This window comes from Drosophila tropicalis, unplaced genomic scaffold, assembly GCF_018151085.1.
Source record: "Drosophila tropicalis isolate 14030-0801.00 unplaced genomic scaffold, ASM1815108v1 contig_573, whole genome shotgun sequence".
Lineage (NCBI taxonomy): Eukaryota > Metazoa > Arthropoda > Insecta > Diptera > Drosophilidae > Drosophila > Drosophila tropicalis.
Genome location: NW_027173049.1, coordinates 797,187 through 916,553, shown reverse-complemented (window position 1 = coordinate 916,553; position 119,367 = coordinate 797,187). Strand labels below are relative to the sequence as shown.

The 119,367-nt window shown below is 37.8% G+C and overlaps 23 protein-coding genes, 1 long non-coding RNA gene and 1 pseudogene across 29 annotated transcripts; 13 read left to right on the top strand and 12 right to left on the bottom strand.

The window, feature by feature from the left end:
- Positions 1 to 4,048: 4,048 nt before the first annotated feature.
- qkr54B (quaking related 54B) lies at positions 4,049 to 8,207 on the bottom strand. Its single transcript, XM_068287788.1, is given in 7 exon segments — positions 4,049 to 4,553; positions 5,124 to 5,407; positions 5,815 to 6,274; positions 6,336 to 6,437; positions 6,496 to 7,087; positions 7,151 to 7,469; positions 8,009 to 8,207. Coding segments are annotated over 6 exon segments (1,770 nt in total). The 5' UTR covers positions 7,419 to 7,469; positions 8,009 to 8,207; the 3' UTR covers positions 4,049 to 4,489.
- Positions 8,208 to 9,653: 1,446 nt separating this feature from the next.
- Cyp301a1 (Probable cytochrome P450 301a1, mitochondrial) lies at positions 9,654 to 12,456 on the top strand. Its single transcript, XM_068287617.1, has 7 exons — positions 9,654 to 10,122; positions 10,633 to 10,783; positions 10,902 to 11,014; positions 11,079 to 11,272; positions 11,333 to 11,534; positions 11,597 to 11,762; positions 11,816 to 12,456. Exons 1-7 carry the CDS (start codon positions 9,875 to 9,877, stop codon positions 12,389 to 12,391), a joined length of 1,650 nt encoding a protein of 549 aa, XP_068143718.1. The 5' UTR covers positions 9,654 to 9,874; the 3' UTR covers positions 12,392 to 12,456.
- A 1,453-nt stretch (positions 12,457 to 13,909) lies between these two features.
- LOC137575410 (uncharacterized) lies at positions 13,910 to 15,360 on the bottom strand. Its single transcript, XM_068287975.1, has 3 exons — positions 15,338 to 15,360; positions 14,934 to 15,043; positions 13,910 to 14,843 (listed from the first exon to the last, which is right to left on the bottom strand). The coding sequence occupies exons 2-3, from the start codon at positions 15,009 to 15,011 to the stop codon at positions 13,983 to 13,985; spliced, it is 939 nt and encodes a 312-aa protein (XP_068144076.1). The 5' UTR covers positions 15,012 to 15,043; positions 15,338 to 15,360; the 3' UTR covers positions 13,910 to 13,982.
- A 487-nt stretch (positions 15,361 to 15,847) lies between these two features.
- On the top strand, positions 15,848 to 17,140 carry LOC137575358 (arginine-hydroxylase NDUFAF5, mitochondrial). The gene is made up of 3 exons (XM_068287901.1): positions 15,848 to 16,070; positions 16,137 to 16,392; positions 16,463 to 17,140. Exons 1-3 carry the CDS (start codon positions 15,931 to 15,933, stop codon positions 17,063 to 17,065), a joined length of 999 nt encoding a protein of 332 aa, XP_068144002.1. The 5' UTR covers positions 15,848 to 15,930; the 3' UTR covers positions 17,066 to 17,140.
- A 153-nt stretch (positions 17,141 to 17,293) lies between these two features.
- On the top strand, positions 17,294 to 20,481 carry Tes (Testin). Its single transcript, XM_068288121.1, has 2 exons — positions 17,294 to 18,410; positions 18,473 to 20,481. The coding sequence occupies exons 1-2, from the start codon at positions 17,496 to 17,498 to the stop codon at positions 19,979 to 19,981; spliced, it is 2,424 nt and encodes an 807-aa protein (XP_068144222.1). The 5' UTR covers positions 17,294 to 17,495; the 3' UTR covers positions 19,982 to 20,481.
- Positions 20,482 to 21,968: 1,487 nt separating this feature from the next.
- Positions 21,969 to 31,203, bottom strand: LOC137575200 (polyhomeotic-proximal chromatin protein). Its single transcript, XM_068287634.1, has 3 exons — positions 31,014 to 31,203; positions 25,774 to 26,347; positions 21,969 to 25,192 (listed from the first exon to the last, which is right to left on the bottom strand). Exon 3 carries the CDS (start codon positions 25,174 to 25,176, stop codon positions 23,536 to 23,538), a length of 1,641 nt encoding a protein of 546 aa, XP_068143735.1. The 5' UTR covers positions 25,177 to 25,192; positions 25,774 to 26,347; positions 31,014 to 31,203; the 3' UTR covers positions 21,969 to 23,535.
- Positions 31,204 to 32,035: 832 nt separating this feature from the next.
- On the bottom strand, positions 32,036 to 32,843 carry robl (roadblock). Its single transcript, XM_068287928.1, has 3 exons — positions 32,741 to 32,843; positions 32,608 to 32,686; positions 32,036 to 32,528 (listed from the first exon to the last, which is right to left on the bottom strand). Exons 1-3 carry the CDS (start codon positions 32,741 to 32,743, stop codon positions 32,317 to 32,319), a joined length of 294 nt encoding a protein of 97 aa, XP_068144029.1. The 5' UTR covers positions 32,744 to 32,843; the 3' UTR covers positions 32,036 to 32,316.
- Positions 32,844 to 32,994: 151 nt separating this feature from the next.
- On the top strand, positions 32,995 to 33,534 carry robls54B (roadblock similar 54B). Its single transcript, XM_068288044.1, has 2 exons — positions 32,995 to 33,128; positions 33,201 to 33,534. Exons 1-2 carry the CDS (start codon positions 33,109 to 33,111, stop codon positions 33,532 to 33,534), a joined length of 354 nt encoding a protein of 117 aa, XP_068144145.1. The 5' UTR covers positions 32,995 to 33,108.
- A 221-nt stretch (positions 33,535 to 33,755) lies between these two features.
- EDTP (Egg-derived tyrosine phosphatase) lies at positions 33,756 to 51,549 on the top strand. Its single transcript, XM_068287635.1, has 5 exons — positions 33,756 to 34,150; positions 48,753 to 49,510; positions 49,573 to 50,211; positions 50,286 to 50,846; positions 50,916 to 51,549. Exons 1-5 carry the CDS (start codon positions 34,058 to 34,060, stop codon positions 51,049 to 51,051), a joined length of 2,187 nt encoding a protein of 728 aa, XP_068143736.1. The 5' UTR covers positions 33,756 to 34,057; the 3' UTR covers positions 51,052 to 51,549.
- LOC137575325 (glucose-induced degradation protein 8-A homolog) lies at positions 36,959 to 39,516 on the bottom strand. Of its 4 annotated transcripts, none has more exons than XM_068287839.1 (4): positions 39,200 to 39,516; positions 38,958 to 39,125; positions 37,783 to 37,943; positions 36,959 to 37,700 (listed from the first exon to the last, which is right to left on the bottom strand). In XM_068287839.1, exons 3-4 carry the CDS (start codon positions 37,883 to 37,885, stop codon positions 37,150 to 37,152), a joined length of 654 nt encoding a protein of 217 aa, XP_068143940.1. In that variant the 5' UTR covers positions 37,886 to 37,943; positions 38,958 to 39,125; positions 39,200 to 39,516; the 3' UTR covers positions 36,959 to 37,149. The 4 variants fall into 4 exon arrangements, with proteins under 4 accessions (XP_068143940.1, XP_068143942.1, XP_068143944.1 ...); XM_068287841.1 differs by having other exon boundaries at positions 38,958 to 39,105; XM_068287843.1 differs by lacking the exons at positions 38,958 to 39,125; positions 39,200 to 39,516 and adding exons at positions 38,311 to 38,350; positions 38,421 to 38,597.
- On the bottom strand, positions 51,434 to 52,728 carry Lhr (Lethal hybrid rescue). Its single transcript, XM_068287636.1, has 2 exons — positions 52,540 to 52,728; positions 51,434 to 52,478 (listed from the first exon to the last, which is right to left on the bottom strand). Exons 1-2 carry the CDS (start codon positions 52,684 to 52,686, stop codon positions 51,561 to 51,563), a joined length of 1,065 nt encoding a protein of 354 aa, XP_068143737.1. The 5' UTR covers positions 52,687 to 52,728; the 3' UTR covers positions 51,434 to 51,560.
- Positions 52,729 to 53,801: 1,073 nt separating this feature from the next.
- On the top strand, positions 53,802 to 54,691 carry LOC137575165 (anaphase-promoting complex subunit 13). The gene is made up of 3 exons (XM_068287582.1): positions 53,802 to 53,963; positions 54,348 to 54,494; positions 54,553 to 54,691. The coding sequence occupies exons 1-3, from the start codon at positions 53,952 to 53,954 to the stop codon at positions 54,634 to 54,636; spliced, it is 243 nt and encodes an 80-aa protein (XP_068143683.1). The 5' UTR covers positions 53,802 to 53,951; the 3' UTR covers positions 54,637 to 54,691.
- A 31-nt stretch (positions 54,692 to 54,722) lies between these two features.
- Positions 54,723 to 62,463, top strand: fab1 (fab1 kinase). Its single transcript, XM_068287581.1, has 6 exons — positions 54,723 to 55,241; positions 55,298 to 57,629; positions 57,690 to 59,663; positions 60,308 to 60,470; positions 60,530 to 60,849; positions 60,907 to 62,463. The coding sequence occupies exons 1-6, from the start codon at positions 54,723 to 54,725 to the stop codon at positions 61,095 to 61,097; spliced, it is 5,499 nt and encodes a 1,832-aa protein (XP_068143682.1). The 3' UTR covers positions 61,098 to 62,463.
- Positions 62,464 to 63,398: 935 nt separating this feature from the next.
- Positions 63,399 to 65,664, bottom strand: LOC137575634 (juvenile hormone esterase-like). Its single transcript, XM_068288273.1, has 6 exons — positions 65,418 to 65,664; positions 65,211 to 65,354; positions 65,002 to 65,152; positions 64,209 to 64,948; positions 63,847 to 64,145; positions 63,399 to 63,783 (listed from the first exon to the last, which is right to left on the bottom strand). Exons 1-6 carry the CDS (start codon positions 65,622 to 65,624, stop codon positions 63,591 to 63,593), a joined length of 1,734 nt encoding a protein of 577 aa, XP_068144374.1. The 5' UTR covers positions 65,625 to 65,664; the 3' UTR covers positions 63,399 to 63,590.
- Positions 65,665 to 67,769: 2,105 nt separating this feature from the next.
- Positions 67,770 to 69,964, bottom strand: LOC137575463 (juvenile hormone esterase-like; annotated as a pseudogene).
- LOC137575462 (uncharacterized) lies at positions 69,963 to 76,165 on the top strand. The gene is made up of 3 exons (XM_068288042.1): positions 69,963 to 70,045; positions 74,435 to 74,809; positions 74,875 to 76,165. Exons 1-3 carry the CDS (start codon positions 69,963 to 69,965, stop codon positions 76,163 to 76,165), a joined length of 1,749 nt encoding a protein of 582 aa, XP_068144143.1.
- Positions 76,166 to 76,852: 687 nt separating this feature from the next.
- Positions 76,853 to 79,103, top strand: LOC137575359 (uncharacterized). Its single transcript, XM_068287902.1, has 3 exons — positions 76,853 to 77,244; positions 77,300 to 77,505; positions 77,576 to 79,103. The coding sequence occupies exons 1-3, from the start codon at positions 76,904 to 76,906 to the stop codon at positions 78,955 to 78,957; spliced, it is 1,929 nt and encodes a 642-aa protein (XP_068144003.1). The 5' UTR covers positions 76,853 to 76,903; the 3' UTR covers positions 78,958 to 79,103.
- On the top strand, positions 79,041 to 80,067 carry LOC137575360 (uncharacterized). Its single transcript, XM_068287903.1, has 3 exons — positions 79,041 to 79,211; positions 79,595 to 79,896; positions 79,973 to 80,067. The coding sequence occupies exons 1-2, from the start codon at positions 79,103 to 79,105 to the stop codon at positions 79,891 to 79,893; spliced, it is 408 nt and encodes a 135-aa protein (XP_068144004.1). The 5' UTR covers positions 79,041 to 79,102; the 3' UTR covers positions 79,894 to 79,896; positions 79,973 to 80,067.
- Positions 80,068 to 80,570: 503 nt separating this feature from the next.
- OstDelta (oligosaccharide transferase delta subunit) lies at positions 80,571 to 83,105 on the top strand. Its single transcript, XM_068287554.1, is given in 5 exon segments — positions 80,571 to 80,713; positions 80,892 to 81,154; positions 81,229 to 81,669; positions 81,671 to 82,523; positions 82,585 to 83,105. Coding segments are annotated over 5 exon segments (1,968 nt in total). The 5' UTR covers positions 80,571 to 80,700; the 3' UTR covers positions 82,983 to 83,105.
- Positions 83,106 to 83,578: 473 nt separating this feature from the next.
- ACOX1 (acyl-CoA oxidase 1) lies at positions 83,579 to 87,742 on the bottom strand. Its single transcript, XM_068287553.1, has 8 exons — positions 87,137 to 87,742; positions 85,934 to 86,093; positions 85,575 to 85,867; positions 85,213 to 85,508; positions 84,535 to 85,151; positions 84,359 to 84,464; positions 84,149 to 84,301; positions 83,579 to 84,085 (listed from the first exon to the last, which is right to left on the bottom strand). The coding sequence occupies exons 1-8, from the start codon at positions 87,258 to 87,260 to the stop codon at positions 83,825 to 83,827; spliced, it is 2,010 nt and encodes a 669-aa protein (XP_068143654.1). The 5' UTR covers positions 87,261 to 87,742; the 3' UTR covers positions 83,579 to 83,824.
- Positions 87,743 to 88,156: 414 nt separating this feature from the next.
- On the bottom strand, positions 88,157 to 91,836 carry HLH54F. The gene is made up of 3 exons (XM_068287960.1): positions 91,654 to 91,836; positions 91,208 to 91,584; positions 88,157 to 88,585 (listed from the first exon to the last, which is right to left on the bottom strand). Exons 1-3 carry the CDS (start codon positions 91,727 to 91,729, stop codon positions 88,268 to 88,270), a joined length of 771 nt encoding a protein of 256 aa, XP_068144061.1. The 5' UTR covers positions 91,730 to 91,836; the 3' UTR covers positions 88,157 to 88,267.
- A 1,830-nt stretch (positions 91,837 to 93,666) lies between these two features.
- Positions 93,667 to 96,465, top strand: Sardh (Sarcosine dehydrogenase). Its single transcript, XM_068287791.1, has 3 exons — positions 93,667 to 95,253; positions 95,309 to 95,451; positions 95,510 to 96,465. Exons 1-3 carry the CDS (start codon positions 93,691 to 93,693, stop codon positions 96,450 to 96,452), a joined length of 2,649 nt encoding a protein of 882 aa, XP_068143892.1. The 5' UTR covers positions 93,667 to 93,690; the 3' UTR covers positions 96,453 to 96,465.
- Positions 96,466 to 103,757: 7,292 nt separating this feature from the next.
- Positions 103,758 to 105,695, top strand: LOC137575429 (uncharacterized). The gene is made up of 3 exons (XM_068288009.1): positions 103,758 to 103,870; positions 103,952 to 104,043; positions 104,106 to 105,695. The coding sequence occupies exons 1-3, from the start codon at positions 103,846 to 103,848 to the stop codon at positions 105,615 to 105,617; spliced, it is 1,629 nt and encodes a 542-aa protein (XP_068144110.1). The 5' UTR covers positions 103,758 to 103,845; the 3' UTR covers positions 105,618 to 105,695.
- A 972-nt stretch (positions 105,696 to 106,667) lies between these two features.
- Positions 106,668 to 110,536, bottom strand: LOC137575461 (uncharacterized). The gene is made up of 4 exons (XM_068288041.1): positions 110,463 to 110,536; positions 109,384 to 109,466; positions 108,394 to 109,323; positions 106,668 to 106,724 (listed from the first exon to the last, which is right to left on the bottom strand). Exons 2-4 carry the CDS (start codon positions 109,459 to 109,461, stop codon positions 106,668 to 106,670), a joined length of 1,065 nt encoding a protein of 354 aa, XP_068144142.1. The 5' UTR covers positions 109,462 to 109,466; positions 110,463 to 110,536.
- Positions 110,537 to 115,669: 5,133 nt separating this feature from the next.
- Positions 115,670 to 116,805, bottom strand: LOC137575398 (uncharacterized). Of its 3 annotated transcripts, none has more exons than XR_011032159.1 (3): positions 116,717 to 116,805; positions 116,288 to 116,402; positions 115,670 to 116,225 (listed from the first exon to the last, which is right to left on the bottom strand). It is a non-coding gene; the product is annotated as an uncharacterized lncRNA (long non-coding RNA). The 3 variants fall into 3 exon arrangements; XR_011032160.1 differs by lacking the exon at positions 116,717 to 116,805 and adding an exon at positions 116,495 to 116,620; XR_011032161.1 differs by lacking the exon at positions 116,717 to 116,805 and adding an exon at positions 116,491 to 116,509.
- Between the last annotated feature and the right edge of the window lie 2,562 nt (positions 116,806 to 119,367).

Below are 119,367 nucleotides of genomic sequence, written 5' to 3'. Positions count from 1 at the left end.
GATTCAGCCATATCGAACCACTTTATCAATTTGCCCCCTTTTCAAACGATCTTAAAGGAAAAATTAAAACAAACCTGGTCAAATTTCTGCTCAAACTTTTGGATATTTCTTCATCCTTTGGTTATTTCATCATCCTTCTCTCTATTGATCAGAACACACTTGTGCTCGAAAAAAACCAAACTTTTTAAGCGCCAGGAATGCAAAGTTCTAAATTCGGTTCTCTCAACCAAAAGCCCTATCCCAAGCTTTGAGACAATCTTGAATTATTCTTGAAGAGAAATCAGTTTTGATAAGAACCTTACTTATTATTGTTCTAAATAAAAGTATGCCTAATCACTTTTATGAAGAAGTGGATATCGCGAGGTCAGTTCAAATTAACGCAAAACGAGAGGGCCGGGACTAACTTCGACCGCGCCGAAGGTTGTATACCCTTGCAAGTTTATTTTGTTCATCTTTCCTCAATCCTAATGGATTGCTTAAATACTCTTTCATTGAATGCGCTCCTTTAGCGTTTTCCAAGCTCATTTCAGCTATTCCACTGAAAGGAAATTAATTATATTATTTTTATCACAACTTGAAAATCATTTGCCTTTACCTGCGCACTATTTTTAGTTTTGATTCCAGTTTGTCGGCATATCGATTTGGATTTTCAATCAGATGCGTTTGCAGCTCTATAAGTCCTACCATTCCAGCCACCGATGTGGAATGACTTTTTTCAAGGGCATCTCGTGCTTGAAAAAGAGCAATAAGATATAGAAAGAGCCAGGTGAAAATTAATTTTGTTTTCTTTCCATAGCTAACCTTATTTGGAATACATTTTAATTTTGTAGTACACAGTTTTCTTTGAGTGAAGCTGCCATATATATTGTTGATGAAACTTTTCGAAATATTTAAATAGTTTAAGGAAGCTTTGTTGGATTGGGTAAATTAGTTGATTCTCGGTTAGGTTTTTTCAGTTTAGTTTTTTATTTGTAAGTAATCAAAATAATGAAGTATCCGCCACTACCACCTCAACCAGAACGTGTTCGGAAGGAACTGGAACGTGTTCATGTCCACCGACATGGACCTAAGCAAGTTAGGCTGGGAAAAACAAATCATCAATATATACACTTGTTGTTGTACAAAGGTAAAACAAAAGCAGAGGGCCGGGGCTACTTCGACCAAGGTTATTTTGTTAATCTTTATCTAAAAAGTCTAATGTGTGCGAAAGAACGGACTACAGTCTTAGCATAGCAAATAACGAACCCAGTCGTTTAAAGTCTAAATTTATTTCGGTTCAGATTTCGGGCTGTATCCTTCCCCCCAGTTAAAACAAGGCATTTCGAGCAAAACTGGTTCAAAAGTTTGCCTCACATGACGAGAACGTTGCCACACAAAAAACGTCAAAATCTTCTAAAGTATTTCCAATTTCGATCTTTTCAATACTCCGGGCGTTCAGAACCCATGCTACGCTACTGATGTACACACACAAATGGTTTGGAAAGGACATAGGGGAAGCAGGGGAGCTATAACAATATAATTAGGGACAATCATTAAAGTAATGCACTAAACAAACGCACTAAGCCGAATTGCGCGAAGGTTAAGTGCTTAACGCTGCTTGTGACTAAACTAACTAGTAGGAACATGTTAAAAATGTTTGACAGCATCGACAATAGAATAGAACTGAAGAAGGGTGGGAATTGGTACGGGAGTCGGAGCGGAGGCAGAGTTATCTTATGGAACCAGCCGAAAGGCGTGCAGCCAGGCTTGAGCATGAGCGTTTGCGAGCCCGAGAGTCGCGGTCTTCAGCAATACAGTTGTTTCACCTTTGTTTTCTATACAAAGGATACTATAAAATTGATAAGATATTTGTAACTCGGAAATAACAATTTCTGAAGAGTAAACTAAATGATCCTTTTTGGCTTTTGCAATACCAAAACAACAAAACACTTTCGTTCAAAATAAAATTTAAACAAATTTTTCAAATCTACCAAAGTATTTCTTAGTGCCGAAACTCTTAAAGCGTCAATAAAATAAAACTAAAAAATAAACTAAGAAAGGAAACAATTATTTTGTTGTCATTTTAAGAGAATTGTGGCCAATTCCTTTGTAAACTTTGCGAGGAAGTATAGTAAATCAAAGCAATTTTAAAGTTGAAAAAGACAAATAAAGTTGGGTCCGACAATTGGACAAATTTTCAACTAACGTAAGTTCTTATGCATATTGATCATACAAAAAATGAAAAGGAATTACAATGAGAGGATGGAGTGGTTTGTAAGTATATTGGAGGGGGCAATTGGGAGTCCGATTCCCCTGGCACTTCCGACATGTGAAGTCCTTTCTGGCAGCTAAGAGATTTTTGACGCCAGCCTAAAGAAAGAATGAAGAAAACGGAGCTACATTAGTTTTTGTAATATATTAATTTATTTTTATGGTATTTTGTTATTTAATTTTACATATAATATAATTAATGAGAATATCTCAATCGCAATACGTTTTATTTCTTTGAATTTGTTTGTTACTTCTGGTAAGTACATATATGTAGGTTGATTTATTGAGTTTATATTTTGCTTTTTATTTTATTTTATTGTAGTTTAGGGCGGGGACATTTTTATTTTGAATATTTGTTTTGTATTTATTTGTTTGTTTTAATTTAATTTTGTTGTGTATTCGGTTTAATAACAATAATTAATACAATAAATATTTGTTTCCTTCACATTAAATTTGGGGTGTATTTTGTTTTTGTTGTTTGTTTCGTTTATTATTTTGTAATTTGTTTTAAAAACTCGCTTTTAATTGTTTGCAACAATTTAACGTTCACAAGGTATTAAGTAAATGTTTCTTTAGTTTTGCTTTTAATGCAACAATTGTTCATTTTTATATTGATTTTCTTTTGGACAAAATACTATTTAGTTGTATTAAGTGCTGTCACTTAAAACATATATCAGAAATGAGAATTAAATATAATTAGGCATAAATTATCTTTTAGATAACCTTTCAAAACATTTGGCACTCCTTTTAAAAACTAAATCTCTATATAGAATATAGTCCAATCGTCCATACAAAGACATTACACAAAATCAAATTCGATATTGTTTAAATAGTAAAAATGTATATATAAAGTTGGTAGATACAATCTGGGGGAAGGGGTAATTTGTGTAATTTGAGCTCTTTGACTTTTAGATCGCGTAATTTTACTTTTGTTTTTTTTTTTTTTTTTTTTTTTTGGCATATTTTGAATCGAATTGAATATTATTTTCGAATGGAATAAGTACATGTATTTGCTTATATTATATATTCCGTCTTGAATTAGGTATTATCATTGTTATTGTTAGTTCGTTTGATTTAGTATTTATATTGTTATTGTTTATTATGTTTGTGTTGATAAAGTAATCATTTGCAGCAATACCCACAATTTTGGGCAATAATTCACAATAAACATTGCATAAACATATATGAATATATGTAATTATATTATTTTTTTTACGATTTTTATATAAATATTTATAATATATTTGTTGCTTCGTTTAATTATCAGATTAATATCAATATTACTTTGTTTAAAGTGTCATGATGTCTGTAATTTTTAATTGGTTTGTTTTCATGTTTTAGATAGTATTAGTGTTGAGTTTGTTTAATTTGTTTCTTTCCTCTTGTTAAACATAAGCATTAGGCTTAATATTATTACAATATTATGATTATTCTCTTTAAATCTTTTGTGTAAATATTATATTTTGTATATGTTTACGATTTAATACATGCGTATAGAAATAAAATTATGTTTTCAAATGTGACCAATCATATATATGTTTATCTATATGTATATATGTAGTTGGCTTAAGTAAATCTCATAGATTTCATCCTCTTCGCTTCTCTTTTCTGCTTGTTTCGTTACTGGTTTCTCTTTCTTTTCCTTATCGCTTACTGTTTGATGTCAGTTGTATTTTTTTTTGTTTATTTGTTAATTTGTTGTTTAATTTATTTATGTTTTAGGTTTAGTTGAAAATATCTTGGTTCCAACTTTAAGTTGGAGGTTTATCTATTAACGCTTTGTTGTATGTCGTGTAGGTTTTTCGTCTAGATTACAATAATTTGTTGTTCAATTATTCAGGCTCTTTGAGAATATCTTAAAGATTTTTTTTTTTTTTTTTTTGTTATCCTTTGTTTTGTGTGTAAATATATGTATATATATATATTAATTTATTTATGTGTAAGTATATAAAATCCTCTTGACACAATGGTTGCTGTTGTCGACGTCTGTCCATATCCTGGGCCAACGCAAAAGTAAAAGTTTCAATATTTGTTTTGTAGATCTTCCTCTCTCCTTCAACTCCTTTCAACGTTCTCATCCTTGCACTCCATTAAATATGTATATTTATGTATAAGAGTATATATAATATATCTATTTATATATACATTGTTATGTGTAAATATTTCTCCCATCTATTCTCTTCCTATGAAAAGTGTTTGTAATGTTGTTGTTGATGTATGATTATTCGTATTGGTTGTATCAGAAAAACTGCACTGGCAAGTACGGAAATGTAGTACCAATATGAAGCGAAGGATTAGCAGGTCTGTAAAAGAATGTTATGTTTAGAAGAAATATGTCAATCAGTGTGCGAGTGTGAGCGGAAATACTTTTTGTATACATATGTATGTGGATATGGGGATTAATGTATCTAAGCGTATGTATATATGTATGTACTTTTAACTTTCTTCTATGTAGGTGTGTAATTGGAGAGAAAGTTTAGGCTTTAACGTAATTTATTGATTATGTCCAATTTCAACTTGTAGGGCAAGAATTGGTGGAGTATAAGACTCTTGCATTATTTGTTCACTATTCCAGTCCAAAACTTCAGTTCACGTTAATGAATTTTTAGTAACTGTTTGATATGATTAACCGAAAACTTCATCGAAGCGAGAAAAACCAAATTGAGAATTTGTCTATATGAGATTACAAGATTGCTGGTTAACTTTATAGGTCTTAGGCAATATTTATACTGCACTTTTAAAGTAAATTTTGATTTATTTGAATATTAGCCATATGTATTTAGTTTCATTGCTAGAAGCATTTAGGATAGAAGTGTGGATGAGGAAAGATGATAAAGGATATAGAGATTGGTGCGTTTAGATTTGGTTAATACCTTACTAGCAGCATGTTGTTGGGCATTGTAGCATTTGTGGTGTTGTTGTTTTTATTGTTGTTACTGTTTTTACTGGCTAAAGTGTGATTGTTGTTGTTGCTGTTGTTATTAATCTTTTGCATTTCAATTTGGTTGATTGCATACGAAGAAATGGAAAATGTTGTCATGGTCATATCATTAAAGTTACTGGTATTGCAATTATTATTGTAATTGTGGGTGGTTGATAGCTGCTGCGGTGGGAGAATTTGTTTTTGTTGTAGTGGATGCTCTTGTTGTAGTGGATTCTGCTGTAAAACATATTAAACAAAAAAGCTGGTTTGAGATTTTTTCAAAAATTTTGTTGAATATATTGGCTAGTTTCCATTAAATTTATGATGAACCAACGAAAATTTGATGTGTATTAAGTTATGGACTGGCAATTGAGTCGAACGATTTTTGGCGAGTAACATACCATTTTCAGTTTCTGTAGGTTTTTAAAAGATTTACTTATGGTGAAACAGCTGACAGCCTCCGGTTTTTATCTTTTGAGATACATGCAGCAAAATCAGCTTCTTGATTTCCAAGTTTTTCTACTATTTATTAACCAGATAAATCGCAATTTTTTGCTCTAAATATATCCTCTATTGACCTTAAGTTGTTTTCGTAAGGCAATTGGTGAGCTGTTAATGTTAAATGTTGTTGTTTCTATTACCTTGTAGTTGCCATTGGCTTGAAGGATGTGATTGGTATTAATATTCTTGCTGCTGCCATTGTGGTGGTGGCTTTCGTTTGCTTTATGGTCTTGGCCACGACCCTCGTTGGCGCTTTTGCTCGTCTCCAGCAAGTTTCACCTATTAGCGTGAGTGCGATTGTGACTGGGATTCAGGCCTGAGGCATTGCCCACACCTACACCACCGCCTGAACCATTTGGATTCGACTGTGAGCCAATGCCAGCTGTCGCATAGTTGGGTGAATGCTGGTAATATTCCCTACGACCGTAATCTGGATCATATTCGGCTGCGTCATAGTGACGTCCCAAACCGCCGCCTTGATTAGTTATGTTGTTAACACCGCCCAAAATGCCCGTTGGTGGGCCATGCCCATGAGCTGCCGCATAGGAGTAGCCATCGTAGGGTTGATGCTGATCATAGGGCGACCCATCGTCGTAGCGACTGCAGTGTGAATGGAAATGAAATTAAGCGTGATAATACTGCGTCTAGCATATACACTCACCCATATGTCTCATCCATGGCCGTTCGAGCTTTTTCTAATATTGACATGACCTTTTGCTTGGGTGCCAGGACATTTTTACTGAATGATGTTGCTTGATTACCTCTAAAGGAAACGAAACTCGAGTTATAAGTTAATTGATAATGTTTATAGTTTTATTTACCTATAACTGTGATGAGTAGAATTTTTGGGACCACTTCCAGTACCAGCTCCGGCTCCAGCAACGGCACCCATGCTACTAGCGCCACCTCCAATCCCGGATATATGTTGTACCTTCTTATAGCCTTGCTTAACTTCATTATCGTTTAGCGAAGTGCTATCCATTAGCTCCCGCAACTGCTCTTGCCGTATAATATCGTTGCTGTCGGGTATTAGGTATTTTCTTAATTCTGCCATGGCGTAGGCAATGCGAGCATATGCCTCTGCGGGCGGTGCTATTGTCGATATCTCCACATGGAGGTCACTGTTCAAATGGGCATATTTGGGATCTTTGGAGCTACGCAGCTCCTCCTCTTTGATGCGATCTCGCATGGAGTTTCGACCCAATACGGTCATCTTGCAGAGAGTCTCCTCTTGCAGCCTCCTCAAAGAGTTACCCTTTGGTCCAAGCAATTTGCCGACAAAATTAAACTTCGGATGTTCTCGAATGGGCACCAGGACACGTTGGGAAATGCGTAATGGCTTCTCTCGATAAATATCGGCATATTTTTGGTCCCTTGATGGTATCTTTCCGGTGGTCTGCACTTTCTCAATCTCTATAGTGAATGAAAAGTTGTGTCAAAATAAGTATTATGTACAGAATCAAGGATCAGACTCACCGCCTTCAATGAGCTTCTCAGCAATTGGAAATTTTCTATCCATGCGATTTCTTTCAGCCATGCAATCCCGTATGTACTCATTGGCCTTCTCATTTATTTGAGCATTACTAGCGTCAGCTCCTCCACCGCTAACGCCATGGTGATCATGTCCCGAACTATCGCCATTGTGTGGTCCACCAGTGCCTTTTCGTGGCTTATAGTCTTGGTCCTGGTCCTCAATGGGAGCATAGCTTGAAAAATCACCATTGCCATCATATTTATCGGTCATGATGCCGAAGCGGGAATTCCGTTTATTTTGTTTTGGGTTCGCTAGAAGCAGCTGGAGTAAAAGTGTATAGAATCAAGTAACAGGGATGACAGTTAACCCCTTTTTAATCTCCTTTTTTTGTATTAAATTAAATTGCAACCCACACATACACTCGCATACACGTTACTTTAACTCTCTTTCCCACATACATATGTATGTATGTATGTATGTACATATGTATGTATGTATGCACATAAACGTTCATTAAGAGAGAGAAAAATGGGGACAAATCAACCACCGATTAATTGAAACCGGTAAATTTCTTTATTTATATTTCGCATCTAATTATTCATTCACTTTTTGTTTATTTCAATTTTCATTCCGTCTCAGTGGTCATCCTCCTCAATCACCACATCTCGCCCTTCGTTTTTGTATATCGGTCTTGCTGTTGCACTTTCACTTTTCATTGGGTAGGCAATTTTCACCTATTTTTTTTTCTGTCTGTCTGCGAGTGTGTGTGTATGTCTAAGCACATTGCAAGTTGCAACAAAATTACAACTGCTTCGCATAATATGAAAATAAAGTTTAAATTTGTTTTTCAATGTTCTTACTGCCGTTTATATATGTCTCTAATGCACTTTTGTTTGTTGATGATAATAATATTGTATATACATATATATATTTTTGTAAGCAGGAAGATCTTAAAGATTTTCGGATTCTGCGATGTTTTATGACATTTTGTAAATAAAGTTGTTTTTTAATTGTAATGTATGTTTGTTAAATTGCACCACAAAAAGTGATACCCTACGAAAATGCAGCAAAAGCATCGAACTTCGAACTGCAACCGATGATCCGAACTCCAACCGATGAGCCCAACCGATGAGCCCAACTTAAACTGAAGAAACATCGATAAAAAAACATCCATGTTATCGATGATTCCGTATAGTGTAAAATATCGATTGGTAACATGGCGCCAGAATCAGCAGTCTTAAAAAAGAATGTCGACTCCGCCAGTTACCTACCAGTTCAAAATTTTTGTTTTTTATACAATGATTTTCTGTTCAAAAGGTATAAAATCAGGAATTTAGTTGAATGTTTATCATAGCTGAATGATACGAATTACTTGCGCAAAATTTAATTTCTGAAAATCTTGTTTTCATCAAGGATTCTCGTCAACCATCTTAGAGCAACACGTTATGGATATTTATCCATGAGTATCCCATAGTGCAAACTAGAATTTAAGTGGTGATGGCGATTCAAAGGGCTTTGTAACCCGCAAAGTACGGAAGAATCGGGTTACTTCAGTTAAGATCAGTTTAAATCGATTGAATGAATTACCCGGAAGTAATAATAAACATCAAATGCCAAATTACCTGCCTGATTATCATGTTCAAAAGCTCGAGCTGAATTTGTCTTTCCGAATTCAGTCTTAACTAAGATCTGACTTTAAAATTAAATAGATTTCAAATTCAGGTTAATAAAATTTAACAAAAAATACCACGAAGAATTTGTAGAACTCATACATAAATGTGTACATAATACTTATTTTTGTTGTCAGGAACGGACAGACAAAAAATTACTAACACAGCTTAAAAATTAAAAATGTCCAGCACGGAGTGTTAAGCTTAAAATTTTAGAGGGTCCGGACCCTCTAACTAAACTTAAATTAGCTGCACTCCAGCTGTGCCTTTTGGTATTCTAGACACCTCCTTATGATGCAAGTGACTCCAAGTGCATCATGTGTTTGTCACTTTCTCAGCAGATGCAGCATTAGGGATAATGACAGTCGGGACTCTATCCAGGAGCCTTTGCAAAGTAGATAATTTGAGATCACATGGGCATAGAGAGGATTCAAACACTTCAGTTTACTCAGATTTACATATTTTAAAATGGCCACTTATCAGGTCAATTCAAACTAGTTAATGTAATACTAGTTAATGTAATTCTAGTTGATATATTTGTATTCCTTTATGATACCCATAATGACTTTTGATTTGACCAGCCTTCAGTTGACTAAACTTCAGTACAAATTTGTGTTTAACAAATTGTGTTTCAAATCAACAATTGTGTTTAACAAATGTTCATTGAGGATATGAGTGTTTTTTGTTTGACAAGAACAAACAAAAAGCTTTTATGAGCCAGTTTTACAAGCTCATTTGAAAGCTTAACACACACTCGTCTTGACTTGGCAATCTGATTGGAGTCCCCAACATTTGAAACTTAAGCTCCAACTAGTCTCCATCAGTCAGCCGCAGAGTGTGGACTTTAATTTTTGGGGCAAGCGGTGGCCGGTTTTTCATTTTATTCTCCAAGTTGTCGTTTGGATGCAGTCATTAACAGACTAGCTGTAGTGCGCTCTCCATTTCTCTTTTCGCTCTGCTCAAAGAAAAAACACCAAGACAATTGGAAATCGAAAAGCAGTGAAATCTGATTTGAATTTTAATCAGTTTGCCTTTTGTAATTCCACACAAAACGAAATGAACAAATTTCCGTCCAAGGTTTGGCAGGTTACAACCTCAACCTCAAGCACCACAGTTGTCAACCTGAGGAGAAAAGTGGCGACACTCAGCCGCAAAAATTCAACAGAAGCAGCAGCAGCATGTCCGCATTTGCTAGGCACCGAGGGTGGGGAGGGAGCATCTAGCACTAGGGAGTGGCAAAACGCATTGCCCTACAATGAAATACCAGGACCAAAGCCCTTGCCCATTTTGGGTAACACATGGCGGTGAGTAAACAAAAGACTTAAGCAACGAACTGGCGAATTCCCCTGATAACATTTACTTGACCCACTTATGCTTGGATGCTCGATTGAAGATTCAATTGAAATTTTTGTGGCAGTGAGAGCGAAAATAGATTCCATAATTTCGCCAACCAAAACGAAACTGGTTTTCTGTTGGTTCTCATTAATATTTACTAAATAGTAAAACTGATTCTTGTTAGTCATTTATAACTTTAACCACAATTTACACCTCCTCCTATTAGTTTTGATAATCATAGACATTTCGGTGTTCCTTCATCTCCAATCAAATGGTTTCCAACAAAGACACGATCGATGACCACAACGTAAGCCATTTGTGGCACGTCATCTTGTTCATTAGCGTTCAATTAGCTGGCCATTTTCAAGGTCGTCTATTTAGACATGTGGTGTGACTTTTTGATGCAGAATAAACAAAACAAAATTTTTGCATTTTATTTTCCGAGTAAAACTTTTACTTTCTTTAATATAATACGCTAGTTTGATGCCAATAATTGGACAATATACCATATCGGATGTGGCCAAAATTTCATCTCTACTCCATGAACGTTATGGAAGAATTGTGCGTTTTAGTGGGCTAATTGGGCGTCCAGATCTGTTGTTTATCTATGATGCCGATGAAATTGAAAAGGTAAGCAAGAAAACAACAACAAAAAAAAACCTATAGCCTTAACGCTTGGTTGACTGCATTCACGACGGCGCAGAAACTTAAAGTAAATTACTGTAATTACCATATCACAAATTTTCAGTGCTATCGCAGTGAAGGTCCCACACCTTTCCGACCATCGATGCCCAGTCTGGTGAAGTACAAGAGCGAGGTGCGCAAGGATTTCTTTGGTGAGCTGGGCGGCGTAGTTGGAGTGTAAGTGGAATGAGTGAATACGATTCAGACATGGATATCCGTATTGAACATAACATTTTTGCAGTCATGGTGAACCTTGGCGCCAGTTCCGCTCGCGTGTACAGAAACCTGTGCTGCAGCTATCGACAGTCCGACGTTATTTGCAACCATTGGAGGTCATTACCGAGGATTTCCTTAGTCGTTGTGAACAGCTATTGGATGAGAAGCAAGAGTTGCCCGAAGATTTTGATAATGAAATACACAAATGGTCTTTGGAATGTGAGTCGTTAGAGTTGAAATCACTTCAAATTGTACATTTTTCAATGGTCTCTTCTTCAGGCATTGGCCGTGTAGCCTTGGACACCCGACTTGGGTGCCTGGAGTCTAACCTAAGGCCAGATTCGGAGCCGCAACAAATCATTGATGCTGCCAAATTTGCGTTACGCAATGTGGCCACATTAGAGTTGAAAGCTCCGTTTTGGCGTTACTTCCCAACGCCCATATGGACACGCTATGTGAAGAACATGGACTTCTTTGTGGGGTAAATTTCAAAGCTGTTTCTAATCCTGATTAGTTTTTTGTTAATAAACAAGTTCCTTGTAGGGTCTGCATGAAGTACATCGAGAGTGCCACGCACCGTTTGAAAAATGAAGATCCTAGCCAACGTGTCGGCGAACCATCATTGGTGGAGAAGGTTATCATGTCTGAGAAGGATGAAAAAATAGCTACAATAATGGCTCTTGATTTGATTTTAGTTGGGATAGATACTGTAAGATTCCAAGTGCATTATCATGACATCCAGTAAGCAGTTTGTTCTTTCAGATTTCGATGGCTGTCTGTTCGATGCTCTACCAATTGGCCACACGGCCTATGGAGCAGGAGAAGGTACATCAAGAACTGAAACGTTTACTGCCAGATGAAAAAACACCTCTAACCATTCCTTTGCTAGACCAAATGCATTACCTAAAGGCTTTTATCAAGGAGGTGTTCCGCATGTACAGTACTGTGATTGGCAACGGCCGAACTTTGCAAGAAGACAGCGTGATTTGTGGTTATCAAGTTCCCAAAGGTATTCAAGCTGTCTTCCCCACCATTGTCACCGGCAACATGGAAGAGTATGTCACAGATGCAGCCACATTTAAGCCTGAACGCTGGCTGAAGCCACAGCATGGTGGGGATTCTGATCCAGGCAAACTGCATCCATTTGCCTCTCTCCCCTATGGCTATGGAGCTCGTATGTGCTTGGGCCGACGATTTGCCGACCTGGAAATGCAAATCCTGCTGGCCAAACTGTTGCGCAACTACAGATTGGAGTACAATCACAAACCCTTGGACTATGCAGTGACCTTTATGTATGCTCCAGAAGGGCCGCTTCGTTTTAAAATGACTCGCATTTAAAGTTTCTTCTAGTCAATAAGTAATCGTTCTTTAGAAATATACATATTTTGTTTTTTTAATCAAAATCATTCTTATCTCACTCTTCTTTTCTATCTTACATTCATATGTATGGAATATGTTTTTACCATCAAATTTTAATTTCGAAAAGTAATATATGTACGTATTTACTTACTTATACATACATATGTACGATGTACATACATACTTATGTATGTAATAGAGGATTACAGGAATTTGATCCTTTAAAAGCATTATGTGAACACATGAGAAGAAAGAAATATTCAGAAATATGAGCTATAATTTTTAAATATTAGACGATATATGTAAGTTTTATTCTCAGATGCCACATTTCGCTGCTACTACAGTCCCTGTTTATGGCAAAAGGCATTGATCCTCGCAATTGCAGGAAGTACTTCGAGCCCCGTCGACATGAGAGGAATCGAATCGTTTTCGTCAGATGTTCGCCTAAATTTTTGTTCACTTTGAAATTTTCCTCCCATGTTTCCCTCGAAATTTTCTTTTAATCCTGAAATTGGCTTCGCTGCCAATTGTTTCTTTGTTTGATACAAAAAGTGTCTTTGCCTTTACTATTGCTAGTTTTGCGGATCAATGAAGTGCTAAAAGTTGACCCAAAGTGGCTTAATTTCTTAGGTCTTCAACCTAAGTCGGTCGGACGTCTGCATGGGATTTTATCACCGACGTTTTTAATAGGAATGTTATAAGAAAATGTTTGAAATTACTTTTATATACATACGTAGAAGTAATCATCAAATTCAAATTAAAATCATTCGTATTAACTAACATTAAGTGTTAGTAACAGTCTAGGCGACTGTGAAACAAGACGTTTCTCTTGGAACCACTTGCTATCGAGCTTCGACTCCGCGCAACTTCGAGTTAAATTCCTGCGACACGAACACGACTTTAGTTAACTTTAAAATATTTCATTAAAGTACATTGATTCATCCTTTTACGCTTTTCTGATCAGTATGTCGAAATGTAAAGATTCTTTATTATTCTGTTGAAATCTAATGCCGATTTCTCACTTTAAGCAAAACAAATTAAGATTATATTAAATCAGCTACAAGTTCAAGTCTTCAACTTAAAAATATGTTTAACACAACGAAAACTTAAATATTTCTCTTTCAATTACAAAAAGTTATAAAACTTAACAAAAGTGGTTTCCATTAAGCAAATGTTTTCAAACATATGAAGTTAATTTAGATTTAAACAAATAAAAAGAGCTCATTCCATTAATCTGTAATTACAAAAGTTCTTAAAAAAAAAAAATGTTTAAGTATTTTTCTTAAAAATAAGTTTAGTGGAACAAAATGAATAACATATTTTTTCTTCAATTAGTAAAAGTTATGATTTAATCATAACATGAATCTTAGCGAAAATCTCTTCAAGTTTCTTCGTCTGTCAACCAAACGTTTTCAAATATATGTGTAAAGTTAGTCTAGATCCTAACAAACAAAAAACAGAAGCTAGTCTAGATCCAAATAAAGAAAATTTAACGAATTATAGCGTCAATCTATAAACACAGAAGTTTAAAAAAATATTGAGATTACATTATTTTTACAATGTACATATTTTATAACTCTCTTATCATTATAAGAGACATAACGCAATCATAACAGAAAGTATCATACAATTCTGTTATGGCCTTTCCGGTAAAATTTCCAACAAGTATATTCGAATGCTTTCTAAGACCATTTAAAATTTGTATGACATAATCCTTTTTTGTATCATCGTATGCACCAAGGACAAAGTTACTAAAGTGAGCATGTGAAGTGCCGCCATCCTTACGTTCCATATGAATGTATAATTCATGTGGGTTATCCTTGGTCAGTTCGTAGACGTGCAAGAACTGACAAATATCTTCAGTTAATATACCATTATCCATTATCCAACGATTAATGACCGTCCAACCTGGACCAGCTATATTATTTTCAATCATAAGAGCAGCGGGAGCTGAACGATGTATCCAAAGTTCTTTTTTCATTATTTTCTGTTTATCCTGGTGCTTAGTCTCGTCCTTTGCTTCTATTTGTTCTATGTTTGTCTTTCTTTTCTTAGCAGAATTGTTAATGGGCACATCAACCTCATCCATTTCATCGACTTCAATCAATTGTTGAATCTGTATTTTAAGACTTTTTATTTTTTCATTGGCGCTCTTGAGTTGATCTTTGTAGTTTGATATTGTGTTCAAATCGTTTCGTTCCATATTAGGGTTTGATGGTTCTATGGGACTTGTCAAATCAGGACTTTTCTTTAAAGCCAAAGTGATAAGATTATCGATTTGGCGATCTTTCAATTTGACTGTATTGACATAATTATCGATTTGATGATCTTTTAATTTAATTGTATCAGCGGCTTGCTGTAATATGCATTTTATATTTTTGCCACAGTTTCCTCGGCACTGATAGTTCAGCATCTCGAACCCATCCGATATCTGAAATCGAGGTGGACACATTTTTTAAATGACCTATGCATTGGTTAAGTATTTATACATGTATGTATGTACATACATATGTATATTTACCAAGTTGGACTCAGTAGCAACCTCTTCAGAAAAATCTTCCGGATTTGACATCATCAGATTTAGCATTATTTGATCCATGTTAGCTTCAATAGTAAGAGCTTCAGTTTGCCCTAAATTTCAAAAAGGAACAGTAAAATACGATATTATGCATTGATAGAATGAAAGAGAATGAAAAACGCTATTCCATGCAACAATTCGTGGAAAAAGAAATCGGTAAATTAACGGCTGACCAAAGTAAAAAAAATGTTTGATGAAAAAAACATGTTATAGAAATGAATTAAATCTTAATTTGCTTCAACTTCAGTATATTATTTTACCTGACAACAGTAAAACACTTTTTCGATAAAGTACGCAAAAAGAATGTATAAGAAACTTTATTGAAAGGAGAAAAATAGCCTGCTTACTTTTGGAAATGTTTGGTGCACAAAACAACTTGTATAAATATACTAAACTGTAAATTACCGCCTCACCATGCAACAAAGCTAAATAGTGGCGGTTAGAGTTGGGCAGGACGAGAAACAGGGGGTGGCAGTGTTAAGTAGGGATTTTGTTTTTTGAATTTGAGAGGGGTTCCAGCGGTCATAGTTCTAACGACCAACGTTTGACAAGGGATAAGCGGGGATGCAGGGATGCAAGATCACAGTGAGTGAGCGTGAGTAAGGAAATTGATTCCTTTCATGCGTTGCACACTTCTGACAAAAATGAATATATGTACCTCTGTTGCTGGAGCCATATCCCAATAAAAAGGGGAATTAGTACATTTATTGGCTGTTTACCAATTGACACCCAGAAAGGGAAAATAAATAAGAAAGAAATAAATTTTTAATGCGAGTTTAATTGATGTCATGTCGATATTTAATCATCGATAAACTCCTATCGATTAACGAATAACTATAGTTCCTTTTGCCCCTTCGTTGGTTCCAGCTCTACTTGCAGGCAAATTGAATAACAAAAAAGGAGTTCATATTGATATTGGTAATTTACAGTGAATTACTAAATGATGATAAGGAAATGCCAGCCTCTGCTGACTGCAGCGAAGCCTATACTTCTGTTGCGAAGTTTGGGAGTGCAACCCGCTCACCAAGTTATTTTTGATCGGAATACAAAGCGGTTGCAAAAGGAACGGGCTGCTCTTAGGTAGTTATATTATGAAATTGTAATTTAAATTAAAAAATATTTGTGATCCAATTCCATCTCCTTCAGTGCGGACGTGGCACTTTATGATTATCTAAAGGAAGAGATCGGATTCCGACTTGCGGATCGTATATTTGATATTAAGCGTGAATTTAAGGCAGCAGCTGACATAGGATGCAACCGGGGCTATCTCTCTAGACACATTCTAGCCGAATGCGTTGAACATTTGACTCTAACGGACACCAGTGCAACAATGCTGGAGCAAGCTGAGGGCACACCCGGCCTGAAAATGGCGAAAATACTCAAGGATGAGGAAGATTTGGATGTGGGTAAAGATGATGACATTCAAATTTTTTAAAGCATTCTCCGTTTATTCTCGTTTAATCGTTGTTTAGTTCGACGATAACTCTTTAGATTTGGTTATATCAAGCTTGAGTTTGCACTGGGTAAACGATTTGCCAGGTTGCTTTGCCAAAATAAAGCAATGCCTTAAACCGGATGGCGTCTTTATAGCATCCTTATTTGGCGGTGACACTTTATATGAACTACGCTCGTCTCTGCAACTGGCCGAGTTGGAACGCAAAGGTGGTATATCTCCACACATTTCACCCTTTACTCAAATCCGAGATATTGGATCTTTACTGAATCGAGCTGGCTTTACCATGCTGACCATAGATACTGATGAGATGGTAATAGGTTATCCCACAATGTTTGAATTGATGTGGGATCTTAAAGGTATGGCCGAAAATAATGCGGCCTTCAATCGACCCGCTCACCTGAGTCGTGAAACTATGCTAGCAGCCAGCGCCATATATCAAGAACTCTATGCAAAGGCCAATGAAACTGGTGTACCTGCTACATTTCAAATAATCTATTTTGTTGGCTGGAAGCCAGGTCCAAATCAGCCGCAACCATTAGAACGTGGAACAGGCGAGGTATCACTCAAGGATCTGGGCAAGATAATTGAAAAGGGTGGCAAAGTACAGACTGAGACGTGATTATACTAAATTAATAACAAATTTAAATAAAAGATTATAGCCTGTTTTAGTTAAAAAATAAAAAAAAAAAAACAATTCATGCATCTATTGAAATTAAAGAAACCAAAATATAAACAAAACGCAGCTGATTCCTCAATGTAGCGGTTGTGCAAAGTGACATGAATACCCTTAATTAGAGCAGCTGTTGACACAGGGCTACCGCAAAGCATCAATACAAAATTTGCCAACACTAAAATGTTTAGCCAATTGCCCTGAAGTGAATTTTTTTTTGTCACAGATTTACTATTAGAGAATCTAAATTATTTAACTCTTGGGAAAAACTCTCATCTCTTAGAAGCGTAAAAGATTACGGAAACAAAACTATATTCCCGCTTTGCTGTGGTGTTTATTTTATTTTTCCGCATAGCGTCTTAGATATGAATCACTAGCCATGGCGTCCAACAACTCCAACTCTTGTGTCGAAACACCTTTGGCTCCCGAATGGCTGTCACAATTGGAAGACCGTCGCGAGCAATTGAAAAAATCTAAGCTTGGACACGAATCTGGTGCGGGGGCTCCGTGTACCGAGTGCTTGGAGAAATGCCCAGGTCTGGATCTTCATTTCTGGCGAAAGGTTTGCCGAAACTGCAAATGCCGCAAAGATCAGCATATGTGCCAGGACGATGACGCTTCAGGTTGGGCGCAGTTCGAGATTTTGGGTCAAATACGTGCCAAGCCAGCTTTTATCAAAATCAAGGCTTTGGCCAGCCAGCCAGTTAAGTTGGAATGGGTGCCACCAAATGCTTCACCAGATGTGGTCACAGATTATATGGAAAAATTGGGTGCCTCGCAGATTCCAGTAGCTGGTAGTGATGCTGCACATAAAAGAAAGCAGCAACTGCAATTCCAAGTGCCCGCCCATGATCTGGACGCAACCCTTTGTGACAGCTTGACCGAGACAGAGGTCCAGCAGTTGCAGCAATATGTCCAGAAGTTGCGAGAACAATGTGTGGGTCAGGGAATTGTTGTGAGGGTGGGCAGTCGCCTTCTGCATGGTCAAATCGAACAAGTACCGGCTATTGTTCACATGGAAAGAACTTGGCAATTGCTGGGCGTTGCCCCAATAAATGATCAGACGCTAAGTGATTTGCTCTCCAATCCCAAAGTGGCCCAGGCTATAGAAGCCCCAGCCAATGCCCAGCCGAAGCTATTGGTGGCATTTTCCGAACCCTTGAGTGACTCGATAGAACAGTTTGATGGTCTTTGTGCCGAGACTAAAGATAAACTCCTGGGTTTAAGTCAACCGGCTCTAAGAAGTATTGTCACTCATGGTGTAATCTATGACAAAGTGTTGGGCACACTCCAGGTAATTAAAATCCGATTTAATTAAGACATTTTAATTAGTCATTTTATTGTTTTTCGTTACAGGGAAAAAACAACATCATCTCTAGGGATCCCAAATTGGGGCCAATTGCTGAATTCCGCAAGGAATTTAACACGAATCCACAATTTCGAGCCGAGATCAGTACCATTTGTCCACAGCTGCCACAGCCCATGACGCCAATAAAATCTTCACCGGCCACTCCCTTCAATTCGCCCTTGCCGCTTAAGAATCCAGTCCAGGCCCGTTTTGGTTCACAAATGCGTCAGGATACGCCGATGCGACGTGTAAAATTTGGTAATGTTTCAACAGTAATTTATGATTGCGGTCTGCCTGCTCATATAGACTATGAAAGGGATCCGGTCTTTGGGCAAATTGTGCAGGCGGAGCCCTTGAAGCAAGCGTTGCAAGCGGCTCGTTCTGGGCATCCACCAGCACCGCTTGTCCTGGCTAGCAAACCAGCTAATGTGGACAATCTATATCAGTTGTCAGGGCTAACACCTGTCACTAGAAATCAATTACAGGACGTCGGTGTTGATAAGCACATGCTCCACTCAGCAGTGGTCAACAGACCCTACTATGATCAATTATTTGGAGCCCTGGAAGACAAGGGAATCGAGCATGATCATTGCCAACTATTGAAGCCCTTGAAGGATGTCAACAATTGGCTGCTCAACGATGAGCAACTGCTAGAGGATATCGAAAAGGTGTTTGCTAATATGGCAGCAGCGGGAACTGCTGGAGACATTGCCTATGGCAAGCCTTACGGGAATATTCCCGCCTCGTTGAGTAATGATTCCGGATTCCAGTCTAAGCCCTCAACACCGGATCTTAATGCGGCACATGGAAAATTCTCATCCATTCCAGGCATTGAGGATATGAACATGTATCCCAGTTGTCAGGGCCTTGCCGAGCAGTTTCAACAGCAATTACAGATACAACCCAATTCCACCTCCATGCCACCACCACCGGCACCGGTGAGTTGCCGTGACTGCAATTTACCCATTCATTTTGGTGAAGTGGCAGTTAAGGCAGAACGTGCCGGCAAAGAGATTGCCTGGCATCCGGCCTGCTTTAAGTGTAACACGTGTCGCGAACTTCTGGCAGATTTGGTTTACTTCTTTCACCATGGTCAGGTATATTGTGGGCGCGACTTGGCCATCAAATTGAAAATTCCCCGTTGCAAGGCATGCGATGAACTGATCTTCACCAAGGAGTACACTGCCGCAGAAGGATCAACATTCCACATTAAGCATTTCTGTTGCTATCGCTGCGATGTGCCGCTAGCCGGCCAACAATACATTCCCGATGAGAAATCCAATATGCCTCTGTGTCTACCGTGCTATGACAGTTTCTTTGCTGTCCCCTGCAAACGCTGTCAATTGCCCATTGGACCCTCCGTTCAGGGTGTGTGCTGGAACAGAATACACTGGCATGGACCGTGCTTTATATGTGCTGGTAAAGATTGCTCCAAGTCATTAATTGGAGGACGGTTCTGTGTTAAGCAGGACATGCCCTTTTGCAGTCCAGCATGTGTGCGGAGCATAATATCATAAACAGTATTTTTCATAAAAAAGAAGAGAAAACCACAAACCGATCGATAAAATATAGTACGACTTAATATTAGAAGACCGACAAACAGGACTTTGCTTTATAAAATCAAATTTGATCATGACGAATATTCTATAAACGGCCGTAGAGAGGTTCGCAGACACTGTACTGGAAATTCAGATATTTTCATGAATTTGAAAAATATTCCCTCTATAGTCCCTTTATAATATTTTTCTCGGCTACTGATCGACATATTTATTCAAATATTACCGCAACGAAATACAAACTAAAGTATTGGATAGTTTACCAAACATTTAACTGAAATAGTGATTCCTAAATGGACCTTTTAGAAAGTGCCTACAACCACGATTTTAGCCGTGCCAATAGCAATTTATATTTACTAATTATTTATCTACACAAACAAATCTTTATCGAGTATTATATACAAGGACTTTTTATAACGCACATTTTTTAAATAAAGTTTTTAACACTTTTAAACAAAGAATTTGTTTTACATTTTTTAGAAATTGCTATGGGATTCTATTTAAGTTTTGCAAGAATGCGGATTATTTCAATATTCACTTGAGAAGTGTGAAAAGCCAGAACAAGAATTAATTTTTCACCGGAGCAACAAAGATCTGGTGTCGACTGCAGAAAGAACCTACTTGAATAGAACGTAGATGTCACTTTAAGCCACTCAACTCGGACAAATAAGAATGGCAGATTCTTTCACAAATGTGAGTCTAAGTTCAACAAATTCCAAAAATATTGTTGAAATATATATGTATGTATATATATATACATACATATATTCCTAAGGTTAATGATTAAAGCTTCATTACTAGAGATGCGTTTTCAGCCATCTTCCGTTGTCTTGTTTGGTTTTGGCTCATTTAAAGAATTCTTCTTTCCTCCACAGTCCAACAAGTTCTAAATAAATTAACCAATAAAATGTTCCTTATTGAAATATAGAGAATAAAAGCAGTTTGTATTTACAGGTAGTCCATGGCAAAAATATGTGTATAAATTTGTGCTAGGCACTGTCTTTTGATATCATAATTGATTTTATACCAAAAATACTCAGATTTTCTAACAAAAACATATTTAACATATGTACATATAACCTCGTTGGCACGAAAATAAGATGTATTCAAAAGATTCGTAAAAATATACAAAATTTCCCATACATGCATGCAAAGAAAGAGATGGAAGATGTATGGGAAATTTTTCTTACCTATTTATTAATAACGGGAGGTGTTGAAAACTCGAACTGTTGTCGGAGTCATATGAAACAGGTATCATTCGACGGGAAATTCAATTTACATTCATACGTAGATCATGAACAAATTTTACTTTCGATTTCCCGCAAAATTAATGCTGGGGGTAAATTCAAAATTTGTGTTATGCAGTTTATCTTAGATTACCTAGATCTACTACAATTTCTTCAACCAATACACAAATATACATAACTATAACATTAACAAATTTGAGAACACTGTGTTAAACTGTTGAACAGCTGGAAAAGGGAGCTTTTTGTTCAGACACAACTGTAAAAAAACCATCAAACCAAAATCATACAAGACGACTTTTACGTGTAATTATCTGAATACAATTATCAAAAAACTACTGAAATCTGATATCTTCAAAAATGGAGAGAAAGTCAAATTTAAAGTTAAAAAAACCAAAACGTGCTGTTAAGTAATATGACCAAAGGCATTATCAGTCATGACGGATCCTTTTTATTGATATCCTTATTCTTAATATGTATCCTTTATGTAAATATCATGATCAAGATCATAGATATATGTAGGTATATATAATCAAAAATGATTTTTTTTTTTGTCGTTAACAAAGGGAAAAGAAAACACTTTAATTTGTTAATTTTTACGTATTTGCTGGTAGTTTTTATTGGTAATTGCATTTTTCTTTATTTTTTTGTTTGTTTGTTGTTGTTTTGTTTGTTTTATTAATTAATTTATCATAGTAATTCCCTTTGTTTTTCTATATGTATGTATATATGCATGTATAAAGATTTGTTTTGTTTGTGGTTGATTTTTGTTTTCCCCATTGAAGCGAAACAAAAGAAAATCACATTGGTTTTTCATTAGTTTTCTTCTCCATCATATTCTCAACCGTTCGAATTGAGAGTTTCATATTCATTTATGTATGTATGTATGTATGTATGTATATGTGGTAATGGTAGGTTGTATATTTGATTTGATAGTTTCCCGTCATCTAACGAGTTCATTTTTAGATTAGTTTGCAATTTGTTTCAGTTCATCATTATATATAGATTGTGTATGTATATTAAGTATTGGTAGAGTTCGTTCTTCTGCTTGAGGCATCATGGAGCTCGCCAGTAGCTGCCATTTTGTTCTTGTTCTATATTGTGAATAGGAAACTTTTTCGAGCGGGAGGATTATGAATGAATTCTTCAGCATGATTTCTAGTTTTGAATTTCGTTTTGATCTTAAATTAACACTAAAGTTGCTTTCCATTTTTTGTTGCCTTTTTTGTTTTGTTTTGTTTGTTTGTTGTTTCTTTGTTTAATTAATATGTATTAATTACATTGATAATTAGTTTAAATATAATTTCTGTTCGTAAACAATTTTACATACATGATAGGATTTTCCCTCTCTGTCTCAGATTTCTTTTGCTTTTTTGTTTCTTCTTCGTTTTTTAATGTGAGTTTATGTAATTTGCTACAACAAAAAACTATGCCTTAAAATAATACTTTAGTTACAAAGTAAGGGATTTTTATTGGGGGAGGGGGAGAAGATTAAGGATACCAATATATATATATATATATACATTTATAAATGTTTATACATACATATATATATTTATGTAGGTATATCAACTCCCCCCGCACAAGTTACAAGTTTTTGTATTTTACTTGCTTTGCCTTAATTTTGTTCGCATGTAATTTTCTTTTCCTTCTTTCCTTTTACATTAATATTATTATTATTTTTTCATAACTAAAAACAATTAACAAAAGGAGTTAAAGAGTTGCAATTAACTGAAGTTTGTTGTAACTAACTTGAAGGTTTGGGTGGTGGCTGTTACAGTAGTGGTGGGGGTAGGGAAGTGGGAGGGGATAACTAAAATTAAAGCTTACATTAATAGTGAGGAAGGGAAGGGAGGAGTGGCGGTGATGGATCGGGTTGGTGGTTGGGTTAAAGGAAGAAAGGGCATATAATAAAAACACTAATTACAAAAATTGGTTTAATAACTAATTAAAAAAAAAAAAAAAAGGAAAAATTATATCCTTAAACCTCATTCATTATATCTCCGTATCGTCTTCGGGATTAGGATCATCATCAACACCAGCATTGGCATCTTTCTTTCTTCCTTCCTTCCTCTCTCTCTCTCTCTTCCTTTTGCACATATCTTAAAGCTATACACAAAAAATTGTTAAGTTAAATTGTATATAAAGATTTCTTTTTCTCCTTTATCCCAGATTGCAGTTGTTGTTGTTGTTCTTCTTATAATGGTTTTCAGTTTCTTAGAACATTATCCTTGTGCATAACTGCCAGGCCCAGTCGGTGGTCGGTCGGTGTCAACAATTCGTATAGACGCCTTGTGTGTAGTACAATTCTGTGATCCTTTCCGGCAGTGTGCTATATAGATTCGTGATCAAATCAAGTGGTAAACGCGACCACGCCTCCTTAATTCGAAATATCAAATCATCTTTCCGTGAGAATTTCCGTCCACCATCGAAAACCTCGCGAATAAGCCAACCCCAAATATTCTCCATTATATTCAAGTCATGGGCAACTGTTGGCCATTTCTGGGTCTTGAGGCCTTCGGCATTGAGCAATTCCTGGGCAGTGGGCAGTGCGTGTGACATCCAATTGTGATCCTGGAGCACGAATTCTGTGCTGCCACCCAATTTGCTAACGATATTGGGACGCTCACGCAGTATGGCCTCAATGCAGGACTCGGGACGCTGTTTGGCTGATGTCACCTCCAAATGCAGAGCTCCACCAACACAGATAACCAGGTAAATGTAGACCGAATTGCCCCGCGGACGCTGGGAAAGAGTGCGCTCATAATTTCTTAGGTCGTGGAAGTAATAGGAGAAACCATCGGGACCATCCAAATTGAAGCGACGCTCATCATGAAAGATGACGCGACGCCAATGCTCCTCGCTCCACACAATGTATGTGTTGGCGAAATTTAGACGCTCCGTTTGATTGTATTGCGAGAGGACTGGCTCCGTTTTTAGTTTCTTGGCACAGTTCGTGGAACTGGAAGCGTTCGATGAGCCGGCCGAGCTGCTCGTGGACGTTGCTGATGAATTGGAGGCCGAGGAGGAGCTCGACGACGAGGATGATGATGAGCAGGTGGCAGGATTTGCTGCTCTTAGCAAAGCATTTGCCGCAGCAGCTATATTAGTTGTATTGCTGGTCGTGCTTGTCGAATGGGGATTTGTCGATTGCGCCACTTGTGGCGTGACTCTTGATATAATGTTGGGCGACACACTGGAACCATTCGATTGCAAGGTGGGGGCATGACTTGAGGCGGTGCCGCCAGTACTTGAACTGGCCGCAGAGAAATTGGAATTTTGATTCAAAGCGTGCACAGGTAAATGATGATGCGATTGCTGTTGCTGCTGAAGTTGCTGTTGATGCTGTGTCTGTGATTGTGTCTTCTGAAGATGCGAGTTGCTGGACAATTGAATGCTCTGCTGCTGTTGCTGCTGCTGATAGTAGGGATGATGATAGCTTATATGCTGCTGATGCTGATGAATTGTTGGCTGTTTTAATTGCAGTTGCTTCAGCTGTGTCTGGGATTGAGCCAACAGTTGCTGTTGCTGCTGCTGGTGATGATGATGGAGCTGCTGCTGTTGCTGATGTGAGGATGTTGTTGTCGTGGCTAACATTTGTGGCTGTGGGGCTCCTGGATGCTTTAAATAATAGTGCAATGCCATTAGATTATTGTTTGCTGTCGCTGCCGATGTTGTCGTTGCAGTAGACACTGCTGTGGGCATTACACCAATGCCCATTCCACCAGCTGCAACGCCCACGCCTCCTGTGACCAATTGCACGGCTCCCGCTGGTTGCTGCACAGCAGCTGCGGCCGCAGCCGCCGCTCCTATGGCCCCAGCACTAGCCGCCAGGTGGGCGGCGGACTTGGGATCATAAATGAACTTGTTAAAGTTCTGCAAATCATCTGGACTCAAGACAAGTGTTTTCATTTGGAAGTCGAATCAACTGTAAAACAAAACAAAATACAACATTTTACCATTATTATTATTTGTTTCAAAATTCTATTACTTTTATATGATTTTTCACTTTAACGTTAACACTATTCTTAGTAATTTATGAAATTAAACTTCAAGATCCAATTTACCATTTGAGGGATTAGAGAAGGATGGATTAGAAGGACTCGAAGGCGACCAAAATGGACCAAATCTGAGCCCTTTATGAAACTAATCTTTACAAAAGGCTCAACGAATTTCGACAAATATTTCAAAAATATTACATTTTCAGTATATTAACAATAGTGGCATTACTTTCGTCGTCGACTGCATTATAGTCTCTCAAGAAACTTGCACAAATTTCGATTTCGATTTCAAACCATTTCGTGGGCGATTTCGAAAACAAGAATAAACTCAAAACGATTGAAATTTCAAAATTATGTACACAGATTATTGTGTCGATGTAATCGGTTTCAAAATTTCCAGGATATACACACAGGAGCACCGAAATAAAATATTTACGAACCTACATATATGAAATGTTAACAATGTAATTTATTTTTGTATGGACATTGTTTTTGATTGATTTTTTACCTTTAAATCTTGAATAAATGCAGCTTAATATTGAGACCGATCTCTCGGTCGATGGCTGGCACTCTCTCGCGAACGCTCGCTCTTACTCGCTTCGCAGAGCCCTCTCTCTCTTCGACAATGAGCGATCGCTGCTTGTGCGTGCGTGTTATCAAAGGGCTGCCTTGACTACGTCTGTCTGACTGGTTGTTGTTGGTCGATGGTTGTCGTTTCTGATTGCAAAACTCTCGTACAAAAAAGATGTCGGTTTACTTTCCCACCGTTTCAACCGGGCACGTACAACACACACACACGAACATGTACACAACACGCACACACACAGTAACAATGTCTGGTCTCTCTTTCAACTTTTTCTTCGGTGTAGTGTGTGTGTGTACGAGTGTGTGGGTATGTTTGTATGTGTGAGCTCTTCCAATATGTTATCCTCTTTTGTTGAAGTGGTTTTTCTTGTTGCTGCTGCTGCTGACTGTTGCTTGGCTTGGCAAATGTTTCCTTGTTTCTTTATTCTGCGTTCCGCCGATGGCTTTGCTGCTGCTTTTAGGTATTCCGCTGTCGTCGTCGGCGATGTCGATTTTACCTGGAATAAAATAAGGCAGGCAGGTATAAGTATGTGAAACGAAAGACAAAAACAAAAAACGACTCTTGTTTCACACTTTGCATTGTCGCACACACTTACACACACACACACAAAGCATGTGCAATATTAAAAAAATAAGAAGAAAACAAAATGCTTTGGTGAAATTTTGGAACATCTGTTCAGAGGTTTCAGATTTCAGGTCGGCGGTTCCCTATGTCTTTCCTTTGGTTAACAAAAAGTAAATAAAAGGTCGCTCGGTCGTCCATCTTCATCTGCTCTTTCGTTCGTTCGACAGAAATGAGAGCACACAGATGTATACGGACGAAAAAAAAAAAAACACATTTGCATGTGTGTGCGTGCATACAAGTGCAATTCTTTTTTTCGGCAATTTCACATATTCTCATTTTTTGCTTTCTGACGGGCATCCGCTTTATTTTTTTCAAGAGTTCAGATACCAAGATGGAAAAGTCCAACGTGGTGTTTGTAAGGGTCACTAACTAGGATCATTCGGGGTCACTAAAAAAAGCTTATGAGATTTAAATGAGGACGTGCATCTTTACGTCTGTGGAGTCCGCCGTATGGAACTAGGCGAAACGTTAAACGCGAAAGAAACAGGAAAGTGCAATGATGGGCTCCGGGGAATAAAAGTATCCTCGTCCTTACAGCTACCACAGGGCGAGTTAAACGGTAGCTCAGGCCGTCCAGAACAATTTTCTTCGGCATTGTGTTTCAATGTTTGCCTGAGGGATCCATATGTTAATTCGACTCAGATTCTATTCTCGCGAGCTTCCAAGATAACGATACTAATTTCTTCAAGTATCTGTTCCTGATCAACGCCCTGCAGTGTCGGGGAGGCTTCGCGGTTTCGATATATCGTTATCGCTTCAAAATATGTACATATATGTGTATGTATGTATGTATGTATATCCGAGCCAGCTCTGAGTTCTTGAAACCACCATTTCTTACGTACTTCACCCAGACTTTCAAAAGCAAAACTTACACACAGCCAATTGAATTAAAATATCATTGTGTAATACATATTTTGTATATTACATAAAATAATCCTTAGTTCAGATTCTGATTTTAAATAGTTTTCAATCATAGTCTTTTGGGTATCTAATATTCTGAATTTTCTATTGGAAAACTGTAAATATATTACATAGTTTGATAATTTCTTGAAAGTCCTTTCATCTATGGGAACGCGTGCCAGTTAGAGCTACCAGTAAGAGCTTTTATAAGGGTTTTTGCACTTTCTTACATCATCTATTTACGTGTTCAACAAAGTAACAAGCTGACTAATTGATATTCCAAGTATACATATGAATGTACATTCCCATATAAAAAATCATATATATTAATTTTTGTAGGCGTAATTTAATTCGATTACTTGTAATAGAAATTTATGACCTGCCCATGTAACTATTTGCAGAAATATCGATTAGAGATGGTTGGCTATCTTTATTTTTGTTTTTATCCAGATGGCGTTGGTGAAGATACCATCACAAAAACATTTGACTCAGGGGAGGACAACCATAACGTTCATTTCCAGAAAGAAGACCCACACAACGAAAAGTAATTCTTCGGTCCCGGGGACCCCAACAATTTATCGGCAAGGAGCCTGATAAGTTTTGTGCTTGAATACCTAAATTCACGAAAAATGCCAATGCGAAATTTTGAGACACAAAGTCCATGGCCGATCTCCAAGTGGTATTTTTGCATTACGAGATCAATTTTTTGTTGCAGTGTACGGCTTTTTATTTAAACCAAATGTTTTTTGTAAAAATGGGAATGGGAATGCAAAGTGCAAGTGGTCATATTTACGCCAAAAAACACACATTCTTTCTCTTTTACGTAGTTTCATTTTATATTGTTGCTGCTCTTTATGTTGTTGTTGTTGTGTTGTTGTTGGTGATGATGATTTCTTTTCACACAAATAGAGCGATAACATTTGCGCTACTAGGCCCCAAACACGTAGATTGTACCACACTCGCACACTAGTTACATACACACACACAAACACTTGCTCATACATACATATGTTATGTATGAAAAAAGATTGTATTTATACGTATTTGTAGTTGTCTTTATCATCTGACGGACGGACAAACGGACGGCTTTGCTGGCCACGCGCACGCACATGCCCCACCAATCTCTAATCCGCAAAGTGTACAAAATAATAATAAAATTTCAGAAAACTTTGTAAATTTTCTATTTTACCCCCGACCACCCCCAAACTGATAATAATAAAATTAAAATGACGACAGGGATGAAAATTCCAGTTTTTCAAATACATTGAAGGGAAGGGAAAGAAAAGCTGCTGCTGTTGTGTGTGTGTGTGTATCTGTATAGGGTTGCTCATGCTGCTGGAGCTGCCGCTGTGCGGATGTCAACTGAAGGACTCTCTTCCTTCTGGACTGCATTCAACTCGGTCGGCGGTTGATCGAAATTACTGCAGAGCTCTCTTTCACTCTCTGAGCCCGCAGTTGCTGCTGCTGCTTCCTGGCAGGGGCCAAAAGTTTCTCTCACTATTCTCTTTGCCTCTAATACCGGGTCGAAAGTTCATTTCGGGCTAGAAGACCTTCAATTTGCCACCCGATAGAGAAAAATACGGAAAGGAAAATGACGCAGCACAATATACGCGAAGAGGGTACTAAAAAAACATCTGATAAAACATCAAAACATAGCTTGGAGATATCAATAAGCTTTTCTTTTGTTTACCCAAATTCGTAAAAACACCTGATCAGATCCATTTGACTTTTTGAGTCACACCTTAAAAAAAATTCTTAAATATTCTACCAGCTGATATAAATTGTTTAATACAGCTTTAATACACGGTGTACAGGGTATACAGACTACGCGATTAGGTAGAAATTTGTGTTTCAAACTTTTGTCTGTTTGTAAAATTCCAGAAGAAACGTAAACATTTTTTTTTGAATAACCTATCAATTAAAAATTTGTATTTTTTTTTTTTTTTTTTTTTTTTTTGGGTATTAGAAAGTATGTATGATTGGAGAAGAAAACTGGCTTGACTACAATCCACATTAACATTATCACACCAAATCTTAGAATGGTAACGTATAATGCGTTAAGATTCAAAAATTGGTATTATAACAAGAATAGTAGAGTGAAAAATTAAAAATTTGAATAAAAAAAAATATTGATAGACCAAATTTAAAAAATGAGACATAGTAAATGCAATTGCTTTATCAAACGTTTTCACATAAACTATAAACATTTTTGTATACCCTGTACTAAGAAAAAAAGGAGAAAATGCTTGTTTATTTTCGAGCAGGGTATAAAAAGGTCGACCGACTTTTTTATCTCGGTTGGGCCATCTAGGCATTTCCTATATCTGACGTTACATGGCGCTATGATAGAGCAAAGAAAGAAGAAAATAACAAAAAAAAAACAATCTTATCTGTTATACAGAAAGCGTATGTATTTACCCTTGAGGGATTTCAACTAATTAAATTTACGAAATCTGTGAAACAGGTGACTAATCAGACAAAACATAACGCGACAGTTCAACTGACTCACGGATAAAAATTCCTCTCCAACATCAGGAATAAACACAAAATGAATCAGAGACCGAAAAGCATCAGTTTTTTAGGTTCAATTACAGATTTCATTGTCCTTAAACAGATTGCAAATGGCACTTGTTATTATGGCAAAATGGTTTTTGCAATTATATTGGTGGAGGACAACGACGCCGCAGCCGCCATTTCGGTTGAAAATCGAAAATACATACTAACATATGTACATTCATATATGCTCCCCATTCATGTACCGTTCCCGTTTCACTTTGCAATGCTGGTGCTAGTGTTGTTGTTGTTCTTGCAGCAGCACTGCACTCGCCAAAGTTTCCCGTTACGTTGCATTTTCGAAAAAAGGAGGCGAACGGAGACGGAGAGTAAATGAGAGAAAGAGCGTGAAAGCGAGAGAGCAATAGACTGCATATGGGGGGGACACAAGAGAAATGTACATGTGTGTGTATACATATGCGTTGCATACACACATACATGCATACAAACCTGATACATGTGTAAAATATCCAAAAATATAAAACGAACGAACCCAAACCAAAACGTTTCGACGTAATAAAATCCCTTGCAGCGCAAAAAGCAGCGACGCCAACTGCAACGTCGACGCTAGCAGCAGCGCCACATGCTTTTTTTTCTTATGTACACACATATTTATAAATTGAGCCGAGCCAGAGCCCTTATGTGTTCAACTCTCGACGTTATGTACAACAACCCAACCAGTCAGTCTGTCCGCTGATACGAACGTGCGTGAGTATGTGTCTGCCTGTGTATGTATATATATCTACATATACATATTTGCGTATGTGTGCTTGTGTCTGATGCCATCGTCGATATTGAAAGTACATGCATATATGTATGCTTATGTATAATATCATTTTCGTCATTTTGCTTTTCTCTTTATATTTTTTTCACGAAACAAATTAAAATTTTTTATATATTTTTTGCTTTGCTCACAGAATTTCTTCACAAATTTTGTATTTCAAATTTTTTTCTTTCTCATTTTTCCAAGTATTGCTGACACAGAGTATAGATTCCGTTTGCGTTGCGTTTGTTGGTTTTGTTTTTTCTTTTTTTTTTTTGTGCGTGATTACGCCATTTTTCTTGCACGCCCATTTTAATTTTACCTTTTTTTATTAAATATTTTTGGATAATCTTATTAGGCACACGCGTACACTTAATGCCAGGGTTATTAATTCGATTATTTGTATATATTTATTGACTATTTTATGGGGATTAATATTGGTTTTGTCTGGTTAAATGCATCACTTTGAAAAATTCGATTTTACAATCTGCGTCTGCTAGGTAGATCTGGCAATACATTGATGACACCATCGATAGTTTGTCGTTGTTTTGTTATCGCTTTTATCGAGTGGCGCCACTATCGATGAACTCCCAGCCCTAGTACGGATTTCTGCAAACACACGATATTCAAAATTTTGTGGCGTTTTCAGAATATTTTGCAAAGGGATTATCTTTTTTAAATATAAACTTCTTTAAGTATTTGAGAAACGTACATAACATAATTAATTTTTCTTTAACTTCTATGGATTTTAATTTTCAAACGGCCTGGTCTTAAATATTTAGAGAATCTGTTTTGTTTTTTCTTTGCGCTGTGAAATCACTAACAATTTGTCCTAACACGCAGTGAGTTTTTAGGGATATCGAAATTTCAATATATTAAATCTTTTTTTTTGTATGCAAACGTTTTTTATTTTTATTGCAACTATAAATTCCTACCCATTCGAAAAACGATGAAATGTCCTATTTATTTAACGATCAATTCAGTAATGTTTAGTTTTAAACGGATTACAGTTACATATCTCTGTTGAAATATGAACAAAAAGAATGTCTGAAAAAAAGAAACACCTAAATTTGGATTTCAATGCGCATTAACCTTAATTATTTGAGTGTTTCTTCCACTGATGAAACCGAATTCTATTTACAGCAATATTTAAATCCAATAACTGATTTTAGAAATGATTAGTATTACAGACGGCATAATCGACTTCACCCTGAGTGCCTAAGTGAATACATCTAGCTACTATAAAAAACCCTTTGTAAAAAATGTGTGTCCACTTTTGTATTTACATAATGAAGCTAATATGAGAAAGATTGGTCAGAATATTATAGATACCGTTAAAGATCATTAACTGTGTAACATGCTCAAAAATTTGCATGATGTCATATTATTAATGTGTCGATATTTAATTTTTTTCACAAGCAGATATGCATATAAAAGTAGAGTTTATTGTATTTTAGACACTCGGATTCCGTTTAATTTTCTGGCTTCCATCCACAAAATTATTGGTGACATCAGTTTTCGTCTTGTGCTTGAAACATACAATAAATGTTTTTATGTGCAGTTTAAGTATATTTAGGAATATCTAGTAATAAATATATTGTTCGTTTTTTGTTATCTATGCTGATTTAATCTGTTGGATTTTGGATGACAATAAGTATAAAATCCTTATCGGGTGCTACCATGATCTCATGTTTTTTCGAGCGAACCCTTAAAAATGTCATGTCGTTAGAAGGATCCAGGTCTCTGACCACACTTCGAGCCTTATCGGCTAGCTGACTCATAAGACCAGCATATTGCACAGTTGTTGTATTGTCCAGAGTCGACTTGACCGGAATACCTAATTGGAAGTTGAACACATTTTGTTTAAAGTCAAATCCAATTTCGCCTACACCATGCCACGCCTCCACACTACTCACCTTCGTTGTTGACGACAATAGTTCCAACAACACCCTTATGACTCTGAATACGCTTTAAAGTTTCCTCCACTTCTTGGGACTATGAATAGGATGAAATTAATAATCGGCATATATTGTTTACCATTATGCTTACCATCTTTACAAAAAATTTGGAATGGCTAAAAACAAAACCTAAAAAATAAACTTTGTTTGTTCAATAATTACCGATGGGACTAATACACGGCCATTGGTAAAAATACTTTTAGTAATCGATTGTATTAAAATCGATATAAAAAAATACCAAGATGTATAATAGTTTAATAATCGTTCTTTAAATTTTATTTGAATGGTGGTGGATACTGGATTGAGGCCTTAGATACAAGACACTGACCCATTAACCAATTTAAACAACAGATAACTATAGCAACTTACCTTAGAAACTAACAAAAACCCAACCAACGCAGTCTTTGATCCAGTATCGACACACTCTCTTATCTTATATAGTGCAGAGCAGGATGCTACATGGTTCAGAACAACAACGGGTAATATTATTATTTTATTTTTTTATGTTTATTGTAACGTTTTTTACTTACATTTTCTTTTAAGCCACCTAGGTCTCAACGTTATGTGGAAGAAGCATTTGCTCAAATACAGAAAAAGAAAAACATTCGTGATATACTAATTTTGAACGATCGGGGACATCCAATAAAAAGCACTATGGATCACGATGCAGCTGTGGAGTTCGCAGGACTTTTTCAAGCATTGCGGGGAAGGTTAGAGAGAGGTATGCAAAAAATAGATGCAAAAGACGAATTGGTATTAATGCGCGTACGCACCAAGAGTCATGAAGTTTTATTAACACCAGATTCGAAAATAACCGTAATTGTTGTGCAAAATGCATTTGATCATTTTGAAAAGAAAGTTGTGGGAATAGATAGGCATAAATAAAAAACTGAAAATGAAAGAAATTCCTTTTTGCATCTTTATTATTTTTAAATCGCAATGAAATTTGGTTGACAAGAATTCCTACAGCTTTTAACTGTCTTTGGAAATCGCGGACTGTCCATCACTACTTGGTATTATGGAATGTGGTAATTCTGGTCACTCTTTCGATAAATTCGTTTCTTTGATATTCACTATGGCAGAGCGAATTCATCGCAAGCAGGCGAGGTTCGTGTGTGTGTGTGTGCAACAGAGACAGAATAAGAAACGCGGCAACGGCGATTAAGCGCAAACGAAAACGGGCAAATACGCAGCAAATAAAAAAAATAATAAAAAAATACAACAATAAGAGCTATACACGAAAACAACAGCGGCAACAAAATCAAATTGTTAAAAATTGTTTTAACCAATTTTATTGCGTGTCGGTTTTCAATAGTGTTTGTGTGTGTGTCTGTCAGAGTCTGCCAAAGCTAGTGTGTGTGCGTGTGTTTATAGAGCATCCGGTAAAGGTAAATGCAGCGACGCAAAAATGTGCAGCCTAACGCAGCAGGATTTACACGATCTATTGGAAATTTTCGAAAAAAAGTCATTCGAGGCGGTGGCCTTTGAGGAAGGATCGCCGGTGAGTGCGCGTAACGAACGTAACGAATCAACAAAATAAAGGATAAACTCATGACATACATTTAGGCGCACGTGCTTTCCACTTGCAAGGACACGTCACTAGCTTTTTGCCGCACCCTGAAAGAAGATTGAGTGAAGGAACTGAAACAGCAAAATGGCTGCCAGTCAAAAAACAATTTTTTCCTTTGCATTTATTGACATCGATGCGGCGTCTACATGAAAACTTTCACTTATACAGGCCGCTTAAGCAGCCAACTAAAACGCCTCTCTCTACCTTCCATTAACCCAAGCACAAACACAGGCAAACGGAAAATTGCTTAAAAGGCTTAACCCTTCACTGATGTTAATTTTTATTTGTCAGTACATAGTATGTATGTATGTACATACAATAGGGCTGATCTTTCAACGCCCAAGACATCAATGAAGCATTTGTATATGAAAGAGGGGGGCCGATCTTTTAATACACATACAACTTGTTGATACCAAATAAAGTTTACAGTAATTTTTCTCACGATAACCACTCTTTGCTCTGTTGGCCTCTCTCTTAATTTATCTGTATCTTTTGTTTTTGTTTTGAAATAATAAATAGATGTAATTGTTTAATTATAACTGAGGCATTTTCACTGTTTTATCAATATAAATATTTAATTGATTGCGTCACCAGATTTTAATTCCATGGCGTCAAAATGGGGTTAAAATGCAATTTTCTTTGCTCTAGTTTACCGTTACATTTTTTATTATGTAGTTACCGTTTAACTAGCAAAGAGAGAGAGGGAAAGAAAGCGAAGAAACACACTTGTCACGCACTTGCTCTTTCTCCCTTTCCATCTCACGCTTTCTGCCCTTCAATGTTACTTACTGCCTATCGTCAGACAAATAATTTACATATATTCTCACCCCCCACTCTCTCTAAATGCAAAAGCGTTTAGTTTTAGCCGGCTATAACATTTGCTCATTTACATGTCAAAATGCTTACATGTATGTTTAGGTTTTTGTGTGTGTGTGTGTATGTAAATGTGTGCACTTGGCAACAATAAAAAAAAAACTAAACTTGGCACGTAGCTCACGTCTCCCATTGACTTTTGTTTTTTCAGCAGCATTTTTAAATGTTTGACTTGCATTACTTTGTTGCAGAACAGAACAACAAAATGAAAACTAATCAGTTGAGAAATGGAATGCCAAACCTCAATCTTTATCAAACACCTTTATCGTCTTATCAGTTATGCCAACAACAACAAAAATCAAGCGCCACAATTTATATACACTTTTCACACAGTTTTAAATATTGACTTTTACAAAAGCTTGGTGACATTTTAGCATTTTAAAAATAATTAGATGGCTGTGAATAATTTTTATTAAAAGTAAGTTTTATTTTGAGTAAATATGCATCTTTATTGAAGAATATCGTGAAATTTAATATTTAATTTAAGTTGAACCTTTCCTCGACTGAGTTTTAAACATTGAATATAAACTCTTATAAAGTGTATTAACAAGTTCTATATTGACATTAAGTTGTACAAATAGTCAAGTTGACTTATTCTTATCTCATTCATCATAAAGAATGAGTATAAAACGATGAAAAAATAGAAAAGCAGCGGCTGCACCTTGAGATCAAACTGACAAAAATTGCATTTCTCTTATAGATTGCAAAAATAGATGCACGCAAGGTTAATTAGAGTGGAATTTATAGACCCAAGCATGAGCAAATACTGAAAACTGAAACTTTAAGAGTCCTTGGAATAAAATAAAAGCATTTCCGACATTTTATGCATTGCATTCCCTTGCAGGCAACCTGTTGGACATACGCCTTTTAAAAAGATTAGTCCTGAACCCCCATCGTATGAAGTGAACAACACAGGCTCTTCTCTTCTCCCCTCTCGATCCTTTCACCGTCTTCTGTATATACATATGTATGTAACTTAATTATAAATGTCAAGGAAATGACAAAGAATAGGAGATATTGTCCTTCTCTGGATAGACAGAAATATAAAGAAAATGACTCTTCGATATTGTTGCACATTTCAAGTCTCATTTTTTATTCCTTAGTAAGGATAAGTTCAAAGAGTAGGGGAAATTTCTAAGTGGCTAAATGGGTAACTCGGACAGGTCTGGACACATTTTGAATATAACAGACATCATCTTTCGGTAGGAAAGAACTTTTAAAATAGAACTCTTTTTTACAACAGTGTACCTGAAAAATCTTCGTCAAAGTAAAAATGAAAAGTAATATTCAAAAATGGCAAATATTTTAATCAGTGCCTAAAGACGTAGGCACTATCTGCTAAAACCGTCACAACTGATACGGAGGCTTATTTAGTCTGATCTTCAGGATAACGTTTCCGAGTAAATAGCGCAGAATATACATAAGTGGATATCTGCACCTGGAAATTGTAAGACATAATTTTTATCTATGTATCTAAAAACATATGTATCCTACACAACAATATTTAATTTGTTTTAATAGTAAAAGTATCAAAATTTTTGAACGAGAACCCAATTTTCGTGTTAAAGCGTCCGCTATTTTGTCAAAAATGTCTTTCAGCCGTCGTGTGTATAAAATAATTTTCTGGATAAAGAATTTCATTCAAGTGACACAAATGTATCTATTATACATACATACATATAAGCCAGCCCTTTGTCTCTCTCTGTTGGTCGGTAATCGAATAAGTTAGGATCCCCACATGAAGGAAGGGTATTTAAAGGTCGGTGACCTTTTTGCTAGACACTTTCTTTGTCAACGACAAAATATTTTTTTTTTTGCTATGTGTGTAATTCCGCACGTGACAAGAAAAGAAAAAGACAAGAAAAGTATTGTTGACTCAACATCAAGATGTTTTAAAAACACTGATTTATTTATTTAATACAAATATAAAAAAAAAAAATTATCCATTATAATCGATATATGTATTTATGTAGGTAGGTTATCAATAGACACATTTCTGCATTTATGCAATAGACACAAAAAAAAAAAAAAAAAAAGTTTTTTTTACCCCTTTTTTTCTAGTCCTCCTGCATCGACCGCCGCAGTAATTCATCTAAATGTTCTCCTTCCAACTCGAGCCGTTCGTAGTCTATAAACCCCACATCCTCCAGCTGGTTCTGGGCCCACAATATCAGCTTAATGAGAAACATCATTTTAGGCTCACAATTCTCAAGCCCTGGAAATAGTTCTTCCTGCTGGCGTTTCCGGCTTTCATCAAATTTCTCCTTTGGCAACAGGGCCAATGTTCGATCCTCACAGATAGATTCCAATCGCTGATGATGTTGGTGGCCCTGCATTGGGAAATTCGGATTCTTCTGGACACTGGATTGATCCGCTTTGCGTTCTCGTATAAGCTCAATCAGTTGCATTTGCTGCATATGGAAATACATATAATTGTCTGTCTCGAATAGCCTGGGATATAGCTTTTTGGCCACCTCCATGGCGTATTGAACACGTCCCGCACGTACGGCATTTCTTATGAGCAAACGATCCTCTACACTATCCAATTGGGGATGTTTCCCTATACCAGCTTCAATCACATATCGTTGAGCAGTCTCTTTGTAAGCTTCTGAAATTCAAAATCCATCAATATTGATACATACATTTACCATTATCTCGTAATCTCATTTGAGATCCTAAAACATACGAACCTCTTACCAAATAGTTCATCACTAGCCGATTAATGTCCCTCTGCCGGCATGGAAAGCTTTTCATGCGATCGCACCAATTGAATTTCTTTTCCTCATTTGCCATGTCTTTGAAATTTTCCTTTTGGGTTTACGCTTGAATTCGAGTTCGATTTCTTAAGTACCTTAAAAACACAAAAACAAAAGTCATTGTTCAGGAAAGAATTGACGCGCATTGATTATGCAATTCTCTGTTTGATTGCAAACTTTGAGCTCATTGAGCTTGGAGTTGTGTAATCCGACTTATCTCTAGGGGTGACAACTGATTAAAAATTAAAAACAACATTTAAAGACTACAATACATTATTAATTATAATTTAAAATGCAATAAATATAATTTTAAAAAAATAATAAGCGGGGTTAAGTAATAAAAATAATTAGCTCTAAGGAATTTTTATCCTTTTAAAGCCAAGGGAATTGAAATCAAATAAGGAATTGCATAGAGCTTTCAATTATAAAAAAATTTAAATTAAATAAAATTGAGGTTTATACATTAAAAACATTTGAATTCCAAATTCCTTTCCAAGGATACCTAATAAAGGAAGTTCTGAAATTGTTTTAAAAATCCCATATAAGTATTTATAAATAGTTTAGATCGATACCCTGCAGTTCCTCATAACCTAAGGAATTGTTAAGAACCGAGAATATCCGGTATATCTTTTGAGTTCATTTGATTATGTCTTTTTCCTGTGAGAGTAAATAATTTGAGATGCTTGGAAGTTTAAATGACAAAGAAAACGTCCAGATATTCGTCCTTTCTATTTCTTCAGATGAAATTTTCCAAAAATAATTCAGATTATAGTATTTGGGAGTGAATTCCACTCTTTTTGTTCAAATTTAAATCTGCTGCACTGCTTCCGATACAATTTATTTTATAGCCAACTAGTTTTTGGCAGCTCTAGCCATTAATCTGCCAATTCTAAAAAGGCCACAATTGGCGAACGTTTAGAAGATGGTTGTGTATTTCTTTTCTATTTCAAACAATTCAAAAATTGTTATAAGAAATCGAAAGTGTCATAATAGCAACATTTTAAACGTATTTCTATTATTTATCTATAAATTTTTGTTTTGCAATGAGCAAAACAAATATGTATGTATATGGACTTATGTATTTATATTTATAGCCCAAGCCTTCTTACCCCATCCAACTGGCATTGTTTGTGTGTGTGTGTGTCGATGCAAATGCAAATAATAGTGTGCGGGTGTGTGTGGATCTACATATGTATCTCTTCCTCTCCTCTCAATGTGTGTGTGGTGGTGGGCGCCAAAATAAATTTTCGCTAAATGCTAAAAATAAATGACGAGGTCTTTTTTAAAAATATATTAATTCACTTTCTTTAACATAACTTTTTCTTTTTTGTTCTTGTGTGTGTATACCCACCTGTTGTTGTTGTTTTTGCTTGGCGTTGTTGTTATTGTATTTATTGTAATTTATAATCCTTTCACATTAAAACCGCAAATTACTTTTTCCTTTGGAATAAATTATATCCACTAGACACAAATGCATCCTGAATATGGGCCAATATATTAAACAAGAATCGCGATTCTCCCACAAAAAGGCCAACAGAAAATACAAATTTCTTGAACTCTTTTATGCAAAAGTGTTGGAAGAAGAAGATTTGAAAAAAAGAAAACACACGGAGAGGGCTCTATTGCCGTAATTGATTGTTGAGGAACTCCGCGAAGACTGTTTTCCTTCTAGCTGAGATTCTGTGTTTCTATGTGTTTTCTGTATCCCCGCCAATGCTTCCAGTCTGCGCTGCTGCTCCTGCCGCTGCCGCTGGACTCTCAACTGCACTTTGGGGTTGCAAGAGACTTTCCCATGCAGTCGGATGGTTGGTTGACATTACCAATCCCTTGTACAGTAGAGCCTGGCTTGTTGAAGTTAATTCGCAATGCGCAGGACGCGCCAACGCCTTTGCCTCTTCGGCTGCTGCAATCCTGTGCCGGCCGGCTGAGCCAAATGTGGGTCTCTGCTGCACTTCCTAGGAATGGGGGCATACACTGAGTCTCTGTGTGGGCGCTTTGGAATACGCTGCACAGGAGCACATAACTTGAAGTCAGCCAACGGAATTTCAATGCAGCCTGGAAGGTAAAATTTAGCTGCAACACAAAGTCACAAGAATGCCATGGCACAGTGGCTATTACATGTCTAGGAAGCCTCTGAAACGTTAATCAATTTTTATCTTTGCCAAATAAAAGTTTTTTTTACATGTCGCAACAGTTTTAACAGAACTCGTTTCCTATTATCCGTCTTTTAAATCGTAAATCTTTCGAAGAAGATTATTTCATATTCAAAAGTCGCCACCATATCTTGAACTTTTGAAAATTAGTTTTGAAATAACAACTAAATGAAGCCAAACAAAACATTGGCAAAGGTTACAATGTCAGAATGAAATTTGTAAACTGTCTGAGATCTCGGGTAAATCGGTTTGATTGGCATTTTCTTTTGAAAACAGAAGAGTTTTCCCGAAGGATAGGAGTATCAAGAGATTTTGACTCTTATAGGAACTAAAATACTTACCCCAGATTAGAGTCTAAAGAACGTACATACATAGTTGTATAGAAACCATTTTTTACTAGCAAGTATGGCCATCGGCTTAGATGATAACTACATCGATACAGTAGTCTGGGACCTGGATGCTCTTTGCGTTTATGACTGGGCTACTGAGTCAACTCATCTAAGAAAGATATAAACGACGATTTAGTCGCTTAAAAGAATAAAAACCTTAGAAATTTAATTTTAAATCTTCGCAATTTTTATGGGGATATCGATCTTGGAGAAAAATATTTCTTTTCGGTAAGAACAAGGGAAATTAAGGAATATTTCCCTTGATTGCTTCCCCAATAATTCGTCACTGCTGTTCCTAGGTTTCAATAACGCTCAATTAACACTTTGCAAAAATGAACTATTAGCTTCGATCGGAAAAGTGTAAAGTCCCCTGCCCTAGTTTTTATTCATATGAAATTGTTTATTGTACGCATCATATGGACTGATTCATTCATATATGTAACTATGTATGTATATATATATATTTATTTATTTATATGGATTACAAATCATAAGAACCTCAACAAAAAGCTGTTTTCAATAAACAAAGAGCTCTTTATTCAATTTTTTTTCTTTTTTAGTATCCTTTTTCACTTTATGTTGTTGTTTTGACTCTATTACTCAATGAATAGATATAGTCTCTTAATCATTATTAAAAGCAACTAGTGTCTAAAAACTGCTCCAAAAGTTGATGCACCTTTTGGGCATATCTGATACCACAGTGGCCACAGATATCAGATATCGACTCTGCCCATTTTTATGATTGCCTGTTGCACATTGAACTTTACAGCCACGCTTTCTGCACCTGTCACCCGCCGGCACGCCCCTCCAAATTCATCTCATTGGGACGTAGGTCCTTAATAGTCCTCAGCGTGCGTGTGTCTGTGTGTGTGTGTGCATCGCTTCAAATGTGCGTGGGTCGGTTCGCAGACACTTGTGCCAGGTAAACAGCATGAGCAAAAGCAAGAGCAATCGTTGAGGCAGTTGCAACAGCTGCTGGAAATGCTTAACGGGACTGCAGCAGCCCGGGCGCATGTCCGGCAAAACACACACACGCCCACAATGAGCCAAACTTGATAAAGGGCCAAATGAAGTTCCATGGCTACTTCCATCATCATTCATTCCTGTCTGATAATTTCCCCACGTTTCCCTCACTAACCGTAACAATTCGGAGTCGACTGAGATTCAAACCAATATGTTGGTTGGGTTAACTGCGATAGCAACAGCCGTGACCATGCACTCATGATTTAGAAGGGAGTTGGCGGAATGAAACACTATACCCTATCGCCCAATGATTGTGATGATGATGATGAGTTGCTGCTGCGGCTTCATGAGGGCCTGCTAACAGTCAGATAAAATCGATAATAATTGAAATGATGATGTAGAAATAAACTTAACTACGTTAAGAGAACAACATGACAATTATCTTTCCTTTTTTTTTTTTGTAATTAACTTTAAAATTTACTGTGTAATAATGGTGTTTAAGATCTCTTCTCTGGTCTTTGTCTAAGAAATGCACTCTCTTGAACGCCTACAAATGAACTAACTGAACAGGAAATCATAAAATATGAAATGCAATTGAAGACCATTATTGCGGGTGTTGTGCGATGGTGAGTGTGTGTGGGCGGGCAAGAAACAATGCAAATCTCTTCCTGATGGCCATCATTATCACAAACCCTCACCTACCGCCCATCCCACCCCATCCACATGGATTTCAGTGTCATTTGCTTTGCTCAATTACAGAAAAAAATTTGCATTTTCCGTTTAAAACAAGTTTGAAAGTTGTTATGCATATTAAAATCTCATTAATAACCGATCAATGATTAAGTGAAAACTTGAACAAAAAAAAAAAAAACTAATCGCATCAATAGGAGGAGAGATTATTTACAGTTAGAGATGATGAAATGAATAGAATAGAAAGTAAACAAAACACATTAACGAAAGGTTTGCATCAGGATTTATACATAGTTGAAATCTTGAGTCGAAATATCCTAACATTGCTTAAATTTCAATCACAATTCAATTATCCACACTCCATTTCTCAGTTTTTTTAATATTTCCTAAATCATAGTCAGTCTAAACATTCAACGTGTCGTGATCCATTAGAATTTTGTATAGTTTCTGGTCTATGAATTGATGCGTGTTGGTAAAATGGGATTTTAGATCATTTTCAACAAATCACTTCCTAAATACTGACCATAGAATTAAAAAATATATTGTACGTACTATCAATGTTATTCTAACTTGCAATGTTATCAGTAAATTGTTCTATGTATGTATGTATGTTATTTACATGGGGTTATTAACGATTAGCAATGTCAATGTGGTTTACGCACACACACACACACACACACACAAATGTTATAAATGATCTATTCGACCTTTCACCACAGAAGTTTTTATTTTAATCGTTTTCGAACTTGAACTTTAAATGCTCAAAGAGGGTTAAAAGCCTTATCTAAAATATTTCTCATATTATCTACTTGGACTTTTATACCGTACTGTACATGTATGTATGTATATCTGTCACTGTCTTTAACTTGTTTGCTCATGTTACTCGTCAATAAAGAGTTTCAAGACGAATGCCGGCTTGATGATGAAGAAGAAGAAAAAAAGTGCAACACATTTTAAGCGTAAACATAAATCATGTAAACACAATAACAATAACAACAACAAGGGGGGGAAAGCAGAAAATGGAACAAGGTGTGGTTCAGTGGCCCGACTTTCGAGTTTGCGTTCGAGTTCGAGTTCGACTTGAATAATTCATTCATTGAAGAAAAGCAATTTTCCTTGTCCGCCGTCGGCGTCGGGGCTCCCAGATTGATGAATATGCAACACGATTTTGTATACAAATAAACATACATACATACGTACACGTACATATGTACGTATATTTTGTTGTTTCCAGTTGTCGTTTCGTTTTACTTTTTGTGATTTTTGCCCAAAAATGCTGTTGGCCTGTCCCTGGTCTGTTGGGGTTTGTCGTCTTGGTTTTCTTTCAGTTTTTGTTTCTTCAATTTCGCTTCTTTGTTGTTGTTATTATTGTGGTTGGTGGTGGTGCAGCTGTGTGGCCGATGCCGCTGCATTAAAAACGATGCACAGAAACTGTGTCGATGGTTTCTGTTTGCCCAGCATGGTTAAAGTCTTTAAAATCCGGGTTTGTAAGAAAACTGCATTGTAAGAAGAGTTGCGTTTAAGCTGTGAACGGAGACTGAAACTACTAAACATTACACTATTTGGGTCAGAGACTGATGTTGTTGATGATGATGATGATGATGAAGATGACGATGATGTTAATATTATTCACATGATGGCAATGTTAATGATGTTAATGCATATGGATTGTATAGAGGAGCTGTTGCTGTAAGTTCGACAAAAACTATTTCGCGCGTTTGTTTGTTGTTTTTAAGTTTTACAGCGCCTTATTAACAGGCGCACAGCGAAAGAAGCTCAGCAACAACTGCACAGAGAGAGAGAGAGACCCCCCACAATCAGGTTACAGTTGCATGCTCTGCCGCTGCTTACAAAGAAACAAAAACAACACAAGAGCGCAATAATAAAAAAAAACTGCAACAACACAAGCAAGCAGTTCAATATTCATACATCCAAATGCAGCTACGTGTCTGTCTGTATGTGTGTGTGTGTGTGTGTGTACAAGTGTAACGTCATCGTCTCCAACTTGCTAGTGGCGCTCGCTCTCCTCTCACTCTCTCTCTCTCTCGCATACAATGTTATCAATAAATCTGTTTCGGTATCTACAATTCCCACTAGTTGCGCCCACTGTATCTGTTCCTCTCCCGCTGTCTTACTCTCGCCAACTAACAGTTGTGCAAAGTTTTTCCTTGCTGTAAGCAGAGCTAGCGGCCAGGCAACCCGTCCGCACCCCCACCAATCACAATCCCAATCGGAAATGGAACACATGGAAAATGTATTTGTACATTTGTCATGGGAAAGATGCATATTTGGCTTGAATACGTGTCGCTAGCAATCTTAAATATGGTTTTTGTATAGTATTTGTTAATACAACAATCTAAGCTATGACAACTGCAAATTAATGCAAACAGGTGAAAAGGTAAATCACGAGATTCCAATTAGTTTAAGTTTCTGCTCTATTTCAACGAATTCCCCCCATGCTCAGCCAAACTTAAAATGACCTTCATGGAGACCCCCGCGTCCCATCCCTTTCAACCAGTCTGTTGTAATTGCGTTTTAGTTGTTTTGCTCGTTTGTTTCGCTCTGCATAGTTTCAACGCGCTCCCTCTATCTATCTCTATCGCTCCGCTACACATGCACACACCTGCACACACACACACAGGGACACTGAGTATTTTCGCCACCTTTGTTTTGCTCTGTTATACTCTTTGTGCGCAGTTTTGTCTTGTTTTATGCACATTTCTTTTGTTGTTTAATTTTTGATACCCTGTGGTTCCATTCCAGGGTATATTAGCAGCAAGTAATATAGATATATACATACATACATACATACAACTTTGCAGATATTTGGTAATGCTCCAAGGTGGATTCTTTCATTTGTGTTTTTGTTATGGCTTATTGTAAGGTATATTTAATTCGTTATTAAAGTTTATCATTGTATAAAATGTTTTGTGCCAAAAACCTGTTTCATTTTTTCTGTTTTTGCCAAGGTGTTTGCTCGCGAGCGCGTTTGCCTGTTAGTGTTTGTGTGTGCATATGTATGTATGTATGAGAGAGTTTGTTGTTGTTTGTCTGGGACAGCTGGCTAGTCGACTACTGCGTTTCCCCTCTCTCCATCGTCCACACTAATGGCATGCTTGTTGGTCTATTTTTAGGTATTTTTGCGCTTTTAAACAAATGATAACCAACAATAACACTATGCAACAAAATGAAGGGTATTGAAATCAAACCGCACCGGACCTTTTTTTTCTGAAAGTACATGTATTGAATAGCAAAACCCTATTTGGGTTTTTCAAAGTTAGCTCGTTTTTTTTTTTTTATAGCGAGTTGAAATTTTTCATTTGGGGGTATTTTTTAGTTTGTCATATGAGGTAAATATGACTTATATATCGATTTCTTCTTCATTCATTCGACCTAAATCATCCTTATTTATTGTAGAAATATTGTTAATGGTTAAATAAATTAATTTTATAAATGTTATATAACACAAAATGACTTTTTCAGCTACAGTTCTAGAAAAAATTACAATTAAGCCCTTTTTTAAAGTAATTATGGACGTATTTTTAATTTATTGCTATTTTTTTGTGAAAATAATAATATTTTGGAAGTATTTTTAATTTATAACTATTTTTTTGTGAGAATAGTATCAAGATTAATTTACAACAACAAATTTAGACATACATACTTTCCATAAGGAAAAAGTTTGTAATGATTTAAGTCTAAATTGCAAGATTCTCGTATGTTTTTAAAGCGAGGCAATCTAACGGAAGATATATGTACATACATATGTAATTTATAAAAAAAAATTCTCCGTTCGGATTCTAATAGAATATAGTTCAAAGTATATGAGCGATAGCCATTGACTCCGGTAAGTAACGGCATATACTCAAGCACAGCTTACAAAACTTACAGTAAGCTTACTTACTGTCGTAAAAATCAGTATTAAGAACAGGTGCCCGTAGTTTAAAGTCCCAAGTTTAAGCAAAATGTGCAAGTGTCCAGCAAATATTAATAACTTCTGCTACTGTTGCGGACGTTTTACCCCGGCGAGTGATAAGCACGGATCAGTTAGTGAAAATTTTGTTACGGCATTTCGACATTACTTTAATTGTGATGTTATACTGAATGAATCGTGGGCGCCAAACACAGTTTGCAGAGCTTGTTATGTCGGGTTAGTTAACTGGATGCATAAAAAACAAAATAAAATGCCATTTGGTGTACCAATGATGTGGTACAATCCAGGAGAACATGACCCAAAAAATTGTTATGCTTGTGCCAATAATGTGGCTGGACTTAACAAAAGAAAGGCGAAAAACAAAGTCTACGTGTCCGTTCCGAGTGTGCAACTGCCCCTGGATCATTCCGAAAATATTCCAGTACCAAAATATTCAGGCGCAGACAATGTTAGTCTTTACCCCGATGCGACTGTATTTGATGATTATTCCGAGTATATCCCCGAACCATCAGTATCAAATCACCCAGTTCTTATAACACAAAGCAAGTTGGATGAAATGGTTGCAAAATTAGAGCTAACGCAGAGAAAATCAGAAATGTTAGCATCTTTTTTAAAATCCCATAACTTGTTAGCAACGGGTACAAGAGTCACAGCCTATCGAAATCGCAAGGAACACTTCAAAAAGTTTTTTACGGTGATCAGTACAAAAATAAAAATTGGAAACTAAGAGCTGAAAGTGAGAAAAAGGATGCCAACAGAATTCATAAAGAACTTGTATCTCCAGAAAAAATAATTTTCCCTCCACTTCACATCAAACTCGGAATTGTCAAAAATTTCTTGATGGTTGTCGGTAGAAGAGACGCTGTATTTTGCTGTTTACGACAAATCTTTCCAAAGATTAGTGATGCAAAATTAAAAAATGGTAAGTCATTTTTTTATATCTACACGAATACTTTTGACTTATATCAAATGTTTTAGGCGTTTTGAATGGACCTGATATTCGGAGATTGGTAAAGTCTGAAGATTTCAACAAAGTTTTAGCTGGCGACGAGTTCATTGCGTGGACATCGATAAAGGAGACCATCGTTGGGCTTTTAGGCAAAAATCGTTCGCCTAATTGTGACGAGTCCGTGAAAAGAATGCTTAATTCATTTTCAAAAATTGGAGTCCACATGTCGCTGAAAATTCACTTTCTTCACCACCATTTGGACCAATTTAGTCGACAGCTATCGACTGAATCAGATGAACAGGGAGAGCGGTACCATCAAATTGCCTTGCCTTTTGAATTAAGGTATCAGGGAAAACGAGCTCCAGATGCTATACTGGCAGAAATATGTTGGTGGACTAAGCAAATATTTCAATTCGAAGAAGATCAAAGTCAGAATGAAGAAGTGCAGGAAGATGAACGCGACGGAATGGAGTTCTCCACTGACGAATCGGATTACTTTGATCTTGATAAAGAAATTGAACCACAACCAAAAAGAACTCGTTTCTAATTTGGCACATTTCAAAGTTTATTTGTTGTTGTAAATTAATCTTGATACTATTCTCACAAAAAAATAGTTATAAATTAAAAATACTTCCAAAATATTATTATTTTCACAAAAAAATAGCAATAAATTAAAAATACGTCCATAATTACTTTAAAAAAGGGCTTAATTGTAATTTTTTCTAGAACTGTAGCTGAAAAAGTCATTTTGTGTTATATAACATTTATAAAATTAATTTATTTAACCATTAACAATATTTCTACAATAAATAAGGATGATTTAGGTCGAATGAATGAAGAAGAAATCGATATATAAGTCATATTTACCTCATATGACAAACTAAAAAATACCCCCAAAATGAAAAATTTCAACTCGCTATAAAAAAAAAAAAAAAACGAGCTAACTTTGAAAAACCCAAATAGGGTTTTGCTATTCAATACATGTACTTTCAGAAAAAAAAGGTCCGGTGCGGTTTGATTTTTGGTGTTGCACAGTGTAAGATATTCACCAAAACAAAATATTGTTAAATTGTCGTGAATTTGTACATTCGTATAATACAATATGTAGTTTTCTCAATTGAAAATCCAATTCTTTGAATATATTTATTATAGATGCGAGCTTATCGCTATACATATGTATGTATGTATGTACACATGTACTTATACATGTACATATTACTCCAGGGTTTTCCAGATTCCATTGAACCCAAAGCCAAAGCCAATAGAAACCAGTTGTAATTTGCGCATTCTAATCTGTTGCTCAGTGTTTTTAATATATGCAAGCAAATATATACATACATATGTATGTATGTATATATTACAATTACAGATTTCAAAATTTAACTAACAATAAGTATATGTACATATGTATAAGTACATTTTTAAATGCTAACCTGAAATATTCATTAATAAAGTAATTTTTAGGAATTTACGGGGTCATTGAAATCTTACAAATTTATGGATTGTCGAGCTTGAATGAAATTTCAAAAAAATATACTTAATGAGAAAATACATTAAAAAATACACGAATGCAAACTTTCGTTTACTCCGAGTACTCGTTAATGAGTATAATATTTAAATACAAATCATTTTGTTTTTTGAATACTATTTAAGGAATTTTTAGAAACTTTAAATAAACAAGAATATAGACATAGTATTTAATGTATTGGTGTAACAAAGTGAATTTAAAGTTGTTTAATTTTACCATGTGGTATATTTGGAAAATTATTTCCTTATACTTTTCATCATGTTAATATTAATTTTGATCAATTAATAATTTTTTGCAGGAGTACGCCATCTCCAAAAAATGTGAATACCTGTTCAAAATGGACTACAGCCTGATTGAGCTGGATAACACGAACGGGCTGCTCAGTCCACGCTATCCTGGACGCATACTCATACCAGAATACGAGCACGGTCATATGGCTAAGACGTTGATACCTGGTAATGGATTATTTGGCGGCGGAGGAGGATCCTCGGGGACAACAGCCACAGCAACGCCCCTGAATAGCAGTGCTGGAAGTAATTGCAGCAACGGCAGCGATAATGGTGCAGGCGTGGGTATCCAGGCATTCGTTACCTTTGCCAATCCTCTCCAGAAACAACAAACACAGCAGCAGCCACAACCACAAACGGCTACAACTCAGCCACAACAGAACACCATATATGAGGATCAGTATGATATACAAAGAATGCGGGAACTGGTTACAATGGCCAAATATGCAAGGTGTCGACAAAGATTCGCTGTGCCCGTGATCATGTACAGGGGCAAATATATATGCCGATCGGCCACATTATCGGTCATGCCAGAAACATATGCCAACTACGCCTACAATTGCCTCAGCGGCGGCACCTATGCCCCGCCAAATGGTGATGAGAACGATGCGGACTCTACAGATGAATCTTTGATCAATCATATCAATGATCAAACGCAATTCAGTTACGATGAGGTGATCAAAAGTGACATTCAACTGCTCCATACCCTAAATGTATCCACCATAGTAGACTTAATGGTTGAGAATCGAAAGATCAAATATTTTATGGCGTAAGTTTCGTATGTCTTTTAAATACTTCGTAAATCTACATCTAACGGTTTGTCTCTTTCAGTGTCTCCTCATCGGAGAAAGCCGATCCGAATAAACATTACAAGAGCTTCAATTTGCTATCCCTGCCCTACCCTGGTTGTGAATTCTTTAAGAAATTTCGGGACAACAACTACATGGCCAAGAATCTGCATTATAATTGGAAGCAGTCGTTCAATGATGCTAATATTAATATACCCAACTTGGGACCGGCTGCCGATATTGATATTATATGGCCAGAATATAGAGAATGGGATTTGGTTACCATAACGCAAAACTATTTACGTGCCACTCTCAAGTATATACAAGAGGATAATTCTGGACTTTTGATCCACTGCATCAGTGGATGGGATCGTACTCCGCTATTTGTATCACTAGTCCGTCTGTCACTGTGGGCCGATGGACTTATCCATCAGTCACTAAATGCTCTGCAGATGGCCTATCTAACATTGGCCTACGATTGGTATTTATTTGGCCATCAACTGCCCGATCGCCTTAAACGTGGCGAAGATATTATGTTCTTTTGTTTCCATGTGCTAAAATTTATAACCGACGAGGAATTCAGCATAGTGGAGCACAGGAAAAGGACCAAGACATCAAGCAGTAGTGGGAGTAGTGTCATTGTCATCAAATCCGACTGCTGTGAAGATGAGCCGCTCAAAGAGTAAGTAGAAATACTCATTGGTTGACAAATTTTTGTACTATTTTTAAAATTCTCCTCTTTTGTTTGCTTTGCAGAGATTATATTTTGGCCTTTGATCAAGATAGCAACGACAGCTATTCGAATTGTTCAAACTGTGATATGTCCATTACCGACAACTTTTATGCCACATCAGTGCCACAATCCACAGCCACTCCTGCAACAAATAATCCATTGACCAATCGTTCGCCAAATCCGAAACGTTCCCGCACTAGCCCTATTTCAGTGCCTGGATCAAATGCCCGCCAGCGCCAGGAATCGACATCTTCGAACGGCAGTTGGCAAGTGGTAACTGATACGGGTTCAATAGATTCCATGATGAATGGCAGTTATATGATGCGATTTGTGTCCCAGCAACAACAACAGCAGCAGCAAACGGCCTTAGATGGCGTCAGCGGTGGCGGCGTCTCCTCTAACATTCCTATATGCAATGGCAGCAATGGCTATCATTGTAGCATACCCCATCATGGCAGTGGAAGTGGAAGCGGCAGTGGTGGCAGTGGGAGCAGCAATAGCATAACGCACGGTTTCGCAAATGGTTCCTCCAAAGATATTGGCGTCGGTGGCACTTCGATGGCCTCAAAGCAGTGCATCAATTTGTAAGTCTTCGAAATTTATGACTATTCGGCCGTTTATATAATTGTGCATTTTTTCCCATTTCCATTTAGACGCAAGCAACGTCTTAATGCTGTCCGCGCCATTTTTATTCAGGCATATGGAAAAACAATTGGACTGAAATTCAAAGAAGGCTCCTCCATGAACCTGGCCACCTTTATAGGAAACTTGGCGGATCAATTATTTTGAGACTTCATGCCCGCCTCCGCCCCCCCGCAATACCTTTCCGTCTTGTTGAACTCTTATTTGTTGGATTTTTATTTCCTATTTTACTCCATCCTTCATTCTTCTTCCCACATGTTAGTTTGCGTGTTATGAGTGTGTATGCGTGTGTGTATGTGCATGTGCTAAGCTTTTTTTTTTATATAAAATGTTAATTTTGAAATGTTCATTATTGTAACTGTTGTTGAGAATTTGATTCATTCATTGATCGTATATTGTAGAAGTTCAACTATCTCCAAGCTCTGCAGTTAATCCCGAGCTCGCCTCATACACCGGCTTATTCGCAGATCGCAAATCGAAATTTATAATAATCCAGATGAGATAATAAAACAACAAATTATAAGAATGGTTTGTGTTGAATCGAACTCTATCTTTAGGTTGTAATTTATAGTAATTGTATTTTTTAATGATAATATTAATAAAAAAAATAAAATAAAACTTATGTGCATTTGATATAAAATTTAAGCAGCTATGCTTCACCTTCTTCTTTTCATTTTGGCAATAGGCATAAAATCGTCCATATTAAGACGTTTCATCAAAACTCGCACATTCTTAACATAGTATTTGGCGCTCTTGATAGGCACAAATCGCACGGGGGGTTTATCGAGCTTAGTGCTATTAATGGGTGCTGCTGGAAGAATGGATTGTGGCGTGTGATCCATTTCATCTGGAGGCTCAACTTTAATAATACAGGACGGCGGTGGAGACGGCACTGCCGCTTGCAGTGGAGAAGGTTGCTTGGGTGCAGCTGGTTCAGAAGAAGATGGGGTCGCAGTGTAAACGCTGCTTATTACTAGATTCGTGTGTTCGTTGCTAACTATATTATTTTTGCCGCTTGTTGCCGCATCGGTGGACGCGTTAGTGGAATTAAACGAAGACGGATGATTAGATGGTAGAAACAGTCCACCCGCTGGAGTAGCCAAACGATGCAGTGTATCTGATGGTAGCTCTTTCACTCGTATGTCCTTCAAAAACGCATCATACTCAGACTGTATAAGCTCTTTATCATTACTGCTGGTTAACATTGGAGTCTTTAGATGCAATTCAGTTTGTAAAATAGCATCCACAATCTCGACTTCCAAACGTCTACGCTGTAACTGGGAAAGAGCCTCCACAAATGGCAATTGATCAAGAAGAAAACCCCCGTATAGAGCGTTTTTTACATTATTTGGTTTTTGGGCATTCAGCATTTGACTGATTTTTTGAATAATGGTAGCCAGCTCTGGGGGTATGTTGGTAAAGTGTTTGGACAGAGTTGCCAATAGAGGCCGTAGTATATCCCAACGCCATTGCAATTCCTCCACTGAAAATGGTGCACTTAAATTAAGACTCTCGTAACTGGCATTAAACCTTTTGGCTATCTGTTGCCATCCCCACTCGTCGTAGTCAGCATCCTGTTTAAAGAACACACATTTTCAAGGACAACTTTACGCAGGGGTGCATCTTGTAACTTACCTGCTGCGGACGAACTTGCTTGCTGAATAGATAGGGATACATGTGCAATAACTCTAAAAGCCGTAGATCGTTGAGCACTATTTGACCATTTTCATTTTTGTTAGTCATATTTAATTCAATTTGAGTCGACAAATCGTCTGAGTCCATCTCTCTTCGGTTTATTGTTAAGTGTGGCTGCAATTCCTTCAAGTGTTGAAAAACACATCCACTATTTCTGTGTCTATGTCTCGGCTTCTGCTTACGAACTCTTGTTTATCTGGGTGACCCAAAAGCAATTCAATTAGTCGACCAAATATTTACCAAAATCGAATGTGTTTGTGGTTTTATCAGTGTCGATGTAATTATGCCGCTGCATATATTTTCCCTTATTTCATTAATTTAGAAAGAAAAAAAAAAAATTTTTTTTTTTAAATTAACTTTCTGGCAACGTCAATATATTAATTGTCCGTTTACCCATACTGGTATTTTAATTCGGTCGTTCCCTAATAACACTGATCTTGGATTCGCTAAATGAAAATGGATTTGAACTGATCTTTGAGTATCTCCAAATCGGATTGACCCGAATCAATTCAAGAAAATTTGGTCAGAGATTTAATTTTTATTCTCTTTATTCAGTATAGTTTATAACTTTGCTGCTAACAGTGAGTTCGAATAAGTCATATACATACATACATATGCTTTAATAGTAAACAATTTATCATTTCAGGATATTAAACAAGGTAAAAAAGAAATGGGGGCCATAATCTCAAATTGGATTAAACAAGCTCAATCTTTAATTGCGCTCTGAAATAGATTTTAATGAATGTAGAACTATAATTTTACTTAATTCAAAGATTATACAATTCAATTTTTTTTTTCATTTGGTGGCATGTGATTAAAATTAGATCTGTTTAACTCAATTCAAATGTATTTATTATAAATCAAATGTCTACATACATACATATATTATTCTCCACATAGGACGATTTTTAATCCTAGGGAATACTTGGATCGATAACAGCTTAATTTCTAATCGAAATGTGTACACGACTATCAAGTATACTATTAAGTATCGGACATCAAAAATCGTTGTAACATCAAGCGTTATTGAATAATGCCGTCAAGTTTCTTTTGAAAATGTGATTTGTTGTTGTTATTTTAATTTTTGTAAGACTTTTAGACAGATAGCGCAGTTTTTAAAACCGATTGTGCATTGGGGCTGTTTTTTGCACATCTCTATTATTTTTATTCGATAGTATCGATAGGTACAGTCGAATAGTCACAGTCAGCTGCTCTATCTGTTAACAAAAACACTTAAAAGGGGACCTAGATAAGCAAAGGAATAGAATACTGAACTATAATACTTCATAATAAAAACATTTTCTTAACAGTTGAAAACTGGACGAATCTCAGATTGATTAATTGTACAAGTGATGGATAGCCAGGTAAGAGGGCGAACTCAATCGAGTGTCAATTGATAGAAGTGCCGTGAATTGTTGATTATTAATTGTTTATAAACATACGAATGTGCACATATGTATATATTTGTGTGTATGTGAGATATATATATTGGGCTTGTGTGTGCTTAGGTATGAACAATGGCAAGAGATTGTGGCGCGGTGTCGCTTCACACTAATTAGTCGCGGGACTTCGCCATTCGTCGGGCTATTATCAAAACGCAGGCAATTGTGATAAATGCAAATACTACTCGTACGTGAACAATTTTTATTCATTTGTTAGTTTCAAATATTCGGAAATGACGTAATTGTTATTGGGCAGGTTAAGGGGGCGTAACTGGAATCAACTCCTAACTCTGCCAAATTTTCCAGGCACCCATCGACGATCTACTCTTGGACATTGTAGACAATGTTTGGCGCACAGAAGTGTTGCCTTTCGATCAGATTTTAGTACCAATTGAGAAATTGCCCGATCCAGAGGCCGATGGTGGTGATTCACATTTAACTCTTAGCGAACAGGTGAAACATTTTAAAAGATAAGGTCTAGAACAGTTTAATGTACACACTTAATTCACAGGAACAAAAGTGGACTGATTTGGCACTTGGTTCATTGGCGCCCGATGCAGCTTTGATTGACCAACTGAATATAACAACCATCTAACCAACATTAATAAAGAGTCCGGCACGGGCGACAATTGCCTCGCCCACGCTACTAATACCGCAAGTTTTATTAATTACACCACCATAATGATTAACAACAACAATAGCAGCAGTTCCAGCAATAATAGTAGTAGTAACCATCAACATTTACACTCGCCCACTAAACTAACCGAATTCGCAAGAGATTTTGAAGATAAACCTGAATCCCTATTCGATCGAGTCGTCACCAAAATCCAAAATGTCTACAATCAGAGCTACAACACGGTCAATGATATATCTAGCGGCACCAGCACCAGCAGCAGCACTGGCCAAGTGGGCAAATCCAAATTTTATTCACCACCCTCTACAGAATTGGCAGCACCAGCCACGGATTTGGACTTAAACAGCTCATCGTCCTCCAGTCTGGCGTCGAGTCGACCACAGCCTCCCACAACACTTAGTTTAAGATCATCAAGCGAGACACGAACCATAAGCAGTGTTGAGGATGCGGAGGCAAATGAGCAAATTGATGAGCAGCAACCTTTGCCCAGTGATGCCAATCAGGGAAGAACTGTAACGAATGTCTTGAAGCATATAAGCAGTATTGTGGCCTCGAAGAATAATAATGTAAGTGAGGTGATAATTTGAACCATTCCAATTAATTTACCTTAAATATATTTAAGGATTTGCGCAATTATAAGGACACCGAATTCCAAAGTTTTTGGATGCCGGACTCGAAGGCCAAGGAATGCTATGATTGTGCCCAGAAGTTTTCAACATTTCGCAGAAAACATCATTGCCGCATTTGTGGACAGATATTCTGTTCCAAGTGCTGCAATCAGGTGGTACCAGGCCGAATAGTACGTTGTGAGGGGGATCTGAAAGTGTGCAACTATTGTTCCAAAATAGTGTTGACTTTCCTAAAGTCATCCAGCTCGACCATTGGACAAGATTTGCAAGCTTTGCAACAGCATCTCAGCAACAAGTTGGAGGTGCAGGATGGGGCCACTGCAGCTGCTGCTGCCACTACCATGCATCGACAGCAACAGCACCGGAGAGCCTTAACTCGTAAAACGTCGCTGGGTTATCAGGAAGAGCGCTTTACCTCGCAGCCTGGCTATACTTCCACCTTGACCATGGACGACCGCAAAAACATATTGCAACAGTCGAATTCGCTGATCACACTGCACGAGGAAATGCGTCGTGAGTTGCCGGCCGCCCAGAATTGTGGACAGTTATTGATTGAGTTCCTCATTACTAAGAATAAATCGGCCAATGAGGCGCAGGCAGTGGCCATATTAAATGCAATGCTAGCGGCTGGTTTTCTTGAACCCATTGTACAGGATCCTGAGCAGACGGATTTCGAGGCAAATTTGCACTATAAATTTGCAAAGAGCACTTTGAGTGGAAGCAGAAGTGATGATACTTTGCAGCAATTTGCTGCGTCAAGTGTGGAACCGCCGCAACCTCCCAAATCGATGGATGTTAGTCTCAGTTTCCAGCAGAATGCCGCCCAGGACATTGAACTAGAGAATGCCATGGGCTTTACAACAACCACATCAAAGTTACTTGAATCCTATTGTGATCACGAGGATCAACTGCTGGCACAGTTGCTGCGGGCAAATAATTTAGATCAGGAGTGGGGTAAAGTCTTGCAGACGCTTTGCTCCACGGCCGCCAATCATTTCAAGCCGGAATACTGCTCAAATGATCTCATGGATATACGAAATTATGTGAACTTCAAGAAGGTACCTGGAGGCAAGCGTAAGGACTCCACTATTGTCCATGGTGTGGCCTTTTCGAAAAATGTGGCTCACAAGGATATGGCTACACATGTGCCATTTCCACGCATTCTACTGCTCCAGTGTCCTATTGTCTATGAGCGCATCGAGGGTAAATTTGTGACCATTGAGACAGTTCTGTTGCAAGAAAAGGAATACCTACGCAATGTCTGTGCCCGCATCATGAGCTTTTCGCCCAATGTGGTGCTTGTGCATAAGAATGTTGCTGGCATAGCGCAGGATCTGTTGCGATCCTATGGAGTCACCTTGGTGCTGGATGTAAAATTGTCGGTTATGGAGCGACTATCTCGTACCCTTCAATGTGACATTGTCAGCTCCATTGAGTCGAACATAACAATGCCGAAATTGGGCTATTGCAACGAATTCTACATACGGAGCTTCAATAATAATGGAACTTCAAATGGTGCATCTGGCAAGACTCTGATGTGCTTCGAGAAGTTAACCAATCCACGTGGTTATACTTGCCTGCTGCGTGGGGCCTCCAATGCGGAGTTGATTCGGGTTAAGCGAGTGGCATCATCTTTACTTTTTGCCCGCTACAATTGGCGATTAGAAATGTCCTTTTTGCTTGATGAATTCGCTCAGCCTCTGGGGCCGAAGCCTTCCATATTTGACTCCAAGGAGTCCAGTCCAAAATCAGAGATCGAAACCGAAGAAAAAGATGTGGATCATCGGGTTAAACGCCCAGCTGTCGGTGAACGTAAATCTGAGGATAAGATTATGGCGGTCATAAGCGAGAATGTGGCCGATTTTACAGATCCTTTGCGTTCCAGCTCACCAGCAAATGCTGAGAAGGATGGCGATCCAGAGGGTCAGCTTGTTGAGTCCTTGGCAGTGGAGACCCGCTATGACAATCGTTTTCGAAATGCTCTCAGTTCTACTTTGCTTTCGGTTAGCCCATTTTTGACCTTCCCCTTACCCTACCTGGAAACGGAACCGGGAAGGAATTGCAAGTTAAGAAAACTATTTCCCACCGAACTCTACTTCTCAAAGCAGTGGTCCAAGCGCCATGAGAGTGGCATTAGTGCATCCAATGGTGACAAGGAAAATAACGAGCAACAGCAGCTGCAGCTGCAACAAATACAACCGCTGCTGCCAGCACATGACTTTCTACGAATGAAAATAACTTCCCCGGCCAGCAATCGCGATATACAGTCCAAGCTGGCAGAATTTCGATCCTTTGGCGGTCGTTTCCCAAAGGGCAAGGCGCCAAGTGAGCATAGTTTAAATTATGGTTTTTGTAGAAATTATGAGTAAATTCCATTTCTTTCAGTGTTAAGACCTAAAAGAAGAGATAGAGGCAATCCGGATATGATCATACAAAGGCCCCAGAAAGTCAGCGAGGAGCAGTTATATAAGGATGCACTCGATCCGCAGAATCATCAGCGTTTGCCTGTCTTATTCTGTAGCTTTCATTACAATCCCAAGGGCGTGTCGTCGTTTTGCAAGTTGCCCATGTTGTTGGACATGAAGTTCTATGGTCAACATGATATAATGTTGGAGGAGTTCCTGCAACGCTATTGTTGTCGCTTTAATTCAATGTGTCCCAGTTGCAATTTACCCATGCTGGGACATGTGCGTCGCTATGTCCATTCTCTTGGCTGTGTCCATGTCTATCTCACTGAAGATCAAACACGTTCGGATCCCAAGCGTATTTATTTTACGTCTTGGTGCAGCATTTGTAATGCAACCACACCATCGGTTCCCCTCTCGGATTCATCCAAATGCTTGTCGCTGGCCAAGTATTTGGAGATGCGTTTCCATGGACATGCCTACAAACGGCGACCAACCATTGATACAACTCCCGAAATGCAGAATCCCGCCAGTTGTGAACATTCCCTGCATCGCGACTATGTCCATCATTTCAGCTTTCGCGGAGTAGGCGCTAAATTCCAATACAAACCAGTTGAGGTATGGGAGACCGGACTGCCTTCGCTGATTCTGCAGCTGGATCAACCTAGGCCAGCCAGTCAAATCGCCAACCAAGTTCAGGAGGAGATTAAACAGTTTTCAGTGCGCGGACATGAAGTGTACACGAAAATTCACGAACGTATAGCCGATTTGGCTATAGAAGATGAGAATTCGCTGCTGATGCAGAACCTCAAGGCACAATTGGCCAAGGATCAGTTCGTTTTCAAGCAAAAAATCGAAATAGTGCATACGCTTCTGACAGAGCAAAAGGCCAATGTCTATGATATCAATGACGCCCTCATTTCATCCCGTCGTGCTTTGGCCGATAGTATTGATCTATGGGGGCCAAGGCTCCAGGAGAGCCAGAAATTGTCTATGAACAAGCAGCAGCCGCAACAGTCAAAACATACCCACGTTGATGCAGGGACTATTTGTACGGAGGAGTTGAGACCCGATGCACAGTCGGGGGATTCGGGAGAAATCGTTCCACCACCATTAGCCTCAGCAGAGTGTCCTAGTGAGGACACAGAAGTCCCAGTGTTAGAAAAAAACTCCACCCTTACCCAATCGAATTCTGATAAGGATAAAAAGTCCATTAAACAAATCCTTACACAGCTTTTGCCTTCCACCAACCAAGTGAATCCTCTACAATCGCCCTTTTCAGCTCAAGAGCATCTGACCATGCCCCTGGGCGCCATACCCATACATGTGCGTGAAAATGATCTTAGTTCAGTGATTGCTTATTGCCTAACCTCTACGGATTATCAGCGAGCAGTCGAAGAGTCATTCAATGCGGGCACTGGCACCGCTGACGCTTCGTCCAGTCCACAGCTGAAACGGAAAATGGCCATGCCAACAGCAGAGAGCGATATGGAGGATAATGCTACGCAGTGTTCCTTCGCTGCTGAGTCGTCCTCGGAGGATAAGAGCAAAGCAGGCAGCAAACCTTTATCCCCGAGTCCGCATATTTCCCTAATGTTCAACGATCAGGGCAGTCAGTTTCAGTGTAAAATCTATTTTGCTCGCGAATTTGACGCGATGCGAGCCAAAAGCCTAAAACCGCCAAAGCTGGACAAATCTCTGTATCGCAAATTGGAGAAGAGCAAAATGCGTGAGGAGCTGAGAATCTCACAAAGTCGTACGGGCTCCGAAATGGAGTTGGTACGCAAACCCAGTGATCTTGTTGGCCCATCTCCAATGCTCCAACGCGGCCAGGACGACCAACATATGGACCTCGAAGAGGAATCCCGAATCGCTCTGGCGCGTAGCCTTTGTAACAGCGTTCACTGGGAGGCACGTGGCGGCAAATCAGGTTCCCGATTCTGTAAGACATTGGGTAAGTTTGAAATGAACATTATTGGCTGAGACAGTGAGATCACATACTCGTGATCCGGCGGGATAGAAAAAAGAAATACTCTTCCTTAACCTGATAACACTCAAAGACAGTTCGAATGTCGTCCTGCTTTAATATTCAATACATGGCCAGTAACTTTTCTGACTTTTCAGGAGTATTTAATAGTGTATACTAATTGTAGTTCAATTTTGTACTTTACTTTATACTGTAAATTTGAACTTAGGGGTAAAAGCTTTAGTTTTGAAGCCTTGCCATAACATTCTGCAGCACCCATGGAATAAAATTTCTATATCCTTAATGGGGATCAACAGCCGCATCGAACTAGTCAATCCGTTTGCCCGTCCGTTCATAAGAACTTGCAACAATGTAATATACATTCAAAGCACATTAAACATAAGCATTTTAATTTCTTATTCATTTAGTTAGTTTGTTGCGTGGTCTCATTTTGATCCTACCTCCTTCAATTAGATATTTGCTAGAATTCTAAAATGAGACAAATTTTGAAAAAGTTTTATTTATAAGTTTGATTATATCGCTAACAATTGATTTGAAAAGCAGTCGGCATGGACCGATAAATATTTTATTATTTCTTTAAATTTTAACCAGTTGCTCATTCCTATTTACAGATGATCGTTTTGTTTTGAAAGAGATGAATACCAAGGAAATGACATTGTTTGAACAATTCGCTCCAAAATATTTCGAGTATTTGGCCAAGTCACAGCATTTACAATTGCCCACGTTGTTGGCCAAAATATTTGGAGTCTTCAAAGTCAGCATTAAGAAAAAAGAGTAGGTTTTAAATTTGAAACTTTGAGAGATGTTGTAACTAATATTTTGACCTTTGATAGCTTCTTCGTGGAGAAATCTCTTTTGGTTATGGAAAATCTTTTCTATGGCTGTGATATTTCCAACAAGTATGATTTGAAGGGCTCCGAACGTAATCGCTTGGTGGACACGACTCATCAGAATGGTGAAATCGTTTTGCTCGATGAGAATCTAGTCCAAATGTCCTGGTCAAATCCTTTGTATGTGCTTTCACACAGCAAATCTGTACTCAAAGATGCTATTCAAAGGGACACATCGTTCCTTGAGCGAAATGGAGTCATGGACTATTCACTATTGGTTGGCTTGGATAAAGAGAACAGCGTCTTGGTTCTTGGAATCATAGGTAAGATGATATACATTTTGTATGCCAATCTAGTATCTGATTCTCAATTCCATGCAGATTATATACGCACCTTCACCCTGGATAAGAGAGTGGAATCGATGTTCAAGCAATCCGTCATAATGGGCGGTGGCAAGGGCAAAGATCCGACCATTATATCGCCGGAACGTTATAAACAACGTTTCATTGATGCCATGGATAGATATTTCTACACTGTGCCCGATCGTTGGGAGGGACTTTCAAAAGTCTAATGCATTACAACCTCATAAACAAGCCGATATATCCGACACCTGGTCAAATTGAATTAGCCTTGACCTGCAACCGCTTGCGGCGCACCCCCGGAAGCCGGTGCCGGCGACGTCGCTGCCGCTGTCGCTGCTGGTCATGACAATTGAAGGGAAAAAGCAAATTGTGTAAAGTTGCGTGTTAGGCCAAATAGAAAAACGGAAATTATTATCATGAAGGCAACCGCGTTGCGTTGTGTTGCGAAAGTGAAATGAAATTGTTAAGACGCAAGCAAATCAGCTAAATGTGTGCACCTCAACATGAATTCATTATCGAGATGTCAGAGGAACTAGGTTAAAGTATATTCAATACACAATTGTGACAGCTGCTCCTTAAGAGAGTGAGTTCCACTGCAGCTGCCAGTTGCCAGAGACACAGACTAGCAAAGTGCTGGATTGCATGTGGTGTGTTCTCCTAAAAAGACCTAACCCAAAAAGAAAAATGAAAGAACGAAAGAAAGCAAATTAAACTCCGTGCCAGTTGGTGTAAAAGCAAAAGTGACACCTCAAATCACTTTATGCTTTAAGCGAGGCGGGTGGAGAGGTGATGGAGGAGGAGTATGAACACCCGAACATATGGTTCGGCTCCTCGACGTCGGCTTGGCATGCCTTGCACACATTTCAGTTGGGATTTACGATCTAAGCGGTCAAGTTGTGCGGTGATTCGCGGCAAGAACTAAGCTTTAATGGCTTTTGGTGGCGACCCGAGGTTGACGGTGGCCTGCCTGCCACTGGCAGCAAGGCCAAATTTGTCAGATGTTTTTGCTATTATTGTTGTATTCCATTCGGCTGTAAAGTTATTAATCTTTAATTAAAGTGCACACACACGTACACACTTCCTTACCTCAACACACACACACACACACACACCCAGGACATACCCGACCTTTGCCCTCCAAGCAACAACTAAAGAAGAAGAAAAATGGCTATTGCCTTTGATTGGAAAAGTAACGATGGGTAAGAAAAAGAAAAGAGGTGGAGTAAAGAAACTTATTATTCTTCTGAAATGGTTCGTGCTTCGTATTTGGTCTTTGTTGTATTATAATTATCTCTCTAAGTAATTGTTTCTTTGATTCATGGTGTAGTAAATTTTGCACTGGCTTATAAATTCATATAGAAAACGTAAGAAATTAACAAAATTAAAAGCCTTTATTTTATTTGCACAAAAAACGACTTTTTTTGAGAAATTGCAGGAAATGTTCACTCAATACCAACTACTAAAATGCCTGATTAAAGCAATATCCAACTTTTGTGTAATCCGACAATATAATTATTTATAATATTGTTAGTAATGATGAAATAAAAGAGGAACCACGAATTGCGAATACTTTAACTGAATATGTTCAATCATTAAACTGACTTTGGCTTTAATCGATTGATTGTGTGTGTGTGAATCTGTCGGAGGGCAAGTCTTGATTCAATGGCTTTGTGGTCTAACTGGGCTAAATCTGGTAACCTTTACTTTTGTAGGACTTGGAATGTGGAACATAAGTAGAAAGAACAGAAAGTAGAAAAAATGTATAAAAAAAAAGTATATTCAGATTACACCTTGTGAATCCCAGAAAACGGTGGCCATTAGCTTTCATTTCTTTGGATCACTTTGGCCAGGTAAGGACGTCTGTCTCTGGTGGATAGCAGTCGATCCATGTTGTGCTTGCACCCAGATTTCAAAATATCTTTTGTCTTGTCAATCTTGAATCGATGATCTGACTATAGGTGCTTGCTATGTTTATTCAAGACCCTAATACTCTTCGGAACGCCATGCCTTTTAACTTCACCCGGTTCGGACCACTATATCATATAGCTCCCCTACAAAAGCCAAAGTCACGAACAGTGACTTTTCTTAATAACTTCGTTATTTTCAGAGCTATTAGAGAGTTTATTACGCCTATAAGCGACTGTGCCAAGATCGGGGGACTATATCATATAGCTCCCATAGGAACGATCGGTCGACTTTGATCAATATCTTCGTTATTTCCTATGATCGCAAACTTATGAAGGCTTATGCCTTTTTAGATAAAACGTTCTTCCCCATTGATGGCTAATAGGTATGGCTAATTGACGCGGTCGAAGTTAGTCCCGGCCCTCTGGTTTTTATATTGCGTTTTACTCTTTAGTTCAGTTTTTATCACTGAGCCCAGAACCGGGAGAACTATTGCATTTTAAAAGGAGGTCTATTTCAATCGAGTGTTAATTGAGAAAATATGTGTATTTATTTTAGTCAGCACTTTGGGACAAATTAAGATGACCATTAGATTATACGTCGGGATGAATGCGGCCTCCTTTTAGCTAGTTAAAGCCACAGAGCTAAAACAAATCGCCAACAGAAACACTTGCAAGGGTATACAAAATTCGGCCGAGGTTGCCCTTTGATTTCTTATCTGCTGCGTTACATAAGAAAGAAAAGCTATAGGTTTTATCAATAGAGTTTATTAAACTTGCTTCACAGTGTACACTGTCTTAAGCTCTTTCGTCCAATAACTCTTGCCATAATCTAATTCTCCTAGTTGGAAATTCGGTATTTACGCGCAATTCAAATCCACTTGGATTGTACTTATCGTTCACGAATTCATGATATTCACATATTCCGTCGGGCTGTGATTCTAAAAGACCTGCATCGCAATATTTCATCGGCGGGGCATCGACCATATAGCTTCAAGGAAAAAGGCATTAAGTAGAAGATCATTTGCTTTTGCAGGTATATTTAGAAACTCACCCGTTGCTGGCAAAATTGACGAAGTACCTCACAAACCATTCGATTACTTTGGCGTCTCTGGAATCCTTGGGAAAGTCGGGAAATAAAATGGGACTACGGAACAAGTATATCAAATCATCGCAATGAACAACTCCATATATTCCGGTCACATTCGCTTGGGTATAAAGTGAGGCATAGCTATACGGGCCCTTGTAGTTAAACCGGTACATGTATACGGGAAACCTGTTCGACGGCCTATTAGCGACATACCATCTGATGGCGTCATAGAGAGAATGCTTGAAACCTCTGTCGGTGACCACCTAGTGAAATTCGATACTAGAATGAAATCACAGACATACATAAATGAGTTTGTTCCCACTTACGTCCATGAAGCCTTGCCGGGTCCTAGTGTTTATGTGATTAACATTTTGAAGGTACTCAAATACGACACTATCTGTTTTATCCCTTGTCGTTCGTGGACTAAACCATGTGGGCCACTCCAATAAGGCTTCGAATAATTGCTCAAATCGGTCATTAAATTGACGAAGTAATGTGTCATTATGTATGATATTGACAACACGTACAGCTCCTTCATCGGGGACGGTTCCGATAAGCCAAGGTCGTTTTTGATATTCATGTCTTTTTATCAGCACCTCTGGCAAAGCAGTTAGAAACGCGCCCTCTCCTGGAGGCTCTACGACCGCACGGAAGTTGGTTAGGGGATCCACATCCCAATATTTAAGGCCATCGCCGGCATTGATTAGTTTTATAACATCGAGTTTCCTTAGGGCTTCAGTAATTTCGGATGTAAGTAGAAGGTCTGCATGGTCGATTCCACATAGTTCCGCAAGTTTTCGAGCTTGTTCCTCAGGGTGGTTGTTAATGGCGAAAGGAACGTTCGCCGTGCCACTCATGCTTATCACTCTTTGGAAGAGATTGTTAGAGAGGGGACTTAATAAATGCATATGGGTGGAAACGCCTCCAGCACTCTGACCAAAGATGGTCACCTTGTTCCTATTGCCACCAAAAGAGGCTATATTATATCGGACCCAACGTAATGCCAAGTTCTGATCTTTAAGACCAAAGTTACCAGGCATGTCGCTATGTCCAGTGGACAGAAAACCTAAGGCAATATACGTTAATTAAAAAAACAAATAGGTTTTTGTAACAACGTACCCAAAGGTCCCAGTCTATAAGCCATTGTAACCAAGATTACCTCCTGCGTGTCCATAAAATACTCTGGTCCAGTTATATAAGGACCAGCTGAACCACTGAAGAAACCACCGCCGTGTATATAAACCATTACGGGTAAGGTATCCGAACGAACCTGCAAAACAAGGACACATTCATTGTCTGTTGACGTTGAGGAATTCTTGAAGACTCACTTCTGGTCTGTAGACATTTAAGTGGAGACAATCCTCTTCGCCGTATATTATCGGAGTAGGTAACAGATAATTCTTTTGTATGCAATCCATTTTGGCCATAGTAGCGTTATAAGTGCCCTTCCATTTCGGTTTATCCTGGGGATTCTAGAATTAAAGCAACAAAAGTTCAAGCATTACAAGTCATTGTACTTTGGTAAAAATATTCACCTTGAATCTTAGCGGTCCTATAGGTGGCTTGGCATAGGGTATGCCCATAAAAGCTTGAAAACTTTGCGTTTGATAGCCATTCATATGAGTGCCCCTGATGCAACCGACTCTTGGAGGGCACACAACCAATGGGTCATGATTGTCGAACGCCGAGACAAACGTAACGTAGACACAGATGCAAGCCACATACAAATGTGACTTAAACATGACTAATTTAGTAATAAAAAACAATCCAATTTTCAACCTATAGATGGGACAACTTCTCTTATGGGGACAACTTCTCGTATGGGGATCGACACTATGTCTATGTCGGTTAATAAAACACTTTCGCCTTTTATCCCTAAACTAACCAACTAAACTGTTGGTTAAGCCGTTAAATTTGCAATTCGTCACAAAGTTATACAATTCAAATTAATGCAAATTTTGCAGTTATGTAAATTCATAAATTTCTCAACTCAACTTCTAGATAATTCGACCCTCGATTCTATCACGACGAAAATATCACTAAAATAATTTCCTATATTTTCTTTTGATTGTAGTGCAGTGTGAATCATTTCAATCCTTAGAAGGAGTTTTACAGCTTTAGTTCTAAGTTCATTCGTCTCAAATCTAATTCAATTAACACGCTTCATTTTGTTGCCTTTCTATTTTACGGCTTTTACTTTTTTATGGTTTAATAGTTTTAATATTTTCAATAGTATTTGTGTGGGTGCTTATTGATTATGTAAGTATGTACATTCGATATTTAAAACAATAAACTTGATGTCAATAGGTTTATAGGTTTCTTCTCTCAGCTTTGAGTATAGATCGTAACTTATTCCGATCAGGTGCATAATATTTGGGGATCTATTTCCAACTGTCTCCAAGATAAAGTTGGTGTTCCAGGTGATCCAGCAGACGGACATAGCCAAGGCGAAACGCTGTATTTTTCATTAAAATGGTATTATTATATGAATTTATTTTTAAATTTAAGAACTACAATTCGAATGATGAAACAAACACTTGTAAATGAATTATTCATGGACTCATCGTGTACCATACAAAATCGACATGAACGAATTGCATATAGACCGTTCTTTGCTGAACTCAGATTGTTACACTAAAGTCAAAAGGTATTTATTGAGATGAATTTCAGCCACAGAACCATAAACAAACCCTAAAATCGTGGTCCATATTTCATTCGTACCACATTTTAGAATGGTTGTCGATGACATCAAAATTGTGTGTGAAATGTTTGTTCTTATAACTGTGTGAACGGACGAATACCCCGAATTGCGCCCAAATAAGTATGCTATATAGAATGCAACAACAAAATTTAGTCATATTGATATCATCGTCGCCCTGAAGCAGACAAGTCATTTGCATTGGCTAAAGACCCTTTGATTAGTCCTTAAATTTCGTGGTTCTACTGTTTTCTCTGGCAAGGTGAAGTCTGTCAGATCTGAATTCCAAATACCAATTTGAGTGGTGTGATCTGCTTTACCCTTTTGTAGGCTTCTCTGTGATTTGATGAATGCTTATGTGGGTTGAGCAATTATTGGCGTTTTTTCCAATTGTCCAAGTAGTCAATTAGTATATCCAGATTCTCTCTTCTTATGAGTCCAACCAGCTGGGATATATCAGTGTCGGGTTCTGTTCTAAATGTTAAGCAAAATTGTTTAAATAAGTTCATGAAAATGGAGTTTTATTAAAATATAAAATATAATGATAAAAACCTTCTTGGAAATTTCCTTATCGGACTACAGGGTCCGTCAAATTGCTGTCGATCTCTTTTTCTTACAACTTAACTTACTGGCTTGCTTGCAATCGTATCTTACCTCCTTAAAAGGAGGTCATCTAGATCCATTGCAGATGACGTCAAGGTATGTTTTTCCCATAATTATCCTTTTTTTTTTCAACGTCCTTTCAGTCGTTCCTAGCTCAGTACTCTATTGCGTCTGATCCCTTGGATCTGATCAATCGTCATATATCATCAATTGTTAACAGAAAATCTGATCGTCTTTGCTTCAAAGTATTTTGTGACCCCAATGGAACTTAGTTAGCTCCCCAGTGTGGGACCCACACTTCCTGAAGTTCAAGGCGACCTTTCGCCTTCCCTCTTATTAATCTCTCTTCACTTTACAGCCGAAGACTTGTATTTGTTATACTCTTTCTTCGTAAACTAATCAAAGGTAACATTAGCTCGTCTGAATTAAATCTAGACTAAGAAGCTTTTCAAGATACATATTTGCTCATTTTTGAGCAACTTTTTTACTTTTACTCTCTTCATTTTTTCTTAGCTCTCTACCCTACAGAAATCTACAACAAAGCCGCAGAGAATACTCATCTTACCTTGTGCAAATAAAACTCCAGTTTAAGCCTATTTATTTTGTATTTAATCATTGATTTATAAATTAAATTCTAAATGCAAAGTATGCTTGCGATATCAAGAGACATTCAAATGTAGGTAGAAATATTTTCTTACATAAGTTTCAGTTCAGTCATGTCGCCTAATTCAAAAACCTTCTTTCTGGAAACTGCTGCGATTTACAAATCGCTCGCTTCTTGGAGTTTTTTACACTCTTTGGTCCAATAACTTTTGCCACATGTTAACTCTTTCAGTTGGAAATTTGGAACTCACTCTCAGGTTGAAGCCACTTGGGTTGAACTTATCGTTCACAAATTCATGATAGTCACAAATGCCGTTGGGCCGTGATTTTAGAACTGACGTAGTGCATTCTCCGAGTGGCGGAGCATTGACAGCATATCTACAACAAAATGAGTATTAAATATCATAATCACTTGCGTTTGCAATATTACGACAACTCACCCGTTTTTGGCAAAATTAACAAAGTACCTCACAAACCATTCGATTACCTTGGCCTCTTTGGAATACCTAGGAAAGTCGGGAAACAAAAGGGGACTACGGAACAAATATATCAAATCATCGCAATGAACAACTCCATATTTTCCGGTCACATTTGCTTGGGTATAAAGCGAGGCAAAGCTAATAGGACCTTTGTAGTTGAAGCTGTACATGAATATAGGAAACTGGACTCTCATCTTGTTTGCAGCATACCATCTGATGGTGTTATAGAGAGGATGCTTGAAACCTCTGTCGGTGATCACCTAGTGAGAAGGAAACTGGGATGAAACCACAAGCAGAAATAAGTTGGCTTACACTTACGTCCAAAAATCCAGATCTTGTTCTATCGTTTAGGTCATAAATACCAGATAGGTATTCAAGAACGACACTATCTGTTTTATCCTTTGACTGCAATGGACTTAACTTACGGGGCCATTCTAATAACGCTTGAAACAAATATTCGAGTCGGTCATTAAACTGACTACGTAATGTGGCATTTTCCATTATATTGACAACACGAACGGCTCCTTCTTCGGGGACGGTTCCAATAAGCCATGGACGTTTCTGGTATTCATTTTTTCTCATCAGCAGACTTGGCTTAGTAGTTAGGAACGCATCCTTTCCTGGCGGCTCCACTACCGGACGGAAGTTGGTTAGGGGATCCACATCCCAATATTTAAGGCCATCGCCAGCATTTATTAGTTTCATTGCGTCAACTTCTCTTAGAAGCGTAGCTAGCTTAAACACAGGCATTCTGAATGCATTCAAAATAAAGGCTCGACTAGCAACTTTTCGAGCTTGTTTCAAAGGATTTTTGGTAATGGCAAAAGGAACATTCGCCGTGCCACTCATGCTAATCACTCTTTGGAAGAGATTGTTAGAGAGGGGACTTAATAAGTGCATATGGGTGGCAACGCCCCCGCACTCTGACCAAAGATGGTCACCTGGTTTTTATCGCCCCCAAACGAGTTAATATTATTGCGGACCCAACGTAATGCCAAGTTCTGATCCTTAAGACCATAATTACCAGGCATTTCTTTAGTGCCAGTGGACAGGAAGCCTAAGAAAATGGAAGTTTATTAAAAAATTAAAATATGTAAGTTCGAGAAGCAACATACCAAAAGGTCCTAACCTATAAGCCATTGTAACCAAGATTACCTCCTGCGTGTCCATAAAATACTCCGGTCCAGTTATATAAGGACCAGCTGAACCACTGAAGAAACCACCGCCGTGTATATAAACCATTACGGGTAAAATATCCGATCGAACCTGAAAAACAAGGACACATTGATTTTCTATTGACGTTTGAGAATTCTTGAAGACTCACTTCTGGCCTATAGACATTTAAGTAGAGACAATCCTCTTCACCGAATATTATCGGAGTAGGTAATAGATAATTCTTTTGTAAGCAATCATTTTTGGGCACTGTAGCGTTATAGGTGTTTTCCCATCTATCTTTTGCTTGGGGGCTCTAAAGTGAGAGTAAACAAATTTAATGCATATCCTGATAACAATCGCTTGATAAATGCTTGAATACAAGAATAACGTTTATAGGGATGATCTTTCTATTTTGGTAAGATTTTTATTTTTGAAGCCAAATAGTTTTATTGATACTCACCTTGAATCTTAGAAGCCCAACCGGTGGCTTGGCATAGGGTATGCCCAAGAAAGCCTCAAATAATGGAGTTTGATAGCCTTTCATGGTAGTGCCCCTGATGCATCCAACTTTTGGTGGACACACAAGTAATGGGTCCTCGTCGTCCAGCCCCGCGACGAATGCAACGTAGACACAGATTGAAACCACGAACAAATGTGATTTAAACATGACTAATTTAAAAAAAGCGATCCAATTTCGATCCTATAGATGGGACAACTTCTCGTATGGGGATCGACACTATGTCTATGTCGGTTAATAAAACACTTTGGTCTTTTATCCCTAAACTAACCAACTAAACTGTTGGTTAAGCCGTTTAATTTGCAATTCGTCACAAAGTTATACAATTCACATTAATGCAAAATTTGCAGTTATGTAAATTCATAAATTTCTCAACTCAACTTCTAGATAATTCGCCCCTCGATTGTCATGAAAATATCACTAAAATGATTTTCAATATTTTGTTTTCATTGTAGTGCAGTGGGAATCCTTTCATTCTTTATAAGGAGTTATACAGCTTTAGTTTTAAGTACATTCGTCTCAAATCTAATTCAATTTATTCGCTTCATTTTCTTGATTTTTCTATTTAACGGTATTTAAGTGGTTTTGGCTTACAATTAGAAGATTTCTTATTTTTGTGGTATCTTTGTAGGTACTTAATAATTATGTAAGGACAAACAATCTGAAAAATTTCGCGACTCTTAAGAAGTTTGGTCAAATATAAATTTACAAGCTTTTTGTAACCCAAAGACTTATAGAGTATCGTCACCTCTTTGTTTAAATAATAGAAGAATTCGTATAACTTGGCTATTTCGGATGCAAATATTTATAACACTTGGTAAACCGAACATGAATGTATAACAAATACTAATAAGGAAATTTGTTTGTGGTAATTTTTATTTATAAAAGTACAATACCTAAAATAAGTATTTTGATAAGAAAACTTCTGAGTTTAGGCTATCGTGCCGTTCGCAATAAAAAGAAATGTCCTGCTAACAGATCCCAGTACAGTTTGTTTGAAAACACTTTGCTCACCGAAAAACTTATATTTTTGATCTTTAGACTCAATGGTAATAGGTTTTATTAATAATTCTTGAATTATTTCAATTGTGTGCGTTTTTCGTTTTTATTATACATTAACAAAAATTCTAAAATAGTTTAAAAAAAATATCGATGTAGCTAACTTCGGCTGTGCCAAAGTCTATCTACCCTTGCAGACCTTGGCCATCTTTTTCTATAACTCAATTCATCAGTGCACAGACAAAACCTTCCAAATATCATTTCCATTTCTTGTTCTTCTTCTTCCTTATTCCCTTTTACATGCAATGCTGGCAGCGCTGCCGGCAGCGTTTGAACAGAGCCGATTTATATTGACTGTATGTTGTGTTCTATTTATCCGATCTGTTTGAAATTTCGGGATCTGACGCTCTATATATAAAACCATCACATAAGTAAATTTCATGGAGATATTCCAATTTCTTCATTATTGTTTCTTGTAGAACTATATGATATATTGGTGTGATCCTGACGATTTTCATACTTTATCTGCTCCGGGCTATAAGGAGCTCAAATACCAAGTTTCATCTTGATAGCTTTTAAGATGGCGGTGTAAAGTTGATTTGCACAGACGGACCGACAGGCATGGCTATATCAACTCAGCTTCTCATACTGATCAAGAATATATACATACATATACTTTATGTGGTTGGAAACGTCTCCCTCTATGCGTTACAAACATCTGACCAATTTTATGATACCATTTGCAAGGGGGGATGTTCTTGCGATTTCTACACAGTTTCTCTTAGTTTTTTCATCCCTTCAAAATTTGCGAATAAGTGTAAAACCACAGGAACGAACAGAACAGAACAGAACGGAACGAAAGATGGGCCTTTGTGACAGCTATATAATTTAGTTATCCGCTTTTGATCCAACTCGTCGGACTCATTAATAGGTTTGTATGACCATCACGTCAAAAGGAACGAAATCGGTTATAAAAGTTATTGTTTTCGACCGATCGCTGGGAAAGGGAAAGAGCATGAACAAATGAATTCATCAAACAAAAAAGTTGATAACAATTGCATCAGGTTTTTCATGATATATTATAGAAGAATGTATACACTTTTTCTTAACTTTACCATGCCTTTAAAGTCTGCTAATAAGTGTACTGTATGTGTTACTCTTTCCTCACCTATGGTCTTCAAAGTGGGAAAAACGTTTGAGAGGGTATGTGTGTCTTGTTTTGTCCCACTGCATTTTCGCCATTTGTTTTGTCTTAAACAAATACAATATAATCCGATGTAACTCTTCGTGTTGTAAATTGTGATTCAACTTCTTATCTGTAGCGGGTTGATGGTGTTAGCATTGACCTTGACCTCGACACGTTGTCACTGTTATTGATATTGTTGTTTGACATAATGGCATATTCTTGTTGCCGTTGTTCCTGTTGACTGCATTACGTATACGTCCCGTGGCGTGACATGGAAATGTGAGAGCAATTAAAACGCTATAAATCTCTGGTCATAATTATGTGTACGGGCTAAAGTTGAAGTTATTCGCATTGTAATGGCCGAGCGGTCGAATGATTAGCATATTTTAATGGGGCCTTCGTTACGGCTAGGGTTGGCTTGTTGTTAAAAATAGCCCATGTCCGAAGCCCAAAGGTCATTTGGCATTGTCAAGATTAGTTAACCAAGTTTGCTGGCTTTACTTACTCCATTTTTGCTCTGTTTTGCTTTTTTGCCATGGCAAAGAATTGGGTCACCTCGGCCGACGCCAACATGATTTGCTAGTTTGCCCCGTCTTTGTTCTTGGCTTCTGCTTGTGTCTGTTTCCGTTTCTGATTGAGCAGACACGCACACACACCAGACGAATTTCCCCAGCCAATTCCTCTAAACCCACCCACTCGGCACAGCCAGGAGTAGTCCTATCCGATTGTCAGTGGATTTTGGCAGTCATATCATGCAACACCACACCCTTCTACCTTCTGCCGTCTGCCGTCTGCCTGCCCCTCCCCCTCTCATGCACAATGAATCCTTTTTGGCATTTGTCTGGCCTCTTTCCTTGCCCTTTCATTTACCTTTTCATGTTTTCAGTTATGCATATTTCCTGCCACCTGCAAATTCTTTTTTAAAAACAACTAAACGTAACTGCTAAAGTCCACCATTTACATAATAAAATATGTAAAACCTAGAATAAAAAACGCAAATTGCAGGCCAAATAGCAACAGGTGGCTATTGTGGTCATGCCACAAGAATCGTGCCATAAATTTTCCCAACGAAGGAAAGCAATTTACATGCAGAGAAGTGCATCAATTAAATGCAACCTGAAAAGTTTGTACAATTAAACAAAAAGGATAAAATTAAAAGGATGAACTAAGCAATTTGTTATATTTTCGTAGCATACTTCAGGGAACTACAAACTAACCTAAAACAGACATTGGGTCTTTGTCGACAAAATGGAAAATATATGTTAATGTAGACAAGTATTTTAAATCAAACAATTTGTTAACTTTTCTTTTTGAAAAAATCTACTCAAAGTGTCAAAGGATTTTGGAGTAAAAAGTTATTTCGACCCTACACAGCGCCTTAAAGTCTGTTCTTATTGCCCAATTTTGCCCATTTCCTTTTTATTTGGTAATTCCAGTCCTTCTTAATGTGTGGGTCAATAAATGCAATTTTTGTCCAAATTGTTGGTAAAACGAATTGAATTCACGTTCAAAGTAACTTTTTAGAAATAAATTATCTAGCAAAAGGCAAATTTAAAGGTGATCCGATTGTATATATAAAGAAATCGGAATTCTAGCTTTACTATTGTAGTATATGCCAAAATTAAATCTGGCCCATTGTGCAACCTGGGTCGCAACCTTTGGGCCATCTATGATCTATTGGGCAAAGAATGAGCCACTTCTGACATATGTACATAGAGTATTTTTGGAGATTTCCAATGTCAGTAGACTTAGTAACATGAAACAGAAAAAATAGAAAAACTTTAAGGATCAAACTAACCTCGCCCATATCTACATATATTCCACATAGATCATCATAGAACGTTTTCAGGAATGGATTTGCTTTTCCTACTCGGGAGAATTTTGATTACCTATTGATTGACATCGATTTGATTTCGGCTGCCGCTCTATGAAAATGTTTCCTAAGCCAGACAATTTTCTAATTTGCAGCAATTTTGCTTAGTTTGTTTGCTTGAGCTAGACTGTGTATGTGTGGGTTTGGGCGTGTGTATCCAGCTCCTTGGCAACTTGATGTTGTCTGTATGTGCTGGCACGCCATGGAGCTATGGTCTATGGACTGACTGAAGTCGAATAATTTATAAGGCGCCTACTTGTGGTACGTGCCTCCTCCAACCCTGTTTAACCTAGGCAAATGGAGGGATTCCTGTTTTTTGCTTGGTTAATTTATTTATTTGGTTGTGGTGCCAACGGTGGAAGACGGTTGTTCAGTTTCTGTTGAGGGACTTGGCCTTACAGTCAGAGTCTGTCGTTATTGGACTCTCCTTTACTTGCAGAGCCGAAGGTGATGGCTACAGTTGGAATCGCTCTTTCTCGGAACCTGATCTATCTGCCAATCCAAAGCTAAGTCGTTTCACAATCAAACATCCGCACGAATATATTGCTGTTGATGATCTGAAGTTCTATCGTCGGCGTAACCAGCCCGTCCAGTTGCATACCCGTAGCAATATCTGTCTGTACAATCGGGATGAGCCGTTGACATCATTTGGCTCTCTAAAGTCAGAGTATCGCAGGCATTTCAGCTGCGCAACCCCATCGAGACCCAGATCATTGTTAAGGCGAGCCACATCGCTGCGTTTGGAGGGTTTGATGCAGCTTCTGTCGGAACATCAGGATAAATATCACTGGTTCACTGCAGAGGATTTACAATTGCAAGTTAAATCATTGTTTGTATGTCAAAAGCTGTGAGAATTTGAATTTTTTGTATATTTTGCAGCTCCCGCACTTTTCCCGTACGCAATCCGGAGAATCTGCAGTTGCCACCCAACAACAATATGAAAAACTCGTCGTATCTGGCATATCCCATGCTAGATTCGAGTTCCAAGATATTGCCACGTGAAATGTTTCGCGAGGAGGAGCAGCACAAATCCCATCTGCAGATGAGAGATCAGGCGGCAGCTCGTGAGCAACAGGAGCCACCACCATCGGAGTACAAACGCCAATATGTACAGCAGTTTCCCATCGAGAAGGCCCATTCTATACCACAGATGACAAGCATCAAAATTCAGGGGGAAGCTGATTTTGTGGCTGTTCCCGAATATCAGGATAGCTTTAAAATGTATGCCAACTATTCGAAGAGTGCCCCCATCAAGAAGGATGACAATTTGCGCATCTCTGGCGAACAGCACGAACGAAATGTGCCCGAATATCGTGACAAGTTCATTGACCCACCCAAGGATATGGCCAAAGAGAAATCACTCAAGACAGACGATCATTTGCGGCCACGTGGCGAGTTTAGCAAAGAAATTCCCGAATACTATGAGAGCTTCCGTGATCCCAAAATAACTGAGATGCCTGATAAGGGCAAGCCCCGAGAGCCCTTCCTTCGTCTCCGGGGCAAAATTGAATTCAATCCAGAGTATCGTAACAATTATATTGACTTTCCACGATCCCGTCCAGTTGTAAATAAGCCGGCGTCCACCTTTCGGTTACCTAACTCCAACTCTAACTCCCATTCCCATTCAATCTCCAACTCCGATTCTATGCATAGTCCACGTCAAGTGGATCAGGAACCTGGTAGTTGCCCAAACGTTCCAGCTTCGGAGGTCACTGCCACCCCGGAATACCGAAGAGCCCAATATAATTATCAAATACGAGAGAGACCAACTAAGGAAAGTAGCGATGGAATTCGCAGGAGTTCGGACACAACGCCTCCCCATTCTCAAATGCATCATCAGCAGCACCCACAGGCCACCTATAAACGAAGACCTTCACGACATGCAGCACACCACGCCCCACCTCCGCCTGTTGCCCGTGTTTTCGAGGATCCATCGGCGTCGGTGGGTGCCAAAAAACCCGTGCGTTACGGCAGACGTGCTTCCCTATTGCAAAATGTTAATTGCCGCGAAAACTCGTCCATAATCGAAGGCAATCCCAAATATGCCGTTGGCGGTAGACGTGGGCCCAAACACAACTCGACTAGTCAGCAGGCAACTGGTTCGTTTGTGGTCCTCGAAGATGCTCCATGTAAGCCTTCCAATTGGATGAAGAAAACGTGGTATGATTAGTAGATCTAAGATTAAATCAAGTGCATTATTCATTTTAAGAACTTTAGAAAATAAATCAATTTCTTTTGTCCGTAATATTGTTCTCCAGTTTGAATTCCGCCGTAAGAAGATATGAAACATTTATTTGGGTGTTGTGAGACACTATTTTTGTAGACGTTTTTAAACATTTTTTGTTTAATAATGGAATAATTCTTTGTTTTTGCCCGGATTTCGGAATATTCTAGGAAAAATTTCGGGAATACAGACTAACAACTTTTTCTAACCCCTAAAGTATGCAATGCACCCGTTTGAACTATGAGCCCGACGCATTACTATTTAAAATCGGATGCACTTTCAATTAAACAATGTAAAATATTTTTTCGAACCTATTTTCCATATTAAGGAAAAACGAGTCTCAAAGATGTTTAGAATTTATTGCTTAATCTTTTCCAAGTTTGTTAGAAGGGTATTCAAATAGTGAGAAGATACCGCCATGGGAAATAGTAAAAGGCAAAGAGGTAAAAAAAAGGTATACCATCAAAACGTAAACAAAAACGATTCTCACTACGAACACGTTGGAAGCGATTCTAATCTTATCTGTGACCCTAGGCCGACTCATTGGCCAAATGATAAGTAATTTGAGAGAACGGGTGAGGTATTCACGGTCTGCTTACTCATAACTAGGTGGTAGTATTCTTTCGGATTTCGCAAGCTTCAGATGTAGTGTAGAAACGGAGGAAATCTTACAATATTGGCATCATGGATGCAGCCACTCCCCCATCCCACATTTTGGGCTATACAATTCGAAGCCGAACACGAATCTACGTCTCGTATATAACACCCATCTGCCTAGCTCTTTTGGTGTATCTAATGCAAACGGCATCGGATTTGGCATTAGGGTGTCAATATATAATGCAGAAAGAACCTGGTTTTGGAGCTGGCACTTTGATTTTGGTATTCATACCACCGATTCTCACGTTTATCTTGGTCATCAGTTCCAAGGAGCAAAGCGAAGGAGCCACTTTGGGACAAAATAAATGCTTTGGCCTGTGTGTAGGCTTGCTCAAACTTTTGCTTTTCCCATTCTTTGTGGTATACAGGTAAGTGGCTGGATAACGTACAAGGTATCCGTTTTCATTTCGATATTTGGAATAGGTTCACAAAGCGACTATTTTGGTCCGTCGAGGGACTCTACCACGACGACGATGATGTAGAACGCATGAAGTGTCTGGCCAAGGCGATGCAGACATCCAATATAGAGCTATATCTGTTGATTCAGGCTTATGCCCAAGCGGCACCACAGATTGTATTGCAGCTGTATTACATGCTGGCCCAGGATATGTTCCGCAACTATGAAACGTGTAGGTGAAGTCAAATGGAAACTAGACTCTAGAAAATCTTTAACTAAAAATAGTTGCGTTACAATTGTAGCCACTGTGCAGGCACTGTCACTGGTCTTCTCAGCCATCGATCTGGCGGCCATAACAACTAGCTATCACCGCATTGAAAGCCAGCGTCGTGTAGGTCGACATTATCCCTGGGCTACAACGAAACAGATCGAAACCCATCAAAGCCGTTTGGAGCAGAATGAACGACTGTGCAGCGAAGCGGCTTGTAAGAAACGAGAATCGGAGCGCACCATAGCTAGTTTTCCTGAATCCGAGAAGATCATGGCCAATTTTCATGCTCGGCAGCGTCTCGAGTCATCACCGAAGGTAGCCACCCATGAGCTGCACTTTAGAGGCGAAGACGAGGTGGATAACGATGGCTTGGAGACAATGGAAACGAAGGCGATGCTCCACAGTGGACCAACATTGGGAGCGGGTAATGCCACCGATGATGATAAAATCGAAGAGACTAGACCTAAACTGCGAATTCAAAGGCCTTACCACGATTTGAAACACTTGAATAGCATTGAATTGATTGACTCAGTGCCCTTGGATCCCATTGAAGTGTTGGATTCAGTGCCCGAAACACCAGCTCCACCGCCACCTCCACCAGCCACTGCTCCACCTTCTGTACCAGTGCTCAGAGCCAGGGAGACGGATATGCGACGCCTGACGCGTCCCTTCTCTCAACTAGAGACATTTAAGGACATGCTGCTGGTTAATGCCCAATTGTATATAAAGGAAAATGTGCCACGCCCGCCAAAGCTACTCATTAATCGCCTTCACGACGAAGAGGAAAAGACGGAGAACAGTCCACTGCTCCCACCAACAACCCCTCTGTCCAAGGGTACTCCACTCACTCCCAAGGATGTGGTGGACTTCTTTTTCCCAAAACCTACGAAAATTGTCAATGGCATCCAGCAAGATGACTTTGCTGCTCGCACAGTGGCTTTCTTCGGTTGGTTGGCCTTCATAACGATGCGAATGCTGTCTCTAGCCACATTCTGCATCTTCTACCCGCGGGCATTTTTCATTGTATTGGGAGTACACTACGCCCTGATGTTGGCTGCACTGGCTCTGGAGACACACTGCCGTGCCACCTTTAGTCGCACTCTATTCTATCTGGTATTGGGCTATATCTACATATTTGTTTTAATAGAGTTCCGAGTCAGCTTCAAGAGTCTAAGACTATGGTATGGCTGTTATCTGGTGTTGACACTGGCAGAGAATATCACCATGTCAGCGATTTGGTACGCCAACGAGGAATTTGAGTCCTGGTGGTTCGGATTCATATGGGAATGGATTATCTATAGTGGCATTTTATTTTTGGCCACCTTGTTGGTATACTATTGTATATTGAGGCCTAAGGATGTTTCGCTCATTGTCGAGGACGAAGACAACGACAACGCCGTGGAACAAGCCTAAAACTATAGTTATCGTTGCCAAGTTACTACGATTGTTAGGTCTTCCAAGCAGGCCTTTCCATTGACATTGACTATAATATACTTACATTAAATTGTCACAATCATTAGAATTAGTTTTACAATAAATTATTTAGCTTAGTTTTAAAATGGAGAAGTTTTCACATAATGAAAAATTAGGTACAAATGCTCCCTGTACGAGCGAACTGACCGAAACGCAGTTGAGTTTCGCCCCACCAAAGATCAAGAAAGTTATGCGTAAGTAAAATTTACCAGAAGAAACATTCTTTTAGGGGAATTTCAAACTGCAAGAAAAGTTTAAAAAGTTTATTAATAAAGACCGATCAGTCCATTAAAACATGTTCATCCAATAAATCTAGCTCCATGTATAAACAAAGCAGTTCTGTGGTCTCTACTAAATCCTTTCCCACCTATTTCGGTTGGGTAATGTTTACACATTCTCTATTCATCATTTATCTTTACTGGTTAACTATACCCATACCCATTTCAAGAACAGGTTTTTGTGTCTTTGCGAATACTTAAGATATTGTATAATCAAGTTGCAGAGTTTAAAAAGATTATAAAAGACAGGTACTAACTATTTAATACCAAAGTATTAAAGTTTGTATTTCTATCCTTAGCTACCCGTGCTAATCGTATGGAGCAGTTTCTATGGCAGGAAATGTTCGAAGAGTACAAACGTCAAAATGCCCAACCCGTCGATTTGGGCAAGAATCAGACGGAGTATTATGACCAATATTGTAAGGATCTGCCGGTGGAGGATGAAGACCGAAAGGAGGTTGTGGATAATAAATATCCTTTATATTGTACCACAGCCATAACTTTGTGGAATCACGATGGTGATGCCACTAAGACCTTTAGAAAATCATATTCCATTACTAGGCCCATTCAGGAGTGCTCTGAGAAGTTTGCCCCATAAAATGTACGAGATGCCAAATGATTTCCAAAGTCTAAGAATTCACAAGTATTATTTTTTTTCATTGTTCATTTTCAATTAGTGACTGTGACGAAGAATTATTAAGACGAAGATTTGTTTGAATTAGTTCCCTTATGTCCAACAGAACTAATAAATTTCAACTTACCTCAAACGAAATACTGCTAACGATAACCATTTCTATCCTTTATCAAATACACTGATTCTTTGATGTATATATTGCTTAATGATTTTTATTAATAATTAATTGATTTGCTCAAAAGTTCGAATAAACATTTTTCAGATAGCAAGATATACTTTAACATATAAAATTAATTGATTTTTGTCAAGCAATTGTCGTACAATTTAAAGTTTTTAGTTTAATATTATAATTACCGACTATGCAATATTGTAATTATAATATGCAATTTTTAAATTTCCTTGCAATTGTCAACTTAGCAAAATTTAATGGAAACTTTATGTTTTTTGCCATTTATAAAAAACGAAATAATTTCAGGCTAAATTTTCGCGCCAAATAAACAATTGCAAAACTAACAAGTGTTGAAAAAAGTGTTGCAGCAATGCGACGGTGGCAATACAGGGAAGTGTTGAAAAATTAAAAAATTCTATGTGCTGGCAAATACTGGGAGCAGTGTTGAGTAAGGTAGTAAAGTACCCGCTGACGTGGTGTCGAGTAAAAAGTAGAAATAACAGGGTGCTGGCTGGCGATTTAGTTTGTTTAAAGGATATTTTAATTTGATTTCCTATAGTTAATAAGAAGCGCATTAACTAGCGCAAATACATTATAGAAGAATGTTGAACTTAGGTGAGAAAAAACAACAGTTTTTAATTTTCAGCGCTCTTCGCCACATAGAAAAAGCAAAGCAAAATCAAACACCGGTCGCAGTCATTCGTTTTATCTCCACTATAGCTATCTCTGTCGTACACTAGCCGGCTTTGCCTTTTGGTTTTACTTGTCAATTGAAACCTAATCTAATCCATAGTGCTTTACAACATTCCAGCAGGATTGACAATTCTCTTTGTGCTTGGCACTTGTGCGGCTCCGACGTGGAGTTCACGCACTGTGGACAGTCATTTGGGACCCAAAGATCTCACCCGCCTCCAAAAAGTGTTTGTTGACGGCTTCGCATCCAGTGATCTTCAAGCGATATTTTTCTCCAGCCTTAACATAGAGTCCACCGATCCTTCCCAAAAAGATGCATTATGCAAGAAGATTGTTGACTTGCATGCAGAATCCAAATTGAATGTAAGTTAAAGATTAAATGTCTATTATTTTATTTTCTCTCTTTTACATACCACGTGTCTTTAATGCCATTACAGAGCTTTGAAAAGGATTATTACCTGATTGGGGCCAACAAGAACTTGCGTTGTTCGACTAAATTGGACGAATCGGTGCTCTCGAAAATCTATAGCGCTCTGGAGTCCGAATTAGGCAGTAGCCAAGAGATTTACTACCGCGTCAACACACAGAAACAACTTGGAGTTCAGATAAGTGAGGCGAATCAAAGCAAGTTGTACAAACGGCTGCAGGAATTGCTTAAAAAGGATGATACACTGAGCGGTTTGGGCTATGCCTTCAATGCAGCTATCCAATTGGGAGGCGGCAGTGCAGGTGCTTTTATTGCTAGTCGCGTCGAAGATGCCATCGTCCAGGCGGATGAAGTTGACGGAACATTGCTGCAATTTGAAGGTGGACTTAGTATTACAGCTCTAATAATTAATGGCGCTTTTGGTGTGACTAAGGCCTATGGCAAGCCTGCCCCCCGTGTCTGCAGTTCAGGCTGTCAAGTTTGCCAATTACTTTTTAAGTCGTCGCTCTGTCCAGACAGCCAAGGGAGCTCATGTGCTCATCGAGGCCCTTAAAACTCTGAGTAGTGCCGAAAAAATTGCACCTGTTTGTGTACAATTGATTGGAAATGGTCAGCTGGAGGCTCAATCGCCATCACTAAATGTGGCAGTGCTCGATTTGTTGGGCAAACCCTTGGCTGCAACCCCCCAGAACGTACAGGTCAAGATTTCACTGAAGAAGGACAACTCTGTGCTGGCTGAGAACGCCAAACTGGTGTCAAAATCGTCAGATAAAACTACCTATGTCGCCGACTTGTCTAACCTTAAGCCAGGACGTGGCGCCTACTTGGCTGAAGTGAATGTGGATGGTGTTTATAAACAAAAACTGCAATTTAAGGTTCTGGGTCGCGTCAAGGTTCAGTCTCTGGAAGTTGGCATTGCGGAATCCGATGCCAGTGCAGCCACCCGAAAGCAAAGTGTTGTCTATCCAAACAAATTAAAGGAGATCCTTTCGGTGGACAGCACCCAGAAACTATTGCTTAAAGTTGTTCTAGTCGAGGAGAGCGTTACCAATGGCAAACCCATTGCGGTTCAACAGGCCTTTGTGCGTTTGTATAATGAAAAAACGGACAAGGAGACAATTTTCGTTGCCGAACAAGATAGCAGCAAGGCCTATAAATTCGATATGGATGTGGGTAACAATGGCAAAAACTTTAATTACCAGAGCGGCACCTACCAAGTATATCTGACTGTAGGAGATGCTTCGCTCTCTAATTCCTTCGAGTGGCTGGTGGCCGATGTGCAATTGAAGTTCAACCAGGACAGAGGTTCGTACTGTCTCGAATTGCAGTTTAATCTGAATCTTATTAAGTTTATACATCTTTCCAGAAGTCAGCCCCAAAAAGACTGTAACTGGTCCCTTGCCGGAGATTATTCATCTGTTCCGAGTGCCCGACAAACGACCACCTCGCATTGTGTCGGACATTTTCACTGGTCTGTGCATCACTCCTTTGGTTCTGCTCTTCGTTTTCTGGGGCAAACTGGGCATTAATATCTCCAATCTATCCTTGTCGCTCAGTACAATTGGTTTCCATGTGGGCTTTGGTGGCATTTTGGCATTGTTCTTTGTTTTCTGGCTGCAACTCGATATGTTCCAAACTCTACGATTGCTGATACCGATTGCAGTATTTACATTCCTTTGTGGCAATCGTTTGCTGCGAAACCTCTACGTCCAACGCACGAATGCCAAGAGTTCAACAGGATCAGCATCAGGAGCGAGTCAATAATTGATCAGTTTCTCTCTATTAAAAAAACGCGATCAGAAAAAAAATTCAACTTTAATAAAGCGATTTAGTTAAGCTCTAAAACAATAGACAAAAACTGAGTCTTTTCTGTATGCAAACATTAAATGGACTTTAACTTAATCAATGTAGGACTAATGTTTGTTCTATACCATGGAATTAGTTCATAAAAATGTATCTATAGAAACGTCGAAATTTCATTTGATTTAATTAACCAACGCTGCTGGTTTGGCGTAAACCATTTTAGTATGTTTCGGTATCCATGAGTATTCAAAATGCCTTGGCCATTTCTTTGAGGTTAAAAAAATTTAATATATAAAATTTTGAAATCTTTCCAAAACTAAAACTACTTTGGAATTACAGCTGGACACAAAAGGTTGAGTAAGATAAATAGACATCCGAATGAAAAATCTCGTAGCCGTTCTAAGCTTAGAACCAATATAATTTTCAATCAATCGTAGTCGGTGGCTCAGTGGAAACCTAAATCAATCTGCATGTAAATACATCATTGTCAATTTCTGTTAGGTTTATCGTTTATATAGAACCAACATGTCAAAATACATACAGAATTGAAAGAGACATTTTGTGTTTTAGTTAAATATTAATTTATATAATGAAGTAGTTTATTTGACAAAGAGTAAAAAAAGCTTTAATAATACATGTTTAACACTCTGTGTTCTGGTATTGTTTAGGGATTGCACAAATTCATAAAATTTCATTATCGAAATTGGAGTATAATCGTCTAAGCGAGAAACATTTGTTTACAAAAAATAGCCAATACTAGAATATATATTTACAAACATAAGCGAAGGCAGTTCTACTGTCTCTTACAGGTGAGCCTTCATGAAGGGTTTCAAGTATTTGTGGAAACCCTTATTCACTGGCTCTTTGTTGAGTGGATTCTTCTTGGTCGATTCAAAAATGTGCTCATAGACATTGCCATCGTAAGCACCTAGGGCGGAATCCAGGACTCGATCATGCAAATCAAAGCTATCCACCAGAGCGACAGCATTTGGGCGTAGTTTCTTTAAGCAGGTCTCTAGACGGACTTCCAGCTTGGTCACATCTTCGTCTGTGAGATTAATGAACTGTAAAGTGGAAAATTAAATTAATCCCTAGAACGAATTAGTTAAGTAATCTCTAATTCCTACTCGCAGGAAATCGCCAATACGACTGAGACAAGCATCGACGAGATAAAGCTCAAGAACCACTTTGAGGACATCTGCTAGGGCTGGCGACACCTGACCGGAGACGGTTACGAGTTCTGTGTACGCAGATTGAGCCAAAAATGCGCGGCCATGTAGCTAAAATAAAAATTAATTTCTTAGTTCCATATTTTATCGTCTTAAACATTAACGTACATCTGCTGCAGCAGTTAAAAAGATGCCACTGAGATTGGCTGACACTTCGGTGCTGTAACCCTGTTTGCGTCGCGATTCAATTTGTTCATAGGCAATGCGAACTTTGCTGCAATATAAAAGAAAATTACATAAAATAATCCAAGGTTAATGTCTTTAAAGTTTTCTTAGATACTCACTTGGCTGCAACAAACTGAAATGCCTTTACAATGGACTCCAGTGAGCCATCGAAATTAGCAAAGGTCTTTTCTTTAACTGCTTCGTTGATGTATGCCACAGTTGGAACTAGCTGCTCTCCGTTAAGTGCTTGTCCATATACCTTGACCAAATACCGAGCAGTCTGCAGTAACATCACAGTGTTCTCTCCTTCATATGTGCACACAGCCGTTGTCATACCATAAATGGTTGGGAAATTTGAGCAATCCATATAGCCGTGACCACCGCAGGACAAACGACAAGTTTCCACACCAGCAGCGGCATCGGCGCTGCAGATGGCCTTTAGGCAACAGGAAAGTGCGTGCATTTCGGGTAAACGATCCAAATTGCCTTGTTCAATTTCACCAGAGAGCACATTGTACATATTCCAAATGCCATCGCCAGTGGTTTTGAAAACAATCGCCTTTGCTATTTGAGGAAACAGTTTCAATTGTTGTGTGGTATGATCCATAATTTGGGGCTCAGGCTGATTGGGATCAATGGGACTTTGACGACGAACAGCCGAATAGCGGGTGGCGATTGTCGATGACTTGGCCAGGCTCTGGGCAGTATCGCGAATTAAGGCGCAGCGTACAAACATCTACATAAGGAAAGATTTAACAATAATTCTAAACAAAAATAATATACAAGATAGATTTTACCATAGTTCCATAGGTGAGAACAGTATTCTTGGGAGCCACGTAAGTACCATCGGCTAAAACCTGTTGATTCTTCATCAGCATATTGTTTAGGGGAACACGCACATTCTTCAGACCCAGATAACCATTGTTAACAGCCTTCATGCCCAATTTTGTACCAATGTCACCAATGTCGATGCCCGGCATAGGTTCATGAGTCTCAGAGTGACGCAGTTGAACAATAAATGGAGCCAGTCCACGGAATTCACCTTTGGTATAGAGTTGCGCCACCACAACAGCATGGTTAGCTGTATGGCCCACTGTGAGTAAATGAAAAATCACAATTATAAAATTAAATGCTCTGTTTGTTAATATATAGAACTTACATCCTCCTGGCCACCATTTGTAGGCACTTAGGGATGGTGTATTGATGACAAATTCCTGCGTATTGGCATCATAGTCGGCACGTGTTTCCAAACCACGTAGAAACGTTCCGTGACCCAACTCTGTTTGGGCATAGGTACCAATAATCTCACAATCCCATGCCTTGCTTAGCCACTCAACTTGCTGGTCCATGGTACCTTGGCCCATAATCGTAGGCACAAACATTACATAGTGAAGGGCAAGAGGATTTCCCTCCTTAAGTATAGCCGCACCCAATGAGCCACCCAAAAGAGCACTGATAGGAAGAGCAAGATTTATTGAAATATCCCGCGATATGTAATTAATTGATTTGACAACTTACTTGTAGGTATCCACACCATCTTCACCATCGGCTCGTAGCTTACGGATCTTCTCGCCAATGAGACACGCCTTACGCAAACTGTGCTCATACAACTCCTTGTGCGACAAATATGAAATGGGTAGATCGTCCTCAAGGGCTGGATCCTCAAGAAACATTTTCTCTGAACAAGAAAATAATCAAAGTTCACATAAAATATTGATATTTACTTCCAGAAGGAGTCAGAAATGGTTCACTACTTTATTAGGACGTTGATAAGATATGAGGGGGATCCTGTAAATGGAATACGTGACCATGACGATGACATTGAAGATTCCATTCGTCATACTAATAACAATCTTTACTTTATAGTTGCTAACGTGACCATTAATAGGGTACCATGGAACTCACAATGTTTGAACGATTAAGCAAGCAAATCTGTCAGATAAAGCTATCAGCTATTTGCAATATTTTATTTTATAGCCAGCTCTCAAGTGCTCCTAAAAATACATACATGTATGTATAGAGATACCTAACAACATCCAAAGTCTATGGGTTATTCTAATAAATTGATCGAGATGCCGAAGTGTGGCGTCGAGAGTTCAAAGTCTCTGTCAGGTCATGATTAAGCCATTATTAATGGGTTTTTAAATTCAAAAATTTACATTGATCCCATGAATGAAGTTTGCTAACGAAATGGCAAAGCAAAACAAAAATTCGAAAATACGATATAATAAACATATGTACATACATACATATACAATACAGAAATAAAGATATTTTCACATTTTACACGCATTAAGTTTAGTTAAATAAACTAAATAGCTTTGTCATGGGCCGCCGCAGCAAAATATTATCCAAAGACACCGATTGTGAAATCGTCGATTGAGAGAAGATTTATTCTCTCTCTCTCTCTCTTTCTATAAAACAGATCTTATACGAACAACTGCACGAACAAGTACAATTAAAAAAAAAATTATTTTCCGTGTTCGACATTGTGATACCCATTAAACTATAAGATTTAGCTTAAGTAATGAAACGGGACATTCTCAACAGGGCGTATTTTTGGGAAAATCCGATTATTTTATACAAATTTCAATATCTGGATAAAATATTTAAATGTGTATAATATTCCCGGTCTTTCTTAGTGTTGGCTTTTCGGTAACTCGATATACCCTTTCAAAAAATGCATTAGTGTAGGGTAATTCACCAAAAAGCTTAGCTTACCGAGGGCTTTCTTTTCCTTGTATTTGTCTTCACCGCCAGCCCAAAAGACAGAGAACTCGTGGGGATTAAAGGTCGCAGTGTTGCGCTCCTTTTGCAGGTCGGGATTAACTTTTTGTTGTGGCATTTTTCCTCTTATGTCTCTAACTTTGCGTGTCCGTCTTTCTTTGTTGAACGGCGATTATAGACTGAAGCTGAGTGTGTGTGTATGGAGTAGAGTGCTCACTTGGAGTATGTTCATTAAATACTAGCACTCGAGGAATCGCTACTGGACAGTGGGCAAAAAAAAAAACGCAACGAATTCAGATTAGCGGGCAATACTTGTCTAATCTTAAACCCTTGATATTTGAACATGAACTTTAACCGATGTACATATGTATGTATGTGCGATATATGCGTAATCAGCATTTAATCGTTGTTGTTTAAGTGTTGGAATCGCGGGAAATGTTTTTGCTACCGAACTAAATAGGAATCAGCATAAGAAATGCGCCATTCAGTTTGCCAAAGGCAATGCCGCTCTTAACATCACACTTGAGTTTTAAACAATTAATCGATAAACTGTAGTTTGAATTTAAATAATTGGAACCGGATTAAACCCTAATAAAACTTAAAAACCAAACATGTAGTGTTATTTTCTCTTTCAATTAAAAAAAGTGTATATAACAGTCGAGTTTGTTCAAACAATTGTGTTTTGTTTCTTTGTTTTCATTTAGTCAGCTGTGTCCCAGGGCTACCATTGTACCATGGCTGCAGCAAATAAAACTCAACAGGGCTGCAGAGTTATTGTGCGTAATGAAATAAAAATGAAACAAAATTTGAATTTAATTTTAAATCGAAATTTATTCATTTACTTAACATTAGAGTGCACATACATACAACAAATCTTTGGCTTAATAATTATTTTTGACTTGATTATAATTAAATCACGAGTTAATACAATTACACTATGCAACAACTTTGAAGTCAGCCATTCACAAATGATTTTGTCTAGATTGATTTGAATTAAAATCGACTTTTGGGTTGCAAAATGTGTGTGTGTGTGTAGGTAGATAGATCCGTATTACTTTTGGTTAGACAATAATTACAACATTCAATATATTTGAATTGATGACCAATTTCTCGGCATCAGCTGAATTATAGGGTGTGAACGTGATTGGGGCGCTGATGATGATGTTGCTGACCTCCAGGTGCCTCATAGCCACACGCTTGATCCAGGTCTAACTGCATGTCCGTGGGATACCACTGTCCAAGAGAAGGCTGTATGGGATTTTGAGCCTGCTGCAGGTGGACATATTCAGAATGTGGCTCATTGCGTTGAACTTTGGCATAGGACTGCGGTGCTTGCGATTGCCAGTCCAAGCGGGACGAATTGGATGCAGTCGATGAGGAGGAGGAGGAGTTGAAGGAGACCATGTTGTTGCGATTGCTCTGATGGAACTCAAAGGGCCAGCTCTACAATGAAAAGACATGCATAAATCATTTAATATGAGGAAACCGCAACTATAAATGGAACAATATGACGACAACCCAATACGATCCCAAGCCAAGCGCCCTTTTTGTTTGTTTATACAAATTTGATTGTTTTTAGTGCCCGTAATGATGTTGTTTTCATAGATCAACAATAACATCATCGTCGTCATCTTTAACGAATCTATAAAAACATAAACAGCCCAAACACTTGCGGACACCCAGACAAGAGACACTTAGGCAGACACAATCAGCCCTCAACTTATTTGGGTTCGAAAATCTTGCATAGGGGAATAGCAATGGGAATGGGAATGGGAATGGGAATGGGTTGTTCCCAGCATAAGGCGGCGCGTGCGAGAGTGTGATACATACGCAACGGATCCTATCTAAATGCAAACAAAATGCTTCTTTTGCTACCATATGGACGCAAGGCGCACTGGGCCGAAGCCCGATCCGACGTAATATTTGCTCAAAATTTCACGCATTCTAAACCAAACAAATTAAATAAACAATTGCTTCTATTTAGAGAAAAGTGATGTCTACTTTTGAATCTGCAACTCATAATCGGATTGAAGAGCCCCCATCCAAAAAAAAAAGAGAAAGATTCCTAACAAGAAAACAACAATGTTTAATTACAATTATCTAAGGAAATTCTCTCTAGCCGCAACGACAGTTTTTCCCTTGGATGTCATTCACTTTGGTCGCATCAAAGTCGAGCATCTTTAAAAATAACAGCAAAAAGAACTAGCAAGCGACTAACTAACGTTGCCACTCTGGCACCTTGTCCGTCTGCCTCTGCCTCCTTCGTCTTCGTCTGCGTCTTCGGGAGCCTGTCACTCATATTTAATATTTTTCGAAAATTCACAAAAGTATCCGATTACAGGAAAGCAAGACAAACTGAAATCACAAAGAGTGGTTTCGAATGTGTAGGTACCTTCATATATAGTACACATCGGTTCTAGTGGGGGGCCTGGGACCCCACCTTTCAAATAGCAGAAGCTAGACGGAATAGTGTACTTGTTGAAGTCCCATTTGAGCAGATGTTGCCCAATCAATACCAAATTTCGACTAATATATAGTAGAAGTTGCCTTACATTTAGAGACTTAAGGGCCATTTTCGAATCTAAAGTTTTCTATTACTATGGTTTTTCTCTAAAAAATTCATACAAATGTAATAGGATGAGTATTAGTAGCAACTTATTTTCATAGTCTGTGAAATATTTGTTTTAGAGATAGCTCAAACGGTCTATTAACATTCAGTTAGGTACACACTTTGGCTAGTAGCGGTTCACCTCGGAGAAATTGGCAATGAAAGGGCGGCCATAACACAAACTAAAAAGACTAAACTATCCAACATGCAGTATTAAAAAATTTATAATTACAGCAAAAAAAAAAAAAAAAAAACCGGGTCCACCCCTACTACAACAAAAGAAAGAAAAATGAGTTATGTTCTTTGGAAGAAGATAAACTTTTTAATGAACCCCTGGAACCGATTTTCCTTTTTTGTGTGATCTCTAAATCCTCATCGATTTATTGCATCTACAACTTTGTATATAGGTTCATGGGTAATATGACGATTGATAATGGTTACCTCTCCAAAATATGGGACTTTGCATTAAAATGATCCTGCAACAAAACTGCTGACCCTAAGGTAATAAAACTCAATACAAGGACATACTCAACACTAAAAAACCATTGGAAAAGTATAGTCACCACTACAACTATATGAAATATGGCCCACGATCATAATGAAATTTATCATTAAAGCATGGAACAAAACTGACAAATGTTTAATTTTACAACAATTCGAATAATAATTATAAAATATATAAAACTAATAATAACTTTGTTTTCATAGTTAAAGGTTTCCTTACTTTTGCTAGAAAAATGAGGCTAACTAGGCTGATTTTTCCACTGTTCTTCACCTAGATCTCCGTCGGGCGGACGGACTGAGGTCGGAGCTAAATACTCTCTTCTGTAATCTACCGCTTTTAGACGTATTCAAAATAGTTGTGGAATTCTTCTTGGTAATTGGGAAAATGGCAAAATGTGTCCACATTTGGATTAGGTTCTCCTTGTCGAATGCTAATAACACTTTTTGAAGATTTTCAAAGATTTTGAATTAAAAAATTAATTCGAATTACAAAGTTTTATAAAATATTTGATTTTGAAAATTGGTTTGTCATTTTTACCTTACAATCTCTAACTACGATATATCACTTTCCAATGAATTTAGATAATTTAGTAGATACTTTGAGGTGCTATTGGAATTTCCAATCAAAAATTAAATAATGTTTTTTCTTTGACGATGTTTGTCTTAAAACAGGTTCAAACATTAAACTTTTACTAGGAGATCAATTAGGAGACTCAATTAGCCTTTGGGCTACGGGCAGCTATGGAGCTGATCTCATCTACGCCTATTACAGCGTATGTCTGTATATGTATCCCCGGCTGACACCTGTCACCTGGCATTGACGTGGCCCAGCCCGTAGCTACCAAGTGATATGAATTCATTCAACTCGAGTGAAATGAATGCAATGTTAAGTAGGGCCAGTGACATCACTTATGAAAAACGAAATTGCAATTATTGTACAATGGAAAACTCACCATGCCGCCGCTGTGTCCGCCATTGTGAAAATGGGAAAAAGTGCCACTAATAGCTCCGCCTGCCCCACCACCGCAATCCGTCAAGTGATTCGTATCTAGCCCATCTGCTCTTGGACTGCTGCTGGTATGATGATGGCGATGATGAGGATGATGATGTTGATGATGGTTGTGGTTGTGGCTGCTGCCAGTCTCGACGGCCGTAATTAGCTGTTTAATGTAGAGCGTTGCCAAACGCAAAGTGTCCAATTTTGAGAGCTTCGTGTCGGGCGGAATATTAGGCAATTTCGTCTTCAGGCGACCATAGGCGCTGGATAAAACTCGCATTCGCATGCGTTCCCGGGCATTTGCAGCATTGCGTTGCACTGGAGGTTGGGAGCCTGACGGAAATATGCACGAAATGGTTAATCAAAATATCTCACACAAAAAATTCTGGCACTTGGGCTTACTCTGCGAACTGGCATCTTCGTCAAAATCATCGTCAAACATTTCCATGGGACTAGGTGCTCGCTTTTTACGTGGCATTATGAGAAATTTAACCAACTCGAAGGCTTTTGCACTTTTCTACACTTTCTTCTTAACAAGTTACGCTCACTTCACCGTACAAATTACCGCGCAGCAACTGATCCGTAGCACATTTCGAACACATCTGCTTAATGATCTGAGAAAATCCTGCTTTTTACACTCTCCGCCTAGAGATCGGCTCGCGTTCCCATCTCTTGATCTATTTTTGGTGCCTGAAGGCGGTTCTTTGCTGCAATTGGCGGAGCTAACCCAAACACATGGTGTGATCTAAATTTTCTCTTCGACGACATTGGTCCAGATCGACAATACAAATGTTCATATGTGTGCACATTCTTCTGTATGTGCGCTTGTTAACACAAAACACAAAATGAAAAGATTTTGGTTTATCTTCAAAATTTGTTTATTCTTGGGTATCCTACAATGAAGCAGCAGATCGTTGATCATCCCAAAATCCTTAAAGGATGTCATAAGCGAGTGGCTGGCGTGTGCCACAAATATCGCATATGGCACCACCTGGATACAAATGATATTGAACTAGACCCAGATCTTACATTTTTTAGTGCTTTAGATATAAATTACCCTAATCTACTGACAGAGTTCAGCGACATTAATATTGATCAATTTAATGGGAAATGAAAAGGCAGGAAATTTCGTCTTAACCCACTTTTCATTGAACATTGCAATTGATTTAAATTTTAGTTTATTTAGTGAGGATTTTAATATACATTAAATCAGTATTAGTTGAAATAGAGTTGAAAACATTATTACTTACTCCTGTTGCATCGAAGATCATAACGAAATACTAAACTTTTTAGCACTCCAATGGTTATCTAACTATTGTTTATTAATTTAACATTCCCAAGTGTTTAAATTCATAGAACCTATAGCAATTGGACATACTTCTCCAAAAGAGCTCTTATTGGAAATGGAAAATCTTGTTCTACCCGACACTGAATTGCTTATTTTGTTGGGCTCACTTCTCACAAATTTTCCTGAAAAAGCAAAAAAAGAGACCCATAGTAAATTGTCCTAACGACTTGTGTATAGCATTATTGAATTCATAGGACATCTAACTAAAGCACTCGATCTGCTCACTTACTATGTGAGTCTATATACATAGCTGAGTGGATTCCTACTAAATATGCAAATCTGTTGTTGTCGAGTTCGAACCCCGATCGACGTAGGTTGATCGTTATATAGCCAAATAGATTGTCCAGATCTGGTCTTATATCTTTTGAGTTTTAATATAATATAAATCAAAGCCTATTAGCCAGCGGATTAGTCTTCTCTAGTTGGAAAAAGAATCTAAATTGACATCGCCTGATAAAATTGGTTTCCTATAAACAAATTTTGATGTCCGATATTTCCTCATAGTTTTCTTTTGATTGAAAGAGATTATATTAAGAAAGCATAAAGTGTTACAAGAATTGGAGTTAAATGAAATAATAAGTGTTGTCATTTAAATATTAAATTTTCTTTAATTTAAATCCGTAATAAGGGAAGGAAATTGGACTGATAATTCGTTTGTGATTAGATCGAAGGCTTGTCATAGTCAGGTTTCAGTTTTTCAGTTGATAATTATGAATTGGGAGAATGTTGTGATTTGTTTAGGAAAATAATCTAACTGAAAGTCTATTTTTATAAAATTGGAGCAATTCTCAAACAAATTTCGCCATATGGTCGATAAGGCAAGGCATTGAGCTGTCTTCTTAGTGAAACCAGATTGAACGCGTGTCTTCTGCTAAAGTTGAATTCGGTTGACGTAGTGGACATCAGAAGCGAAATGATTAAGCAGTGGCCACACCCCACAATCTAAAGATGGGGGCACAGGTTTATCATCATGTTGTTCCATTCAATGATCAAACGAAATTCATCTCATATGGCTTAAATAATCAGCAGCGTCCGGATCGAGGGTTTAGTTTAGATTTTCGATTCGTGAAGCGTGGCTGCATCGTGGCGACATGTGGCGGAAGAAGATCTTCAAGGAGCTCGCTCGAGGTCAAAGACAAGGACTCAGCACAGCCAGTCAGAGTCAGTCGGTGCCAGGTTCGGCGGATGTGGTTGTAATCGGCGGCGGTTCGGCAGGATGTCACACACTGTACCATCTTGCCAAACGTGGGGTGAGGGCCGTCCTCTTGGAGCGTGCGCAACTCACAGCTGGAACCACCTGGCACACTGCCGGCCTGCTGTGGCGTCTTCGTCCCAATGATGTGGATATTCAATTGCTGGCCAACTCGCGAAACATGCTCCAGCAATTGGAAAGGGAAACGGATCTGGATCCTGGCTGGATACAAAATGGTGGAGTTTTCATAGCCCATAGCGAGACCCGATTGGATGAGTATCGGCGTTTGGCCTCAGCCGGCAATGCCTTTGGCATTGAGAGTCAAATGCTTGATCCCTTTGAAACGCAGAAATTGTTTCCGCTGCTGGATCCCTCAGCATTTATGGGCGCACTGTATTCGCCTGGCGATGGTGTCATGGATCCGGCTATGCTGTGTGCGGCTCTCAAAAAGGCGGCCATTAATTTGGGATCGGTTGTTATTGAGAACTGTCCGGTTGATGACCTTTTGATGGAGCAGACTTCCGCTGCTAGTAAAAAAGTGATAGGCGTGGTCACGCCCTTTGGGCAAATCAAGAGTGATCTTGTGGTTAATGCTACTGGCGTTTGGGGTCGCGATTTGGTGGCCAGACATGGTTCTCATTTGCCTCTGGTGCCTATGCGTCACGCGTATATTGTGTCCGAGTCTATTCCCGGTGTTCGTGGACTTCCTAACATAAGGGATCACGACTATTCCACCTATTTCCGGATTCAAGGTGATGCCATTTGCATGGGCGGCTACGAACCGAATCCAATTTTACTTGATCCAGTGCCCAAAGACTTTCATTTCGGACTCTACGACCTGGATTGGTCTGTGTTTGAGCCGCATCTCGAGGGCGCCCAGAAGTTGTGTCCTCCTTTTGGCAAATATGGCATCAAGAGCACCATATGCGGCCCCGAATCCTTTACACCTGACCACAAACCTCTAATGGGACCAGATCCTTTGCTTCGTGGGCTTTTCCACAATTGTGGCTTTAATTCAGCTGGCATGATGTTTGGCGGAGGCTGTGGCGAACAATTGGCCCTCTGGATGATCAATGGTCAACCGGATTTGCCGATGTTTAGTTTCGATCTTCGTCGGTTCACAGCCGATCAGGGGCGGGCGGTTCAGTGGATACGTGAAAAGTCGCACGAGAGCTATGTAAAGAACTACAGCATGGTTTTTAAACATGATCAGCCTCTGGCTGGCCGAGATTTTCAAAAGGACCCACTTCACGATGAGATGTTAGCTAGTAATGCCTTTATGGAGGAGAAACAAGGATGGGAGCGACCAGGTTTTTTCCTACCCACGAACGAAGTGAGTGCTTTAGTTCAAACCTATGACTGGTACGGCAGCTATGGACATCCTCGTCTCCAGAATGGCAGATATGAACAGGTCCTGGAAAGCGATCTCAAGTATAGTCAATTTCCTGATAATCATGACTTGGTAAGGCCCATTAAAGGATACAAAATTGACAGCTTATAGACTACGTTTCTCACAGATCGGAGAAGAGGCATTGGCCTGCCGTAACAATGCAGTGGTCTTTAATATGAGTTATTTTGCCAAACTGTTGCTTGAAGGCCCCGAGGCTCAAAAGGCAGCAGATTGGTTATTCACAGCTAATACAAATCGGCCAACCAACAAGTGAGTAAAAGCATTATGGTCTTTGAAAATTGTTCAAGTTCTTCTTGATTCATTCTAGGACTATTTATTCCTGCGCTCTTAACGATTCTGGCGGAGTGGAGGCAGATGTGACCATAAGTCGTCTAAATTCAGGTTCAGGCCGTGTTTACGATCCGAAATTTGAGGGCCAAGGTTATTACATAGTAGCTGGTGGTGCCTCTGCCTTCTACACTTATAGCATTCTGGCCAGTGAGATTTTGCGACAGGGATTTAAAGCGAATCTGCATGATATTACCTCAGAAATGGGCGTTATATCGATACAAGGACGCAACAGCAGACGTATCCTACAGCCTTTGATTGATTTCGAACTTACGGATACAGAATTGCCTCCCAATGGCACGCGTCTCGCTGTGGTAAATGGCGTTGGACTGCGTATCCTGCGGGTCAGTTTTGTGGGTGAACTTGGCTATGAACTACATGTGCCCAAGGATGACTGTGTTAACGTCTATCGTGCTGTGATGTCGGCTGGCAAAGGATACGATCTACGAAACGCTGGCTATCGATCGTTGTACTCTCTAAGCAGTGAAAAGGGCTATCATTTGTGGAGCTACGACCTGCGTCCAGATGACACACCTCTGGAGGCCGGCTTGGGCTTTACTTGCCGTAAATCTGGCAATGATTTTAGAGGTAGAACGGTGGTGGATAAGCAGCGTCGCGAGGGCATACGCAGGCGTCTAGTTTACTTTACACTCCGTGATCAAGTGCCCCTTTGGGGTTTGGAGGGGGTCTATCGCAATGGTGTACCCGTGGGTTTTCTACGCCGGGCTGAGTTTGCCTATTCGTTGGCCAAGTCACTGGGTCAGGCTTACATTTCACGACCAGATGATGCAATTATTGACGCTGACTATGTGAAGCAGGGTGAATATGAAATTGATATTCGGGGAAAACGCTACCGGGCCGATTGTCATCTGCGGAGCCCATTCGATATCGATGGTCAGCGCGTTCTTGGTAATTATACGTAATGCACAGAGATAACGCGTCTTTTTCTGGGAAAGCCCAAGGGCTTGAGTGAAAGGTCCCAGCAGTTGGGTCAAGTGGCACTTGTGTCTATCTGAAGTGCCTCGGGGAAAGCCATAAATTAAATTTTCCCCGAAAGGAAAGGTCGCTGGTGTCTGCTTGTGGTTAATAGCTCAATTAATTTCACTGTCGAAACTGAAAATATTATGACATAATACCAGCTAGACGTGGTTCGGATTCTTCGAAGGGTTGTTGGTTTCAGAAAACAAAACTACAGACACATTGTCGCCACCCGAACCAGACAGGCTGTCTGGGATATGGAAAATTTAATAGAGTCCGTTCGTTTAGAATTACTTTCTCTTCATATTATATCCTTTACTTTGTTTCTGGTAGTTTTTGAATAATCCTCTTATGAGTAGCGTCAAATGGGGAAATGATAACACTGTGATAGACACCACACCAAACTCGAAGGTTTCACCCCTACTTCGGGTCTTGCGAATCAAAGTGTATAATGAGTTTTGTAAGTTGTCACGATGGTTTCATACAACATTTTTGTAGATGTTCAAAGCCATTAGCCCTTTTTCATAATTTTTATAACCTTTCTTCAACAATGTTTGTTAGAATTCTGCCAGCGTATTTCAGGCTGAGGTTAGCCGACGGCACACAGTTGGGCCTCTGCCCGGATAGCCTTGCAGAAATCAATTTTTTCATGGCAAAAATTATATATGTAATCGATAGCGAATACTTCTAAGATTATGAATCCAAATTTTTGAAATCGGTTAAGATTCATAAGTGCTTGAGGCGCTCAAAGTTGAGAACTTTTTTAGTAAAAGGGAAGAAATGATAATCTTTAGAAAAAGTCGTAACTTAAGAACTGAATATTGGGCTATTTTAACAATTGAACTTGGATTTTTTTGTTTTATCTGAAAAGTATGTTCTTTATTAATAGAATGTTTCATAAATTTTAATAATTACCTAAATCGGCATTGAACTAGAAGCGTTTACAAAATAAACTAAATATTTGCGTTTTTTAACTTTGGTCGAACAGAACTAGAAAGGATCAACTAATTGTAAGATCAAAGCCGGACTACATTCACTAGGTAACATTTGAAAGAAAATGTTAATATGGGCTTGAAACTAAAAACGTATATAGAATAATAATAATAATATTGGTATTGGGGTAGTCCCTGAAACCATTTTCAAGGATGGGCAATAATATTTTGAAAATATTCGAAACAGAAGGCGATTTTTAAAAGTGAGTTATAGTTTGAGCGAAAAAAATAAAAATGAAGTAAGTAAGTCGTCTCGCCGACTTAAGAATACCATGCGCCAGGCCTTTTGGGAAAATGTGTTTACATCTTGTCCGATTTGGATAAAATTTGGTATGTTACTGAATATTAATATCAAATTTAAGTTTGATATTAAATTTGATGGCATAAGGTTTCTACCTTACGGGAGATAATCGAGTTTTTTAAAATAACAGGGGCGAAAGGGGGCGTGGCAAAAATTTGAAATAAACTCGAACACATTACATAAGCCTACATACCAAATTTGTATCTCTTATAGTTTTCGAGGTCTAGGCGTTCATATGGACGGACGAACAGACAGACGGACGGACGGACGAACAGAAGGACGGCGGATACTCTGTGGGGTCGGAAAGCTTTCTTCTGCCTGTTACTTACATTTTGGCGACTTCGAAATGCCATATATATAAGTATATATTCTGAACTGGAATTTATTGTATAAACTTCTGATCAACGATCAATGATACGAATTTTAAGCTTGTATATAGGTTTATTTCCGTGCTTTTTGGTCTATATAAATTGGGGACCCCAATCATGATGAGTAGATTATGAATATAATACCTACTATGTATATATCCCTTTATAAATCAATTCAAATCGCATTTTAGCGCTTCTATCAAATATAGTCAAATATATCAATTCTTTGTAAATAATAGTAGCTTTAAACTTGCTAATGAAAGAGAGTGCGAAAGAGGGAGGAAGAACCCGACCAATCCATAGCGAGAATGCGCACCCTCAAACCTGATCCCACTACTGGGTTGCGGATGGTACTGCTCATCTCCACGACCTCTCCTTGACCTTAGTTGCTCTACATTTGAGTTAACTAAGCTGAGCGAGAATAATAAAAGAAAATTCATTGGAAATACTCTTCCTTGCAACTAAAAAATTGCATATTTCTCGATCAAATCACTGTATCAAACAAGCTGTGACCCACTGTGTACACTTATGTATGTATATACATAAGACAATATTTGGTCAGTGTTTACGTTCATCGTTTTAGTAGAAGCTCATAATTAAACATTGATGATTAAATGCCCATGTTCATATGTAGATACCCTTGCAAAAAGGGTATATTAATTTTAATCAGAAGATCTCAGATCTCCGATCATATAAAGTATATTCTTGACAAGCACGACAAGGCGTCTGTTAGACGACATGTCCGTCCGTCTTTCTGTTTCAACTCAAACTTCTGCTAGACTGTTAGAAATTCTGCATGTAGGCTTGCACAGGTTGTATATCTCGGATTCAGCCGGATCGGACCACTATATCATACAAACGCCAAAGTCACGAACAGTGACTTTTCTCAATAACTTCGTTAGTTTCTGAGCTATTGTCGTGAAATTTAATATTGGTGAGTTTATTACACTTATAAATTATTGCGCCAAATTTAATCAAGATCGGATGAAAACAGTGACTTTTATGAATTACGTCTTTACTTTTAAAGTTATTTCTTTCAAATTAGACAATTCTTAATTTAACAAAGATATTAATAACTGTGCTAAATTTAATCAAAATCGGGTGACTATATCATATAACTCCCTTAGGAACGATCGGTGGAAAACTGTGACTTTGATCAATAACTTCGTTAAGATTTTAGGCCGTCCATTAGATTTTTTAGGAAAAGATTAACAAAATAAACTTGCAAACCCTGGACCTCTGTTTTTTTGCACAGAAATATTTCATTCATTATTGATTTCATTTAAGATTGAGAGGTAAAACGAAAACGAATCATTAAAGATTAAAGAGAAAATCGAATAAAATGGATGGATCTAGTTATTCTAGTCAGTGACAATGACTTTTTATACCATACACCCATAGGGTGAAATGGTATATTAAAGTCGCCAAAATGTATGTAACAGGCAGAAGGAAGCTTCTCCGACCCTATAAAGTATATATATTCTTGATCAGGATCAACAGCCGAGTCGATCTAGCCATGTCCGTCTGTCTGTCCGTCCGTCCGTCCGTCCGTCCGTCCGTCTGTAGGCAACACGCAGATCTCGGAGACTATAAGAGCTAGAGCCACCAAATTTGGTATGTATACTCGTGTAGTATGCACATGTTCAGAGTTAATTGGAATTTCGGCCACGCCCCCTTACGCCCCCAGGAATCACATAAAACTGTTTTTCTTAAAAAGTATGACAGCTAGAGACATCAAATTTAGTTTGTATACCCGATTAGTTAGTGCGCAGAAATTAACTGTTCAAACTTTTTGCCACGCCCCCTTACGCCCCCAGGAATCACACAAAACTGTTTTTCTCAAAAAGTATAATAGTTTAGTTAGCGCGCAGAAACTAATTGTTTAAACTTTTTGCCACGCCCCCTTCCGCCCCCGGAATTTTCATAAAACTGATTTCCTTAAAAACAATGATAGCTACCGACATCAAATTTAGTATGTAGACTAGCTTAATAGACGCGCAGATATTGGCTATTTAAACATTTTGCCACGCCCACTTCCGCCCCCGCAATTTAAACAAAACTGATTTTATCAAAAACTAACAAAGCTAAAGTCACCAAATTTAGTATGTATACTGGCATAGTATGCGCGGAGAATTTATATATTTTCACATTTTGCCACGCCTACTTCCGCCTCCATAATTTAGAAAAAACCGATTTCCTCCTGTAGTTTTTTGACTATCGCATTTAAATTTGGCAGACTAATTTATCTTATCTATTTCTACCAAACTACCAAATTTTATTGAAATCGGACTAGAAACATGTAAAATATGCGTATGAACGTATTTTACTACGCGGTCCACAAGGCCAGAATTGGACATTGGCTAGTAGCGGCGCTAGAGTGCTCGTGTGTTTGTAGAGTGAGCGAGATAGCACATAGTATAAGACATGTAAAAACAATTTAATAGACATACATTTGGTCTTCGAAATTTGAAATATTTTTTCACCAGGTGTATGGTATACCCAAGTCGACGAGTCGACTTACTTGCTTCATTTTTTTTATTATTCTTCTACAGCTTCCACAAAATACTAGATTAAGAATAACAAATATTACACAGTGGACCGCATTCTTGTTCAGGAGTTGTAAGTAAAAGTAAACCCTACTTTTGGCCTGTATAAGGTTTATTGTTGTTTTCCAGTTAAGTGAGAATGAGATACTTAGGCATTTGAGGAGTTACGGCAATGTGCTACGACTTCAGCTCTTCGACACATGCGAAAATCCGGAATCGTCGGAACGAAAAGAAAGTTCGGATAAAGAATTGAAGTTGGATATGCACTTGATGCAGCCAATGTCTTACAACGTGAATTTTACCTTGTGAATGGACATCAATTTGAAGCCAAACCTAGTGACAGTTAGCCTATGGATCTTCAGAATCAGAGCAGTCGCATATAACGAAGATTCCTGATGATTGCCTAATCCGAATTCTTGAATTTCTACCGATGATCGATCAGTTACATTTCCTACGATATTGCTATCGCTTTCGAGATGTATACCATTTGGATACGCAACCTTTGCACAAGTCAGTGGATTTTTACATTCTTAGGTCTTTGAAATTGTGGGTTATTCGCGATTTTTATACCCTTGCAGAGGGTATTATAAAATTGGTCAGATGTTTGTAACGCACAGAAGGAGACGTTTCCGACCCCATAAAGTATATATATTCTTGATCAGCATGAGAAGCTGAGTCGATATAGCCATGTCCGTCTGTCCGTCTGTCCGTCCGTGCGTATGCGTTTTACTCAGCCAATTTTTTTTCTGTACTTTTTATTATCTGGCGCAGATAAAGTATGAGAATTATCAGGATCGGAACTACATATGTGATAATATAAGATATAAAACCCCAGATCCCAAAATTTGAATCGGATCGGATAAATATAACAGAAGTTACAGTCAATATAATAATCTCTGCTCTGCTCCCAGCTCTGCCGGCAGCGCTGCTTGCTGTCTATTACGTCATACGTCATCAACAAAGAATACTTTCAAATAATTTGAATGGAGAACGGAAGGTTTTTCCAAATCTAAAAGACCTTAATGTGGTAAACATCTGTTCCATACTCTCGGCTATATTAAGTAATCTAACTTCAATCGAAACTTTACGTTTGGACATCGATAATGAAAACAATTAGGAGAGTATAGCCGATCTGCCTAATCTTAAGATAGTTCAGATTAGATGCATAGCCGCGGTTGACAAATTCGGCAAATTCTTCGATCAGCTGGCGGGTTAACAAATCTGATGCTCCTGCAAATTGGAATACTGAGCGTATTGCGGAAACTTATCATCTGGCTTGCGGGTGCCATTAGCAATGATATTCTGGAGGAGTTAACCAACTTAAAAAAACTTCAGTTGATTGCCAAATCATAAGCGACTCTGGCGTATTGCATCTGATACTTGGGTGTCCAAAGTTGAGAGAATTAAAGTTAATGTATTGCTCAAGGATAACGGAATAGCTGGTGGACGACATAATCAACTATTTTGAACGCCAGATTGTGAATAAGGAGAACGTGCGTCCCCCACCCACAACGATCAGAGAGTCAATCAATACTCAACTCGATCCAACTTCGAATAATATAATACAGATTCGTTTTGTCACTTAATTTATAACATTATAAACAGATAGTTTAGACTTTAAGCAAGAAGAAAGTAAAAATTTTCTTTGTAGCACTTCTAGAAGGCGGTAATCCTGTCCTTGCAGTGATCACAGCAGGGAGATTCGGCTGTCATCTGTGTAGAAGATTACAGTTCTTCTATGAATGCCCAAATCATTGGCATATAAAAAACTGAAGCACAACAATGAAGCAATGATGATCAAGGCCAATTGTGTACTATCGGTATGCACGATCATCTTTCCTTCAAGTTTAATAAGGTATTCTTATCCGACAGACTGACTCTGACTCGGCCATCGCTGAATGACTGATAACCGATACAACGTCAATCATTAAACCTATCAATAACTTTATAACTCAACTAAAAATAATTGAATAACAAATTTTAAACTAACTATTCCATTACCACACATTTCAAACGTTCATCAACGACTTCTATTTGTCTGTTTTTGAATGGTTTCTTTCCTGTTCCTGTTTTCCAAGTTTTTGCCCAAAGAACTTCCTGCCGAAACCTTGAAAACATGGACTAAAGTCTTTTGGAATCCGTGTTTTTCCATATTTCCATATTGAAGCTCTTTAAGTTATGCAGTTCTCTACAAATTCACACACATATTTTACCAGTATATTAAGTTTGACGTTTTTCCTCAACCCAAATAAACTTGATTAATTACTAACTATCTAAAGCCATATGATCTCACTGGCAAACAAATGTTATTTCCGCCTATTTAACCAATTGGATACAAAACACTCGTTCTTCAGTCATAAGTCCTTGCTAATCCCTATGGAAGTCATTAAGTCTTAACTTACAAATTATCTCTCTGAAATCTTGAACATCATTTTGTTCTCTTCGAACATCTTTTAAAAATTACCTGGATCTTTGATGTGGGAATGGGATTTTAGTGGGTTTATATATTTCAACCAGCCTTTAGACTCTTGATAGTAACTCCATTGTTTTCCCTATACAGCATTTCCAGTTCATATATTTGCATAAACTTTTACGTCAAATGGCTTATTAACGACCCTATATAACCAGGTAACTCTTGATTCAATGTTGTATCAGTGTCACCAAGACCAACTTGTTTTTCAATAACCATATTATAATTTACTTTGGAAGATCTTCAGTATTGAAAGTTTGAAGTTTGCGAGCTGGTTGTGTGGTCAGCGATTCTATTTGACTTTTAACATAATTAAATCAAATTAATGTTTAAGGTTATTTCTTCCAACACTTCAAGACACATTCAGGATCGCCATTTCCAAAAGGAGTGAGCAAGCCTATTGAATGGGCTGCTGCAGTCACTGCTTTGCCGAAACTTTGTTGCAAAGACTGTTCAAACTCCGGCCATGTTATTCCTACATAACAAGCCATCCGATGCCTTGGCCCAAAATCGAGTTTTCTCCCTTTCTACTACTTCTTGGGTATATACATTTAAAAGTACTTGTGAAAGTAACCTTAGAATAATTCATCATTTTAAATCCCAAACACAAGTACATCTAAAAATCTTTCTTAAAACAAAGAAATTTATAAACATACATAAAATGGATGCTCTTAATAGCACTTCTTGTAAGTAAATACATTTGGAAGAAAGCATCTTCTAAAGTAAAGAAATCTAACTTAACAATATGCCCATGTTTATCGTTCCAGTCGAACAGAGCTATTTTTTCAAAAATGACTTGTGCTACACGGAGGACCACGTTATAGTCCATGAGATATATCTCTGGGACATACCGGCAAAGGTAATTTTTGGACCAGAGGAAAAAAAGTTCTTTTGTGAAGTATATATTGTAACATTTTTCAGCTGAAGGAGGATGAGTTGCTTCTTTATTTCAATAGTTTTGGAACTGTCGTGGGTCTGCAACTTCATGACAATGGCCAATATAGTCTCTTACATCCTCAGGAACCAGACGAAAACACGGAGATACACAAACAGCATAAGAAGCTTAAAACTGGATGCGTTTTATTCGCCGATCCGCTGGATGCAGCCAAAGTCTTGCATAACCAGATACATTATCTGAGCGATCATCGGTTCCAAGTCAAGGCCAGTGATAGTTGGCTTCAACCAGAGGCGTATACAACTTCAGAGGATTCGCATATAACAAAGATTCCGGACGATTGCCTGGTCCGAATACTTGAATTTCTACCAGTGATGGATCAGTTACACTTTCTAAGACACTGTAGTTTTTATAGAGATGTTTACCATTTGGATACACGACATTTGCACAAGTCGGTATTTTACTATATGCCTGAATCGTTGACCATGTGGCAAATACGAGACTTTTTTCTCATATTTGGAAACGGTATTCAAAGTTATCGAGATGACCTTGGACGTTGTGAACGGTTTTACAAATTTTTAGGAGAGAACTGCGTAAACTTGAAAATCTTGGAACTTTGCAACACCCCTTTAAGTCCGAAAAATATGCTTAAAATATTTTCCAACACCAGCCAGTTGGAGAATCTCAGGTTGAACCGTTGCGATCTGAATGGAAGCAGTTTTGTGGCTTTGAAGAATTTAAAGCATCTGAAATATCTAAGCCTTTACGATAATCCAAATCTCAGTGGTTGTCTAGAACTTCCAGTCTCCCTTGAGACTCTGGACCTTTCTCGTAGCTTTCAAATACCGCCCAATAACCTGCTCTCGACATTGAAGCACTTGAAAAACTTGAAGAACCTCGACATTACGGAAATCCGCAAAATAAGCCCATATGTTTATGATTATTTGAGTTCATTAGAAACTTTGCACCTCGACATTGAAACGCAGACGAATTATAACAAAATCGCCGAATTGCCTAATCTCAAGATAATCAAGATAAATGACATAACATCGACTGAAACATTTTCAAAATTTCTGCATCAGCTGGCCAGCAATGCGAAGCAATTGGAGGAATTGGCTATTTACGAATCGAGGGTCTTAGATTTTGAATTGCTCGTCCAAATAGCACAATTAGGACGATTGCGGAAACTTGTTCTATTCTGGCCGTGGGACATTAATGAAAATGTTTTGTACGAGTTAGCCAAGCTAAAAAGACTCGAGAGCTTTCATCTAAGCGATTGCCAGCATGTTAATGACGCTGGCCTGTTGCATCTGGTAAATGGCTGTCCCAAGTTGCGAGAGATTAATCTGAGCTATTGCTACAAAATAACGGATGACCTTGTCTTTGGCCTTATCGAGAATGTGCGCCGTAAAATTCTAAACGGGGACAACGAGCGTGAGTTGCCGATCCACCTTCACGTTAGGGCCACTTATGTGCAAGATTCAATCCAGACTGACCCCGAGGTGGCTTCGGGTGATATAATTAAGATTTTCTTTTAATCGCCCACTTGAAATAACATTTAATTTTGAAACAAGCAAATCTCAACCATAAATATATATTTTGCTTACAAAAAGCTACCATACATGTATCATTACTTCAATATATATTAGCAGATCCAGCTGTGTATTTTGTTAAGTGATATAAACTATCGTTTTTTGTGAACTAATATTTCCTTGCAACTTATAATTGGCCATGATCCATGATTGAAGTATTTAACGGTGTATATGTCAGCACGACAATTTCTTCTTTCAACCTAATCTTTGTTTTCCAAAATATTTCTCAGAATTCGTAGTCTAAAAACGGAAGAATCTTCGAATACATGTTATAAAGTTGTCCATCTTGACCGATTTATCAATTTTTGGCACTATTTTGCAAGCAATTTAAATGTTTTTTTCAAACTATTTCTGTTTTCCATTTCACATGTGTCCTTCAATCCGTGTTGATGAATTTTTTCACTTTGGAAGCTTTAATATTATTAACTCTTCTGAATTGGATTTTGTAAAGTCTTATTTAAATTATACCTGGCACACCTTACGTTTTCGTTAAACTAACAATAAGTTTAGGAGACTTAAGAAAAAATCAATTGAAATCAATTCTCTGAGCATTTTTATGAGACAATTAATTTTTGTTTGAATTAATCTTTTTAGAAGAATTTAGAGGTCTCAAAAATATCGGTGAATGGAAGAGATCACAATTTTCTGGAAACATAAATTACGTATACGCAACGCATGCCAGCTAAACTAATTCAGAATTCGAAATTATGTTAATGATGAATTTGCATTGGTCAAATATTTCGACCGCGTCAAATAGTGGGTCTTCAAAGTGGGAAAAACGTTTTAAAGGGTTTCTATAAAGTCTAATGTTTGCGAAAAAACGAAGTTATTAATCGGAGTCACTGTTTTCCGCCGATTGTTCCTATGAGAGCTATAAGATATAGTCACCCGAATTTGATCAAATTTGGCAGAGTCGTTTATAAGTGTAATAAGCCTACTAATATTAAATTTCAACTTATGCAAGCCTACATGCAAAAACTCTGTGGTTCTTACGGTCTAGGAGGAGTTTTGCTGATCCAGACGGACATTGCTATTTGAACTTCTCTCGTCGTGCTGATCAAGAATATATATACTTTATATAGTCAAAGATGCTTCCTTCTATGCGTTGCACACTTCTCACCAAAATTAATATGTCCTTTTTGCAAGGGTATAGGAACTTTGGTGCGGAAGTAGTCAGCCCCGGCCCTCTGCTTTTGGTTTCTGTAAATTTTCCTTTTTAATTTAAAACAAATTGTGATGCAGTATCTTAATGAAGAGGAAATAAATCCACCTATAACTTATCATTTTCAGTTTTTTCTATTTTACCTGTAATATATTATAAAGAGAACAAACCGAATACAAATGAGATCCTGTTAGGCCCGATTCCCTCTGGCGATCATCCACCATGAAAATTTCAGTCCTGTTTTGTTGTGTTTAGCAAAATCAATCTAACTATTCTTATGAATAGTCACGTAAGTACATATGTATGTACATATCGACCGTCGTACACACTTTGCGTGGACCTATTTGCATTGGGTCTTGAAAAGGGTAAGACGATGTAATAATTTCTAACTTATCTTCAAAGTGCCGGAAGTAACATACTCATACATATGAAAAGAGTTCGAAATAGATTCCAAAGATCTTCGCATAAATCCCCTGCAATCGCTATCGAGTTTCTAAGATCACTCATCGACTTAATTTTATATCCACTGCCGTCCCATGGATGAAGTGCAAAGTCATCGTAGTGATCGTTACACCCATCGTTACACCCAATCCGAGACAACGTCAATAGTTTCATTAAGTGATCCGTTTTGACATTCAAAACGTCTTTTGAGTATCCAAGCAGCGATATAACTCTTAATGGGCACCGTCAAGGGTTTCCATCCTTGCATGGACGTGGTCAGTACCAAAGGTTTACATTAATAATTGTGGATTAACAAGTCTTGGATTTCTTTTTTTTGGAACAAATTAAGTTTCAAAACTGGTTTTTTAATAATGTATTTATTTAGACTCGCATTTGGCTAATCCATCTTTGTACATATTCTAAGGACAAGGAGTCCAACAAAAAGTTTTGATATTTACTTCATCTAATGGAAAACTTTTTGCTTTTGGACTTTAAAGAGTTTAAAACATTAATTACAGTGTCGGGTTATTTCTTCCATTACCATTTGTAATAAAATAATATATAACGATATTAGCTAAATTATAATTCTAAGCCTGTGACTGCGCTGAGTAGTAATTAAACCTTCGGAGTTACCTTTATACTTTATATCTTTATGATTCATTCCAGACTTTTGAGCTGCTGATTGATCTATGTATTAATATTATTTATTTTCGCCATTCAGGTTTTCTTTGTTATTACAAGGCAAAAAAAAATTAAATCAACTTAAATACAATATTTTCTTTCAAACTCTAAATATTGGGACTTATTAAATTATGCCAAAATAAGTTTTTGTTTATATGTATGACTATTAGATAATTATAAAAAATGAGCTCAATATTATTGTTTTATTCCGTTATTATACAGTAAAACAAAGGCTCAAGTTTACAACTGAAAATTATTTTCACAAATTATTATTACCGACATCCACATTTTGCACGGACAGCTTTATTCAGTAATGGAACGGGGAAGAAGTTGATATTTTAATTTTTGTCTTATCATTAAAGTGCATGACGCAATACAATCGCTATAATCATAAAAGTCCACAATAGATTCGAAAGAAATTCCGCAAAAATCTTCTACAATCGCCATCGAGGATCTAACAGCACCCAACGATTTTATTTTGAAATATTGATCAAGTTCAAAGTTATCATAGTGGGCAAATGAAGTTCTTCCATCCGTTTTTTTTAAGTGAATGTATAATTCGTGGGGCTGATCTTTAGTGAGAGAGTACACCATATTTGAGGCAATATTAATAGTTTTTGCGAGTGATCCGTTTTGACGTTCACGGCGTGCTATGACTAACCAACCAGGACCAGCGATATCATTGTTAATGGTCACCGTCGTGGGTCCATAATTTGCCAGATGAAGTGAAGATTTATATTCTTTGATTTCTGGCTTCTCAATTTTTGTTTGGTAATTTTTTATCAGAATTTCATTCTGGTTAATTTTTGATGTCAGTTTATTCTCCATCTTCTGTTTTTCAACTTCGAGCATCTTTAGTTTCTCGTGGGACTCCTCTAAAAACGTATTCGCCTCTTTGAGTTTAATTTCGGCTTCTGATAGCTGCGCGATTAGACTCTCTACTTTCTTCTTGGACTCCTCTAAAAGAGCATTGAGTTCATCTTCTCTAGCTCTAGTTTGATCCGCCAATTGATTCTCCAGTTGTTCTTTTGGTATTTCAAGGCTCTCATTGGTCTTGTTCGAAGGAGCATTCGCCTCCTTGAGTTGCTCCGCGTACTTTAATACGAGGTCCGAGATTTCCTTGCCCTTTTCAGCCATTTGATTTTCCATATAATGTTTATGTATATCCAGACATTTCATTGACAGTGTTGATATTGTCCTTACATGATTATCAATTTGACTATCTTTCGATTCAATTTGCCGATCTTTCGATTCAATTTGCTGGTCTTTTAGTTTAATCAATTTGGCTGCTTGCTGCAATAAGGACTTTAGTTTCTGATAGCAGTTTCCCTCACATTGGGTGTTCATTAACTCAAATCCATCAATAATCTGTAATTTATGAGTACAAATAAATATTTTGTTTTAAATCTACTCACTATATACACTTACCGAACTGGTCTCCGATGAAGGATCTTCTGGAGAAGCGTCCACATTCGACAACATCAAATTGAGTATGGCTTGATCCATTTTATCTACAAAATTGAGGAAAAATGTTACGCAGTTGTGACCGACCAACTGTAGACTATTAAACTCGTTGAGTAAGCACGTCCAATATATAGGTACATACATACATTGGTGCAACGGTATCTACCTACATTATATCTATGTATATATTTGCAGACATCTGCCGTTTTAATACGTGGATTTGCTTCTCTTACTCCTCAACTTAAGTAGGTATAAACTTGGTTTTTATTGCGGAAGTCCCGAAAATAAAAACTGCCTGATGGAATACAGCGAAATATGTCTGCATTATTATATAATTTCAAAATGTAACCGAATGGTTGTTTTGATGTAAGATGTGGTCTATCTGAGTTAATAGCGTCTTCCATTACACAGGCCGACATTTTTGAGGTCATGAAAATGTGATTTAAGCTCAATAGGTCTCCTATAGTAATTGGGGGGTGCTGATCACGGCCCTGTACTCAGTTTTTCTCCATCACGTCAGGATTTCGAAAAAATTGCGTTCAAATTATTCAAAATGACCTCATTTGCAATATATTATTCCATGATATAAGCATAATATTGTACTAAAAACATTATTATTTTATCCCATTAATATACATATTAGGCTTGATTGAAAACAAATTTACAATATATCAAAGAGTTAGTTCTTTGTTATAATGGATAATAGCTTACACTCTGGATATACAGCAGTTGTATAATGAGGAAAATTTCAACCAAAAAGTATGCTATGGGAATTCCAAGAATTGTCTGCTTTTAAATTTTAAACAATTCTAGGAATTTGTTGCGTCTTACAAATTGTTTATTAGTTATATGTGCAAACAATAACTATTTTTCTTACATAGGATATTCTAAAATCTGTTAAAAAAAAGTTGAAAATGATTGTTTAAACTTTCTATAGTGGCTATTTTCCAAAATCAATCTTGTTCTCATCTATTTTGTCTTGTTAATTATATGTACATATACATATCTATCCTTAGCAAATATTAGTTATTTAGGATACATACCTGTTCAGACGTAGAGATATTTTTTATTGGCTCTTGAAGCAGATTGTTAATCTCCTGTTTTATTACAGCAATTTGTTGTCCACGTTTGCGCTTTATGTTAGGTAGATTTTGAAAGATCTGGAAATTACATACCAACCATAAAATGCTGACTAACATAGAGCTGGCCAAAGCTTCGATTGGTGTTCTCGATACGTCGATGGCTTTGCAATTTTGGAAACTATCGATGTTTGACCATCACTGTCGATAGTTTTTTATTCTGCCTACAGTGGTTGCCAGACTTCAGTTCTGACTTTCTTTAATTAATAGTAGTAATTGTTTGGTGATTATGACGAACAGGAAATCAGTCAAATTAATATTTCGCCATTCATCCATTCGTATTTGAATTTAAACAAAAAATAACTAAATATTGATATTAAAAGAATCGCAGGAATTATAAGAATTTATTTTCTTGCTGCACTTTGCGGCATCTATAAAATCAGCTCTTAAGAGATGGTAAATGGTGCCATGCCAGTGTGATCCGGTACTTCACATCCACCGTGAATCCCAACCGTTCCGCAGAAATGGATCGAGTGGGAAATGGAAACCATCCCCCTTAGAGGTGGTATATGATTGCAAGTGGCAATCGGGTATTAAAGTGACCTCAAGCACCATCCAAATAAATGCGAAGTTCTGCAAATCCAAATAATTAACTGTGCGATGAAGAATATGTACATATTGTAAGATCTCATTTATTTATGTTAAGAATTATCGTTCTGCTCGATTAAATTTAGATATCTACACATATATCGCTGTCAGTATTTTTGTGTATCGATTGTTAGTATTAAGTCAGTATGTCGAAAATATCGAGATGTGGCCTAAGGCCACTCTGGAAATGAGCCTCTCTCTGGTGACGCTTGACTGAGCTAGACGCACAGCTGCCGAAAAAAGAAGTCTTTTTATATACATAAGAGAACTAATAACACAGGCCGACATTTTTGAGGTCATCAAAAAGTGTTTTAAGCTCAATAGGTCTCCTATAGTAATTGATCACGGCCCTGTACTCAGTTTTTCTCCATCACGTCAGGATTTCGAAACAATTGCGTTCAAATTATTCAAAATGACCTCATTTGCAATATATTATTCCATGATATAAGCATAATATTGTATTAAAAACATTATTTTATCCTATTAATATATTAGGCTTGATTGAAAACAAATTGACAATATATCAAAGAGTTAGTTCTTTGTTATAATGGATAATAGCTTACACTCTGGATATACAGTAGTTCTATAATGAGGAAAATTTCAACCAAAAAACATGCTATGGGAATTCCAAGAATTGTCTGCTTTTAAATTTTAAACAATTCTAGGAATTTCCTGCGTCTTACAAATTGTTTATTAGTTATATGTGCAAACAAGAACTAATTTTCTTACATAGGATATTCTAAAATCTGTTAAAAAAAGTTGAAAATGTTTGTTTCCAAATTCATAATGTTCTCATCCATTTTGTCTTCTTAATTATACATATTAGTTATTTAGGATACCTTTTCAGACGTAGAGATGTTTTTTATTGGCTCTTGAAGCAGAATGTTAATCTCCTGTTTTATTACAGCAATTTGTTGTCCACGTTTGCGTCTTATGTTAGGTAGATTTTGAAAGATCTGGAAGTTACCTACCAACCATGAAATGCTAACTAACATAGAGCTGGCCAAAGCTTCGATGGTGTTCTCGATACGTCGATGGCTTTGCAATTTTGGAAACTATCGATGTTTGACCATCACTGTCGATAGTTTTTTATTCTGCCTACAGTGGTTGCCAGACTTCAGTTCTGACTTTCTTTAAATAATTGTAGTAATTGTTTGGTGATTATGACGAACAGCAAATCAGTCAACTTAATATTTCGCCATTCATCCATTTGTATTTGAATTTAAACAAAAAATAACTAATATTGATATTAAAAGAAGAATTGCAGAAATTATAAGAATTTATTTTCTTGCTGCACTTTGCGGCATCTATAAAATCAGCTCTTAAGAGATGGTAAATGGTGTCAGTGTGAACCAGTACTTCACATTCACCGTGAATCCCAACCGTTCCGCAGAAATGGATCGAGTGGGAAATGGAAACCATCCCCCTTAGAGGTGGTATATGATATATCTACACATATATCGCTGTCAGTATTTTTAAGTGTCGATTGTTAGTATTAAGTCAGTATGTCGAAAATATCGAGATGTGGCCTAAGGCCACACTGAAAAGGACCTCTCTCTGGTGACGCTTGAATGAGCTAGACGCACAGCTGCCGAAAAAAGAAGTCTTTTTATATACATAAGAGAACTAATAACACAGGCCGACATTTTTGAGGTCATCAAAAAGTGTTTTAAGCTCAATAGGTCTCCTATAGTAATTGATCACGGCCGTGTACTTAGTTTTTCTCCATCACGTCAGGATTTCGAAAAAAATGCGTTCAAATTATTCAAAATGACCTCATTTGCAATATATTATTCCATGATGTAGGCATAATATTGTACTAAAAACATTATTATTTTATCCTATTAATATATTAGGCTTGATAATATCTTACACAAATTGTTTATTAGTTATATGTGCAAACAAGAACTAATTTTCTTACATAGGATATTCTAAAATCTGTTAAAAAAGTTGAACATTTTTGATTTAAACTTTCTTTCGTATACTTTTGGGTGCCTATTTTCCAACCCCAGATCTCCAGATTTCACAAAATCTGGACGTGATGGACAAAAACCAAGTATGCAGTCAGAATCAGCGTACTTGAATTAGTTAGGAACACTTCTTAAGTTAACGTCAGCAAAAATCATGTCGTCCTGTGTTACCTTTCACATGGCACTAGAAATTCAAGTCGGACCACAGTTTTTTTTTGTCATGTTGAAGCTATAGTCCGATAAGTTCCTAAATTATGCTTTCGACCAAAACAACAATTCTAAGAGCCTTTTTGTTTCTTTGGTGTGAGTGAACAAACTATAAGAATTAACAAACGTATGTAAAAAGCTGAGATCCTGCCAAACTTCTTAAACGTTTTTTATAATTCCTGTTCGATGCGAAAATATAGTAGTATAGTATTGTAGTTTTTTAACGTGACACTTTCACATTATCTTTTGGATTTTTAAGTTCCTATAAAATTAAACATTAACGATGATTATACATGAGTCTTAATATATACATATGTAAGTCCACGATACGCCGACTCCTACAGAACAAGTAGAACCATGCCCTGCACATTGACCAACTATGATGCAGCAAGACTAGACGCAATACCAGAAACTGTTCCGGGTAGTATACCCCTTCTCATTAAAAGTCACGTTGACAACACACACATCCCATAACCCTAGGAAGTACATTGTGACCCATATTAATCCACACTATCCACTTGTTCCATTAATGACTTCCTATACCTAGAGTAAGGACCTTAAACCTTGACCCAATATTAACTTCCTATCATATAGCATAAGCACTTTTCTATTCACCTTTGTAACCAACCTTTGTGTATCCGCAGGATCATGGCAGGGAGACACGTATGATAGACTCATAGCTGGCTACCGAGTAGGGATCAGACTCGCATTTATGACTCAGGCTCGTACTTAAGACTCGTAACTTGTATATGTTTTTTTTTTTAACAAAAATATGGTAATATTTGGTAAACTAATGTCGTATGTCCATAAACAAATAAGGCCACCTTGAACTTTGAAGCTGAAAACTACAAGATTTTGCCAAGTATAGTGCTAAACTACCGTAGAAAATAGTAAATGAAGTAAGTAAGTCGGCTCGCCGACTTTGTTTATACCATATACCAGGTGAAACAAATTTTTTTAAATTTCGAAAACCAAATGCATGTCAACGAGCACTCTAGCGCCGCCACTAGCCAACGGCCAATTTTACCCTTATGGACCGCGTGGTAAAATACGTTCATACGCATATTTTGCATGTTTCTAGTCCGATTTCAATAAAATTTGGTAGTTTGGTAGAAATAGATATGATCGCGATAGTCAAAAACCTACAGGAGGAAATCGGGTTTTTTTAAATTATGGAGGCGGAAGTGGGCGTGGCAATATATGAAAATATATATACTCTGCGCGCATACTAAGCCAGTATACATATGTACTTAATTTGATGACTTTAGCTTTGTTAGTTTTTGATAAAATCAGTTTTGTTTAATTTGCGGGGGCTGAAGTGGGAGTGTCAAAATTTTTAAATAGCCATTATCTGCGCGTCTATTAAGCTAGTCTGCATACCAAATTAAAAAAAACAGTTTTATGTGATTCCTGGGGGCGTGGCCAAAATTCCAATTAACTCTATAAATTCACATACTACACGAGTATATATACCAAATTTGGTGGCTCTAGCTCTTATAGCCTCCGAGATCTGCGTGTTCATACGGACGGACGGACAGACGGACATGGCTAGATCGACGCGGCTGTTAATCCTGATCAAGAGTATTAATACTTTAAAGGGTCGGAGAAGCTTCCTTCTGCCTGTTACATACATTTTGGCGACTTTAATATACCATTTCACCCTATGGGTGTATGGTACAAAAACATGGCAAAATTCGATGGTTTCACACTATTTCGGGTCCTGCGAATCGAACTGCATCATTAGTTTTTTAAGTTATCACGATGGTTTCATAAAAAATTTTTTGTTGAAGGTTTTCATCAAAGTTGCCAATTTTTCAAAAAATGTCTTTTTTAAAGTTGCTTCTAACTTCTAAAATATTATTTTTTTTACAAACTTTCTTTAGCAAAGTTTCTTAGAATTGAAAGGGCTACAAATGTTGGGAAGATATCCTCTAAATCCGTCCGTTCCCGAGCTTTGTCACAAAATATAAAAAAAAAAAAATAGAATCGTGACCCTTTTTTTATAATTTCTTTCTCGCATTTAATCAAATTGAATTTTTTTAGATATGTTAACAAAATTAAACCAACTGTATTTCTTTAGTTTTTCAAAAATATTTATATAAAAATTAAAAATATAAATATAAAATATTTATATATATGGGTATATATATACATATATAAAATATTTATATAAAAATTAAAAATATATAAATATTTTATATTAATATATACCCATTTTCCTGCACCACAACATACATATATAACCCCTTAACTTAAAAACAGAAGTATTTCCTAATTAGATTTAGAATGAAGCAATAAAAAGTTAAATTCAAGATCGTAAAGATGAATCGCTAACACATCCAGATATCCTTAAGAAAGGTGTGTTTATTGGGATGTAGACCACAAAACAACAACGAAAAAGTAAGAAGCCAGGTTCTTTTTTTAAATTAATAAAAAAATAAACTATCCAATCACTTTTAATGTTTTGCATAAAAATGCAAGTACATCTAGTTAGGGAACCATCACATATGTACATACATATATCGATATGCATATATGTACATAGTTTGAAAATCCGTCTTACAGTTCAATCCTTTCTTTCATACATATTCGAAGAGGTAGACTTTAGAACAAGGTTGTCCTTTATAAAGCTCTGTTTAAATTCTGTTAGTGTTTTTTGGAACATTATCTCCATCTTAGTTTGACTTTTCAAAATTTCTACCATTTGCTTCGAATTGGCCAAAACTTGTTGACGCAATTGCACTATATCTTTTGTTAAAGAATCTTCAAGTATGTCAACTATTTTATATAGCCCCTCGATCTGTGATTGATAATTATATTCCAGGTCTTTGTCTGTATTTTCATCAGCGGTTCCAAGTGGCGTGTCCTTGTACTCTTGGCCATTGTCCGAGATTTGACTCTCCTATAACGAATAAGTCTCTTATCAAAAGTAATTTAATAATTTCCAATTTTATTTTCACCCACCTTGTGGTCATCCATTGTAATTGACGAATTCGTGGAGGATTTTTCGCTAACCAAATACAACACCAAAGCCACTATTATAATATAAAGCTCAGCATTGGCCATTCTTTATAGTAAACTAAAATAATTTAAAGTTAATATTTTAATATTATCTTTTTGAAAGCTACATATAATATATACAAATCAATGTGATTGTACATACATACATACATTGACGTTGCCTACGATAGACTAATTTGCTTGCCATGCACTTTCGAGACAGATTCCATTGTTTACTTTTCATCATTCGACTATAGATATGTGCATATGGACAATGCATGTGCATATGACGCATAATATACTCATATACATATATACAAAAGTTTGCACATTTCTGTTTTTTGTGATATTGATAATGCTAGCTGCCGTTTAATTAAGAGATTAAGTACTTACTTTTTCTTCTATTTGGGAGTCCCAAAATTAACTTGAAATGTACGACGCACACTGTTTTAATTTCAACGTTATCGATAGGTCTATCAATGGTTTTGTGACATGGCTATCGATGGTTCACTTTGACTCACCCTTAGCACTTTCGACTCAGCCCTTAGAACTTCTTCACCTCCTTAGCACTGTTACTCTCACCCTTAGGTCTATTACTCGTAGCCTTATGACTTTTAATCGCACCCTTAGGACTTTTACTCTCCCCTTAGGACTGTTACTCACAAAGTGATTTTTTAAAATAAAACTGTAAAATGGTGAAACGGTAAAATTGCAAGAAGCTGGGTGTCCTTTAATAATAATACAAATACACAACAATGTATGTAATACAACAATTCCTTAATCGTATTTTTTTTGCCACAAATGCTTTGGGCTAAGATTATCGAGACTTTAGTCCCTTCTTCTCCCATTTCCAAAGTAAAAACAGCATCATCCAAGCTAATTTCCGAAAATTTAAATGCATATATATAAATAAATATAACTAAAAAAAACGAGTTGTGACGATAAATGTGCCACCATCTCGGAGGGGTCATCTTTATGCTCTTTTTTGGTTGAAGGTTGAAAGTCTTTACTACGCCTAAATAAGAGACTTGCAATGCTAAGAAACAATTTTAAAGCTTGTGATTCAACTCGATTCAAACCGATAAACGGAAGAAAGGTGGTAGATGAGTCGCAGCAGAACGAGATCCTTTGCATCCCTAGCTTGCAGTATCTGGTTGGGTTGCCTGCTGAATCTCTATCTTTAATTATTTAAATTCGCTTTTTTAGGATCTTTAATGAAACTAGCATTAAAACAAACAAATGGCGCAGTCGTTTATTGTTTGTATTTATAATACCCTGCAAAATTAATTTGTGTCTGAAGTGAATATATGTATAGTATATGTATATATTCTTGATCAGCACGACTGGACGAGTTTAAATAGCCATGACCGTCCGTCTGGATCAACATACACATACACATGGATGGGAAGATTATATCAAATATGTAAATCCACACGGCAAAGTCTCGTAACTTTTCTCAATAACAATAATAAAAGGATTTTATACACTTATAAGCGACTGTGTCAAATTTGATCAAGACAGAGTGACTATTTCATATAGCTTCCATAGGACCGATAGGTCGAAAACAGTGACTTTTATGGCAATTTGGATAGTAAGTCTTGGATTTAGTGGGACACTTAGGCAGTCTCGTCTTCGAGCTGATGGCATTAAGAAAAGCATAAAAGATAAACGTTCTATTGAAGAGTCATAAACTAACAATAAGTGTCACTCTTGACCAAGTCGTCCCGCTGACCTTGATGCAATCTTAACACTCTTTTGATGCAGGGTTCAACAACCTGTTCCCTTCCTTTCTCTTGACTTTAAAATACTATAACATCAATATATCTCTACTTGATAACTCTTTCGGATCAGGTTAGTTTAGTTGCCAGTTCAGTTGGTTGGCTGCTTCTTGGGGGGAGGTGAAACAAATTGGCTCCACTTAAGCGGGTGCATGTTTTTGGTTTCGGAGGCTATTAAGTTGAATGTATACGACATATGAATACACATGATTATACAAATATTCACATTCACGTGACAGACAGAAGGAAATTATTTGTTCTTTGCCCAAAGCAGGGAAGCAGATTCGTTAGGTTTTTGCCCTCTTCTGCTCCAATTTGCATTTCCGGCTTTTCCATTTGTTAAATTGCAATGCGGCTGTCTTTGTTTCTTTTTCCGTTTGTGTGCCTGTGTCTGCTTCTTGCGCTCTTTTTGTGCACCTACATACTTGCATTAAATATTTAGCAATATCAATTAGTTGCTTGCCCTCTGACAAAATGCTTTAAACTAATTTTGCACAAAGAGAACGAGAATGGGTGAAAGCGAAAAAGCTGCAATTAAAACCATCTGCTGTTTGGGTAACTTTTTGCTGCCAATATGGCGAGCCATGTTACGACAAGGAACTTGGCAACTTGAAAAATAATAAAAAGCAATACGCAGCCAGACAAAAGCATATTGCGAATATTACGCTAATTGGTGACTGCAATCAAAATCAAAGTGGGCCCGTGTCCAGACCAGGACTACCACCAGGACCTTCAAGTGCGAAGCGCTAGGAGCCAGAAATAGTTGTTGCTTTGGCCATATACCTCGTTTGAGGCACGTTGCGCGGCAGATGCGAAAAACTCATGGGTGGAAGGAAAAATGAAAATTACTTTTCAGGGTTCGAACTTTAAATCACTTCGAATAAACTATCCTTAAGTGTTGATCAATACTTCGACTTCCTTTATCTGCACCTGTGAGTTTAATCAAATTAGATGTTGAATCATAATTATAAGCTGAAACTCTTTTAACTTTGTATATTGTAAATGTTATTCATCTGATGTTTTACAGTCCAAACAGTTAACTCAATTTTTTTTGTCATGATCTCAGCTTGATAAAGACTTAACCTGAGAGTCGTTCTGAGGGCTTTGAACAAGAGTATGATGTATGTGATTACTGTTAAATACATTCACAAAGACTGCTGGCTTCAAACTCGTTAATACCTTTTGACTTAAGTGGTTGCTAAATAATTCAGTTAAAAAATTATATATAAATAAGCTTAAGATATTTAACATCGTGTTTCCTTGTAA

Coding starts and splice junctions, on each gene's coding strand:
- Cyp301a1 (XM_068287617.1), top strand. CDS start 9,875: ATGAACAAATTTCCGTCCAAGGTTTGGCAGGTTACAACCTCAACCTCA. Junction 10,784..10,901: donor ATGCCGATGAAATTGAAAAG/GTAAGCAAGAAA, acceptor ACAAATTTTCAG/TGCTATCGCAGTGAAGGTCC. Junction 11,535..11,596: donor AACATGGACTTCTTTGTGGG/GTAAATTTCAAA, acceptor AGTTCCTTGTAG/GGTCTGCATGAAGTACATCG.
- LOC137575410 (XM_068287975.1), bottom strand. CDS start 15,011: ATGGATCAAATAATGCTAAATCTGATGATGTCAAATCCGGAAGATTTT. Junction 14,844..14,933: donor TTGCTACTGAGTCCAACTTG/GTAAATATACAT, acceptor CCTCGATTTCAG/ATATCGGATGGGTTCGAGAT.
- LOC137575358 (XM_068287901.1), top strand. CDS start 15,931: ATGATGATAAGGAAATGCCAGCCTCTGCTGACTGCAGCGAAGCCTATA. Junction 16,071..16,136: donor AAGGAACGGGCTGCTCTTAG/GTAGTTATATTA, acceptor CATCTCCTTCAG/TGCGGACGTGGCACTTTATG. Junction 16,393..16,462: donor AGGATGAGGAAGATTTGGAT/GTGGGTAAAGAT, acceptor ATCGTTGTTTAG/TTCGACGATAACTCTTTAGA.
- Tes (XM_068288121.1), top strand. CDS start 17,496: ATGGCGTCCAACAACTCCAACTCTTGTGTCGAAACACCTTTGGCTCCC. Junction 18,411..18,472: donor AAGTGTTGGGCACACTCCAG/GTAATTAAAATC, acceptor TTTTCGTTACAG/GGAAAAAACAACATCATCTC.
- LOC137575200 (XM_068287634.1), bottom strand. CDS start 25,176: ATGAAAACACTTGTCTTGAGTCCAGATGATTTGCAGAACTTTAACAAG.
- robl (XM_068287928.1), bottom strand. Junction 32,529..32,607: donor TATTGTCGTCAACAACGAAG/GTGAGTAGTGTG, acceptor ACTTCCAATTAG/GTATTCCGGTCAAGTCGACT.
- robls54B (XM_068288044.1), top strand. CDS start 33,109: ATGGTTCAGAACAACAACGG. Junction 33,129..33,200: donor ATGGTTCAGAACAACAACGG/GTAATATTATTA, acceptor TAAGCCACCTAG/GTCTCAACGTTATGTGGAAG.
- EDTP (XM_068287635.1), top strand. CDS start 34,058: ATGTGCAGCCTAACGCAGCAGGATTTACACGATCTATTGGAAATTTTC. Junction 50,212..50,285: donor GAAGATGAGCCGCTCAAAGA/GTAAGTAGAAAT, acceptor TTTGCTTTGCAG/AGATTATATTTTGGCCTTTG. Junction 50,847..50,915: donor TCAAAGCAGTGCATCAATTT/GTAAGTCTTCGA, acceptor ATTTCCATTTAG/ACGCAAGCAACGTCTTAATG.
- LOC137575325 (XM_068287839.1), bottom strand. CDS start 37,885: ATGGCAAATGAGGAAAAGAAATTCAATTGGTGCGATCGCATGAAAAGC. Junction 37,701..37,782: donor GATGAACTATTTGGTAAGAG/GTTCGTATGTTT, acceptor TTTGAATTTCAG/AAGCTTACAAAGAGACTGCT.
- Lhr (XM_068287636.1), bottom strand. CDS start 52,686: ATGGACTCAGACGATTTGTCGACTCAAATTGAATTAAATATGACTAAC. Junction 52,479..52,539: donor AGCAAGTTCGTCCGCAGCAG/GTAAGTTACAAG, acceptor TTCTTTAAACAG/GATGCTGACTACGACGAGTG.
- LOC137575165 (XM_068287582.1), top strand. Junction 54,495..54,552: donor ATTTAACTCTTAGCGAACAG/GTGAAACATTTT, acceptor CTTAATTCACAG/GAACAAAAGTGGACTGATTT.
- fab1 (XM_068287581.1), top strand. CDS start 54,723: ATGATTAACAACAACAATAGCAGCAGTTCCAGCAATAATAGTAGTAGT. Junction 55,242..55,297: donor TGGCCTCGAAGAATAATAAT/GTAAGTGAGGTG, acceptor AATATATTTAAG/GATTTGCGCAATTATAAGGA. Junction 57,630..57,689: donor CCCAAAGGGCAAGGCGCCAA/GTGAGCATAGTT, acceptor CATTTCTTTCAG/TGTTAAGACCTAAAAGAAGA.
- LOC137575634 (XM_068288273.1), bottom strand. CDS start 65,624: ATGTTTAAGTCACATTTGTATGTGGCTTGCATCTGTGTCTACGTTACG. Junction 65,355..65,417: donor TAGGACCGCTAAGATTCAAG/GTGAATATTTTT, acceptor CTTTAATTCTAG/AATCCCCAGGATAAACCGAA. Junction 64,146..64,208: donor CCCGGCAAGGCTTCATGGAC/GTAAGTGGGAAC, acceptor GAATTTCACTAG/GTGGTCACCGACAGAGGTTT.
- LOC137575462 (XM_068288042.1), top strand. CDS start 69,963: ATGGTAGTGCCCCTGATGCATCCAACTTTTGGTGGACACACAAGTAAT. Junction 70,046..74,434: donor AGCCCCGCGACGAATGCAAC/GTAGACACAGAT, acceptor CTTTACTTGCAG/AGCCGAAGGTGATGGCTACA. Junction 74,810..74,874: donor ACTGCAGAGGATTTACAATT/GCAAGTTAAATC, acceptor TATATTTTGCAG/CTCCCGCACTTTTCCCGTAC.
- LOC137575359 (XM_068287902.1), top strand. CDS start 76,904: ATGGATGCAGCCACTCCCCCATCCCACATTTTGGGCTATACAATTCGA. Junction 77,245..77,299: donor CCATTCTTTGTGGTATACAG/GTAAGTGGCTGG, acceptor TATTTGGAATAG/GTTCACAAAGCGACTATTTT. Junction 77,506..77,575: donor GTTCCGCAACTATGAAACGT/GTAGGTGAAGTC, acceptor TTACAATTGTAG/CCACTGTGCAGGCACTGTCA.
- LOC137575360 (XM_068287903.1), top strand. CDS start 79,103: ATGGAGAAGTTTTCACATAATGAAAAATTAGGTACAAATGCTCCCTGT. Junction 79,212..79,594: donor AAAGATCAAGAAAGTTATGC/GTAAGTAAAATT, acceptor TTCTATCCTTAG/CTACCCGTGCTAATCGTATG.
- ACOX1 (XM_068287553.1), bottom strand. CDS start 87,260: ATGCCACAACAAAAAGTTAATCCCGACCTGCAAAAGGAGCGCAACACT. Junction 85,152..85,212: donor TTCTCACCTATGGAACTATG/GTAAAATCTATC, acceptor TTCCTTATGTAG/ATGTTTGTACGCTGCGCCTT. Junction 84,086..84,148: donor GTATTGGCGATTTCCTGCGA/GTAGGAATTAGA, acceptor TCCACTTTACAG/TTCATTAATCTCACAGACGA.
- HLH54F (XM_068287960.1), bottom strand. CDS start 91,729: ATGCCACGTAAAAAGCGAGCACCTAGTCCCATGGAAATGTTTGACGAT. Junction 91,585..91,653: donor CGAAGATGCCAGTTCGCAGA/GTAAGCCCAAGT, acceptor TATTTCCGTCAG/GCTCCCAACCTCCAGTGCAA. Junction 88,586..91,207: donor GCGGACACAGCGGCGGCATG/GTGAGTTTTCCA, acceptor TTTTCATTGTAG/AGCTGGCCCTTTGAGTTCCA.
- Sardh (XM_068287791.1), top strand. CDS start 93,691: ATGTGGCGGAAGAAGATCTTCAAGGAGCTCGCTCGAGGTCAAAGACAA. Junction 95,254..95,308: donor TTCCTGATAATCATGACTTG/GTAAGGCCCATT, acceptor CGTTTCTCACAG/ATCGGAGAAGAGGCATTGGC. Junction 95,452..95,509: donor ACAAATCGGCCAACCAACAA/GTGAGTAAAAGC, acceptor GATTCATTCTAG/GACTATTTATTCCTGCGCTC.
- LOC137575429 (XM_068288009.1), top strand. CDS start 103,846: ATGGATGCTCTTAATAGCACTTCTT. Junction 103,871..103,951: donor TGCTCTTAATAGCACTTCTT/GTAAGTAAATAC, acceptor TTATCGTTCCAG/TCGAACAGAGCTATTTTTTC. Junction 104,044..104,105: donor TCTGGGACATACCGGCAAAG/GTAATTTTTGGA, acceptor AACATTTTTCAG/CTGAAGGAGGATGAGTTGCT.
- LOC137575461 (XM_068288041.1), bottom strand. CDS start 109,461: ATGGATCAAGCCATACTCAATTTGATGTTGTCGAATGTGGACGCTTCT. Junction 109,324..109,383: donor CTTCATCGGAGACCAGTTCG/GTAAGTGTATAT, acceptor CATAAATTACAG/ATTATTGATGGATTTGAGTT. Junction 106,725..108,393: donor TTAGATCCTCGATGGCGATT/GTAGAAGATTTT, acceptor ATTCTTGATCAG/CACGACGAGAGAAGTTCAAA.